The sequence below is a fragment of the Saccoglossus kowalevskii genome, chromosome 17 (genome assembly GCF_978046115.1).
Source record: "Saccoglossus kowalevskii chromosome 17, keSacKowa6.1, whole genome shotgun sequence".
NCBI lineage: Eukaryota > Metazoa > Hemichordata > Enteropneusta > Harrimaniidae > Saccoglossus > Saccoglossus kowalevskii.
In genome coordinates, this window is record NC_140657.1 from 32,568,506 (window position 1) to 32,712,684 (window position 144,179).

The 144,179-nt window shown below is 36.8% G+C and overlaps 2 protein-coding genes and 1 long non-coding RNA gene across 4 annotated transcripts; 1 reads left to right on the top strand and 2 right to left on the bottom strand.

The window, feature by feature from the left end:
- Positions 1-8,130: 8,130 nt before the first annotated feature.
- Positions 8,131-26,045, bottom strand: LOC100368814 (uncharacterized). The gene is made up of 12 exons (XM_006826002.3): positions 25,883-26,045; positions 23,993-24,175; positions 23,557-23,724; positions 22,739-22,906; positions 18,532-18,705; positions 15,864-16,106; positions 15,010-15,125; positions 14,244-14,568; positions 13,353-13,585; positions 12,635-12,821; positions 9,721-9,925; positions 8,131-9,268 (listed from the first exon to the last, which is right to left on the bottom strand). The coding sequence occupies exons 1-12, from the start codon at positions 25,935-25,937 to the stop codon at positions 9,028-9,030; spliced, it is 2,298 nt and encodes a 765-aa protein (XP_006826065.1). The 5' UTR covers positions 25,938-26,045; the 3' UTR covers positions 8,131-9,027.
- Positions 26,046-27,118: 1,073 nt separating this feature from the next.
- LOC102801287 (complement receptor type 2-like) lies at positions 27,119-118,816 on the top strand. Of its 2 annotated transcripts, XM_085492405.1 has the most exons (25): positions 27,119-27,237; positions 27,442-27,643; positions 33,385-33,531; positions 36,101-36,289; positions 36,718-36,894; positions 42,302-42,475; positions 44,891-45,064; positions 50,346-50,519; positions 54,352-54,543; positions 58,556-58,741; positions 58,991-59,212; positions 71,202-71,402; positions 71,630-71,815; positions 73,982-74,167; positions 80,123-80,314; positions 80,614-80,793; positions 82,857-83,084; positions 86,930-87,139; positions 90,814-91,125; positions 102,927-103,127; positions 106,021-106,215; positions 112,856-113,071; positions 114,685-114,909; positions 117,110-117,196; positions 117,592-118,816. In XM_085492405.1, the coding sequence occupies exons 2-25, from the start codon at positions 27,577-27,579 to the stop codon at positions 117,900-117,902; spliced, it is 4,632 nt and encodes a 1,543-aa protein (XP_085348531.1). In that variant the 5' UTR covers positions 27,119-27,237; positions 27,442-27,576; the 3' UTR covers positions 117,903-118,816. The 2 variants fall into 2 exon arrangements, with proteins under 2 accessions (XP_085348531.1, XP_085348532.1); XM_085492406.1 differs by lacking the exon at positions 27,119-27,237 and having other exon boundaries at positions 27,341-27,643.
- LOC144350723 (uncharacterized) lies at positions 115,209-115,815 on the bottom strand. Its single transcript, XR_013420327.2, has 2 exons — positions 115,491-115,815; positions 115,209-115,294 (listed from the first exon to the last, which is right to left on the bottom strand). It is a non-coding gene; the product is annotated as an uncharacterized LOC144350723 (long non-coding RNA).
- Positions 118,817-144,179: the final 25,363 nt, after the last annotated feature.

The window sequence follows — 144,179 nt, forward strand, 5'->3', positions numbered from 1 at the left end:
GTTGTTCTTCTGTATAAAATGCATTCATCTCATCGTTATAAGTGTTGAATGCATGTAAGTTGTTCTTCTGTATAAAATGCATTCATCTCATCATTATAAGTGTTGAATGCATGTAAGTTGTTCTTCTGTATAAAATGCATTCATTTCATCGTTATAGTGTTGAATGCATGTAAGTTGTTCTTCTGTATAAAATGCATTCATCTCATTGTTATAAGTGTTGAATGCATGTAAGTTGTTCTTCTGTATAAAATGCATTCATCTCATTGTTATAAGTGTTGAATGCATGTAAGTTGTTCTTCTGTATAAAATGCATTCATCTCATCGTTATAAGTGTTGAATGCATGTAAGTTGTTCTTCTGTATGAAATGCATTCATCTCATCGTTATAGTGTTGAATGCATGTAAGTTGTTCTTCTGTATAAAATGCATTCATCTCATCGTTATAGTGTTGAATGCATGTAAGTTGTTCTTCTGTATGAAATGCATTCATCTCATCGTTATAGTGTTGAATGCATGTAAGTTGTTCTGTATAAAATGCATTCATCTCATCGTTATAGTGTTGAATGCATGTAAGTTGTTCTTCTGTATAAAATGCATTCATCTCATCGTTATAAGTGTTGAATGCATGTAAGTTGTTCTTCTGTATGAAATGCATTCATCTCATCATTATAAGTGTTGAATGCATGTAAGTTGTTCTGTATAAAATGCATTCATCTCATCGTTATAAGTGTTGAATGCATGTAAGTTGTTCTTCTGTATAAAATGCATTCATCTCATCGTTATAAGTGTTGAATGCATGTAAGTTGTTCTGTATAAAATGCATTCATCTCATTGTTATAAGTGTTGAATGCATGTAAGTTGTTCTTCTGTATAAAATGCATTCATCTCATTGTTATAAGTGTTGAATGCATGTAAGTTGTTCTGTATAAAATGCATTCATCTCATCGTTATAGTGTTGAATGCATGTAAGTTGTTCTTCTGTATAAAATGCATTCATCTCATCGTTATAAGTGTTGAATGCATGTAAGTTGTTCTTCTGTATAAAATGCATTCATCTCATCGTTATAGTGTTGAATGCATGTAAGTTGTTCTTCTGTATAAAATGCATTCATCTCATCGTTATAGTGTTGAATGCATGTAAGTTGTTCTTCTGTATAAAATGCATTCATCTCATCGTTATAAGTGTTGAATGCATGTAAGTTGTTCTTCTGTATAAAATGCATTCATCTCATCGTTATAGTGTTGAATGCATGTAAGTTGTTCTTCTGTATAAAATGCATTCATCTCATCATTATAAGTGTTGAATGCATGTAAGTTGTTCTTCTGTATAAAATGCATTCATCTCATCATTATAAGTGTTGAATGCATGTAAGTTGTTCTTCTGTATAAAATGCATTCATCTCATCGTTATAGTGTTGAATGCATGTAAGTTGTTCTTCTGTATAAAATGCATTCATTTCATCGTTATAGTGTTGAATGCATGTAAGTTGTTCTTCTGTATAAAATGCATTCATCTCATCGTTATAAGTGTTGAATGCATGTAAGTTGTTCTTCTGTATAAAATGCATTCATCTCATCGTTATAGTGTTGAATGCATGTAAGTTGTTCTTCTGTATAAAATGCATTCATTTCATCGTTATAGTGTTGAATGCATGTAAGTTGTTCTTCTGTATAAAATGCATTCATCTCATCATTATAAGTGTTGAATGCATGTAAGTTGTTCTTCTGTATAAAATGCATTCATCTCATCATTATAAGTGTTGAATGCATGTAAGTTGTTCTGTATAAAATGCATTCATCTCATTGTTATAAGTGTTGAATGCATGTAAGTTGTTCTTCTGTATAAAATGCATTCATCTCATTGTTATAAGTGTTGAATGCATGTAAGTTGTTCTGTATAAAATGCATTCATCTCATCGTTATAGTGTTGAATGCATGTAAGTTGTTCTTCTGTATAAAATGCATTCATCTCATCGTTATAAGTGTTGAATGCATGTAAGTTGTTCTTCTGTATAAAATGCATTCATCTCATCGTTATAGTGTTGAATGCATGTAAGTTGTTCTTCTGTATATAATGCATTCATCTCATCGTTATAGTGTTGAATGCATGTAAGTTGTTCTTCTGTATAAAATGCATTCATCTCATCGTTATAAGTGTTGAATGCATGTAAGTTGTTCTTCTGTATAAAATGCATTCATCTCATCGTTATAGTGTTGAATGCATGTAAGTTGTTCTTCTGTATAAAATGCATTCATCTCATCATTATAAGTGTTGAATGCATGTAAGTTGTTCTTCTGTATAAAATGCATTCATCTCATCATTATAAGTGTTGAATGCATGTAAGTTGTTCTTCTGTATAAAATGCATTCATCTCATCGTTATAGTGTTGAATGCATGTAAGTTGTTCTTCTGTATAAAATGCATTCATTTCATCGTTATAGTGTTGAATGCATGTAAGTTGTTCTTCTGTATAAAATGCATTCATCTCATCGTTATAAGTGTTGAATGCATGTAAGTTGTTCTTCTGTATAAAATGCATTCATCTCATCGTTATAGTGTTGAATGCATGTAAGTTGTTCTTCTGTATAAAATGCATTCATTTCATCGTTATAGTGTTGAATGCATGTAAGTTGTTCTTCTGTATAAAATGCATTCATCTCATCATTATAAGTGTTGAATGCATGTAAGTTGTTCTTCTGTATAAAATGCATTCATCTCATCATTATAAGTGTTGAATGCATGTAAGTTGTTCTTCTGTATAAAATGCATTCATCTCATCATTATAAGTGTTGAATGCATGTAAGTTGTTCTTCTGTATAAAATGCATTCATCTCATCGTTATAGTGTTGAATGCATGTAAGTTGTTCTTCTGTATAAAATGCATTCATCTCATCGTTATAGTGTTGAATGCATGTAAGTTGTTCTTCTGTATAAAATGCATTCATCTCATCGTTATAGTGTTGAATGCATGTAAGTTGTTCTTCTGTATAAAATGCATTCATTTCATCGTTATAGTGTTGAATGCATGTAAGTTGTTCTTCTGTATAAAATGCATTCATCTCATCGTTATAGTGTTGAATGCATGTAAGTTGTTCTTCTGTATAAAATGCATTCATCTCATCGTTATAGTGTTGAATGCATGTAAGTTGTTCTTCTGTATAAAATGCATTCATCTCATCATTATAAGTGTTGAATGCATGTAAGTTGTTCTTCTGTATAAAATGCATTCATCTCATCGTTATAGTGTTGAATACATGTAAGTTGTTCTTCTGTATAAAATGCATTCATCTCATCGTTATAGTGTTGAATGCATGTAAGTTGTTCTTCTGTATAAAATGCATTCATCTCATCGTTATAGTGTTGAATGCATGTAAGTTGTTCTTCTGTATAAAATGCATTCATCTCATCATTATAAGTGTTGAATGCATGTAAGTTGTTCTTCTGTATAAAATGCATTCATTTCATCGTTATAGTGTTGAATGCATGTAAGTTGTTCTTCTGTATAAAATGCATTCATTTCATCGTTATAGTGTTGAATGCATGTAAGTTGTTCTTCTGTATAAAATGCATTCATCTCATCATTATAAGTGTTGAATGCATGTAAGTTGTTCTTCTGTATAAAATGCATTCATCTCATCGTTATAAGTGTTGAATGCATGTAAGTTGTTCTTCTGTATAAAATGCATTCATCTCATCATTATAAGTGTTGAATGCATGTAAGTTGTTCTTCTGTATAAAATGCATTCATTTCATCGTTATAGTGTTGAATGCATGTAAGTTGTTCTTCTGTATAAAATGCATTCATCTCATTGTTATAAGTGTTGAATGCATGTAAGTTGTTCTTCTGTATAAAATGCATTCATCTCATTGTTATAAGTGTTGAATGCATGTAAGTTGTTCTTCTGTATAAAATGCATTCATCTCATCGTTATAAGTGTTGAATGCATGTAAGTTGTTCTTCTGTATGAAATGCATTCATCTCATCGTTATAGTGTTGAATGCATGTAAGTTGTTCTTCTGTATAAAATGCATTCATCTCATCGTTATAGTGTTGAATGCATGTAAGTTGTTCTTCTGTATGAAATGCATTCATCTCATCGTTATAGTGTTGAATGCATGTAAGTTGTTCTGTATAAAATGCATTCATCTCATCGTTATAGTGTTGAATGCATGTAAGTTGTTCTTCTGTATAAAATGCATTCATCTCATCGTTATAAGTGTTGAATGCATGTAAGTTGTTCTTCTGTATAAAATGCATTCATCTCATCGTTATAAGTGTTGAATGCATGTAAGTTGTTCTTCTGTATAAAATGCATTCATCTCATCATTATAAGTGTTGAATGCATGTAAGTTGTTCTTCTGTATAAAATGCATTCATCTCATCGTTATAGTGTTGAATGCATGTAACTTGTTCTTCTGTATAAAATGCATTCATCTCATCATTATAAGTGTTGAATGCATGTAAGTTGTTCTTCTGTATAAAATGCATTCATCTCATCGTTATAGTGTTGAATGCATGTAAGTTGTTCTTCTGTATAAAATGCATTCATCTCATCGTTATAGTGTTGAATGCATGTAAGTTGTTCTTCTGTATAAAATGCATTCATTTCATCGTTATAAGTGTTGAATGCATGTAAGTTGTTCTTCTGTATAAAATGCATTCATCTCATCGTTATAAGTGTTGAATGCATGTAAGTTGTTCTTCTGTATAAAATGCATTCATCTCATCGTTATAAGTGTTGAATGCATGTAAGTTGTTCTTCTGTATAAAATGCATTCATCTCATCGTTATAGTGTTGAATGCATGTAAGTTGTTCTTCTGTATAAAATGCATTCATCTCATCGTTATAGTGTTGAATGCATGTAAGTTGTTCTTCTGTATGAAATGCATTCATTTCATCGTTATAGTGTTGAATGCATGTAAGTTGTTCTTCTGTATAAAATGCATTCATCTCATCATTATAAGTGTTGAATGCACGTAAGTTGTTCTTCTGTATAAAATGCATTCATCTCATCGTTATAGTGTTGAATGCATGTAAGTTGTTCTTCTGTATAAAATGCATTCATCTCATCGTTATAGTGTTGAATGCATGTAAGTTGTTCTTCTGTATAAAATGCATTCATCTCATCGTTATAAGTGTTGAATGCATGTAAGTTGTTCTTCTGTATAAAATGCATTCATCTCATCGTTATAGTGTTGAATGCATGTAAGTTGTTCTTCTGTATAAAATGCATTCATCTCATCATTATAAGTGTTGAATGCATGTAAGTTGTTCTTCTGTATGAAATGCATTCATTTCATCGTTTAAGTGTTGAATGCATGTAAGTTGTTCTTCTGTATAAAACTCCAGGTTTCAAAACGACATATATCATGATTTTACGAAAACATGCATCCAAATTATATGCTACCAATGCCTTAATATTAGAAGAAACCTTATGAATATAAAACATGTTGGAAGAATATATGTATAATAATATTAGGTAGTTCGTGATCAAACCCCATATTCAAATCACATTATTTTATAGTAGTGGCTTGTCAATAAACCAAATGTTCGTACTGTTGAGTGACTTGCCAATAAAATAAATAAATAAACAATTGTGCATCCATTGTATAATGTCAACTGGTGACCAAAAAAGACAGGCCTGCAGACAAGACAAAACAGGAAATTTTAGTTTGACTTCGAAACCTTGCAATTTGTGTATTATGGCGCTTCAGTCCGTGTATACAAACAACACGTCATGTGGGCACTAGTTTGACTGCAGTATTAGTAGTTTATATGTGCAATAACTGCATTTTATACTAAAATTCATTGCACTTGTTATCGTTATTTCATTTTCTTAATCACACAGATAGTTGCAAGCCTTGTGATATCCACATGGATCTTATTTCTGCATGTCGAATGGCACAGTATGGTAAGTTTTATTTCGTATTTATAACGAATCATAACCTAACTGTGCTATATAAACATATTTACCTTCCTGTACTTTATATTTATGTTGCCTCCACAGCTATTAAAGTAAAAGTAACAGACATATTTGGATACCATTACCCACTTACAACTCAGTTCGTAGTAGACATTGAAGCGATATTGAAAGGAGATGGCTGTGACGGTCCATGCATGTTACCAAGTGATCTACATTACGATATAGATAAATGTGAGTGTCCACATATTCGTAAGCTGGATGCTTCTTATTTGATTATCATCTCAAGTTTCAACGAACAGCATCAACCCAAGATCGATCATTCAACCTATGTACAAGTCTGGGACGAGGAGAAAATCCGAAGCATTCCTGATTGTGTTAATAATTTTAATCTTGATTATGATAGCTTGGATCAAGCCGAGTGCGACAACCCCAATACGCCATGGTGTTACCTTCACGGCACAGCATCTGACTGTCCATAAAACACACGCACAAATGAATGTATCCCCTCGTTTTTGTGTGGAAAAATCCCTTGCAATACGAACATCTAATTGCACGAAGGACACAGAACACTTTCCCAGGTATTTGAAACCCAAATCTTCATCTAATTGTAAGGTTGCGCTGATCGGTTCTTGCGTAGAATGACGATTTCGGTTTCGCAGAATCTTGAAACAGTTTGGCGCGGTTTGTTGTGTGCTCGTGCGACATTGTTACATCTATAGCGTACGCTTCAAATACATTGCTGCGTTTATTCCTGTATAATCGAAATACATATTACTATGTTATTCCTGTATAATTTAATACATATTACTATGTTATTCCTGTATAATCGAATACATATTACTATGTTATTCCTGTATAATCGAATACATGTTACTACGTTATTCCTGTATAATCGAATACATGTTATTACGTTATTCCTGTATAATTGAATACATTACCACGTTTATTCCTGTATAAACGTGTGCATTTTACTGTGTTTATTCAATAAATGTTACTACCTTTATTCCTATATAATCAAATACATGTTACGTTATTCCTGTATAATCGAATACATGTTATTTCGTTTATTCCTGTACAATCGAATACATTTTACTACCTTTATTCCTGTATATTCAACTACATGTTACTATGTTATTCCTGTATAATCGAATATATGTTACTATGTTATTCCTGTATAATCAAATACATGTTACCAGGTTTATTCCTGTATACTCGAATGCATTTTACCAGGTTTATTCCTGTGTAATCGAATACATGTTACTACGTTATTCCTGTGTAATCGAATACATGTTACTACGTTATTCCTGTATAATCGAATACATGTTACTACGTTATTCCTGTGTAATCGAATACATGTTACTATGTTATTCCTGTGTAATCGAATACATGTTACTGCGTTTATTCCTGTATAATCGAATACATGTTACTATGTTATTCCTGTGTAATCGAATACATGCTACTGCGTTTATTCCTGTATAATCGAATACATGTTACTACGTTATTCCTGTGTAATCGAATACATGTTACCGGGTTTATTCCTGTATAATCGAATACATGTTACCGGGTTTATTCCTGTATAATCGAATACATGTTACCGGGTTTATTCCTGTATAATCGAATACATGCTACTGCGTTTATTCCTGTATAATCGAATACATGTTACTACGTTATTCCTGTGTAATCGAATACATGTTACCGGGTTTATTCCTGTGTAATCGAATACATGCTACTGCGTTTATTCCTGTATAATCGAATACATGCTACTACGTTATTCATGTATAATCGAATACATGTTACCGGGTTTATTCCTGTGTAATCGAATACATGCTACTGCGTTTATTCCTGTATAATCGAATACATGTTACTAAGTTATTCCTGTGTAATCGAATACATGTTACCGGGTTTATTCCTGTATACTCGAATGCATGTTACCGGGTTTATTCCTGTATAATCGAATACATGCTACTGCGTTTATTCCTGTATAATCAAATACATGTTACTACGTTATTCCTGTATAATCAAATACATGTTACCGGGTTTATTCCTGTATACACGTATGTATTTTACTGTACTTGTATAACTGTATGCACGTTGCATGATGGGATCACTAAACATGATTATTGTATTCGGCGATCCTTACACATGAATTTGGAGCACAGATGGGCAAACATAAATATCGACAGAGAGACAATTAACTGACAGATGTTTTCATTCCTATCTTGTTATCAATTTATTGATGCCATAATATATTTTCAAAAACAATATATAATCAATAAGATTATATTTCTAAGCATATAAACTGATTATCTTGAGTAAAGTACAACGATATGCATAAACATATTTGATTGTGGAATAACACACTTATGAGTGAATATCTTGAAATAAACCAACATGTCCTATCTTATGCTGCTTATATGAAATAAAATACTACAACGAATATTGAATAAGTTGTACAGTGTCTAATATTGCTATTATTAAAACAACTGATAGAGTCGTTGGTTGCTATGTTGATGCAAAAGAAATGTGGCTTCATTGAATGACTTTTACGATTGCTTAATACACTGGATGTTGACAATGTACATACACATTGATTCCACTGTGACATATTTGTGTTATTTGTCTTCCAAGTCAGAATTAATGCAAAATACGTTTGGCATATTCTGCAAACATTTCGTAAACTTTGACATTGAACATGGATACCTAAAATGCAGCACACATTCAACGTGATGCAAAACCGATCTCTGCAGAAAACTGCATTTTCTTGATGACCGAAAATATTGTAACCTCTTTTCACAAACGAAATAAATGTATAGTAAGACGGTAATGGCCGCTGAGATCTCGCTTAGTGCGCGAGAACCACAAGACCCACCTCCCCACAGCAAACAGTGTTCAATTCTAACGTCAGCTGGTATTATACTTGCGTCTCTCTCGCTCTCAGCGATATCTCGGTTAGCATTTGCAAATAAGGTCAATTAAAACTGCACCGTATGGCCAATACAGATAACCTTAATAACAATATATGTTCTGGTTAATATTTAATGGATGATCAGGGAATTCTGAATCCTGAAGAAGGCTGTAGTTATAACATTATTATAGGATCGGTCACTTCTCTTCTTCCTGAGCAATATTTTCATTTGGTCGTTGATGAATTGTGTTACAGCTTTCAGTATTTTCATTGATCCAGTCAACAAACTTCAAAACATTGGTATAGATACCATAATTATTTAGTTCACCGCATCCCTCACCCCATGAAACCACACCAATAGCCGTGAATGTGTCATCATTCCGTCTACACATCAATGCACCACCGGAATCTTCTCGGCAAGCATCCCGTGGTTTGAATCTGTGGAAAATAAAATTGATATAAATAACTGTGTCAATATCAATATAACGTATAGTCTCTTTCCTGTTGCATTAAAGTCACTATCACAATGATTCTACAAGTTAGCGCTTTTATAAGCGGAATGCATTGGAATCACTCTTCTCCAAGTACTTCTACTTTAATTGAATTGCAACTAATCAGAACCGATAGTAGTTTAATTGAAATATCAACAGGTATTAGATTTATATATAACCTTTTTAAATCTAAAAGATTTATAATACAGACCAATCGAATGGGTCTGAATTAGGCACGATTTGAACCAAAGGAACGTCATCAAAGGAGCTGTGTATTTTGTAGATTTTCATTTGTTGTTTATTGGGCTTGACCCTTGAACCCACAGAAATGGAAAGTTTGCTCAAAGTATATGTATATAAGTAAAAACATTGAACAAACATATATATATATCACCATACCTGTATCCCGCACATAACATTCTATCTGTTATTACACGATGCGTAGTTTCCCGACACGTTTGGGTTGCTATAATCGGTAACTGTATTTGACCTAGTACCAATGACGGGTTACCAGCATCAACATTACTCTCAGCCTGGTTTGAAGCTCCCCATCCAGCTACATAACAATTATACGTATTCGGACGTGCTATGAATAAGTCGTCCTCTGAAATAACACAATTTTTTACAAGTAATAAATACGGTGTTATGTGTTCATCTATTTTGGTGAGTGAGTCCCGTGTTGAACGTTGTGATATATTTGTTTGTATACTTGTAATTACATTAATTCTAACCAGGTGGCTGTCTCTTCTGGTAAACAGAGTTGTCCCCGTGAGCACGGTTACTTTTTTAGTAAGCACACTTTTGTTTTATTAGTAACCTACTGTGAGCAATCGTAACTCGCTGGGACCCTTTTGAACCATCACTAAATTCTGTATATAAATTTGTAGATATATTTCCATTATATTTTAAAATTGTCTGAGATTCGGCTTGCACATTTCCAACTGATCATTGCGAGATCACAGCACGATATTTCGAGCAGGCTTTTTAAACCTGGGGAGTCGTCGTATTTTAAAGTGTGTTAACGTCGCGTATAACTCAATTTTATATGTGATATATGTGAGTAGGTATCATTAATTTGAATCAAATCATAGCTCTAACTTCTACTCTGATGGATTTGGTTGGGATAAATTTATGAAAGTTACACTTTTCAACGTACTTTCGTCGTCACGTTTCTACTCTGATGGATTTAGTTGGGAAAGATTTATAAAAGTTACACTTTTCAAGGTACTTTCGTCGTCACGTTTCTACTCAGATGGATTTGGTTGGGATAGATTAATGAATGCACACGTTTCAAGGTACTTTGGTCATCACGTTTCTACTCTGATGGATTTGGTTGGGATAGATTTATAAAAGCACACTTTTCAAGGTACTTTCGTCGTCACGTTTCTACTTTGATGGATTTGGTTGGGATAGATTTATGAAAGCACACTTTTCAAGGTACTTTCGTTGTCACGTTTCTACTTTGATGGATTTGGTTGGAATAGATTTATTAAAGCAAACGTTTCAAGCTACTTTCGTCGTCACGTTTCTACTTTGATGGATTTGGTTGGGATAGATTTATGAAAGTTACACTTTTCAAGCTACTTTCGTCGTCACGTTTCTACTCTGATGGATTTGGTTGGGATAGATTTATGAAAGTCACACTTTTCAAGGTACTTTCGTCGTCACGTTTCTACTTTGATGGATTTGGTTGGGATAGATTTATGAAAGTCACACTTTTCAAGGTACTTTCGTCGTCACGTTTCTACTTTGATGGATTTGGTTGGGATAGATTTATGAAAGTTACACTTTTCAAGCTACTTTCGTCGTCACGTTTCTACTCTGATGGATTTGGTTAGGATAGATTTATGAAATTTACACTTTTCAAGGTACTTTCGTCGTCACGTTTCTACTCTGATGGATTTGGTTGGGATAGATTTATGAAATTTACACTTTTCAAGGTACTTTCGTCGTCACGTTTCTACTCTGATGGATTTGGTTGGGATAGATTAATGAAAGCACACTTTTCAAGGTACTTTCATCGTCACTTTTCTACTCTGATGGATTTGGTTGGAATAGATTTATTAACGCAAACGTTTCAAGGTACTTCCATCGTCACTTTTCTACTCTGATGGATTTGGTTGGGATAGATTCACGAAAGCACACTTTTCAAGGTACTTTCGTCGTCACGTTTCTACTCTGATGGATTTGGTTGGGATAGATTAATGAATGCATACGTTTCAAGGTACTTTCGTCGTCACGTTTCTACTTTGATGGATTTGATTGGAATAGATTTATTAAAGCAAACGTTTCAAGCTACTTTCGTCGTCACGTTTCTACTTTGATGGATTTGGTTGGGATAGATTTATGAAAGCACACTTTTCAAGGTACTTTCGTCGTCACGTTTCTACTTTGATGGATTTGGTTGGGATAGATTTATGAAAGTTACACTTTTCAAGCTACTTTCGTCATCACGTTTCTACTCTGATGGATTTGGTTGGGATAGATTTATGAAAGCACACTTTTCAAGGTACGTTCGTCGTCACGTTTCTACTCAGATGGATTTGGTTGGGATAGATTAATGAATGCACACGTTTCAAGGTACTTTGGTCATCACGTTTCTACTCTGATGGATTTGGTTGGGATAGATTTATGGAAGCACACTTTTCAAGGTACGTTCGTCGTCACGTTTCTACTCAGATGGATTTGGTTGGGATAGATTTATGAAAGCACACTTTTCAAGGTACTTTCGTCGTCACGTTTCTACTCTGATGGATTTGGTTGGGATAGATTTATGAAAGCACACTTTTCAAGGTACTTTCGTCGTCACGTTTCTACTTTGATGTATTTGGTTGGGATAGATTTATGAAAGCACGCTTTTCAAGGTATTTCGTCATCACATTTCTACTCTGATGGATTTGGTTGAAATAGATTTATGAAAGCACACTTTTCAAGGTACTTTCGTCGTCACGTTTCTACTCTGATGGATTTGGTTGCGATAGATTCATGAAAGCACACTTTTCAAGGTACTTTCGTCGTCACGTTTCTATATAATATATTTTCTGTATATTTGAAACAAAAATATTAAAAAAGTATGCAACTAACCAATTTCCTCTATTTCATTTCCAAGATTTCAAATGGGTCACCTCTAATCAGAAATACATGGAATGTATTGAATGTAATGTTTACTAACTTTTTGAAGAGTGTGATTGGTTTCTGGTGTTCATTCCGTGAGTGATAAGGTGTAACAGGCAAAACACCATAAATAGTGCACTGCTAACACTCTCCCACTCCACCGGATAATTTCAAATGGTTATATATGAAAAATACTCACCATTTGGGAGACATAGTGTCTGCACATAGCTGACAAGTTGAGCTGGTTCTTCTAATTTCAATAATGCAATATTATAGTCATATGTTTCGCCATTATAGTTAGGGTGCACTATATAATCTGCAATAGGGATGGTCTGTTCAAAACCTTCATCTTTGGCACGTTCATGCTCTCCTAGTCGAACAAAAAGCTGAAAAATAGAACACATTAATTGAATTGTATGTAAATTGTTCTTCATTACAGCAATTTAAAACTTTAAGAACTACACTAAAGAAATGTTTTTGTCACACAATATAAAGATAACAACAAGAAATTGAATCAATTGAATCACACTAGCAATGGCCTGTATGCAAACACGCTTTTACAGTCTCTGTCATAACAGAAGACAACATGGCCAACTATGTTGCTAAATTGTTTGTAATGCGCGTCTCAAGATCGTTGGACTGGTTAGAGCAAATTATTTTACGAGGGTTCAACTAAACGCATGTATTTACTAGTCTTATGTAACCACGGTTACTCAAAGATTGGATAAAATAAATTGAAAAGTAATTGCACCTTCTATTTATGTCTTCTATGTCATGTCCGTGTCACTCACTCTTATTTTTATATCTCCTGTTGTGGTTAGTCAACAGTTCAGCTGACAGCGTTTTAGACAACTTTCAAGCAAACATTCATGAAAACTATACAGATTAATTAATGTGTGTTGCTATTGACTATATACCTTTGCTGGTGGCAATAGTCTACCTCTCCGTTCCAAGCAATGTGCTGCTGTCATAACCCAGTTTTTGCAAATCAAAGTTCCACCACAAACAAAAATAGTATTCCGAGTTTTATGATTCTGGTACAATGCTACTGTCCATGGCCATGCACCGGGATTGGCTTCATCGCCACCAACGATGCGAGCATTACCTGGCTGTACCTCAATATTTCCAGCAATACCACACCGTGTGTAATCTGAAAACAAAGCAAAACTACCACAGTAACCATAGCGATAGTCATCAATTGTAAATAAATAAGGCACCCATTTTCCCAATGTGCTTATAGTAATGTGAAGAGCTTAACGCTGGGATGTTATATACGTTTTATAAATATAAATTTGTATAAATCAAAATATGACTGATAGAATTAAAATTGATCAATCCAGAAACGATATCGTTACATCGTGATAAGTTCTAATTAGTTCAACATCCTCCTTTCAAATAAGTGGGAGGTCCCGATTGCTATGGCACTTGAAGGCTTGCGCGCGCATTATGGGCGTAGACAATGTAGAGGTCTCGGGTTAATCAATATTAAATATGTGAATTTCAATAAAAGCTGGTTCTCATTATTTCACTACTACTATCTAATTATATATGTTATAGAAATGTGTAAGGACATGAGATGAAGGGTTGGTCATTGGCTGTTGGCAACACGATGCAGAGGGTTAGTTAGTAATAAATGCTGGACTACCTGCAGGAACTTCTGGTATGCTTTCTTTGGGTATAGTCTAGTTCCTCCCCAATGTAAGTTTTATCTGCCAAACGTTCCTACGTCTACGCATTCATACGTTGCAATACCATTTTAAACAGACAATAATAGTTTAGAAAAAAGTTACTGCACAGAAATGACTTACTTGTCCTTTTCTCTGAAATAATATCCGTCAGTGTTGTCAAATCTTCATATTGTCTTATTAAAAATACGTGACTTGTAAATGGCTCAGATGCAATTTTCTTCAGTTCATTGCGATCAACTCCATTACCAATGCCAATAGCGAAAATTTCAAAAGCATGCTCATTCCGATCCCGAAGACGTTGGGCATAAGAAATTGGACTGCCTGAATTGGATTTCCCATCGGTTATTATGAACATAGCCTTTTTAGATTCTGGGCGTAGTCTAGGCACTACTTCACTGAACATTATTTCAAACGCTTCTTTCATAGCAGTGCCACCACCAGATGCCTGTCAGAATTAGATAAATATACGAAGACAATCTTTAACACATCATCACACTATGAGTTCAATTGATAATGAGTTTAAATTTGTCTATGAATGTGTGGGGTGAAATTAAGAGAGTGTTAAACTGATTGATTCTAAATGCAAAACGACCCATACATAAGTGTTGATATTATCCATAACTATGTTATTATGAAACGAAATATATAAACGTTTCTGGGTCAACAATAGTTGCAATGCAAAGCAATATTATTAAGAACAATTAGTATTGTATGTCACGTGGTATTGAAGATTTGGTAAAATAAATTCATATGTATTACCGGGGGTATACAGTGTATTATACAACTGACATTACTTAAATTTAAATGGATACATTTGATATGACAATTTTAATGCAAACACTGCATAACCCTGCATTGTTATCATAATTATGATATGATATAATACCTGTATTACTTGTAGTTGTTCTATCGCTTTTTCAGTCGTATTAACAATATCATCTCCCAAGTTGAATTCTAATGTAGCGACAGAAGCAAATGATATTGCAGCAACACGTGTACCACCTGCAACAATACGATATGGTGACGTAATTGGTTGGTGCCATATTATAAACAAAACAAAAAGTGGGATACGACCATAATGCGATATACGTCTAAATTCACTATATTCACTGAATGACTTATTCTTGTTTTGTTTTGTTTTGTTCTCGTGGATTTTGTTGTTGACTGCAGTTGTTTCATTTGTGTAATATAAATTCTAAATTTGCCTCTACGACTTGTGTTTAACGATCCATGATTGGATTGTTATTTCAACTTCATACCATAGTTTCAGTACCACAGTATAAACATGTAAAGTTTATACGTAATGCAATCTTCAGAATCTCTAATAATATATATGTTATGTGTCAGAATTCATGTCAAATCTACCTACATATTAATGCACATTACAGTACACATTTTAAATATTCAATATCAAGTTGTAATTTTCAAATGCACAATTTTGATTAATTCAATCAAGTTACAAGTTTGAAGGTCGTGCATATAAACAAAAAAATGTTTAAATTAGTCACTCTTATCGAACCACTCTAGACATCAACCCAATTCCTGGAGGTTGAATGAAACCACACTCGACAAAAAAATGTTTTATTTAATAAATCAGCCACATTGAATTTGTAACTACAAGAATCTGCTCATGTAGCCAGTGCGTAATGTATTTTTACAAACCTGGGTTAAAGAACACGTGACCATAGGACGTATATTTCCCCCATATTGTAATTTGTAAAAATTAAAAAAATACTGTACCTGGTTCATAAGAAACACCAAATTCCCGCACAATGTGTCTAGAAAATATCATACCACGATTGAAATCAACGGGATCAATACTAGAGGAGCAATCAAATGCAAACACTAGATCTAATCCAAGGCTACCGCCAACCGATAATCTTCCCAGCGACCGGTGACCTTGACTGGATACAGTATAGAATTCAAATTTATCAATAAACTCCTGTCGGATTGTAGAGGCTATATCATTTAAGTCGCTTGGTACTGCAGAAATAAAGACAAACATATTCGTGATAACAATATATTACTCTATGCCATACACATGCTTATCTATACATTAAGGTACGGAATTATATTTTAGCTACTTTATAAACTATTAGCTGGCCTTCTAGCCAGCTAGGTTAGAAGTGTATAGATCCATTTCCGACATTTTTAATTTATAAAACATTTCTAGCCAACTAGATGCATCTGTTGTATAGCCATTTATAATTACCAGCTAGATCTAACATCATTGATATATTTAGCCATTTATAACTATCAGCTAGACCTAACATCATTGATATATTTAGCCATTTATAACTGTCAACTAGATCTAACACCAGTTTGATATATATCAATTTATAACTACCAGCTAGATCTAAGTCAACTGTATAGTTAGAAAACCAATCATCCCTGGGCAAACCAAAATTATTTTTTCAGGATATATCCAGATATATATCCATTTATAACTATCAGCTAGATCTAACACCATTGATGTACCTAGCCATTTATAACTACCAGCTAGATCTAATATCATTGATGTACCTAGCCATTTATAACTGCCAGCTAGATCTAACATCATTGATATACCTAGCCATTTATAACTGTCAGCTAGATCTAACATCATTGATATACCTAGCCATTTATAACTGTCAGCTAGATCTAACATCATTGATATACCTAGCCATTTATAACTGTCAGCTAGATCTAACATCATTGATATATTTAGCCATTTATAACTGTCAGCTAGATCTAACATCATTGATATACCTAGCCATTTATAACTGTCAGCTAGATCTAACATCATTGATATACCTAGCCATTTATAACTGTCAGCTAGATCTAACATCATTGATATACCTAGCCATTTATAACTACCAGCTAGATCTAACATCATTGATATACCTAGCCATTTATAACTACCAGCTAGATCTAACACCATTGATATACCTAGCCATTTATAACTGTCAGCTAGATCTAACATCATTGATATACCTAGCCATTTATAACTGTCAGCTAGATCTAACATCATTGATATACCTAGCCATTTATAACTGCCAGCTAGATCTAACATCATTGATATATTTAGCCATTTATAACTGTCAGCTAGATCTAACATCATTGATATACCTAGCCATTTATAACTGTCAGCTAGATCTAACATCATTGATATACCTAGTCATTTATAACTGTCAGCTAGATCTAACATCATTGACATACCTAGCCATTTTTAACTGTCAGCTAGATCTAACATCATTGATATACCTAGCCATTTATAACTATCAGCTAGATCTAACACCATTGATGTACCTAGCCATTTATAACTACCAGCTAGATTTAACATCATTGATATACCTAGCCATTTATAACTACCAGCTAGATCTAACATCATTGATATACCTAGCCATTTATAACTACCAGCTAGATCTAACATCATTGATATACCTAGCCATTTATAACTACCAGCTAGATCTAACATCATTGATATACCTAGCCATTTATAACTACCAGCTAGATCTAACATCATTGATATACCTAGCCATTTATAACTACCAGCTAGATCTAACACCAGTTATATATATATATCCATTTATAACGAGCAGCTAGATCTAAGTCCAGTGTATAGTTCGAAAACCAGTCATTCCCGGTGAGAACGAGCTTTTTCACATAATTTTTTAATCAGGATATCTGTATATGGTCATAATTTATCCAACAAGTAGCTCATTAATTCATCTATTTTATTGGGATAGAGGGACTGTGGTTATGTCTATTCGGTTAGTTGGTCTCTGCAAGGGCTAGTTTCATCTAATCAATAATGTAACTTTTCTTTATGACATTAGTATGTCCCACTGTCGAGTACAATACATTCAGTGTAACGCATTAAAATCGTAAAACAAATCAACACAGAAAGCTATGAAATTCTGGTAATGCATGGTTTCCATATTAAGGTGCGATTGGTGATATTTGTAAATGTTACGGTATACAGGCCTTGCGTGCACACAGATACTTGGTACTTTTGAGAAAATAGATTTATCTCTTTTGAACTGCCATGTATGTGCACCGCCCAAGTAAAACAGGTTCAATGCGAGGGGAAAGATTTGTTCTATGTACCTCTAAGTAGAGTGATCGTTACGAAGAATGGTTTAAATTTATTAATCGTTTAACATATATGTTTAATCATTTTTTTGTTGGTAAAGTATATATTTTTTTGATTCACTTTCCTTATTAAACAAGACTCTAATCACTCTTACATACTTGGTGATTTTGTAATAATTTATATGTTTGTTTATTTACATTTACTGTTGTTTGTTTTGACCAGTGCGCTGTTGTGGGAACACATGGGTATAACTATTTCATGAATGAACATATTCGAGACTCATTTATCGAACGGGATGCGGTGCAACGATTGTAGCGCTTTAACAAGACTTACATTTACAGTGAGGCTGATATCCGGACCAATAACCATTCGGCAAACAATCCCGTCTTGACGGACCAACACGTTCATAGCCTTCATTGCATACATATCTGACGAAATTATCAATGTCGTAAAGTGTCCCATGCTTTTGACCGTTCTCAATTTCGCCAGGATCACCACAACCAACAACTATAGACAGTAAAATAAAAGTAAATTAAACAGAACAATATTTCTATCATGTGTCATATAACTGCTATATATAACTGTAACTGCTCATTCACACTACAAAAGCCCCAGGACAGATGATCGATTATTTCACTACATAAGTCCAAAGGCAGTATAGGAGCGTTATTCAACTACAGAGGTCCCAGAACAGTATACAATTGAAGGCCTATTTCATTTCGAAGGCCCAATAATCAGTATGCAGACAAAGTCTTTTTCTATAAAATCTGAGATGCTACTCAAATGAGTGTTTGGCAAATTAAAACAAGCTAACACTGCTTTTTGATTTTTGTCTTTGAGAAGACTTAGATGAAGTTTATAATAGCTAATTTGAAAATAATCGGTGTTTTAATCATTGCAGAATGTGTGACTAGTGTGTAACACTTCCTCAAATTGTACTCAGTATGAAGGCTGGAAAGGTCAGTTAGAGCAGTGTAAACATTGTTATGCATTCTATAATGTACGATCCCATGTCTGTAAAACAGAATTGTACGATCCCATGTCTGTAAAACAGAATTGTACGATCCCATGTCTGTAAAACAGAATTGTACGATCCCATGTCTGTAAAACAGAATTGTACGATCTCATGTCTGTAAAACAGAATTGTCCGATCCCCTGTCTATAAAACAAAATTGTACGATCCCCTGTCTGTAAAACAGAATTGTACGATTCCATGTCTGTAAAACAGAATTGTACGATCCCATGTCTGTAAAACAGAATTGTACGATCCCCTGTCTGTAAAACAGAATTGTACGATCCCCTGTCTGTAAAACAGAATTGTACGATCCCCTGTCTGTAAAACAGAATTGTACGATCCCATGTCTGTAAAACAGAATTGTACGATCCCCTGTCTGTAAAACAGAATTGTACGATTCCATGTCTGTAAAACAGAATTGTACGATCCCATGTCTGTAAAACAGAATTGTACGATCCCCTGTCTGTAAAACAGAATTGTACGATTCCCTGTCTGTAAAACAGAATTGTACAATCCGCTGTCTGTAAAACAGAATTGTCCGATCCCCTGTCCATAAAACAAAATTGTACGATTCCCTGTCTGTGAAACAGAATTGTACGATCCCCTGTCTGTAAAACAGAATTGTACGATCCCCTGTCTGTAAAACAGAATTTTCCGATCCCCTGTCTATAAAACAAAATTGTACGATCCCCTGTCTGTGAAACAGAATTGTACGATCCCCTGTATGTGAAATAGAATTGTACGATCCCCTATCTGTAAAACAGAATTGTACGATCCCATGTCTATAAAACAGAATTGTACGATCCCCTGTCTGTAAAACAGAATTGTACGATCCCCTGTCTGTAAAACAGAATTGTACGATCCCCTGTCTGTACAACAGAATTGTACGATCCCCTGTCTGTAAAACGGAATTGTACGATCCCCTGTCTGTAAAACAGAATTGTACGATCCCTTGTCTGTAAAACAGAATTGTACGATCCCCTGTCTGTAAAACGAAATTGTACGATCCCCTGTCTATGGTATTATTATCACAGTAAATTAAAATTATATTTGCAGGCACGAATGGAGACGCTCGGCAACTGCATTTTGCAGTTCGCTAAAACCATAAACCTTACAAAACAGGGACATCATCTTATTTTTGATAACAAAAATTGTTTATATGTCTGATTAGTTATACTGCGCCAATATTCATATTTATCACAGTATGACGATTGGACTAGTCTATATCGGTTCTAAATATAACAAGTCATTGTCAATGACACGTCCCCATTCCGTTCATATTTGAGTGACATATACATTCAAAGCAGATCATGACCGAAATGCACCTGCATATGTACAACACATTGTACTAAATCTGAACAAAATCCATCCATGCATGACTGAGATCTGGTTCCGGAATTGTGAAAATACGTGATTTTAATGCATTTTCGGTCTTAAAATGGCCATTATTCAGCTATTGTTAAGCGGATCATGAAACAAATGCACATATATATTTGTGACATGATGCACCATGTGTGTGTGAAGTTTGAACTTGATCAATCCAGACATGTCTTGGATACGGATCCAGAACTGAATTCTTTAAGAAAATGGCCGCCAGTCGGCCATTTCGAACTTGATCCGGAAAAAAAAATGACGTGCATCAAGGTCCTATTATGTTTAATGTAAGTACCAAATTTGAATGAAATCCGTCCATGCATAACTGAGATCCGGGTTCGGAATGGTGAAAATGTGCGATTTCAATGCATTTTCGGCCTTAAAGCGGCCGCCATTTGGCTATCGTTAATGGGATCATGAAACAAATGCACATACATATTTGTGACATGATGTACCTTGTGTGTGTGAAGTTTGAACTTGATCAATCCAGACATGTCTCGGATACGGATCCAGAACTGAATTCTTTAAAACAAAATGGCCGCCAGTCGGCCATTTCGAACTTGATCTGAAAAAAAATGACGTGCATCAAGGTCCTATTATGTTTTATGTATGTACCAAATTTGAATGAAATCCGTCCATGCATAACTGAGATCTGGGTCCGGAATGGTGAAAATGTGCGATTTCAATGCATTTTCGGCCTTAAAGCGGCCGCCATTTGGCTATCGTTAATGGGATCATGAAACAAATGCACATACATATTTGTGACATGATGTACCTTGTGTGTGTGAAGTTTGAACTTGATCAATCCAGACATGTCTTGGATACGGATCCAGAACTGAATTCTTTAAAACAAAATGGCCGCCAGTCGGCCATTTCGAACTTGATCCGAAAAAAATGACGTGCATCAAGGTCCTATTATGTTTAATGTATGTACGAAATTTGAACGAAATCCGTCCGTGCATAACTGAGATCCGGGTCCGGAATGGAGAAAATGTGCGATTTTGATGCATTTTCGGCCTTAAAATGGCCGCTATTCGGCTATCGTTAATCGGATCATGAAAAAAATGCATGTGCATATGTCCCATATAATGTGTGATGTATGAGTGAAGTTTGAACATAATCGGTCCATGCATGTTCGAGATACAGGTGATCACGGACGGACGCACGGACGGACGGACGCACGGACGCACACAGGGCAAAACATAAGTCCCCGTTTTCGGACTCCGTCCGAACGGGGACTAATAATAAAATCTACTTGTTATAACGATACAAAGTTTGACATGCCATTATTTACTTTAAGGCAGTTTTGTTTCCTTGCAGATTATGATAAAACAGTCCCTTTTTGTTTCCCTTTCCTGTTTGCATAGTAAAAAAACACTGTTAGTATCGCAATTTTCAGTTTCCCTCGTATTAATAGAATGAACTGAGCCATTCAGTTTCGATAAAATATAATTATTCTGATTATATTTTAACCAAAAATGTGGCTCATTTTATATAGCTACAACCTAGCAAGAATATTTGGCTGAAGGAACGAAGATGAGAAAATTCCTACAAATCAGGAAAAAATAACAAATTTTTACAGCCAAACGATCCATCAGGGGTAAGACAGCCTCTAACAAAATTCGTCCGAATTTGTCGTTTTTGTGAGTAAAATCGGCGTAACAGTATGTGTTTTGCTCTGGGCCTCGATCGCTTTATGACAACGTGTGTGGGTTTGTTAGTGCGACTGTACCCCAGACCATTCGTCCCGGTGTTATCGCTATCGCCACACGAGTAGCGATAGCGATAACACCGGGACGAATGGTCTGGGGTAGTGCGACTGTAAATTATTTTGTTTTCCTTCGTTTGGGCGCATCTAAGAATAACTCGCTTGAAGGAGTGTATCCGTCTTCTCAAATCCGGATTTTAGACATCTGCAGAACGCCTCATATAGATTTATCACGACCGAACATCGTGCCAAATTTGGGCACCGAATAATCTATACCCTCCCGAACTCCCCTATCACCCGTCCTTGTTCGCGGCTATGCAACGTCTAAATAAAAGCAGATTCAGAATACGGATCTTGGACATATACAGTCAATGTATAGTACACATATATATTCATGGTACGAACCTACACAGTTAACATTAAATTGATAACCACATACTCACTCATAATTTGGCAAAACGGTTGTCGTCCTGTCCAGTTGCCATGCCTACACACTCTCAGGTTGGATCCATAAAGGGTATACTCTTCTTCACAGGTGAAATATGCCCTTAAATTGTTCACTATCCTCACAGTGCCATGGGGAGGTGCTTCCAAATCAGGACAAGAATGTCCTGAAAATAAAATCTAATTGATGATTTCTTAACCTGCTAGGAAATTATGATTCTACCCAAGAGTTTTGATGGTGAGGGGGGGGGGGGTGACGTTTAATTGATTAATTGTGTAACTAGCACGTAATTTATATGTAAAGTAATGGTCAAGACTGGTAAAAGGTGACCATACATCCAAACGATCCACAAGATTTGACATATAAAAGGTTGACTGGGTAGGTTGTCAGTGGCTTTTATTGATATTAGTATACTATGTATATCACGTGACAGCCTTGTCCGAGTTCGTCATCCTAGCTGGTTGCTAGTCATTTGTTATGATCACTAACAACAGTTTTTCAAAGTATATCAATCACGCCAACATATTCAACGATGACAGATAAATTGATTTGAAATGTTGCATAAACTTGACTTTTTGAAAAATGCACAATCGAATAGGGTAGTCGAACACGATATGAACAACTTCATTATTATTAGACGTGTCAGAATATATAATGATCGACTGGATAAAATACGTCTTGCTTCTATGACATCTTTCCTTAGTGAAACCCTCAAAATAAATCACTTAGTACGAGCCAGTGTTACTCTTTCGAAGTAACTGAATTCACATATAGCCTTATTTAACAAGATGTCAATTGAAACGAAGAAACACTTACTTTCACATGATGTTATTCCATCTCCTTGATAACCAGGTGGACAAAAACATATAAAAGAACCTTGCGTATTCCTACAAAAAGCTAATTCGTGGCAGGGATACTCAAAATATGCCTGATCACTTTCACTGTTGTAATAGTAGGAGTTGTCATCACCACATTCGTCAACATCTAAAAGTAGCAAAAAATGAATCAATCAAATATTATTTCACAGAGAAAAAACTTTTTAATTATTTGCTTATCTTATTTATTATTACGTACTTATAAGTGTATTATGGCTTTTCCGATCAAATAAATAATAATTTAAAATAAAATAAGATATATGATTAATAAAAATTAAATAAATATTTAAAGGAAAGTACCAAACTATGGCTTATTTCAATGAGATTTCTCCCTCATATCACTCTACAACTATAAATCAGGGTTACAAACAACTTACCAACACATATTGGTTCCGAATCAATCCATTCATCTGTAATGTCACACAATCTATTCTGTGATTGGCCATTCAAATCATATCCAGCGTTGCACAATACCTCAACAGTTCGTTGACCTGTGTTGAGATCTGGGCCTTCTATAGTGCGGTAGCTTCCATGCTGTATAACCCCTTCGTGGAGACATTCTAAAATTAATTGGAACAACATGTGATAAATAAACATGTCAACAATATGACGTGTTTCTATGATTTATTGGTACAAATCAAAGGTTTAGGTCACCGTGTCAGACTACGACCAGCAATGAAAACATATATTATAAAAAATGTGTATCTTTATTCTTCAGTCGTTGCATCGCGTCCTGTTCGATCGGGCCCCATACGACGAAAGCGTACCACCAAAATAAACTGTTTGCTTAAACAAAATTTGTATTCCTTTGTCTATATCATTGAATATATTTGCCTGGCGTTTTCTGCAGTGGTTCTCATGTAACCTATTTTTTTTTTTTATAATTCCTACATATCTATAAACGTAAAATAGTATGTATATTGTTGCAAGTTCGCCGTAACGATGTCAACCATTCACAATGGCTGATGAAGAAGGCGATATAAAGTTTTTGTTCTTTAAATTATTTTTAATGGTAAATTACATAGTGACACTTACACTAACACTAACAAAAACACAATTTACAGCTTCTATACCCACAGTGAATTTCTGTAAATAATTTGTCGTTGGTGTAAAATGCTCGTGCAGAAATTAAAGTTAAAAGAAATATTTATAGTGAGCTGGTTTTCCGCTATATAATACACATCATATACAAATCTGAATGTACAAATACCAGTTGCCCAATTTATAAAAAATAACACGAACCTTAGACAGCAACATCTTCTGGCAAATTAACATAAATACTTTTCTCCTTTAATACGTTTTTTCTTCTCATTTCCATCTTTCATTGATTTAATGTTTATTGCTTTTTTTTATTATTATTACCAACATATATCAGTAGTTTTTTTGTAATTGTAGTCTGTTGATTTATTTTTTAAACCATTGTTGTGCTTTAGACAGTAATTCTTGTAAAATTTGTATGTTTTATATATGTGTTTTAGCAGTGAGTGTAACCATTTTAATTCCTTCTGAGGAATTTTAAGTGTTTGAATAAACCATATATACCAGTAATACTAGTATTTGAGTTTTAGTTGTGTTATCGCCCTCAGTGTCCCAATGGTCACCCTTTTACAGAAAACCCATTGGTCCCATATGCAAGCGAATCCATATTACCATTTCCTTATATGGTAGGATGAAAATACCCCGTAAAATACCGCAAAATTACGGCATGCTGTAACTTATGGCGTTACGGTGACAGATGTAATGCGAATTCCAAATAAGGAATGATTACGCGCGTAAGCGTCCTCTAATAATAAAAAAACAAACATGGCTGCTACCAGAGTTTGACCGGACTCAACACAAAGAAGTTCGCTGATTCTGTTCTAAATATTTTGGATTCCCAATGATGTATCCTTGGAGGGAAAAGACGTATAATAATAAGTTTACGAGGAAACCTCAAAGTATACACTCAGACAGTACGGCGCGCATCGACCTCCACTGTGCGTCGGTCGATACGCCTGCTGCACTGTCTTCGTGCTTACTTTGAGGGACTGTGCTTTGAGGAGGTATCCCCGTAATTAACCTCATAATACTGTATACCTATGCTCATAAATATGGATTTGTTGACTCCAATGTAGTATATACATTACAATAAAATAAGAATTCGTCGTCATGATGCCACTGTTATTGTGCGACGATCCATACTTGTTAACTGTCAACTAATCCAGCTGCATGCTAACAGTCAACTATTGTGATTTTAGCCTCTAATAACACTTAAACGAACATCTTACCTGAATTAATTGTTGCTATGAAAATCAACGGGAGCAGAAGGACGAAAGCCGCCATTGTGTTTAGTCTGGCCTCTTTTTGTGGCCCTGTTTTTAATAGATTGACGCGAGGGCGACGTCAACAAGTTACATGACGGAAATCGGACACTGCCAATTCCGGGAGATTAGAACACTATGCAGCAAAACATGATCTCGTGAGTACCTTTTCCAGATTAAACCGGATGATGTTTATTCTGCGAAGTTAATTCTACTTAAACAGGATGTCTAGAGTCGGATGATGTTACCAACAGTGATTTACGCTTTGTTTTTGACATGTTAAACTAGATGTGCTTTGCGGTGAATGGCCGCAGCTAATGTAATTGGTCTGGAAAATAATTCAATTAGCCCCAGTCTCTCACACGAAGGGAAGGGAAATGATTGCAAAGCGACAAACAAAAAACAAGTTAACAAATGGATCTTGTACGTACAATAAACTCGGTATTTTTCTTTGCATCGCATACCATGTACCTCCATGCGTATATTTTGTTTCGGCTTCTGCAAAAGTATTATACTATTTCTGACCTGTATATTCATTTTTATATATTACTTCAAAAATAGATTTCAAATGAATTCGTGCACAAGTGAGCATGTTACTGCACACATGTGCAATGCATTATGGGAGATAACCTCCCATTACTTATAATGAAAATCTAGTATCACCCTGGAAACCCGTTTTAAATGATTTCACAATGTTAGATGTAATATCAATAATAATATGTGACTTTGTCATCCCATGTCATAGAGCAAAATTTCGAGATATGAATAAATAATCTCACCAGCGGAATACAGCTGTCTATTGTGCTATATTTTCAATGTGATTTAGTTGTAATTTATTTAAAATCTGTTATTGCATTGCATTGTATGTGTAGTTTAGTTGCAGTTTATTTCAACAAGCAGCCTTTTGGCTGAGATAGCTCCGCTGTTAGCAAAGCACATTTCAATTAAAGAACTGAAGATATCATTAGAAAAGGAAAAACCTCATCGCAGCAGTCCAGGGCGCCACTCACGCCACTCGTCAGGCTACGTAGGGGTGTGTGTGCAAATTATTGTTTCTATTTCGTTTAGTTTAAAGCTAGGTTTGTTTTTGTCACATCCAGTTCAGCTGATCCAGTTTGACGCATAACTTTTCGGCTATTAAACCATAATTTAATGTTCCTCAGTGGGCTAAGGCTGCAATTGCCAAAACGAGGCTTTCAACAATGCGCGTTAACTACTTTACCGCACACTTGTCACTAAACTTGTCAAAAGTGGAAAGTTTAACGACATTCATGATGACCAGTCTGTCGAAAAGACGAGTCTAAAAGAAGGATTATAGTATGGTAGGAATTTGGTTTAATCCTTTTGAGTCATTGTTTATTTTCTTATTTTGTTTTTGCACTGTCGCCGAATACTAGTAGTTGTCGTCTGCCCATATACAGGACTCATACTTCGTTTACACAACGCAAAACAACGGAGATCCGTGATACAATGCTGTCTTAGCACCCAACCCATTGTTTACTGTGAATTATTACACATTTCCTTAGAAAGCGTGGCGATCTCATTCAAATCTAAGCCTGTAAACTGACACTTCCGGTGGTTCCTCCATCCTGTCAGTGGCGTGGCAGAGCGAAATAGTCGCATCAACATATACATCGTTGCTGACAGATACGGCGACAAGAATGACACAGAAAACCTTAATCTGTATTAGATGGTATACTTTCCTGGTTATATTTGGATATGTATCAGGTAAGTTATACGGTAAGGGTATTAAAATGGTTGTGGGCCTTTATAAGTTTTTCAAAGAGAGTAGAGCATGTGATGTTATTTGTAAACTGACCTTTGTCAGACATGACGCTGAACAGCAAATGTTTATTTTGAATATTTTCTGAAAGAGGTCGCGTTACAGACAAAATAACCATTGTGTGTATACCTTTAGTCACAGGTTTTGAGGAGTTGTAGTGTTGGTCAGAACTCTGTAAAACTGATTGTGAATCATATCGAATACACTCATGTAGGTTCGCCCTAAGTAAAATTATTGTTTTGCATTTTTACCTTGTCGTATCATCGTAGATGAAAGGCAAGTCTGTCATTGTTGTTATCGTTTACTCTGCCGTAAATCTTTTCTTGTGGTTACAATAATTAGTTTTTATCAAATTTCGAAAATATTTTCTCATTATTTATTAAATTTCAATTAAAGTTGTCTTATCTGATCATCTTAAAATTTAGAATCTTATTAACCGCTAGTAAATGTCAACTAATTTGACAGAAATTTTAAGACAAGGAAATAATATTGTGTTCACACTTGTGCCGATGCCATGCTGATTTAATTTAAGACGTCCTGAAATGGCAAGTCTCAACCAGCACCTTGTACTTACAGAAACGGTTTTAGCACAAGTGAACAATAATGCCACCTCAAAAGCTCGCCCTCAATTTCAGCCTTGCTCTGGAGTTCCACTCATTGCAAGTATTTTAAAGAAACTTTGCGATCAATAACAAAGCCTGCTCAGTTTGGTCTTTATACATGTATGAACACAGGACTAATTAACACCACTGATACATGTAACTATTGTTTACAGAGTTAGACAAGCTGCTTTATACACATGACTTATTAAAACCACTGATAACTATTGTTTACAGAGTTAGACAAGCTGCTTTATACACATGACTTATTAAAACCACTGATAACTATTGTTTATCAAGTTAGACAAGCTGCTTTATACACATGACTTATTAAAACCACTGATAACTATTGTTTACAGAGTTAGACAAGCTGCTTTATACACATGACTTATTAAAACCACTGATAACTATTGTTTATCAAGTTAGACAAGCTGCTTTATACACATGACTTATTAAAACCACTGATAACTATTGTTTATCAAGTTAGACAAGCTGCTTTATACACATGACTTATTAAAACCACTGATAACTATTGTTTACAGAGTTAGACAAGCTACTTTATACACATGACTTATTAAAACCACTGATAACTATTGTTTATCAAGTTAGACAAGCTGCTTTATACACATGACTTATTAAAACCACTGATAACTATTATTTATTATTTACCAAATTAGTCAAGCAGCTTTATACAGTATGAACACAGGACCATGGGACTATAAACCACAGGAAGAACAACCACTTCTTTTCCTTTGAACTATGATAGTTGCTGCGATGTCGATTGTTTATTTCGTTGCATTAAAAAAATCAGTCAATTTACTCAAATGAACGGGCGACTTTGGGAGATCACGTGATCGAGTTGTTTCGGTTATAGCATAAAAAAACAATGGCGCCAAGACAAAAACACTGATAAATGAGCGACATTCAACGGGGAAAAAAAACACATTGCCACTTCTGGCGATTGAAGGGAAACACGGAATAAGTCGGGATATCTCGACAACAAACAGCATACCAAACCCCATGTTTCGCAAACTTTCGCAACCTTATTTTTTCGAGGGTTGAAAAAAACAAGAAGTAATCTAAAAACGACATTGAAAATTATGAAAACTCGCTAAAACTCCGACCCGTTGCATGATTTCTGGTACACTGAAGGTCACCCTGCAGACTGACTTGTTTGCGCATGCGTAGTGAACGAAATATTTTACTGCGCAGATATATAATTTTTTTTTCAAGTTTTCCGTTTCCAGCAAAGCGGTTGATACGAGCGTATTGGCGGCAACTAACATGGAGTATGACTAATGTTATGGAAACAAAAGCGAAAGCACTGTAAGATAAACTAAGACAAAGGTTTTTTTAATCCTCTTAGTTTCGTTGTTCTTCCTGGGGTTTATAGTTCCATGAGCTAAATCATCAATATTGATTGGAACTCATGATGATGTTACCATCCGTGTTCACGTTACACGAAGTACGGGCTAAGATTTAAGCTGATTTAGGCTTATCTAGCATATTTGCATTTCGGCTAGACCCAATTGCGTCCACGCACAGGGAGGGCCAGTCGTTAGCACGGGCTAAGGGGTGCCATTAGTCGGTGACCTTTGGTAAGCCGCTATTTACGAACGAAAAATGGATGACATGCACGAGGTTCTATTTCTGCTGCTGGCATGTTTCGTTCCCGGGTTTCGTTCTAATTTTGAAGCGACGTGCACAGGAACACGAGAGGAGACGGACCCAACTTATTTGGATGCACATAAACAGTATACAACGGGCGTAACAGAATACAGAGTTTTATTAATGCATGTCGCATTAATGCACAGCGAACCAAATTTATTTTGTCTACGATTGGAGCTGCTGCATGCTGTACGCTCTACTACAGTAACCCGATTAGTGTGGAAGCGAGCGCGGAGTAATGACTGGTGGAATAGTATCGTTATACGAACATGGGACAATTTTTACACCCAAAGGTCGCCGCAGAGGGCGCTTAGCCCTGGGCTAAGCATTCGCGCATACTTCGTTAGCTCGTGCTAAGGTCTAGACCGCGTCTTAAATTCGGGTCAGATTTAACCCGTACTTAGCATTCCTTAGCCCGTGCTAAGCGTTCACGCACGTTTTCTTAGCACGGGCTAAGGAATTTGACCTCTTAGCCCGTGCTAAGGAGCTGTGCGTGAACGCAACTATTGTTTCTGGATTGGTCAATTTGAATTATACCAGTCATTTTAATTTTTAAAAATTTATAATTTGTCTTTAACATATCCAGCTTTATGTTTTTAAATTTTATAGTTAGAAGGGGGATTGTGACCTATTAAGCTCTGAGTGTTTCTCTCCATTTGTTCATAAACAGTATCCTACTCAACTTTTTAGTCCCCATTTCAGTTTCGCTTATTTCCGGTTGATGAACAAGTCTCATAATTTTTTTCCAGATCTGAAAATCCTAAGTGGGTCTTTTTCATGATTTTCATCATAAATTATCTCTTCCAACAACACTGAAAGAACAACTGAGCATGCTCAAAATATATAATTAGGTTAAATGGTAATGCTAAGGTTTTCATTGATGTCATGACCTTGATCTGAATCAGTGACAGAAACCACAGTCTGGTTTTTGTTTGGTTTTATATGAAAACAAAATCTTGAAAAAAAGTGGTCAGAAATGTTGTTGTATATTATATCTTTAAACTATAAAAATTGCATTCCATTATTAAGAGCCATCACTGAAATGCCTAGTCACAAAGTTGAAGATCAGTGAAAACACTTTGCAGTTTCTGTTTATAAATCTTGGCCATGCACATTGACACATGTGATTTAAATATAGCTTCAGTTGCCAGGGCTGTGGATAAATGGGTCATACCATTACAAATCTCAGTGGAAACTGTAGAGGGGAGGGGGGCAGGGCTACATTTTGATGGGAATTATAGTGCTGATACTGAAACAAACCCAGGTCCTGTAATATACAAAGACCTGAATTAATAAAGTCAAGTCAAGTTTTACTCAAGGTTTACTCAGATTTATGAATGCAGTTTCTCGAGCATGTATGAGACATAGTTTGGTTGAACTTGTGTACTCTGAGATTTTGGACCTGGGTCAATGAAATCACTTTATGATGAGTTGTACCCACATAGAGTACATATTAATTCACCTTTTCGCAGATGTTCCATGTATTATTTTAACATGGGTATTTTATAATTAAGTGACAGAGACTGTGACATTCATGTCTTGTTGATTATAATAATAACAATTTATTGTATCTTTAGAAATAGTTCCCATTGGTTGGCAGCAATAAAATGATAATTATAATAGAATAAAATACATATAATACTAAAATAAAATATTTTTTTATGAATTTGCACCAGCTTGGCTTATTATTATGTCTTCTTTTGAATATTAAATATCTGGAAATCACTTTTTAGCTCCGCTGTCGACTTTGTTAGAATTTTGTTTGACTTTAGATTTATTATAGGAGCTGCTCCTACAACAACATTGCTAGACAATTAGTGGCTTATGGCACTGATGTTGGGCCTTTAAATACATCACTAAAATGTGGAAAGTGTTAAATCCAATGTTGATGATTTATATCCATATATTTAAAAAAAAAAGTACAACCCAAAATTTAAATCGTCAATATTGACATTTTGAATCCATGTTAGGCTGTTCATGAAAAGTTTTAAAAATCCATTTCGTTTCCTGGTTTTAGTAAAATCCAATCTTGTTTTTATCTTTATGCCAAAAGTGCTTCTTCAGACTTCTATTCTTTTGATGGCGATTCAATCAATTGCGATTTTCTGTAATGTAATTTTCCTGATTTATGCGACTTTGTCAATAATAACACTGAAATAAAAAAAATATATTGAGATTAAAACTGCACCATGAAACCATTCAACTTTCTGTGTCACTTACACTGCCACTGGCAGCAGTCAGGAAAAAAACAAGAAGGCTGACATTGTTATCTGGGAGTAAAATGTGACTTTGTCGGTCAGAGCTTACATGTATATGAGTGATTGTCAGTGGGTGTCCGTCGTCTGTGTCAACTTTTTACTTTTTCGACTTTCTAAAAACTACAATTGCTTTGGTAAAAACACAGACCCTTCTTATACAATTATAATGCTGCACGAAAATGCTGGTAGAACTCAAAGTTTTCCGAATGGTAGTGCTCGTAAAAATTGCATTGCAGAAGTAAAACCATGTCATAGCATGATGTGTTGGCATGGATTTCATATGAAAACTGCACATTGGTTTTTATCATTTTTTAAAAGGTAAAAGAAGTGTTAAAAGAGTTTTGACATCATTTGTGATGATAACATTTGAAGAGTATAACATTTTAAGCGTCAGGTCACTTGTTCAAATTTGGGGTGGGAAGACTGAAAGGGAAGCTCTACTGTCTATCATGAGCAGCTAGATTACTGTAAAATGACTAATTTTCACTGGGTTTAAATTTCGCTGATTTACTATTTCAGGCCTATTTAGTGGGTTTTAAATTCACGATTTTGTCATTTAGATAATGTGTTCTATGCTAAATTTTACATATTCACTGGGTTTTAATTTAGCGTATTTTCCATTCAGCGAAATAAGCAAAATTAAAACCCAGTAAATAATTAACCCTTTTACAGTATACTGGTGGCAATGAACAAAATTTATATTGCTAGACCAAACATGCATCTTTTCAGCTTGAAACCCCCCTCCTTCAACTGGTGACTGTCGTTAGATTGAAAGTGTATAAATTAATTTTCCAAAACTTTTGCTTGACACACATGTACATGTATGAACAGTTTATTCTCACTAAATCTAGTTGCTGATCAATTTGTAAATATGAAAGTTGAAAAGTTTAATAGAATATTTTTTAAATTTAAGGTGCAGATATTGTTTTAGACTTGTTTTCTTAGGTCTATGATTTAAATAGAAATTCCCTGAAATGACACATTGCTTTTCGAAATGTTTGATTTGATCTAATGCCATAAAAACAAAGTAATCTAATATGCCCTTGAGAGGGAGCTATATTCATTGAATCAGTTCAAAACAAATCATCTGAAAAAGACAAAATCCTAAAAACACTGCACTCCTATTTCTTACTGTTAAAGTCTTTGACTGTTTTATTTCAGCTCAAGATAGTGATAATTGCCCCAGAAAACCAGATATGATTGGTGAAGGACGAACATGTAAGAAAGCATGTACTACAAATGCAAGTTGCTCTGAAAATAGGGAATGTCTGTGTGATGATGTCTGTGGATTCAGCTGTGTTAATCCAAGTAAGTTTATCGTTTACTGCTTTTAAAAAGAATTAAACAAAAATAGCTTTAACGTTTATTACATACTGCCTTTGAATCATGCATAAATGATTTATTTGGGTTGACAAAACTAACATTTCCCCATGTAGCATACTTCATCGCGAAATTACCAAAAAATAGATAGAGACAGATTTTTCAAACTGATGTGCGAGATAAGAAGCAAAACATATTTCTTTTTTCGCAATTACCATAATTGCATTTCCAATAAAAGCACTTGCTTAGGTCTTAAATAATAATAAAAGGTCTTGCAGACATATGTACATTAATTTGTTTTTTCGTTTTGTTAACTGCATTGATCCTCTGTTTATCTGGCACTATCAGACATGCTGTAGCTGATTTAAATCAAATTTGGCACAGACATCCCGCATGATGGATTACTGATGCACCTCAATTTGTTTTGTGATTTGCTACAAAATGGCCAAATGGCAGGCATGTTTTTTTTTTTTTTATGTGTTGTTCTCTACCAATATCTTGCCTGTGATTTGGCCAACCAACATGATACTGGTTGATTTGTCTTTCATTTTGATGACCTTTGACTGACTGGTAGCCATTTTTGTTCCCAGAAGCAGTGAAAACGTAACTAAATTTAAACATTTCTTCAAACCATTCTCAGGCTTTATTCAAACTTGGTAGGAACATTACTCACGATAGTTTTGATTCACCTTAGTTTGCATTGTGATTTGGTTTAAAATGGCAAACCCATGGGTACTTAGTATGTCGGTATATTTGATATGTCCTTACTGATTAATTATACTCATCATTCGATACAAGTTATCCACTGAATAGTCAGTGGGCTTTACCTTCCAAAGCTATGTTTAGAATTTTGTGATTCAGTATACAACAATTAAAATTTTTGGTTTATACATGTACCTGTATCCACTTCTAATAGAGTAAATACAGTCTCCTGATTTGCGCTCAGATTATTCATTGAATGTCACTGTTGTCTCTCCTGACTTTTTTTAGCTCCCCTGTCGACTTTGTCGAGCGGAGCTTATCATATGAGTGATTGTCCGTCGTCGTCGTCCGTGTCAATGTTTTACTTTTTCGACTTCTTCTTGAAAACTACAAGCCTGAATGCTTTGATACTTGGTGTATATGTACCTTGGGTAGACCTCTCTCAATTCTCTAATTTTGGTGAATATTTTTGTCATTTTTGGTTAAAAGTGATATTTTCAACTTCTTGTTAAAAACTTCTTGTTAAAAGTCCAATTGCTTTGATATTACATACATAAGTACTACAAGTGGACCTCTCTCAGATTTGTTCATTTTGTAATGATATCTTTAATTTTCTAATTTTGGTGAATATTTTTGTCATTTTTGATAAAAAGTGATATTTTCAACTTCTTGTTGAAAACCGCAAGTCCAATTGCTTTGATATTACATATACAGGTACTACATGTGGACCTCTCTCAGATTTGTTCATTTTGTAATGATATCTTTAATTCTCTAATTTTGGATGAATATTTATGTCATTTTTGGTAAAAAGTGATATTTTCAACTTCTTGTTAAAAACCGCAAGTCCAATTGCTTTGATATTACATATATAGGTACTACATGTGGACCTCTCTCAGATTTGTTCATTTTGTGATGATATCTTTAATTCTCTAATTTTGGTGAATATTTTTGTAATTTTTGATAAAAAGTGATATTTTCGACTTCTTGTTGAAAACCGCAAGTCTGATCGCTTTTATATTATATATATAGATACTATATTCACTATATGTGGATCTCTTTCAGATTAGTTTATTTCATGATGATATCTTCAAATACTTAATTTTGATAATTATTTTTGTCATTTTTGGTAAAAAGTGATATTTTTGAATTCTTGTTGAAAACAGCAAGTCATGGGACTTTGATACTTTGATGCTTTGATACTATACATATTGTTAATTTTCTAATGATATCTTCTATTCTTTAATTGAAATGTGCATTGCTAACAGCGGAGATATCTCAGCCGACAGACTGCTTGTTTTGTATGTGCAAATTGCAAGTGCTAGTGCTGACACATGGTGCATTTTTGCCACAGAAGTCATATTCAAATTTGGACTACATGACAGGGCTGTGCGGCCATCTTCCTATCAAATTTAATGTGCTATCCTGGCATCAACCAGGCTCAGTCAAACACAAGCACCTGCAGACCTTAACCAAGATTCCCCCAAAGTCACATTCGTTAGTGAGTCCCATTGAGTCTGTGGCACACCCAACCAGGGTATGGGTCAACCCTTTCGATGTGCAGCCTAAGGTAGGATTTGAACTTGAGTCTACAGATCACGAGTCTGATGCGACAACCACTATGTTACCAGTGACCGATAAGCCAAAACAATTGCTAACATTCAAACGTACTGCAAGTCAGTCAAATGAATGATCCCAGGGTGCACCTTTTAATATGCAACATGTATGAGAAACTGTTTTAAAAGGCTACAGGGTATATCAAGTTGAGTTGATCAGAATATTTTAATGTTATTAGTTTTTCAAATATTATTACTGTGATAACTAATTTTGTACTCCTGAATATATTGTTTTCTCATAGCTGCAATTTGTTTCCAATTGGAATCTCTTGAAAATGGACAAATTACTGTTCCAGAAAACCCTGTATTTGGTAATGAAGCAATATACACATGTAATGCTGGATATAGGTTTTCCCAACCAGGAGAGTCTATCAGACTTTGTCAAGGAGATAGGGAATGGAGTGGAACAGCACCTATGTGTGTTATTGATGGTAAGTTGTATACAATATTTCCCTCATCAGGTGATATCTTGTTTTTATGCTGTTCACTTGGAAAAAATGTTTACCTCTCATCCAGTAAGTACCAGGATGTGAGGCCTTAAGCTTTTCCAGCTCCCACTTTTCATCAAAAATTCACCAAATAGTTCCGTTTATAGTCTGCACTTTTCTTCAAAAGATTGAGACAAAAATAGCAAAATCTTTTGAGTAAAAACTGAGAATTGACTTTAATTTTGTCTGTTTTGTCAATATAAGAAAAATATGTAGAGAAAGTCACAAATAAGGGCTTAACTACCAGGTACTCCCATGTGGTTCATTATTAATATTATTTTCAAGAATTAAGCTTTTACAAACATTTTCAACTTATCATTGATGTTAAAACACTGTTCTCATCCTAATATGTTACCAATTGTTTGACCCAGTGTCATGTGGACCCCCACCTGATGTAGTAAACTCTCTTCATGATGGTGAAAAGGATTCTTACAATGTTGGTGATAGAGTTATTTATAACTGCAATAGTGGCTATTATAGACGTGGTTTAGCAATCATTCAATGTAGAAGTAATGGAATTTGGTCGAATACAGCATTTGAATGTGTTGGTAAGTATACTTAATTAAAATCCATTGATTTCTGAAGTCTACTTTTACTTGTCAGGTTGTAATGTTGCTTTTTAGATCAATTCAAAATGGCCGACTTGTGGTCGTTTTGTTTTAACGAATACTGTTCCTGACATACCCTAACCGGTGATGATCAAACTTCATATATTTCGTAAACTTGTTAACATGCAGAAACTAAGTAATGCAATTAAGGTAGAGATGCAGTTTATTTAGCTTGCTTTTTAATTGAGTAATTAGACAATGAAGATGGTATTATATATCCAACATGTTATATATTTTCTGAAAGCTTATTATACAAACTTTGTAAAACTTGTCTTTATTTTAAATATCCAGAATGCGTTTTTGATTTTGGGTCAAAAATATGCTTTTTTGGACAAAAGTGGTTTAAAAAAAATTAGCTTAAAAACTTCAAGTCCATTTGTGGGTAAAATTACATCACTGGATACCTTGGTATACTACTAATTCAAATGCGTCCACTCATCTCTCTAACGACTTTCAAAGTCGCACAGCATGACCTCAAAGTTCACTCTTTTCTATTTTTGCATAATTTATATATCCATGTTAATTGCGGACTTGTTATTTTTGTTCCACTCGCCGTAATAAACTGTCCGAACGCATTTTGAAGGGGGAACACCTTGTCAATAATGTGTGAAAATTTCGAGGCAAATGGCCAAAGCGTCTATCAGCTATTTTAATTTAAAACCCAAGAATTCACCAAAAATAGAAGACGAGAAAAAGGCTAATTTGCATATTTGCGCGTTAAACCGGGATTTACTGCTTTGTCATACTTTGTCATACTTTCTAGACTATTGAAATTGAAAGTTGACGTATAGACATAGACATTTTATGTAAAATCGTTGGACCAGAACAACTGCTCTTGAATATATAAATCAGAAACACGTCATTCATACCAGTGTTTTGATGGGGTCGGTAAAAACACGTGGCAATTCCCAGTAAATATGACGTCATCTCATGAATTATTAAACAGGGGGCGGTCCTAGGAAGGTGACCTTTTATCACGATCAAAACATCATGGCTTCTCTTCGATGTATTTTCAATAAAAAATCTACGAGTATTGCAGAGCCTATGGTTTACCGTGAAGAGTACAAAGTGGGATATTAAATTATTTATCCTTGATGATTTTTATGTAGTATTGAGAACCAACTCCAGGAAGCGAACGCACAATAATGAATAATCGCGTAATCCTAGAATCGAAACGCGAGGCACAGAAGTTTTGTTCATAGTTTTCAATCCCATTTTTCCCACTGCAACATATTTGTTAAAAGAAATATTTGAATTATGTTCGTTTTTTAAGGAGGCATTTTTTTATTTTTCCGATTTTGGCAACGCCTTATTCAGGGATTTTTTAAGACAGTCGCAGACAATCAGCGCACTGATGTACGTACAAAACATGCTGTTGTACTACCGGCGACGGTCGCCTGCAAGAAGAGAGCTCCAGCTCCTAACGTAACAGTTTTAAAATTTCGACCGGTTTTAAATAATTAGTGTTGGAAATCTGACATGTTTTAAGAGTGCAAAATTAAGGTGCATTTTCGAGCGGTCGAATTTTTCTGAATAGAAATCGGCAAATGAAAAAAATAGGAGTGCTAAACAGTGTGCTTCGGTAGTTTAAAAAAATGAAATGTCCGTCAAATTTACGGAAACTTCCCCATTTTTCACGGAAAAAGCAAAGGTCGTGGCCGTGTTGCAGGCTAAAAAACTCAAAAATCAAAACAAAATCATCAATCAGTAAGTATTATGACAAGGAAAGCAAAACATCAGACGCGGAGAAGCGGTCAGCGCGTCAAAAGAGTTGTTACCGTAATGTATCAAGTTACCTCTCTCTGTGATTAAATTTTCATTGAAATTATTTGGTTGTTTTCAATTAATTTTAGCGTACCTCTGCAATTTATTTTAGCATTGTCAGTTGTTTGCTTCATTGAATTAAACGGAGTTCGTCCGGTTGCAAACAAAGCTGTCTCGCATCACCGAAAATACGGGATGGGATTTAGAAAAAAAATAAAATGGGACTTTTAAGGTGTATTTTGGCGTCATTTCAATCATACCTAATGCCTAAAATAGAGTCTAAGTTTTACCGTAGTCATTGACGCCTATTCAAGAGTATGATGTTTATTGTGACTAGCGTGAATGGGTAAGCTTCGTTTCGACTATGAGCAGTTATCACTGTAAACAATGTTAAATTATTCTTCACATGCTCAGTTTATTTTTTGAGAACAATTATTTAAAAATAAAATCTCTCAGTCAATCAGAAACTCGGATTCATGCCTTCAGGGAAAGTCATGTTTGGACGCTCACATCGATTTGTTTTTCGTTCGGTGGGCTGATGCCTTCAGTGTAGCTTTTGCATCTTCCGACATAGAAATCATCTGAATCTTCTTTCTACCTCTCTTTCTTTACACACCACGCATAATGTAATGATAAAAATTAAGAAAAAACGCTGAGGAAATATAATGTTTGGTTTGCTAGCGAGCGAGAACTGATTTGAGAATAATTGCACATGCGCGTGAATTGAATGAACTATGACCCGTACAATCTCGATTTGCATATTGTCAATCAAAGGTCTTGTTATTTGGTTACTCATGCAAATTAGGCAATTGGACATAAACATTGCCACGTGTGAGTGTTTTTTATTTTTAACCAGAAAATAAACAGCAATTTTAACGGTGTTCCAATAAGAATTCATTGGTCAAATTTTCACAGAATGTTCTTTAGATAAAAATCTATATAAAAAACGAAAAAAACTATTTTTGATTGAAATTCACAAATAAAGTGCATCTCTACCTTAATTGTTCTACAATGTCATGTATATTGCATATTGCCTTCTTGTAATGTATAAAATTTTAGTATCAAAACTTTCCACATTCGCATGAAAAAACTCTGCCTTTGAAAAAAACTGGGCCAAAACATCTGGGGTGGAAATTTCTTTGTCAAAAATATCCTACATTCATTATGACATTCAGAAATATAGGGAATTGAGCACTTCCGGATTCAGGTACATATTTTTGTGGCCAAACCACCTGACTAATCACAACTATTTTACTTTTAACACAAGAACGCATATATTTTGAATCAGTTATGCAGAAAATTGAATTATTTAATTTATATAATAAGAAGCTATGGCCCTACGTGATACATGTTAAATATCAAGTTTATCAGTTGGAGCAATCAGAAGAAACAAATGCCTAAAATTGAAGCCATTTATGACAGAAATCCAAAATGGATTATTATTCTATTTAAAACTTCAAACGTACGTCATGCATCCATCATATTATATATCTTGTGTCTATGAAACAAACAGGGACTATGTCATTGACATTGACCAGTTTTATTTTTCTCATTAGAATCTTTGGTCACACATTCTATATCAGGTTAAAAGACAAATGTGCAGCATACGAGAAAAACTGTATTTTAGGAGACGGTTTGGCAACAGACGACTATGCAAAAACACAACCAATTACGTAGAACAGAGCAGCAACGTTTATTGATGACGGGAACAAAGACTACTGAAAAACATACATTTTCTTTGTCTTTAAATAGACTTATATTTGACCTTCGGTAAAAGGCGCGGAAATTAATCCCATGTGGGATTGGTCAGTAACTATCAGTAGCCTTGGACATGATTGGTCTGAATTAACTAATTGTTGTCCGAGTGACTTGAGTCCACGGATGTGACTTTCTAATTTGTCGTAGAAGTTGCGTAGACTGTGGTAATCTTCTGAGGGTTCGGGCAAGTCCCAAAGCGATCTCATGAAGGCGCTTCTGATTTTGTGAGGCTGTCCATATCGGTGCTCTAGTAAGTCCATAGCTTGGGTGTAGTTTGTATTGGTCAGTGTTAACCCTTCAATTGTGCGGGCTGCCTCATCTGTTAATTGTGCACGGAGATACTGGAATTTCTGTACATTTTGTAGATTCGAGTTTTCATGTACAGCCGAGTAGAAAGAATCTTTAAAACTCACCCACGTTAATAAGTTGCCTCCAAAGTACGGCAACGACAGTTTCGGCAAGTTGATAGACTGGTTATTTTGCATTGGAGCCGGGGTTGAGATGGAACTGGCTTCTGCAGTTGTTTCTGGTTCTCGTGGGGCCCTCTGTTGATTTTCTCGTTGCGAATTCCTTTCGATGAATCAACCAAACTTCATTGAGGTAGTCATCAGAGTTGATAATGACTGCTTCTAAGTCTTCTTCTTCAGTTTTGTCGATGATATTGATGTCGACAAGTGTAGCGTATTTCGTGGAGAGTAACTCTTGTAGGACACTGAGCGAGTCTAGGTTGTCGACGCTGGGGTCTGAGGGAAACGCTGTGACGGTTTCATCGACACGTTTGAGTAGTTTGGTCATCTGGCCACAATGTGCTGAACAAGTCGCTCGTAGCTTGGATAGCGATGGCGAAGGAGTTGGCTGTGGAGATGTCATCTTGGAATCCTGGTCTCGGCACCAAAAAATAAAAAATGCTCCAAATTCTTGCCACTTGTGCCAGAAATTCAAGATAGTGATTGATCAATTTTTTTTTCTGGTAAGAAGCTACATGCCAAATATTAAGTCGATTAAATAAAAAAATTCACGTGACTGTTCTGAATTATTTGTTTGCTTTCTGAAAGTATTTAATATGGAAATGCAACCTAGAAAAGTAAACGTAAAAACACTGACAATACAACTCATTAGTTTTTTTTTTTTTTTTACTAATTATTAACTATCACATTATAATGAAACTTGGTACATATGTGCCCTGGAACAATACACATACCTAATTAGTTTTGGGTTGCAATTTGCGCTTAATAATTGCATAATCATTACATTTCATTGAAATTTGGTTTATAAATGCTCTAGGGTATTCCACAGATGTGATTAGTTTAATAATGAAAAACATGCATATTGATTATCTAATTATTATTAGCTAATTTCTGGTGTCTCAAAAATTCAGATTTTAATGGTTAGAGGTGCTCTGGAATAAATTAGACTGAAAACCACAGATGTAAAATCAAATTTATTTTGTGTTATAAACTTCAATAATGTGGTTCACATTGTGTTCACGTTGTACATCTAAAATAGCAGACAAATATTAGTTGCCAAGCTTCTTGTTTGGAAGGCTAATTAATTTTAATATGTCTCCAATATCTCAGCACACCAGAGTTCTTTCTAAGGTTTCATTGATTATTCTTGAAATAGAAGCCCATTGGCTGATAAAGCTATTACAAAAATTTTCACATTTCAGGTATTCATTGATGGATCTGGTTCAAATCTGTTGTCTAACAATAAAGATTTGCCTGAGTTGTTAAAAAAGAGATTGCATGCAAATTGCATGACTTGTTACTTTTCAAAAATATATAGTGAATACGTCAATTACCATACACTTATTTTTTTAATTAAGCTCGAAGCTGTGGTAGTCCTGGGAGTATCAGAAATGGAAGGACTATTGGTAATTTATTTACATTTCCAAATCGTGTTTATTATGAATGTAATGAGGGCTATAACTTGATTGGTCGATCCTACCAGGCTTGTCAGACTAATATGGAATGGAGTGGATATCAACCAGAGTGTAGACGTAAGTAAATATATTGTATTACATGACTTAAATTCATACATGGTTTCGTCAAATCAAGCTTTTATTGACAATTGGGACTTTGACATTAGTCTGTTGAGCAACGTGACAACTACCGTAAAAACCCTCAAATAAGAGCCACTTTGTAACACTTTCATTTCTGGGTGGTGCTTATTTGAGGTAACATGTTGACAACTTTGTAGCCAGTGGCTCTTAAACCAGGGTCATCAATTTTTTTCATTGTGAAATAGGGAAGGGGATAGGCAAACACACACACAACCAAAACAGACAAGTAATTATTAATGATGTATCATTGCAATTAATTTATTCTGTAAAAATACTGTTATGGGAATAACAAAAGTCAAATAAATACGACGATTCGACGTTTCATCGACAATGTGTAGCAATGCCTGAAGTCACGTTTCACTGACAATGCGTAGCGATGCCTGAAGTCTGATTTGGTAGCACTCTCAGTGTCTGACCCAACACTCGAATCACTTGTACTTCCGTTGTACAATTGTTTACCAAGTTTGGTACGGCAAACTTTTTTCTTGAAAACTGGGAATAACTTGCGTGGCTGTGGCGGGCGTGGTGGTTGATTTGGTGACGATATAAAATAGTTTCGGATAGAATTGATCTGACACGCAGCGACAGGAGAAGACATACTTGCAAAGCAAGCATGGAACGAATGAAAAAAATGATGCCCAATCACTTGTATTTATGGCAAAAACAATAAATAAAAACACGTTTTTCTATAGATTTTTACAGCTTGGGTACTTGGGCATTGTTTTAATTGCGCTAAAAGTCTGACAGTACAGCTTTGGTTTATATTTCCTGTTTCATAATCAAGCCAGCTTATAATGATATGTTAATGATATTCACGTACTTCACAGTCCACGCAAACAGGGTCAAACTATAGCCCCACCCCTATATAACCAAATATGAGACGATACCGAGAAAGTAACAATTACATGTATTAAAAATAATTTCCTGTGACCAATCGGAGAGACGAAATCATTCACGAAAGCCCAGGCCTGTTACAAGGCATTTTCTGATTGGTACAAGTTCAGATTATTTTCAATTCTCACAAATAGCTAATTTAAATATTTGGGTCAGGCGGGTCACGTAGACTTCACTTTGCTGTAAGACAAGTTGATCGCGCAAGTTTATGGAACTAATCCATTCGACTTCGATTTTGATTATTTTCGGCACGAGAGCCCTCTCCAAACTAATGCCAGTTATTTTGTTACTTCCCTGAACATTTGGTCTCGAATCACCCCAAAACGAACGTCTCAAATGAAATGCAAAAAATAACCCAAAATCACGATCAGCAAGAGTGGGCTGCGTAATCATTACATTCTCACAGTCGGAGCTACGTCACGATCCCTCAAACGTTCCGGATTAACACCTCTGTTTTCCCCCACGCTAACCAAATTTCCCCCACGCTAAGGAAAAAATCTTTTGTTTTCTGCTGACTTCCTGTTCCGGTCCGTCTGTGAGAATGCATTTTCGATACCTCCGATTTTCCGATAAAGGCGTTCTAAAATCGTGACGTTCTTTACTTGGTTATAAAGACAACATTGACAATGAATATCTCAACGTGTCCTTCGGTGTTTCGGCAAAAAACATACTAGTAGTTATTACTGAATAGTTTGTGAATTGGTCGATTGTGTGTCAGAAATATAAAATGGACAAGTTGACAGTCACATTCACGCTCTCAGTGCATTTCTTTCGTCTATCATTCTTCCGTTCTCAATTACATAGGACATCAGGCAAGTTATGGGGATAATCTTTATTTGTCTCACACCTTCTGTGGGGCAATAAACAATGCAGGTGGAAGTGAGGCACGACAAGCTTGGTGTCTGCCTGATTGTAAACAACCGGGCGGCTGGCGCTTATTTCAGGGTTCTTATTGACAAAACCACTCAACTCTTGGTGGCTCTTAATGGAGGGTCAAATGTACCAAATTTTCACTGAGTGGCTCTTAATTGAGGGTGGCGCTTATTTGCGGGTTTTTACGGTATAGCTTTAATTTAGATGTTTTTTGCTAACCGTTGATGATTTGGAGTATACTAACTTAAAAGCATGTAATAAAAAGTAATATCAACTGAGAAGCATTTAGTAAGAATAGGCCTTAGCCAATGATCTCCTTTGCTTGGGCATTTAGGAACTTTTTGTATATTACAAAATATAGCAATTATGACCTCATTGTAATAGGTTCACATACTCATCACAACATAATTTGAACATTTTTTGGCAGTAACAGTTAGTGTTATTTTTATCAGGTTTCCATGTTCAGTTATGTACATAACCCAGTTCATTCAGATTTGGGGTACCTAGTGAAGGTTTGAAACCTCACTTCAGCCAATCAATAGATTCTGACTAATACTGCATACCTCTCTATACTTAAATCTACAGCTGTAAGCTGCCCTCGTTTGTTACCACCTGATGATGGCACAATGATTGGATCCACATTTACTTATGATGAAGTGGTAATCTTCCGCTGCAACATAGGTTATAAGTTACATGGTTCAAGCCAGCAGCGGTGTCAAGCAAATGGTGAATGGACAGGAGAACATGTATCTTGCAGAGGTAATTTTTTGTTTCTAGAAATGATAGATTTTTCTATTTACAATACTATATGCTAATCATTTTACAAATTAGATCACAATATTAATTGAATAAGCCACCATATTTAAAACAATGGTATATGCTCCATAAACAGGGCTTCAACCAGTGTTCTCCCCAGGCCAAAACAGCGTCGCGGGCCGCGACACGATCGGATTTGCCTGCGACGTGATCGGATTTGCCCGCGACGCTATGTGTTTCCTCCACGATGCTTCTATTTATCCCGTGATCTGATTTCTTCAGTCTCTCACAGACTGTAAAGTTTCCTGGCTAACTAGTTAAATCTACAAATGCATTGTATTAACGCCAATTTACCGGGATAATCCCCTGTTGTTTCTCATTGGTTGGATATCGTTTAAAAAAACAAAACAGTTCTATAAAGACAAAGCCGTAAGCCCCGGTGTCAAATGCTTTTTGCCAAACGTATATGCATATGCAAATGATATAGTCACACTTGGGGTCAAAAAACACATGTTTCCGGTGTGTACGAAACGTATTTTCATTATTATTTTTAGAAATGTAGTCGTACTATTATTCTAGGTTTTGATTTTTATCAGTATTTTTGATATTGTATTTGTTTTTTGAGATCAAAATGTGAAAAAAATATATATTTATGATGTAAACAATTTTGACCTCGTGATCGTGAATCCAAGATGGCATCATCCACGTAAGATCCAGCGAGCGTGAACTTCCCACTCGGATCGCAGATCGTGCTCAGATCCGGATGAATTATGCACAGTCACTTGGGGGCTGAAAATCAAAAAATACTAATTTTCAAAACAAATCATTCGCTATACGTATATAAATAAACAAGTTGTGAAACACGGCACCGAGTAAATCGACACCCTGTCGGTTTCAAATGGTAAATCAAGTGCGCATACTCATTTTCAGCCAATCAGGCGTGCCGTAACAGCGAGTATTTCCTTCATTTACCCAGAACTCTCTGCGAATCCCCCTTGATTCTGCCTGCTGGCCATTTTCGTTCATGAAATCGTCGGATATCATCAGAAAACGCGGGATTTGTGCAGTTTTGAATAAAACCAAGTTAGCGATTATGAACAATGGTTATTAACGTAACACCTGACCCCCTCTAAAATTTTTGTTTTGCATTTTAAGGTAAGAAATCGACATTTGAAACCGACAGGGTGTCGATTTACTAGGTGCCGTGTTTCACAACTTGTTTATTTATATACGTATAGCGGATCATTTTTTTTGAAAATTAGTATTTATTGATTTTCAGCCCCCAAGTGACTGTGGAATTAAGTGAAGCATTATGGAAAATAATATATTTAACTAGAAATCAGGAATTCTAATCAAGAAACGTGTGGAAATTGGAGTGACACTTGTGTTATTTCTTGAAGGAAAAGCCTCAATTTTACGTGGTATAACAATGGCGACAATTCGTAATTCAGAACTCCGTTGTCTCTACTTGTTCACAATTGTGTTGAACAGACAACATCGACGATTAAAAAAAATACATAAAGATGGATAATTTCAGCCAGAAAAACTATTATTGCTCGAACATAGTAGCGTATGTATCGTGACTCGTAACAGTTGTTGTACTTAACAGGAAAACAGCAGAAACGGAAGATAAGCACTGAGAATCATCAACCCAATGTTTAATTTACCGGGACCGAACAGGGTTTTATAAAGTTGCTGATTGCTGGGCCAAGCAAAAAAAACAGAAAACTCAGAATTTCTGTGGGACATTTGCAATAATACTAAACATAACAGATTGTACATAAAATAAATAGAAAAAAAAACTGGTCTTGTTTTATTTCCCCCATATGACAAACAATATGTTAATTTATGTTAATTATATGCTAATTATTATGCAAATTAGCCACGACTCTATGGAAAATTTCTGGGGAGAACACTGCTTCAACTTTTGGAGAATGAAAAAATTGGTAAAATTACTTCGGCATTATAGAATTATATAAACAATATTGAAGGGTATCAAGACAAATTGACGACGATGCTCATACCGCAAGGCAACACCTTGGTTCAATAGGATCAGCGATGAGTTAATTAAAGGTTGCAAAACAATGACGTAGATGTGTATATAGACAATGGCTACACACTGGGCTTGTAGCCCACAAACAAATTTATAACCATACAAAGAACATGGTTACAAAACTCATTCATAGTGCTAAAACCAGCTATTGCAGTGAAAAGATTGCTACTGCCACCAATAGACAATTATTCAGTACCATAGATCAGTTATTTGGCAACAAAAGTTTCTCATCTCGTCCAACTGTATTTCCACTTGTTGAACTTCCTCAACGCTTTCTCAACCACTTCCATTTCAAAGTTAAATCCATTTGTGATAACTTGGAGTCTAGCCAGATTTTGATTCTGTCTGTGTGGACAAACGCTTCACTGGACGGTGTTTATTAGTCCCCGTTCGGACGCAGTCCGAAAACGGGGACTTATGTTTTGCCCTGTGTGCGTCCGTGCGTCCGTGCGTCTGTGCGTCCGTGCGTCCGTGATCACCTGTATCTCGAACATGCATGGACCGATTAAGTTCAAACTTCACTCATACATCACACATTATATGGGACATATGCACATGCATTTTTTTCATGATCCGATTAACGATAGCCGAATAGCGGCCATTTTAAGGCCGAAAATGCATCAAAATCGCACATTTTCACCATTCCGGACCCGGATCTCAGTTATGCATGGACGGATTTTGTTCAAATTTGGTACATACATTAAACATAATAGGACCTTGATGCACGTCATTTTTTTTTTTGGATCGGGTTCGAAATGGCCGACTGGCGGCCATTTTGTTTTAAAGAATTCAGTTCTGGATCCGTATCTGAGACATGCTTGGATTGATCAAGTTCAAACTTCACACACACAAGGTACATCATGTCACAAATATGTATGTGCATTTGTTTCATGATCTCATTAACGATAGCCAAATGGCGGCCACTTTAAGGCCGAAAATGCATTGAAATCGCACATTTTCACCATTCCGGACCCGGATCTCAGTTATGCATGGACGGATTTCATTCAAATTTGGTACATACATTAAACATAATAGGACCTTGATGCACGTCATTTTTTTTTCCGGATCAAGTTCGAAATAGCCGACTGGCGGCCATTTTGTTTTAAAGAATTCAGTTCTGGATCCGTATCCGAGACATGTCTGGATTGATCAAGTTCAAACTTCACACACACAAGGTACATCATGTCACAAATATGTATGTGCATTTGTTTCATGATCTCATTAACGATAGCCAAATGGGGGCCGCTTTAAGGCCGAAAATGCATTGAAATCGCACATTTTCACCATTCCGGACCCAGATCTCAGTTATGCATGGACGGATTTCATTCAAATTTGGTACATACATTAAACATAATAGGACCTTGATGCACGTCATTTTTTTTTTCGGATCAAGTTCGAAATAGCCGACTGGCGGCCATTTTGTTTTAAAGAATTCAGTTCTGGATCCGTATCCGAGACATGTCTGGATTGATCAAGTTCAAACTTCACACACACAAGGTACATCATGTCACAAATATGTATGTGCATTTGTTTCATGATCTCATTAACGATAGCCAAATGGGGGCCGCTTTAAGGCCGAAAATGCATTGAAATCGCACATTTTCACCATTCCGGACCCGTATCTCAGTTATGCATGGATGGATTTTGTTCAAATTTGGTACATACATTAAACATAATAGGACCTTGATGCACGACTTTTTTTTTTCGGATCAAGTTCGAAATGGCCGACTGGCGGCCATTTTGTTAAAGAATTCAGTTCTGGATCCGTATCCAAGACATGTCTGGATTGATCAAGTTCAAACTTCACACACACATGGTACATCATGTCACAAATAGATATGTGCATTTGTTTCATGATCTGCTTAACAATAGCCGAATGATGGCCATTTTAAGGCCGAAAATGCATCAAAATCACGTATTTTCACAATTCCAGAACCGGATCTCAGTCATGCATGGATGGATTTTGTTCAGATTTAGCACAATGTGTTGTACATATGCAGGTGCATTTCGGTCATGATCTGCTTTGAATGTATATGTCACTCAAATATGAACGGAACGGGGACGTGTCATTGACAATGACTTGTTTAATTTCAACCTAGTTTCAGAAGATGTTGTCAAACTTGTCATTTTAAAACTTGTCATCGCCAAAAACCAGTGACCTGGATTCACTACCAACATATTTGTTAGTGAAGTGTCTAGATACCTTATTACCATATACCGGTATTACTTATATTATCAATGCATTCCTGTCTTCTGGTATTTTCCATCTATTTAATTCTATTCCATCCACTAATTAAAAAGCCATCGCTCGACCCTGATGAATTATAGAACCATCGCCCCGTTTCCAATTGTCGTCCCTCTCAAAGATTACAGAAAAAATCGTCCCACTTCAGTTAAATGACCATCTAGTTTCCAACAACCTATTGAACCCACTACAGTCTGCATACAGATCACACCACAGTACAGAGACTGACTTACTAAAAATCGTTAATGACCTTCTGGACGTGGTAGACATGAGGAAAGTCAGTATTTTGACTATATTGGACCTTTCTGCTGCCTTTGACACCATCGAAAGTGATTGAAACACACCTTTGGCATTACATCATTCGCCCATTCCTGATTCGAGTTATATCTAACTGGAAGATCACAGACCATTTGTATTGATGGCGTGAAGTTGGATGCATCACCATTGCACTTCGGTGTACCACAGGGCTCAGTTCTGCAACCCATTTTGTTTGTCTTATACACATTGTAATTTTTGGTAAAAAGTAATGACTCATTTCTTTGATATTGAACATAGAGGTTACTTGAATGTCTTTAATTCTTTAATTTTGATAAATATGTTTGTCATTTAAAAAAAGTGGTAAAAGGTGATATTTTGGTCTTGTTGAAAACTGCAAGTCTGACTGCTTCATAGATGGACCTCTCAGATTTGGTAAAAAGTGATTTTTTCGACTGATTGCTTTGAAAATAAAAATTCATTATAGAAAAAACGGAAGGAATAGCACAAATGAACTGGCTCCACTTTGTATCATGTCACATCAGTGTAAATAACTGTTTGGCACTAACTGGACTAAACTGTAAGAGTTCTTGTCATTGTTTTAAATACTGCACAGACAGTACAGATTGCTTGATTTCACATAGTGCATCTCAAAGTGCATATAGCTGTGCTGGTCAATAGACCTCTTGTGTAACAAGCTAATCTTAAATTTAAATTTTTTTTTTTTGTAGTTATCAACTGTGGACCACCTGAACCAATATATAATGGTAACCGGGACAGAAATTTCTTTGGTTTAGATTCAGTTATTTTTTTCGAATGCAATGATAATTATCTACTTGAAGGTAGCAGGTCAACCAGATGCCTTGAAAATGAGACATGGTCAACTCCAACACCAAAATGCTGGGGTAAGTTTTTAGTCCCACGTTCGGATGAAATCGGTCTCTGTTCGTGCGTCCGTGCGCCCGTCCGGAGTCATATCTCAGAATCCCTTTGACCGATTCCTTTCATTCTTTGTATGTGCCTAGTACTTTTATGTGGGACATATGCACATGCAGTGGTTTAGCGATTCGATTCAAAATGGCCGACTGGCAGCCATCTTGTTTTTTGAAAATGTTGTATTTTGGACATGCTTTGTCAGTTTTCATTCAAACTTGGTACATAGATTATACATGTTAGGATACATGTCCATGACAATTTATTTCACAATTGGATCAAAGATGGCCGACTGGCAGCCATCTTGTTTTTTTGAAAATGTTGTATTTTGGACATGCTTTGTCAGTTTTCATTCAAATTTAGTACATAGATCATACATATTAGGATACCGTAAAAACTCAATCAATTCGGCCATGTAAAAATAAATATATTTGGGGGTGGGCCAATTGACTGAATAAATATAGAAAATATGTTTCCAAAGTGGTCGATTTGTTTGAATAATTTTTCAACGTTTTAAAACTGGGTTCGAAGTGTGTATCACCTGGTAACTGAATAAATATATTGTTTTCCCGGGATTAGAGTAAAGGTGTAGTACTAGTCTGAGACTTGACCCAATTTTAAAACAAACTACAAGCGCGTTCAAGAAATCTGACGCAACCAGGCCACCTGCTGTTTTGTTGCCATGGAGACGACAGTTTTATGTCACGCTCCCCGTAAATGTAAACAAACATGGTAACGTGAAAAACTCACTGGAATAGAGTAGAGTAGAATAGAATTATGCTTTATTGCTAATTGCTGTACTATTTTTTTGAAATTATCTACAATTAAACTATACATACAATACAATAATATATTTTAAATAAACTACAATAAATAACACTGAAAAACATAATACAAGACGACACACTGATATTTTGTTACGGTATCTCTTTTTGGAGAATGTGGTGGTGGGTCGGAGCGGGTGGTGTCCGGTACATAGAAGCAGGTACAGCTGGGACCTCGGCAGTTGCCTAATAGTAAAAAATTAATCGATTCGAGACATGGCTAGCGAGCGACAAAATAAGTACTAATAGCTTGTAGGAAAACTAAAAGTGAGTGTCTTTCCCCAGAGAAATCGCCACTTTTATAGCATGATACTCTGACCAGCCACAACATTATCACATATTCTTTTGAAATTAAAGGATGTACCGGGGTACATCAGTCAGTACTCAGTCTGACGTACAATGTCGAAATGATAGGCCCAGGATTCACACCTCACATCGTCTCGTCTGCCACTTTACCGTAACCACGCACCGCTACTGAAACCGCTTCTATGAGAGCACAGTCTTCACTTCACGGTCATGTTTTTTTACCCACAGTTGAAACAAAACAAAAAATCCACCCGACTTTTAAACGAACAACGTTGTAAGAGGAAGTTTAGAACATAACTGGGACGACTGTGTCGAAACAATCCAGCCGGTGATTTTATTTTGGTCAACCCAAAAAAAAGAAGATATTTTGACGTGCTGCGTGACTGTGTAAACAAAACCATGTTCAATAAAAATGACGCTTTCACGCTACACATTGGCGACTTTGTATCGACTTACTGGAAATGCCGAAGACGATACAATTTGCAAGTCGGCATTAATTAATTTTTTACCCCATTAACATTAATAATCTACTTGACTTTTAAACAAACAACTCTGCAAGACAATGTTTCGAACATTACTGAAACGACTGTGCTGAAACAATCCAGCAGATAACTTTATTTGGGTCAACCGAAAAAAAGAAGATATTTTGACGTGCTGCGTGACTGTGTAAACAAAACTACGTCCAATAATAATGAGGCTTTAACATAACACATTAGCGACTTTGTATGACTTGCTTGAAATTCCAAAGACGAGAGTCAAGTGTCGGCCTAAACCATGGAGCTTTGTTTCGTCAGTGACTGCTAGCAATGACTTAAAGTATTTGTTCGTTATCGATATTTTTGGCGTCGTGATGAGAATTTTCTTAGCGATTATTTACAACTGATGTACTGGGTAATTTGTAATGACAATCAACAGAGTATATTTCACCATGGACGTACTAGAGATTTCACACATCTTTTGTACAACCACGGTTGACACCATGACTGCACATCTGGCGGATATTCCGATTGCTTATACCATGGATGTAAATGCTTATACATGTACATTGTATTTACGTGATAGATGTGTGAAAATATACCTTTGTTGAGAGAGTGACGTAAAAATCGGGCGGTGTCATCACCGGGCGAACTAATTGAATACAAACAATAGACTGACTGGACAGATGGCCGAACTAACGGATACATTTTAAAATTAACCATGACGCAAAAAATAGGTGGCCGAACTATTTGAGTGGCCGAATTGATTGAGCTTTTACGGTACATGTCCCAGACCGTCCATGAGTTCCTGAGTCTGTGTGTCCGTCCGTGTGTCAGTCTGTCCAGAGTCATATTTCAAAATCCTGTGGACCGATTCCGTTCATTCTTTGCATGTGCCTAGTACCTTATGTGGGACATATGCACATGCATTGGTCGAGTGATTCGATTTAAAATGGCCGACTGGCAGCCATCTTGTTTTTTGAAAATGTTGTATTTTGGACATGCTTTGTCAGTTGTCATTCAAACTTGGTACATAGATTATACATGTTAGGATACATGTCTATGACGATTTATTTCGCAATTGGATCAAAGATGGTCGACTGGCAGGCATCTTGTTTTTTTTTATGCAGTATCTTGGACGTGCTCTGTCAGTTTTCATTCAAATTTGGCACATACATGTACTTTATACATGTTAGGATGCATGTCCATGACAATTTGTTTCAATATCTGGTCAAGGATGGCCGATTGACAGCCATCTGACTTTTTGGCCTTACTACTTTATTTCCACAATTTATGTACCATTTTCATCCGTATTTGGCACATACATCATACATATCAGTGTGTTTCATAATCAGATCAAAGATGGCTGAATAACGACTGTTTTTATTTTTGGCCATATTACTACTACACGGAACACGTGTTTTGATGTAAATAAACAATCTGTTGTATATGCCACTGGAACTCAAGTTTCAAGGACACGCTCGCGACAACCCCTCCGCTTTATTATGACGAGCACAAAGGGAACTTTCAAAAATTTAATGGGGACTGTGTCATTTTCAATGACTTGTTTATTTTGAAATTTGAAAGCAGGGACTATTAATTTGGGTACTGCACATTCATCTGTCTGTGTGTCCATCATACAGAAATATTTCCAAGACATTCAAGAACCAATTAATGCTTATTTCAACTGCTTATGTTTTTTAAGCTTGTTCACAGTTCAGCTCAAACCAATGCTGTTTCATTTCAAATCATTGTTGTTATATTTCACAAAATAAAATGGAGGTGATAATTCTGTTTCTGGTTGAAATCCTCACATATTAATCACATAATTTTATAACAATAATACATTCACTACTGTTTCTGAAAAAAAATAGTGGGGATGATTATGTATTTCATGAATTTTATGAAATTCATGCTTATTAATTACTGGATTTGCTTTTCATTCAGACAGACTACATTTGATTTCACAAAATAAATATGGAATGTGTCAAATATTGTGTCAATGTGATGTGTAACTGACATACAGAGATTTTTCCTGATGCATTTAAATTGTGCCTTCAGAAGTCACATACAAACTCTCAAGCAGTCACCAAGGTGACCCAACATAATTTTTAGAATTCCATTGTGACTCCAGATTCCTACAAAATCAGTCAGCACAAAACCATTCAGTAACACTAATTTCATGTTTATTTTTCTAGCTCAATGTGTAGTTAATAATCCACCAAGGAATACATACATTACCAACCGTAATGTTCGTATCGGTTACCGTGTAAACCATGGAACACATCTCAACTATGAATGTACTGATGAAAATAGATATGTACTAAACCATACACAAGATGCGGAATGTTTCAATGGCTCATGGAACATGATTCCAACATGTGTTGCAAGTAAGTATTGTTTCAAAGTCATGTCCAGTGTTTTGGGGGCAGGCAACTAATTTAACAAGGCTGTTCATGTTATAGGTTTTGTCACCTACTTTTTTAGCTCCGCTGTCGACTTTGTCGAGCGGAGCTTATCATATGAGTGATTGTCCGTCGTTGTCCGTGTCAATGTTTTCGACTTCTTCTTTTAATTTTTGGTAAAAAGTGATATTTTGATTGCTCTTATATTACATATATTGGTACTACATGTGGACTTCTTTCAGATTTGTTAATTTTGTGGTGATATCTTCAATTATCTAATTTTGATGATTATTTTTGGTGAAAAGTGATATTTTTGAATTCTTGTTGAAAACAGCAAGTCCTGTTGCTTTGATGCTATACATATTGTTCATTTTCTAATGATATCTTCTGTTCTTTAATTACAATGTGCATTGCTAACAGCGGAGCTATCTCAGCCGACAGGCTGCTTGTTCAAATCTCTGTTATTTTGAGGTTTCAGACAGTAAGTCTGGAGCTATTTAAGTGTAAATACTTTCTTGGTGTGACAAACTGATTGTGTTTTGAAAAATTGTGTTTCAAGTGAATGTAGGAGATACCTGATCTTTTTAGTCACAACTGAATGTTGCCCAAATCTGGTATTTTTACATGTCTGGAACCAGATCTTGGGCATGTTTCGGCCAATTTACTTCAAACTTGGTGGAATTATTAACCATTATGTGTAGTTCATACACACCATTTTGATTTATAAATTCGACCACCAGTCGGCCATTTTGTTTTTACAATAAATGTCATACTTTGAGCAGTTCACTTAAAAGTTTATACATAGACAGTACATCATGGCATACAAACCCACATACAATAATTTTGTTATCTGATCAAAGATGGCCGACTGCTGATAATTAGTCCCCGTCTGGACGAAGTCCGAAAACGGGGACTTATAATTCTGTCTCCGTCCGTGCGTCTGTCCGGAGTCATATCTCAGAATCCCTTGGACCGATTCCGTTCATTCTTTGCATGTGCCTAGTACCTTATGTGGGACATATGCACATGCAGTGGTTTAGCGATTTGATTCAAAATGGCCGACTGGCAGCCAGCTTGTTTTTTGAAAATAGTGTATTTTGGACATGCTCTGGCAGTTTTCTTTCAAACTTGGTACATAGATTATACATGTTAGGATACATGTCCATGATGATTTATTTCACAATTGGATCAAAGATGGCCGACTGGCAGCCATCTTGTTTTTTGAAAATGTTGTATTTTGGACATGCTTTATCAGTTTTCATTCAAATTTAGTACATAGATCATGCATGTTAGGATACATGTTCCCAGCAATCCGTGAGTTCCTGAGTCTGTCCGTCCGTCCATGTGGCAGTCCGTCCGTCCGTCAGTCTGTCCAGAGTCATATTTCAGAATCCTGTGGACCGATTCCGTTCATTCTTTGCATGTGCCTAGTACCTTATGTGGGACATATGCACATGCAGTGGTTTAGCGATTCGATTCAAAATGGCCAACTGGCAGCCATCTTGTTTTTTGAAAATAGTGTATTTTGGACATGCTCTGGCAGTTTTCTTTCAAACTTGGTACATAGATTATACATGTTAGGATACATGTCCATGATAATTTATTTCACAAGTGGATCAAAGATGGCCGACTGGCAGCCATCTTGTTTTTTGAAAATGTCGTATTTTGGACATGCTTTGTCAGTTTTCATTCAAATTTAGTACATAAATCATGCATGTTAGGATACATGTCCCCAGCCGTCCGTGAGTTCCTGAGTCTGTCTGTCCGTGTGTCCGTCCGTCCGTGCGTCCATTTGTCAGTCTGTCCAGAGTCATCTTTCAGAATCCTGTGGACCGATTCCGTTCATTCTTTGCATGTGCCTAGTACCTTATGTAGGACATATGCACATGCAGTGGTTTAGCGATTCGATTCAAAATGGCCGACTGGCAGCCATCTTGTTTTTTGAAAATGTTGTATTTTGGATGTGCTTTGTCAGTTGTGATTCAAACTTGGTACATAGATTGTACATGTTAGGATACATGTTCATGACGATTTATTTCGCAATTGGATCAAAGATGGTCAACTGGCAGGCATCTTGTTTTTTGTTTTTTTATGCGGTATCTCTTTATGTGTGCTCTGTCAGTTTTCATTCAAATTTGGCACATACATGTACTTTATACATGTTAGGATGCATGTTCATGACAATTTGTTTCAAAATCTTGTCAAGGATGGCCGATTGACAGCCATCTGACTTTTTGGCCTTACTACTATATTTCCACAATTTATGTACCATTTTCATTCGTATTGGCACATAAATCATACATATCAGTGTGTTTCATTATCAGATCAAAGATGGACGAATAACGGCTGTTTTTATTTTTGGCCATATTACTACTACACGGAACACGTGTTTTGATGTAAATAAACAATCTGTTGTATACGCCACTTGGAACTCAAGTTTCAAGGACACGCTCGCGACAACCCCTTTGCTTTAATATGACGAGAACAAAGAGAACTTTCCAAAATTTAACGGGGACTGTGTCATTTTCAATGACTTGTTTTAGTTGTTATGAACAATAAAATCAGGTTTTTTGAAATTTTGCCCCAACCTTGGGTTATATAAATTTCTTCAAACTTGGGGGAAGGAGTAACCATTACTGGAAGTTAATATATGTAACCATGATTTGTAAAGTCTGCTCATGATGGCTCCTGTTGAGAGGGCACACAGTGTTTTATCTTGTTTATCTTTTTAGCTCCGCTGTCGACTTTGTCGAGCGGAGCTTATCATATGAGTGATTGTCCGTCGTCGTCCGTGTCAATGTTTTACTTTTTCGACTTCTTCTTGAAAACTACAAACCTGAATGCTTTGATACTTGGTGTATATGTACCTTGGGTAGACCTCTCTTAGGTTTGTTCATTTCATGTTGATATCTTCAATTCTCTAATTTTGGTGAATATTTTTGTCATTTTTGGTAAAAAGTGATATTTTCATCAACTTCTTGTTAAAAACTTCAAGTCCAATTGCTTTGATATTACATATATTGGTACTACATGTGGACCTCTCTCAGATTTGTTCATTTTGTAATGATATCTTCAATTCTCTAATTTTGGTGAATATTTTTGTAATTTTGGGTAAAAAGTTATATTTTTGACTTCTTGTTGAAAAACGCAAGTCCAATTGCTTTGATATTACATATATAGGTACTACATGTGGACCTCTCTCAGATTTGTTCATTTCATAATGATATCTTCAATTCTCTAATTTTGGTGAATATTTTTGTAATTTTTGGTAAAAAGTGATATTTTCGACTTCTTATTGAAAACCGCAAGTTCAATTGCTTTGATATTACATATATAGGTACTACATGTGGACCTCTCTCAGATTTGTTCATTTTGTAATGATATCTTTAATTTTCTAATTTTGGTGAATATTATTGTCATTTTTGGTAAAAAGTGATATTTTCGACTTCTTGTTAAAAACCTCAAGTCCAATTGCTTTGATATATTATACATATAGGTACTACATGTGGACCTCTCTCAGATTTGTTCATTTCATGATGATATCTTCAATTCTCTAATTTTGGTGAATATTTTTGTCATTTTTGGTAAAAAGTGATATTTTCGACTTCTTGTTGAAAACCGCAAGTCCAATTGCTTTGATATATTATACATATAGGTACTACATGTGGACCTCTCTCAGATTTGTTCATTTTCTAATGATATCTTCTGTTCTTTAATTGCCATGTGCATTGCTAACAGCGGAGCTATCTCAGCTGACAGGCTGCTTGTTCATATGTTCAACTCGTCAAAAATCAGTGAAAATAAATTCCATTAGAAAAACACCCAAAAAGTCATTACAGTATGTGTTTAGCAATTTACATGTCTATATATATGTTGTGATCTTGAAAGCAAAAAGTCACCCTGCTTTTTTGGCTATATTACTTATCTCAGGCATAAATATCATTTACCCTCATTGGAATGGGGACTGTGTAATTAACAATGACTAGTTTTTTTACAGAACCATGCCAACCATTGTCAGATAGTGATCCACATGTTTCTATACAACAAGAAATAATAGATGGCAAGGTACCTCATAACAAATATGCAGTTTATTCATGCTCACGTGGTTATAGACTGGAGAATGAATATCAAAGAAGATGTCAGTTTGGCACTTGGAGTAGAAACACACCTTCCTGTATTGCAAGTATGTAGTCTTATACTATCTTCTGTAGCACAGTTCACTAAAGACCATTTTCAATTTACTGCAAAATCCTGTTATGCGTGAAATCAAATGTAAAAACGAGACAAACAAATGTCATAGTGTCATCAAAACATGACATGGGATTTGACAAACATAAAAGTAGTTTTTGTGTATTTTTACGCTTAATAATGTGCTTATAATATTTTTTTTTATATTATGTCTTCCATAATTGTGTTGTATTTTTGTTTTCAGAGCTATGTCCAAGGGATGGTGTTATAGTCAATGGTAATATCAAGTATCTTATTAATAACCATGAATATAGTAATCCTATTCATAGTCGTCTAGTTCAAGACACACAACGATTATATGAATGCGATAACGGGTATACATTGAGCAATTATGATGTACGTGTACCTGATTTATGTGATAATGAGGAGTGGAGATTATCTGACAATATGCCATATTGTAGTCCAGGTAAGGCTTTTTCTACTTTTCATATATTACTCTCCTTGATGATATTAGTTTGTTGCCAGTAAATAAGTCTGTATAGCTCAAAACTCACCTTATTTCATTGCCCAAATCAGGTTTATATAAACTGTTATATCTATGGTTTATTATAAGCGAAAATGTCAATGTGAAATTATGTGTTTTTGTGTGCTATATACTGGATTCTGCCATAAATTCCATTTAACAGGAGTTTGGGTGTTTTAAAGTTTTTAAGGTTGATTTTTTAAATATTTTGGTGTCATTTTTTCGGACATTTCAATCATTCTTGACCCCTAAAATAGAGTCTAATTTAAGTTTTACCGTAGTCATTGTACTTAGGGAACTGATCATTACCACCCAGCCGGTTTCCTGTGAGTTTGACTCGGTTTACCGTACCGGTCGTTGCTTTACCGTACCGACCGTTGCGTTACCGTACCGACCGTTGCGTTACCGTACCGACCGTTGCGTTACCGTACCGGCCGGTGCTTTACTGTACCGGCTGGACAATTACCGTACTGATAGGACCAATACCGACTATTTATCACCTTCGATTAATGAATGCATGGTAAACAAAGCCCCGGTAACTGATCGGCGCCCTGCCGGTAACCGTGAGTCATGCTTGAATTAATTGGGCATTTTGCAAACAATAAGAATTTTTTTTTAGGACTTGTACAACAGAGTGTTACGTCCCAGTCGACTAGAGGACTCGATGGTTTAATTATTTGTTTATATTTGTCAGTAGCTCACACAGTGGAAAGAAAGTCGGACAACCGTCGAAATACAAATAAATAAATAAATTAAATAAAAAAGTCTTTCTGAAATTCTTCGCATGTGTTTTTTTCAATATATGTGTGTTATTCACATATTCATGATCGCCTGTAACGCTATAAAACGACAGTCCTAAATCGTAGCTTACCCACAACGTTGAATAAAACGTCTCAACCTGTCGCATGATATCGATGATACTTGCATAATCTGTCAGCGTGACTCGCTTGGCCGAGCTCACATGTATTTAAATTCGGGCTTGGGCGTTCGAAAATCTGTTTTGATACTTTGTTGACAATAACACGCGCAACGCGTGCACGTAGTCCAGATAAAATTCAAGTGCGTAAAACGGAATTTGACCTTGCTCTAGGTCAACATTTTTCCATTGCTTTTCGACCTCATTTTGTGATTTTGCTTATGGAATTGACCAAACATATTTACACATCCCTTCCAACAATCCCCAATGTAACTTTATTATAACAAAACAGAGTGTGCAAGTGTGCCGGTACATCTCTTTTTGGAACATGTGATTGGCCCTGAAAAGGGCTGTTTGGTTTGGGGCAGAATACGTTTTAGACTGGAAAGGTCGGGACTTTTTTTTGTTTTACAAAAAAAAAATATAATTACAGCCAATACAAAGTCAGCTTGGACATTCAGTTGTGAGACATAACAAAATAAACGGTGCCAGCGATAGATTTTGCGAATGAAAGAACAAACTAAACGCAATCAAAGGCGCCGACCACTCGCGTTGGAAATAAACTAATAAAACGCGTTGCGACGAGAAATCTCGTCTGCATCTATCATTCGCGCACACGCCCACACATGCTATTTTCGTATGTTGAATACGTTGGCAACGTCGTCAAATATTTAGCCCAATCACTGAATAAAAAAACATCCAAGCACACGTGCACTGGCGCCAGATAAAGTGAAAAAATGAAAACAAAATTACGTCTGCACTGTGCATTTGTAACAATAACCAAAACCATTAGGTTACATGCCAAAACTACCGACTCAGGATTCATCATACACAAATATAGCCACTTTCATGGAACTGTTATTTTTGTAATCCACTTTGTCGGCTCAGTTGATTTGGGAGCACTGATCCCGATTTAAAAAAAAAAATATATCGTATAAAATAAAGACGCAGTTCCGTCTGTAGTCATATCCAACAGTTCACTTGGACGTACTGGGAGCTCCATGGTCTCACAAAAATCATGTGTAGCATTATCACGCGCAACTTGAATGTAAATATTATGCAATAATAATGGTAAAGTTTAATCTCTGACAAATAAAAAGACGCAACAAATTGCCCTGGTGGTGTATTTGACCTCGAAAGCTACCGCATAGCAAACATGAACACAATGATTTATAAACAGACTATAACTACAAACTAAACAAATTCTACTCAAATTAATTCTACAGTTCTGCTTTCTCTGGCGATCCTGTGCATAAAACTGAAATTTAAACTGGTCGGCATTTTACCGGTAAACCGGAAAATCAATGCATAAATTAACTTGTCAGAAGTGTGAATTGCCTCCTGCCAGTACGGTAACGGCCTTGCCGGTACGGCTAATGACCTTCGGGTACGGTAAAGAACCGACCGGTACGGTAAAGCAGCGGCCGGTACGGTAAAGCAGCGGCCGGTACGGTAAAGCAGCGGCCGGTACGGTAAAGAAACGCATGCCGCAGGAGACTCACAGGAAACCGGCTTGGTGGTAATGATCAGTTCCCTTAGCGTACCAGGTTTGTTAATGTGATTTTTTTGGAAAAAGATGATACTGTGTGACATTGTAATGAAATGTTAGACGGTCTACTTTTTAATTCAGCAAGAAAAAAAATGTATAAAATTTCAGATTAGCTTTTGCAATAGTTTCTTTCGTCTTGGGTGGTCCAACTGCCGGCGTTGAAAGTCCGCGTATAAAAATAGAGGTCCCCAAAAAAATATTTGGTGATCATTTTTTTAAATTTTCATCCCCAAAAAAGGGCCCACCAGTCATGAAATTGCCCAGTGATTTTTTTGGATGGGCCAATTTACTGCAGAATCCGGTATTAAACAATTTATCAAACAATATGTTGTAGCAAGGTCATTAAGTATTATTAAAAATGTTATGGCCAAACCAGCATATGAATCTCAAACTTTGATTTAGAAACATTTGAGCAATTTGTAATGATTGTTTAATTGTTTCATACTTTTCAACATTCTTTTTGCAGCAAAAAATTTGCTAATTTCAAAAATGAAACAATTTTTAAAAACATCATTGCAATTATCACTTACATGTATAATACATATTGTTAGAACCCTGTTATTAACTGCATTCTAATTACTAATTGCACCGAAGTTTCAACTAACAGATTATGTGACAAATCATAAAAACTTAATGTCCATAAACTAATTCCTAAATAAGTTGACAATGTTTTTCCTGAAACTAAATGTATAGATGTAATCATAAAAGAATAATCTGTCTCTTCAGGCTTTATTTTTCTTGTATGCAAATTTGAGTTTGAACTCAAGTATTTACTTGATGCAAACAGTTGTATTACATATCATGGTTAATAATAGGATTTTAATAGTACTGTGTATTTATACTATAACATGAAGATGAGATTTTTTTGTGTATTTTCCTTCCTACTGTTGTACCACCATAATCTGTTAACCTGTGGATATGCAGCAAATGAGAGCATACAGATGAATTCTACTGTTATATCGGCCGAAGAATTCAGAGTAAATATTGAGTCAGTTTTCATCCGTGAGCCACAAGAAAACATCTTCGTCACTGGTGGAGGGCACTCTCTACTTGTTTTTGTTTCTTTATCAACGAAGGATTCCTTTAACACAATACTTGATAGTCTGCAACCTTGGTCCTTATTTACCTCCATTCTGAATCGTCATGGTAATATCAGTAAAGATGTTGGTGAAGTAACCTTGTTCCCTGTTGCTAGTGACTTTGCTAATGTTCAAATTATTGATTCAACCTATACTACAGTGGATGTTCCTATGATAATAGATCTTTCTAATGTTTCATGCCAAGATTTTAATAGTCTTTGTGTAAGAGTTGAACCAAGTTTCATGATTAACAAAAAGGAAATAACACATTTAGAAGACGTTAACAGTGAAAAATGTATTAAAATATTATGTTCAGGGACAGAACATCACTTTTCTATCTCATATTTAATTTTTGTTATCACCTCAGTTATTGCGATTCATTCATGTATATTTTAGAATAAATTGTTGGGTTAAGCATTCAAGTCCTCCCAAATATTTATCTTTTCGGGTTACTGCATGGAAAATCACCAATTTAATGATAATTTCAGAATAAAAATAAAAAACCACCCATGCGTGCCGATTTTATGAATTAAATTGACCAGAAACATTTACTGAACATCTACTGAGCATTTTACTGCACATATGTGGCAATGCATTATGGGGATAGTATGGTAATGCATGTAATAGAAGAAAATAATCACACTGAAAATTAAAAGTCATTTAAAAAAAAAATGTTATGACGATATTAAAATGATATCTAGATCATGCAAAATTATAAATATGAGAAAATAATTTCACCATTAAATGCAAACTTGGGCTTTAAAAAATTGTTCAATGACCCAATTATTTTTTTCAATTTTTAAATGGCAATAATAATGAAAGCATAAAAAAAAGGACATATAATCTTCAATTCAGTCTGAACCTCTATAATTTGACAGAAAGTTTACTACATTGTAGTTGATTGTTCTTAAAGATGAGTATTTACATAATATTTATATAGTAACTTGATAATGTTGTGAGATATTTGAAACTATTTTATAATTTATTTTCATTTTATAGTTATCTTATGGGAATATGATGTTTTCCACTTTTTTTACTCAAAATATGTACTATATTGTACTTATATATTGTATATATTGAATCCTCGTACTTATAAAACATGCATGGCAATTTTTCTAAAATGGATGATGTTTTATTTGAATGGATGAGGCATGATCAATTTCCCTAACCATATGTTAATAATACTTACAATATTATTTTTTGTGTATCTGTAAACATGCACATGATGTGACAAGTGGTCAATCAATCAAAAGTGGTGTTACCATGGCAGCAGTTAGGCCAAGATACCTAATATTTGAGTTTGTCAACTGGTTTGGCTTTATCTAAATATACAGACATGACCCAATGATCACAAAATATTAAAAATTGGTTCATTTTTCTTTGTAACTTGATGAAGTAAATGAAAGTGGGCCTTATCTCGTACCTATTTTACACTCAAAATAATCTGTAAGATTGCGTAATATAAGGTTATTACGGGAATACCTCAAAGTATGCACAAAGACAGTACAGATGGAGTATCAACCGACGCGCAGCGAAGGTCGATGCGCGGCATACTGTCTGAGTGCATACTTTGAGGTATTCTCGTAATAACCTTATTATTAGACATCTTTTCCTTCCAAGGATACAATCATAAGAATGCCGAAATCCAAAAAGTTTAGAACAGAATTAGCGAACTTTTTTGTGTGGAGTACGGTCAAACCTCGATGTTCACCATGTTTGTTTTTATTATTAGAGGATGCTTACATGAGTAATCATTCCATATTTGGAATTTGTATTTCCTTATATGGTAGAATGAAAATACCCTGTAGAATACTGCAAAATTATGGCACGCTGTAACTTATAGCGTTACGGTGACAGATGTATAATAATACACATGATTTAATTTCATTATATTTTGTTACAAGTATTTTAAAACTCAACCATACAAACCATGAGAAAGAGGGTATGTTTCACCTGATCAAAAGCTTTTGAGAAACCAATGAAAACACAATTAAATGACCACCATTTCTGGATAGATATTTCTAGGCAAGGCACTGTCATGAAAGCATTTTCTAGTGTAATATTCCTTGTACATGTATTAGGACATCAGGTTCGCACAGTTCGCTGGTATGTTCAACTCACGTGCTTGTGAAACATAACTTATCGTATACTGGTCAGAGAAAAGCACACTCATAACGTCATACATGTATGTTGTAAATATGTTGAAAAGTTGAAAGCAAAATGTACAAATTCTTTTGCTGAAGAAAAGTTTATACAACTACTCCATGTTTTCTGCATAACAGCTTTAAGCAGCCCTTTTGAATGGAAGATTGATCAAAATAATTACAACTGATATTTCAAAAACGTAACTACTTACTTCAGTCTTTTAAATGGAAAAAACAAGTTAAAAATTTACAAATATTACTAAGTATGCTACTATGACAACCTACATATAAATGTATAATGCATCATTTGAATGTTTGCCTGTGGGCCAATTTCATTATTGTGCTTTTTAGCTCCACCGACATTAAGTGGGGCTAGCTGTCACCTCATCTTCTGGTCGTTATAAAACTCTGGCAAGCAAATGATAATTCTCTATCCACCAGTCTGAATAACCTCAGCAGCCAACCAGTATTTATCTTCTCCACCACTAGAGGAGGCTGGCTCATACACAAGCTAAAGACTTTAGGGTCCAGAGTAGTGGGGCGCAGGTATATTTAGGGGATGGATTAGTTAATACTGGTACAAGAAATTGAACACAACACATAAGCAGTAGTCGTAAACATGAAAACACAGGCTGTCGATTTATTATAATAACAACACCAACTAAACACAATAATTCACTACAACAGTATTGTCATAAAATACAATTAAACCAATAATTACCAATTACCAATAATTTCTGTACACTATTAACCAAACAGGTCCTACAATTTAAAATAAACTCTGCCAATACCACAGTATGTGTCAAGAATAAACACACTAGATAGATCTTCAGTAACCCATGCATTCAGTCTCATGAGTGCCAAAGATGTTCTCAAAATGTTTAATTATGTTAATTCTGAAGGGTCTATAGTGTTCCACAACTACCGGTAAACTTGAACAGTGCTCAAACGATACACAAGATACGTGCCTAAAGTAAGCAAGTATCCAGCAACAACTAAACATTAATTGTTAATCAAATAAGGTCGCTAATGATTGCCAAGCCAAATTAATCTGAAGGGGTCTATGTCATTTACTGCACTCAGATTGAGATCCCAACAATATTCTCACTATAACAGTGTCAGTGTTATATGCACAAAGCAATGAATACTGCCCACACTGATATAAATCTACACAATATTGAATAAATTGAGGCATGTGAACTATTGAAGGCTTGACAATGACTAACTCAATATATCTACCCCAGGTAAAAGTGACCATGGTTAGCTAAAAACTACCATGGCAATTTATGGTCATATATTCATCTTTGGTCAACCATGGTCGTTAAATGGCACAAACTACAATGTTTAATCACCATAGTAAATAATGCCTTTTAACAATGATGTAGACCATAGTAGTTCATGGTCATCTGGTCACTTCCACATAATAATTATAAAAAGTGTAAAGTGTTATTTTAAGGTTGCATGTTGAATTGCAACTATTCTTATGACATTTCAGTGTACTGTATGACATCACATTTTAGTAACCAATCACACTATAGGATCAAGGTCAAGGTCACAGTGAATTATGTGTAACATATCAAAACTGTCGGTTGTAGCATAGTGGTTGTTGCATCAGATCCATAATAGATAGACCTAAGTTCAAATCCTACCTTAGGCTGAACACCAACAAGCATTGACTCCTTCCCTGGGTGAGTGTGTCATGGACTCAATGGGAAGGCCAATTCCACAATTCACTATTGAATGCAACTTTTGGGGAACCTTTGTTTATAAGGTCCATGGGTGCTTGTGTTCAACCTAGCCTGGTTGACACCACAATAGCTGATATGTTGAAAGTGTAACATATCAAAAAAATATTACCGGTAGTTCTGAAATTCGCTTTAACTTCTTTGCAACTGAAAAAGTTTTGATGTTGATAATATTTAGAACATGTGAGAGAGAGAATTCTCTTTCTCTCCCAGTTCAGGAGGTCACAAACAATTTTGCTTAGTAATTCACAATTAGTGGTGGCACAAACAGTGCCCTCCTAACATCACAAAATAACTTGACAGACAATATAATAGTTACATGGATGTGCTAAATACAACAGCAAAGGCTGCCATAGTCACACCACATCACAATCACAATCACAACAAAGACAGAGGAATCAGAGGCTCCCATAAGGCTGACAACAATAAATTACACCACCAGCAACTGAGGGCGCTATTTGAGGGGTATCAAAAAAGGGCTAATCCGATTGGTTTGATAGTATATGTTTTCCTTTGGTAACATATCCAGATTTGTTAGTTTCATGGAATATTTTCAATTTTCAATATTTTTGTCATTTTTAGCTCTACTGTTATCAAAGTATAAAGTGTTTTTATAGGTTATTGTTGACTGGTGTCCTGTATTTTGGCCTCCCACATTCCACATTTTCTTTAAATTGAAATACAAACCGATGTTACTCTATTGCTTGTATAATTTATACATACCATACTTGTCTGACGTAGCGCCCATGCTGTTTATCATCCATAATTCGATATCCCACAATGTCTCAATTGAATGTCTGGTAATTCTAACTAACTACTATTTCACAAAATTTGCCCAACCTTGCTTCTACCAGCCATTTAAGTCAACTCCTATATTGTCCTTCACAGTGAAGGTTAATTCAGATATATCGTAAATTACACAGGGGTAACACTACAATACATTTACTTTTAAATTCCCTTCCATTACACAACATTCTTTGTGCTGAGGCAGTTATGGTCTTGTGTACTATTGGAATTAGTGGATGACCATGGTAGTTCATGGTTGACTGTCAAATACCATGCTCATCATAGTAGATCATTGTTTCTATTCACTGGTACAGTCAAACCTTTGTTTCAAGATCATCCAAGTTCCTCAAAGAAATTGATTTTTATTGGCAGGTGGTTTTTATTTGGAGATTGATTAATTCAATTGTAACTAAAAATATGACAATAATAACTTAGTAGTAGTAGTAGTAGTCCAGAGTTTTAAATCCGGTTTGGTCCCCGAAGACGAGGGTGGCCGGATTCACCTTAAACTAGTGGCAATCGCTCTTACCCCCTCCCTCCACTTTGCACGATTTAAAGCATCCCTCATCCTCATCCCAACATTCCCACTCTCCTCCTCCACTTGCATCTTCCACGTCTTCTTTGGCCTTCCCCTTTTCCTTGGACCGCTCACCTCTAAATCAAGGGCCCTTCTTAATACATGCCCATCCTCCCTCCTCAGCACATGCCCATACCAACGTACCCCATTTGCCTTCACCAACCGATCTATTGCTTCATTCAAACCCAACATCTGCATCAAGTCCTTAGTTTTCTTTCTGTCCATCAACTTCACCCCACACATCACTCTCACCATCGCTCTCTCTGTCCTCCTTAAAATACCCAACTCATTTTCACTCAAACACCATGTCTCGCTCCCATATAGCAATGCTGATCTCACACAACTCTTATAAACTATTCCTTTCATCTCCAAGGGAAATCTCTTCCCATATAGTAGCTCTCCACATTCCCTAAACTTCACCCAAGTAAACCTTGCTCTAGCTGTCACAGCCGCCTCACACCCCCCACCCACACTTACCTTGTCCCCCAGGTATGTAAACTCCTTCACTGTCTCAACCTCATCACACAACTTTTCTTCCTGTTCCACCACCCTTCCAACTCCATTCTTACATCTTCCACACGCAAAATCCCTTGCCAATCTTTGGGTCACCCTCTTTATCTTTGCACATCTCCCATGTATCCACTTCCCACATTTCACACACCGCACTGAATTTACCTTTACCCTCTTTCCACACATGCCACATGGGTCAACCTTACTCACCAAAGCTTTCTCCTCCGTCCCACTCACCATCACTTTTGTCTTTCCCAGATTTACCTTCAAACCCTTACTCTCAAATGCTTTTTTCCATTTTACAAACTTCTCCCTCAATCCCTCCATTGTGTCATCCATCAAGACCAAGTCATCAGCATACAACATCTCTCTCATCAACCCTTCTCTTGCACTCTCTGTAACTACATCAATGACAACTGCAAATATCAATGGTGATAGTACAGAGCCTTGATGCACACCCACCTTCACCTCAAACTCCTCTGACAACTCCGATCCTACTCTAACTCTTGTCTTTGCTCCTTCATACAAACTCATCACTGCTCTTACCATTGCCTCTGGTATACCTCTCTTCCGCATTGCCCACTCCATCACCTTCCTCGGGACTCTATCAAAAGCCTTCTCCAAATCCACAAAACACATATACAGTTTCTTCCCTTTTGCACGATATTCCTCTTGCATCCTCCTCAGAATAAACACTGCATCAATTGTTCCTTTCCCTGGCATAAAACCAAACTGCATCTCATCCACTTCCACTAATTTCCGGATTCTATTCACTATCACCCTCTCCACAATTTTCGTTGCATGTTCAACAAATATTTGAAAAGTAGAAATAAATAAATATAATTTTGTCTGTCTTGATTAAATTGACAATTTGTAATATTTCTAACATTAAAACAGCCAATTCGCATTTATTTACAGGTTTATTTGATAAAACCATTGCTAACAATGTGGTTATTGATCACACGTATTATACACAAGTCACTTTACATTTAACTTGCATGAAGACTGCCAAATATGGTCACTATGGGGAGGAGGTCTTTATACACAAGTCACTTTACATGTAACTTGCATGAAGACTGCCAAATATGGTCACTATGGGGAGGAGGTCTTTATACACAGGTCACTTTACATGTAACTTGCATGAAGACTGCCAAATATGGTCACTATGGGGAGGTCTTTATACACAGGTCACTTTACATGTAACTTGCATGAAGACTGCCAAATATGGTCACTATGGGGAGGAGGTCTTTATACACAAGTCACTTTACATGTAACTTGCATGAAGACTGCCAAATATGGTCACTATGGGGAGGAGGTCTTTATACACAGGTCACTTTACATGTAACTTGCATGAAGACTGCCAAATATGGTCACTATGGGGAGGAGGTCTTTATACACAGGTCACTTTACATGTAACTTGCATGAAGACTGCCAAATATGGTCACTATGGGGAGGAGGTCTTTATACACAAGTCACTTTACATGTAACTTGCATGAAGACTGCCAAATATGGTCACTATGGGGAGGAGGTCTTTATACACAGGTCACTTTACATGTAACTTGCATGAAGACTGCCAAATATGGTCACTATGGGGAGGAGGTCTTTATACACAGGTCACTTTACATGTAACTTGCATGAAGACTGCCAAATATGGTCACTATGGGGAGGAGGTCTTTATACACAGGTCACTTTACATGTAACTTGCATGAAGACTGCCAAATATGGTCACTATGGGGAGGAGGTCTTTATACACAGGTCACTTTACATGTAACTTGCATGAAGACTGCCAAATATGGTCACTATGGGGAGGAGGTCTTTATAAACAGGTCACTTTACATGTAACTTGCATGAAGACTGCCAAATATGGTCACTATGGGGAGGAGGTCTTTATAAACAGGTCACTTTACATGTAACTTGCATGAAGACTGCCAAATATGGTCACTATGGGGAGGAGGTCTTTATAAACAGGTCACTTTACATGTAACTTGCATGAAGACTGCCAAATATGGTCACTATGGGGAGGAGATCGTTATACACAGGTCACTTTACATGTAACTTGCATGAAGACTGCCAAATATGGTCACTATGGGGAGGAGGTCTTTATACACAGGTCACTTTACATGTAACTTGCATGGGGACTGCCAAATATGGTCACTATGGACAGGTGGTCATTATATTAATGTGGTTGCTTAAATACAAGTTTTACTGTATTTCCTTAGCCATTTAACCAATATATCTCTTACTTGCAACATATTCTTGAGGGCGTATGTCTATTTTCACTGCCTGGCAACCATCATCACTGGTGATAACAAAAGCCAAAACTATCAGGAAATTGTACTTTGGGTTAGTTGTTGAGTCTTTCCTGAATACCCCAACGTTTGGTTGCTCAGGATTGCCTCAAAGTTGAGTTTGTGCTTTTTTTTCTACTTTAGTCATTTTCACTGGCTCTTCAACTAGCGTTCCACAGCAGCTTGCACCAAAGCCCATATTAATACATGGTACACTGGTGCATTGTAGAATGTTCTGTGACATAACTGTGTCCCAATACCACACTGCATACATATTTTGCAGATCATGAACATTTGACATCATAAACAGCTTATAATAAATATGTTCTTTTATTTAGATCCATGTAGTAGGGTTCCCAATTTTGAATATCTGTACCGAAACAATATTGATTATTCTGATGAAACAAGTCGTTGGAGTTATCGCCATGGTAGCACTGCAACAGTTACTTGTAGTGATAACAATAGAATGTTACTTCATGGGGGAATATTCACTTGTACTGCTGGAACTTGGCTCCCAGATGAAGACTTGTGTGTTGAGGGTGAGTAATACAATTACAATTGTTGAGTATGCTTTATTATAATCTAGCAATCTGATTGGCTAGATGAAGGTCTTATACATGTATCTGGCACTAGAAGACCTGTGATCCTGCCCTGAAACTGAATAAAACTGCTTCAAATATCTAACTGAATTGAGATCGACAACTGTGAGGACTGTTCATAGTTATTGTGAGAGTAATAATTGTTTGTGATGTCTTTGTATTTTCAGCTTCGTGCACACTTCCATTGTCACTTCCAGCACATGTAGTGTATCTACAGGGACATGCAGGTCAAGAAATTCAGTCAGGACACTCTTTTAGATTGACATGTGAATCAGAAAACTACAACCTTGAGGGAAGTGGTACTGTATACTGCCAAAATGGTGAATTGGATGAAATACCTGTGTGCAGTGCAGGTAAACACTTTTGCATATTTATTGACTAGGGGCTCTCTAGAAAGCTTTTCTGTGAAAACATATTTCAATCCCATTTCCAATATGTTTATTCTATTAATCTGGTACATGTTTTAAATACATTATTTACAGTGCATTATAAACATGATTTATATAAATAACCTTCTTTCCGATTTGTTTGATGTGATTGGATCAACTGAGATTGTGATTACCAGTTATGTTTCAATGCAGAAACTTATTGGTCTACCATAGGGTGTTGTCTTTTGGATCCTTTTTATGAGTAGGGGTCACTATGACTTTCCACAGTGATGGAAAATGCCTATTAATAATACATTGATTGAAAATGTAGGTTAATGATGGGGAAATTTAGTAGGAACACCATAGGGCAAATATGTTTGATTTGTGACTTTTTCTGTTTACAACAAACTTTTCAAGTTTATCAGAGACAACACTTGTGTTATCAGTCCGCAAAGTGATAAATTTCTTTAAAACAAACGTGAAATAATTGTTAAAAATGTTTGATATTTTATTAGGGTCAGTTATAATACAATTGTTTAAACGTAAGTGTATTTATAGTAGATTTAGAATTTGTAGGCGCAAAATCTCCAGAATTTATTAATGTCAGTTTTATTTCATTATCTTCCTATAATGCGACTTTTTGGCTTGATACATCAGACTTTTAACATTGTTCCTTCACAATTTATAATCATGCCAGTTATTTGTTACATTTAAATTATGCATATTGCTTTAGCAATTTTTTCATTTCACTATTATAGACATTGGGATAACATACCAGTACTCGTTGCATGTAGGTTTAGTATAATAGAATACACAGATTTGACTATTAGGCCATAAAAAAAAGATAGGTTTATGTTACAGTAATTTTTTTTTTTCATATGAAACATCTAAGAAATTTGATTGGTTCATGAGTGAGCAAGATATTGTGCCACCACTGCACCCCCCCTTTTGATTTGAATGGAATGTTTGTCTGTATGTCTATTCCACCAGTATCTCAAGAACTGAATACTCTTAGATATGCACAGATCTGATTAGTTTTGGTTAAAAACCATGCATAGTGTTCTCCTCAGACTCCATGTCAAGCATCATGGATAATTTGCATATCAATGTACGTCTAATTTTATTTGCAACTGCAAAAAAAAAAAAAAGGAAATTTGTAATATGTTATGATTAGTCAGTAAATATATTGTTATCCATGGAGGAAACTGGTTAATCATTATTTTGTGTACAACACGTACAGTCCGTTTTAGTTTCCATGTCACTGTCAGTTCATATGACGTTGGGGAAAAATTGTCAGCTGACAGCATTGCGTTGAACAGGTATTCACTGCTGCTGTTGCGATCATCCGTATCTGTCTTTTTGGTGTAAAAATACACAAATTTAGTCTAAGAATGTTTTGTTAATTACAACAATTTATTCATCATCAAAATGGCAAACAAGATGTTGGTTTTAAACATCTATGTTACCTTAATCGGAATCGCTCTTGTACTCCAGCATGCATCAGTTGTGATGTCACAACATGCATTATGTTAGTAAGGCACTCTATGAATGAGGTATTTCCAGAGGTCAGGGTTCGTCTGCAGTGGAATAATTTTTGCTTAGATTTATTTACAGTTTTCTTTCCAAATGCGACTCAATTTCACTTGAGTAGCAAAAATTGCAAATAACCACATGGAAAGCAAATAAGTAACATTGTTTTCTGTTATGTGCAATGAGCAAATTATTACTACCCTTGTATTTGTTTGGGGATTTAGAGGCGTCCCACCTTTGAAAGACTTGCAGACTTTCAATTTTATCAGCTCTAAGCTTTCTTTGATTTTGTTTCAAACTCTCCACAGAAACAGATCTGATTTTTTTTGCGACCTTAAAGTGCACGTATTTTAATTATTGATAACAAATAGTTGCCAAAGTAGAAGTCAATATTTAGTTTTAATATTGTGAGGGTCAATAAGCAGGTTTAAGCAATCGAACATTGGAGTAATCACAACTTTGCATGCACAAAATGAAATTGAGGTCATTGGATTTTCATTATTATAACTGAGTCAGTAATGAGTTTTAATGATCGCCATGTGACCATGTTCAGACCAATCAATATGATAATCATGCCCATGAAGTTTAATAAATCTCAATGTTGTATTTGTTGTATTTCAGCGCCATGTTACGCAATTCCTTATTCACCTTATCTCCAAGTGGAGTATAGCCAGCAGTTTGATCCTTTTCCACACGAGTCATGGGCTGAATTAAGCTGTTCTAGTGATAGTTATGAAGTACAAGGTGAAAAGCGAACACAGTGTCTGTTTGGGGACTGGACATATCCTCAACCAACTTGTATTGCAGGTAAGCAACAATTATAGCCTGTTTTTTCTTCAAGTGAAATGTGTTTTAATAATAAAAAAATGTATTCAGTAGATTTACATTATTAAAGCTGTAAAATGCATTACATGGGGTCCAACTCTCCCAATGTTATAGCCAAAATTGATTTGTTTGTATATGTTTGTTTACATGTCATAAATTAAATAATACAGCATTGAACAAACATACCAACATCTGAGATGTTTAAAGCCTTAGTTGTCTACATTATAAGTATTCATTTAATTCAACTCATGTTAATACATGGCCTGATGAAAGTTTCCACAGATAACCAAAGTGGATTAAAAAGAGCGAACCTGAATGCGGCCTTAATTTATAGTTGTGTATATTCTAAACTGTATTCAAAATAATATTGCAGTGGTTTAATTTTGTTTTAATTATAACTGTAGCTTGGATAGGCATTTGAAGTGCTTGTAATTAAACACCATGGAGGCCATTCATGGAGGGGAATAAATAACGAACGAACATATTTAACATCCGGGTACTTTTCAAAGCTATGACGTTTTAGTATCCGATCGCATTCGTATACGCCATTGTACATAGCCGTTCATGCTGCCAAGCATTATGTACTACCAGAGGTACATTACTGGTACTACTAGTATAAACTCAACTTATATATGCACATTGTGCTTTTTAGAACTTGGGTTAGAGCATTATGCGTTTGAACCACAGTATTCTGAGATTGGAAGCCCAATTGCGTTTAAGTAATAATAATAATAAATACAAGTTTATATAGCGCCTAGTATCCATCACAGTGATGCTCAATGACGCTTAGTTTCACAGATAGGCTTTCTGAAACAGGTAAGATTTGAGTTTGGTTTTGAAGATGTTAACATTTGGTGCAGAACAGATGTCATTTGGTAATTGATTCCATAAAGATGGCGAGGAATGGGCAAATGGCCGGTCACCATAATTCTTGAGATGAGTTCTAAGCATGGCAAGTGTATGTTTCTCACTTGAGCGAAGGGTTCTCTGGTTTTGATTTTTGCGAATTAGGTCAGATATGTAGGATGGTGTCAATCCATGTAGTGACTTGTACATGAGTAGTAAAATTTTGAAGTGTATCCTATAGTGAACTGGGAGCCAATGTAATTTACGAAGAACAGGATTGATATGATCAAATTTTTTGGTACGTGTAATTAGACGGGCAGCACAGTTTTGAGCCCTCTGAAGCAGGTGTATCTATGATTTTGGTAAGCCATAGAGTAAGGCATTGCTGTAATCCAGTTTAGCGGTTATAATAGCTCCCTTACTAAATAAAAAAACTGTTCTGGTATACCTTTTGCGTACCAAAGGCACACTATAAGTATACCAAATTGATTTTTAAGCACAGCTATCATGCAAAGTTTAAAATTGGTATATTTCAGGTATACCATATATGTACCTACATGTATTTCCAACTTTGCATGTGGACAGTCGATTTGAGTATACCTGTTGAGTTCTTTTGTTTGTTTGTTTTGTGAGGTTTATCAAAGGTATACTCTTCGAAATAAATGTACCTAGGATATACTTTCCAGAAATAAATAGGTGTACCTAAGGTATACTTCTTCCAAAGAGGTATACCCAAAGTATACCCATCAATGTGCCCAATTCTGGACTACTTAAGGTATACCAGTTGTTTCATTTCTGGTACACATTCGGTATACCTAACTTACGCATACAAAGCGTACCTTACCAGAGCATACTTTCAGTATACTTGATTTTGGTAAGGGAGAGTGAATAAGTTTGAGACAGGTATGCTCAGATAGATGTTGGCGAATGAGTCCTATGCGTCTGATATGCATGTACCTCGGTATATGCTCTGGCATGTACTGATGATGCGTTTACTGAACTGAAGTGAATCATCGAAGATGACACCAATGTTGCAAGCTGCTTTAACCGGTTTAACGAGTGTTGATCCAATGTTGATACCATGCAAGGGGTTTGGAGATAGGTCAAATTTTGAACGGATTAGCAATATCTCTGTTTTACCATCATTTACCAAGTACCGTACTTCCCTGATCGTAAGCCCCTCCCGAGTATGAAGCCCATCCCTCTATTTTTACTAGGTATTTATCGAGTTGAGGGCATTCACGATTATAAGCCCAGAGTGTTTTTACTGGGCTTCGACGATATTCTAAAATATGCGTGTAAAAAATGTGTTTCATATCATAATAATCGTGATTGGCATGGTAGTTTGGTTCGTGCTTTTATGGTAAAACTCGCATTAATTTCAGAGTGCATGGTGAACGTACACAACGTGGTTCGCATCCTTTCAATTCTGTCATTTACTCAGGATGAACCACGATGTTGCAATACCGGAGTAATCCATATTTCTTTGAGTAGTAGCTTTCGAAAATCCAAAAATGTGATCGTTTACTCGGCCCCCGTTTACTTTGAGACCATCATGAAAGGCCTAGGATTTGAACGATGTGACATGTTGGCGACCATGAAAAGTGTTTGAATTCTTCCTCCACACTCAGTTTACCCACGGTTACTATTAACCGTCGTTTTCGGAAATTCGAAAATTACGAATCGCCAGTTTTTAGGGGAAAAATCATCGTTTTATCGTTGCAATCAGTGCTACAGATCGCATTTTAACATTGCGGTAAAAAATCATCGTCAATAATCGGAAAATTTCATCATTACGTCACATCATTTTGATTGGTTTATGAAAGACATGACCTGTTAGGTCAAAGGAAGTTGTTTCAGGTCAAATTGTGCTGAAAAACCTCATGGTGAAAAATTGCTTTGCGTCAAAAGTTTGCGTACGATAGAAAATATAGCAAAACAAAGATAATGATAAATGCCTTTGACTGTTTCCCTACAGACCCATTATTTCACCGTAAATTCAGATGGTATGTAAATCGTATTGTAATAAAATGTGTGTGTTTTTTATGAACATGCTTGTTTCTTTATTGTAAGTGTCGTGGAAATCAATGACGCATTTTTTTTTCAAAAAATAAGTATTATTTTTCCGAGCCCGGCGTGGTGAATGAATAATTTGTTTTGAATAATTTTTTACCTTGCCCGTACCATCAAAGATGGAAGGGAAAGGTATATTAAGGGAAAAATTTTGTCCGTCGTCGTCGTCGTCGTTAATAATTGTTATTGTGTGCATAATAACTTTACTAATTCTATTCCAAACTTTATCAAACTTGGTCACCTTATTCATCAGTATAAAGTCTTCCCTGAGTTTGAACAACAGATGTCCTGTATGAAAATATCATGCAAAAATTGAGAAAATCTGATAAAATATTTTGACTGTTTCTACTTGACTGATCACTGGTGATACACATCAAAGGTCACTGATCTCAGTGGAAATATGCATTGTTGTATGTGTTCAATGAAGCAAATGATTTATCTTGTAATAATATCCTTGGTAATGTATCTCAGAATCCCATACTGGGTTCCAAAACCAACTCATGGAGAGATTGCACAGTCTGATACACATTTGCAAACCTACCAATAAAATCTTTACAGAAAACAAGATGTCAGAAAATCAATATAAGCACTCCTATGAACTGGGTGCCTAACTTTGATCAAGATCTGAAGCTAATAGAAAATCTGTTTAGTTCAAAGTTATCAAATCAAAAACAATACATAAAAAATACATTAAAAGCAAAACATTTCATCCACATTTTAAAAAGAAAATTATTCTAAAATATATGTATTCTGTATTTGACAGACAGTTCATTTGACAAATGAAAACTCACAGGAATATGTTTCAGCTATTAGAACAGAATGATAGTCTAAGAGTTTTTATAATACTAGTTTAAAAACGCACTTCAAAGATTGCAGTGTTTGAAGATGTAGATTCTCAGGAGGCAACAGTACTGTTGACTTCTCCCTCCACTGGACACCAACTAACTATTTAAGTTGATTTGCATACAAAGCAGAGCTTACAACATGATAGCTATTCATAAAGGGTGTTTTTTTTTTACTTTTCATATAATACAGTAGTCACACAATGAGGCAGTTCATATTTGTCTCAGTGAATCATTAATTTTTGACAGACACCTGTACAAAATACTTGGACTAAAGCCAGCTAAAATTTTCTGTTATCTTGCATGTTTTATGAATCTATTCACATCTAAATTTTTTCAATGAGACATTTGTTTTTATACTAAAATATCTGAATTACTTTGAAGAAAGCTGGAAATTACGTCCCTTAAAATAATTAAACAAATAAGGCACCAATGTTTTTGTAAGATATTTACATCTTTAAAGGACATTCGGTAAACTGATTCCCCACTGTTGGTTCAACCCCAAAACTTGTTTGTATTCAAAATTAATTATGACAATGCATATTTATATTGAAACAAACTATGATAAAGGGAATTATATTATATAACAAAGGGCAAGGTCACCAGAGTTCAACTATGTTCTTTGTTGGCAAGATGGTTACAGTGTTTAACCCCAAAACAAAATAATCTTTTCTGAGTTGGTCCTCGAGTATAAGCTCATTCCTTACTTTTCCCTTACGTGTTCATGCCTCCGGGCTTATGATCAGGGAAGTACGGTATACTGTGAAGATGCAGATCAGTCCAGTGTGAGTGATAAGAGTATATCGTCGACGATGCCCCTTGTTTGGATGATATTTTTATTTCAAATTACACGGAAGTCTGTGAACAATCTGCTTGGTGTTCCTGTGACAATTGTCCCATGATTTGCCAGTGCAGCCCCGTGAATACATGGACGAAAATGTTTCCACCACTACCCTACAAACTCAAGATTGCATACTCCAGCATCCAGACTTTGAAATAATTTGCACGCACAGTGCAGTACTGGAAAGAGCATTTATTGGACAGTTAGAAAAAAAAAAAAATGCCTGTCTCGATCAATCGCACATTCATAATGTTTGTATGTTGATACACTTGTAAATAATATTAACGTAAAAGTCGAAACAACCTAGACTATAAGTCAGTTCACCAATCCAGCCAACAATGGCTCCCTGAGTTGTTTATATTTAATCAGATACTATTTCGTCATCATTCTTTGTTACCTTTCCTGTTTATACCTCATTAGGGCATTTTTATGGCGAGATGGCGCAATCGGAAGTCCTTCGCAGGTTTATGGTTTCTCATATTTAAATCATCATAACTCTGAAGATAATCATTTTTTAAAATTTTTTGTTTCAAATTTATAATCAATATACATAACTTGATAAATACAAACACCAAATTAGGCTCTATTTAGTTTCCCTTTAAGCCAACTTATCTGTTATCTCACTGCTGTTACGCACGCTGTGATTGGTTGAGATTCTGTCACATGACATTGAATAAAAACGGATATTACATGGTATCTTGCCCGCCAAGTGGATATTACATGGGTATATCACATGGATGACGTCACTGAAACTACTGCACATACCATTGTCGTTCGCTGCACTGGTGCTGTCCCGGCCGCTGTTGCATATGCGCGAGCGTGCATGGGTATGTCCAGACATTTGCGAGGATGAATGACAGAAATATATGACGCGTAGGTCAGCAGCAGCAATCCTTGTAGTGTATGAACATTATACAGTGCGAGAATTTCTGTCGCTGACCCGTGTGTCGTCCCTGTGCGTGTCCGGACACTCCAATGCATACCAGCGCGTTAATTAGTAGGACTGCATTGTTGGTACAAATGCACGTCTTGTTAACAAATCTTAACGTTGGAACATATTCATAACATTTTCAAACACATATGTACAGGTTTTTGGCTCAATGAACCATAGGTCCACTGAAGTGTTTAGCCATTGTGAGTGGAGCAAGATAAAGGGAATGTACATAAATACATTTATTCCCTAGAATAACTAATGTATACAATGTAGATATCATGTATAGTGTATGGTTATTATATTATAACAATTATCTTAATTTAGTGATTAGTTATCTCAAACATCAAGTTGAATTCTTCTTCCAATGCTCATTGTTTTTGTTACATCTTATTTCTTGTCAGCCTCTTGTTCGATAGCAGACAGTGAACTACCTGCGCATAGTACAGTGAATACTAATGAAATAGCCCATGGCAGCAGTATAAATTATGGTTGTGAAGAGGGATATCAAATACAGGATTCTGCAAATGAGGATTTTATCAATATTTTATGTCACTATGGCCTATGGAGCAGAACACTTCCTGTATGCGTTGAAGGTAATTATGTATTTAATGCATGTACATGCAGCTTAATTCCTTTCACAATTATAATGTGAAATACAGTAGTCTGTGTTTTAGGGTTATTATATCTGACAAAAAATGTGTTTAAATACTCACAGTTTACTATCAGTTTGATGCATCTTCAGTATCTCATTGATACATGTAATTTGACTATTTTGTTATCTTTTGACTGAGAGGCATACAAATACAGCCTGAATGTAGATAAACTTATGCAAGTTTGCCTTCTTGGTATATATCAGATTTCTTTTCAGAATTGCGTAACATTTTTTTCACAGCTAAGTGTACGCTACTCATTGGAGTGACTTATGATTATAGCGTGATACGAGGTTGGGAGGTCGCACCTGGAATTGATGTTACATTTACCTGTGATCAAGGTTTTCAGCAATCTCCTTCAAATGGGACTGTTAGATGTCAGAAAGGTGAATGGCGGCCACATATACCACAGTGTGTTCAAGGTACATGTAATATAATTACTGTGGAGAGTATGCTAGGGCTCAAAATTCATAGTGACCATGGAAGCATTGCCTAGAAGCTCCATCTGTATGTTCAGATGCCCTGGTCCCTTCACAATGTCAAAGCTTAGGTGTTTTTAGAAATTTTATTTGGCTATGAATTTGACAAAGTTTAGTTTCAAATGTTTCACGAAAAATGTGGCATGGTTTTAAACTCATCAAGTGGTTCACCCTCAGATCAGTTAGTCTGAATGTCACCTGCAGCTCAGACATACCTAGATATATTGGTTTGACCATTTGATTCAAAATGGCCAAATGGCAGTCATTTTTGTGCTAGACTTCATCAAAAATCAAGCATTTCTGTCATTCCAGAACTGGATCTTGGTGTTTATGGATGGATTTTGTTCAAACTTGGTACATACGTTAGAGACTATGGGTTCCTGATGCACGTCATTTTATGACGCTGACTGGCGGCCATTTTGTTTTAATGAATGCGCTTCTAGAACCATCTCTCTGATATGCTTTGACTGATTATGTTCAAATTTTTAGCTCCGCTGTCGACAATGTCGACACAGCGGAGCTGTTCATATTACTATTTGTCCATCGTCGTCAACTTTACAATTTCAACTTCTTCTTTGAAACCACAAATCAGAATGTTTTCAAATTTGATATGCAAGTACCTTGGATGGTTCTTTCTCAGATTTGTTCATTTCCTGTCAAAATCTCAAATTCTCTATTTTTGGTGAATATTTTTGTCATTTTTGGTAAAAAGTGATAATTTCGACTTCTTGTTAAAAACCGTAAGTTCAATTGCTTTGATATTACATGTGGACCTTTCTCAGATTTGTTCATTTCGTGATGATATCTTCAATTCTCTAATTTTGTTGGTGTCACAATGTAAATTATACGGTGAATATTATGGTGTGGTAGAATCGCCAAACGTCATACAGAAATGCAATGGCCTAAATAAAGTACAGTCACCTACCTTGTGGTTGGGTTCTTTACCCCAAAATACACAATGTAAATAATGTAAAGATATATTGATATTGGTATATGATCATACACAGTATGATTTGTTCATTTCATGATGATATCTTCAATTCTCTAATTTTGATGAATATTTTTGTAATTTTTGGTAAAAAGTGATATTTTCGACGACTTGTTGAAAACTGCAAGTCCAATTGCTTTGCTATTACATATATAGGTACTACATGTGGACCTCTCTCAGATTTGTTCATTTTGTGATGATATTTTTAATTCTCTAATTTTGGTGAATATTTTTGTCATTTTTGGTAAAAAGTGATATTTTCGTCTTCTTGTTGAAAACCAAAAGTCAGATTGCTTTGCTATTACATATATAAGTACTACATGTGGACCTCTCTCAGATTTGTTCATTTCATGATGATATCTTTAATTCTCTAATTTTAGTGAATATTTTTGTAATTTTTGGTGAAAAGTGATATTTTCTAATTCTTGTTGAAAACAGCATGTCCGATTGCTTTGATAGTATACATATTGTTCATTTTTTAATGATATCTTCAGTTCTTTAATTGAAATGTGCATTGCTAACAGCAGAGCTATCTCAGCCGATAGGCTGCTTTTATATATTCGTTATACATCAGCTTATATGTATTCAAAATGCCCGACTGATGGCCATTTTGTTTTAATTAATGCTGTTCCAGAGCAATATTTCACAATATGGACAAGTACTCGTTTGACGATCAGATACAAGATGTTAATCATTTTAATGTTAAAAAATCATCATAATCAAACATCATCTTCTGGATCCATACTTCTGACACGTTTATGTTCCAACCATATAACAAGAATATATATCTTAAACTTGATAACTAACGGGGAATGTACCATGCATGGTTTGTTATAGTAAATCTTACAAATGGACATTGATTCATAATAATCAAGGATATCATATACTGTATACTGAATAAAGAGTGTAGAAAGTAGCATGTGCATACAAGTTGTTGATTTTGGCTTTCTTTACTGTTTTACACACTGGTCAGCTCCATAAATTAACATGTTAAAAATTCAGTATAAATTTTTTGCAGAAGGTTGTGAACTACCAACAGATATTGTCCCACCTTTAAAACTTGAAAATCCACCGATTGAGTCTATTGTTCAGCATGGTACAAGTATTACGTATGGTTGTTATGATGGATTTTGGTTATCAGATGATAACAATGAACATGAATGTTATCAAGGTGTTTGGAGTATACACACATCTGGAGGACTTTTTATTCCTGCAGAGAGACCAACTTGTATTCAATCAAATACAGGTAACTACTGATCATTAAAATTATAATTATTTTTTTCAATTTTCAATGGTTACATGTATAGTTTTGTTTTGAAATCAAATCAAAGGTAGGTGACTCATAGCCATCTTGTTTTTTTCAAAAATAGTAGTTGTAGTATTTGGGACATGTTCATTTTCATTAAAATTTGGCACATACATTATAATGCACAGAATACATGTCCATGACAATTTGTTTTACTATCAGCTCAAAGATGGACGATTGGTGGCCATCTTGCTTTTTGGCCATACATATACTGCTATTATATCTCCAAGACATACTGTAGTTGTCCGACTTAGTGCCCAGGGTACTCAGCTCTAAAAATCATGTATTTTATAGGGTTGGTGCTTACTAGAGCACCACCTTCGAAAAAGTGTGAAAATGAAAATTTTAGTTCAATGTGTGACAGATTGAGGGGTATTACTTTTTACGAAGTACAAGTAAAACAACAGATTGCCTGGATGGAGTGTAACAATTCAACTGTTTCTCCAATATTTATTTTTAATAAAACATTTTCTGTGTCATTAGTGTCAATTAGTAATGGAATCGTCAAAATGTGGACACTGGAAGCATAGCAAGTGAACCTCAGGGATTACGGTACAAGATGAAAACTGTAAATGTGAGGCTAAGCACCTATGATGGCTTCTCATCTTTAATGTGTCATTTCCATGATAGTGTGCATTGTCAACATTTTTTACGGCCTCTCACTACCAGACTGGTTTCAACGAAATGGCGACTACATGACCCTTAGTTTTTACATCACATTTTACCCTTGTACAGGGTATTACCCTTGTATATGGTCACTTTGCCCATCCAGTTATGTCTAAAACAATATTTTGGTAAGATTTGATCATCTTTATGTGGGTATTTTTAAGCAAAACATTTTAAAAATCACAGGTTTTGCAGCTTTAAGACAAATAAAGGACACTGCTTACTGCTGCAAGCAGAGACAATGACTGAAACCATACCAAACAGTATTAGAACTGCGAGTTTAAATACTGGATTACTGGTCCATAAGATACATGTATCTGGGGGGAATTCTAGCAACAAGACGATCACTGGGAGTGGATCATCACTCCGCTTACTCATGGCAATCCTTCCTCGGCATTGTATTGATGCTTGTAAAACCAGAACAATTGTCTTCACTTCGCTTACTCGTGGCAATCCTTTCTTGGCATTGTATTGATGCTTGTAAAACCAGAACAATTCTCTCGTCAAGGGAGGATACACAAAAGCCAAAAACAGTCACATCATGGCCACAACAAAGACAAGTAAAATGTGTAAAGTAAAAGTCCTACATGGAGAAAGACAAGTGTCTTTGGTTTTCAAATCACTTCCTGAACATGTTGCCTAGCTGTGACATCCCTTACCAAATTGTCCACCCCAATAGTACATTAATTGTATACATATTCTGTACATAAAGTATACTTTTTTTGAAATTGCATACAATATTTGTATACACACTTTATACAAATTCATTAATGTATATTTGTTGTATACTAGAAATGTACAGACTTTTTGCATAGGATTCAATGCCTAAATATTGTATAATTTACATATACAAAAAATGTACAATATCATGACTAAGAAATAAAGAGTAACCAAAAAAATTTATGTTAGAATGATGTCAGAATGAAGTATAATTTATGTATACATTAATTGTACAAATTATTGACTTGGCATCTTGACAAATATTAGTGTTATTTATGTATACATAGAATGTACAAAAATTGGACTTAGAATCTGAATAAACTTAACTACGCCCAATAATATGATATATGTATACATAAACTGTACAAAAATATGAAATTTAATATTCAATTAAATTCATAAGAGAGTATAAAAACATTTTTAATAGATTAATTACAGGAATACTAAACTATATTTTTGGATATCAGTAAAATTATATTTTTACTACAGTTTACTGAAAGAATTCAGTCATTATAAGAAGAGTGTATAACACATTTCCCACGAGAGTTGTTTTAGAGTTTGCCTAATTTGCATATATTAAGAATTATCCTGTTTTGGATCCTAACATGATTCATTGTCAATTTTTATGAACTTCTTTTTGATCAATTTAACTAAATTAAAATTTAATTTTCCATTATATATCTAGTTTTGGCATTTCCAGTTGAGGAAAATACAATGAAATAAATCAGTATTACTCTCACTACAATCAGTTTGTTGTACATCCTTGGCTCACATATATGTCAAACAGATACAACATAGGTTGTAAATGAATGTACTATATACCGGGTAGTCAGTCAGGTAAGCATAAACAATTGATAAATTAAATTCACCATGTACCATAAGTATGGGTAAATACAAATACATGTTATTGTGTAATAAGCCATACACTTGCGCAAATGAAACGCACAATGAAGTTGAATTTCATTTTGTTAAATAAATGCCCTATTTTTTGTATACAAAAGTGTTCGAAATATGGGATACTCCTTGTATACAAAAGTACATTTCTTGTACACTATTTGCATAGTATTTGCATACTTTTTGTATACAAATCTGTTCCAAAAAATGATGTACTTCTTGTATACAAAAATTATACATAAAATGTACAAATTTATTCAGAATTTGTATACTTTTTGCACACAAAAAGTATACATTTTGTCTAATGAATTTTGGTAAAGGATGGGTGGCTAGATCCTGCCATGTTAAAATGAACAATGCAAGTAAATTATTTTGGTAAATATTTTATATGAATTATTCACACCACACTGGAGAAATTCTGCTACAATTTGGTAAAGCAAACGCTTCTGGTGACACTTATCATTGCAATATAAAAACTAGTCCTTCTGCAGCTCTAAATTCACATCTTGCTTGGTTGAAAATGGTATGCACTACAAAATAACACTTGATACCCCTGATCAAATTCACAGTGACCAGCATATTATATAACCCAATATTAGATTATTAATCAATAAATTAATTACTAATAAATAGTGGTTGTTTGATTCCTCACACACTCCGATAGTAACCAAACGTTGCTGGACAAACTGATATTTGTTGTCACTTGCCACACAAGATTTTATAACTTAACTTTTAATATCTGCATGTTCTCTCACTAAATCATCAATAAAGTTTGTATGAAGCTGCATTACTGTGTGAGACTGTTCCGGGAACGCATTGCCACCTGGAATTGATTCGTACTTAGTACATTACCATTACTGTGAAGTCTGAATTGTACAATAGGTTTTGAAACATGCATGTACACAAAACAAAGCTGATGAAAAACACTTTGTTATGAATTGCCCAGCATACACGACACATAGACTGCATTTATTTAATAAAGCAGAAATTCATATTAATAATTTTGGAACCAGTAGTGAGAGTGATGAATTTATTTTCATTATGAGCAACCAACTTCTTTGTTTTGCTTGTATGATCATTATGAGATATTATGAGATAATAAATATTATTATTATACATCTGTGACCGTAACGCCATAAGTGTCGTAATTTTGCGTTATTTTACGGGGTATTTTCATCCTACCATATAAGGAAATGCAAATTCCAAATATGGTATGATTACGTGCGTAAGCGTAAGCTAAATCTGTTCTAAAGGTTTTGGACTTTGGCATTCCCATGATGTATTCCTGGGCGGAAAAGATGTATAATAATAAGGTTATCACGAGAATACTGCAAAGTCTGCACTCAGGCAGTATGCCATCGCATCGACCTACGCTGCTTGGTGGTCGATACTCCTGTGTATTGTCTTCATGCATACTTTTCAATATCATTAAAATAACCTCATATTATTATATGCCTGGCTAGAGTTAAATAAATTATGGTATATTTTCTTTTCTTTTGGTCCAGATATTTCAAATGGTTGTTCATGTCCAGCTGACAGAGTGAATATAGTGATATTCTATGAACACAAAGTAGTTGATAACTGCAATGGTAGAACTTTTCCTCATAGAGCTGAGATTACACAGCGTTGCTCTGATATTGAAAGTTTTGACTTTTATGGTGATACAAAGAGAACTTGCAATAGTGGTCAGTGGTCAGGTGAAGCTGCACGATGTGGTGAGTATCAAACTCAAAGTATATGTTAGAGAATCCAATTCAATGTATATTTTCGTCTCTCTTTAACTTAGTCCAAAACAGGTACTTACATGTATGTTTGTCATGTGTCAGTCCATTAATCCCTAATTTCTCAAGACAAAACATAATATTTATTTATTTATTTATTTATTTGTTGCTACCCTTTTACATACTATATAAATAAAAAAAGAAACAGACAATTTAAAACTTAAAGGAAGTACAAAAAATTGAACTTTTGAACTTAAAGTAAATGCAGGAAATAAATCTAATCTACATAATCTTTTCTATAATCCATGGCATCAATAAGAAATCTTTTCATAACTCTATCAATTTCTTCACATCTCATAATTGTAATGCTGGGTGCTATCGCCTAGAAGGAAACATAATAATGCTTTACCCTTTGTAATATCTTTGTAATATGCATGTCAATTCTGAATCTGTTGAAATAATGGACAGCAGAGTTTGCCTTCCCATAATCCTTCACCCACCCCCAAAAAACACATGCAAATATAAATGCATTATTTATTAGTCCCCGTTCGGAGGACTTATGTTTTGACCCTTGTGCGTTCGTGCGTCCGGACCTGTATCATAGACATGCCTGGACCAATCACAATCAAACTTCATACATACATCATACATGTACATAATATTATACATATGCTCATCAATTTGTTTCATGATCTGATTCAACATGGCTGAATGGCGACCATTTTTGTACTGAAACATCATCAAAATCAATCATTTTTCGGCTGTTTACAGATGGATTTTGTTCCTTGATGCAAATCATTTTGTTTTTCAGATAAGATTCAAAATGGATGACTGGCGGCCATTTTGTTATAATGAATGTGGTTCTAGTGCCATATCTCTGACTTGCTATGACTGATATTCAAATTTTAAATATTCATTATACATCATGACATAGATATATACATGTATTCAAAATAGCAAGTACTCGTTTGACAATTAGATACAAATGTCAATCATTTTAATGTTAAACAATCATCATGATCATAATCCTGACATGGTTATATTCCAGCTATATTACTATAAACAAATCTATATATCTTAAATTTGATAACTAACTGGGACTATACCGTGCATGGCTTGTTATTTTTAAGAGACATTGCTACTGACATATGTGTCTTTTTAGTCCCTGTTCGAACGAAGTCCAAAAACGGGGACTTATAATTTGGTCTCTGTCCGTGCGTTCGTGCGTCCGTCCGTCCAGAGTCATATTTCAGAATTCTTTGGACCAATTCCGTTCATTCTTTGCATGTGCCTAGTACTTTATGTGGGACATATGCACATGCAGTGGTTTAGCAATTCGATTCAAAATGGCCGACTGGCAGCCATCTCATTTTTTGAAAATGTTGTATTTTGGACATGCTTTGTCAGTTTTCATTCAAATTTGGTACATAGATTACTGTAAAATGACTAATTTTCATTGGGTTTAAATTTCACTGATTTATCATTTCAGACATATTCAGTGGGTTTTAAATTCACGGTTTTATCATTTAGACAATGTGTTCTATGCTAAATTTTACATATTCACTGGGTTTTAATTTAGCGCCTTTTCCCAGTCAGCGAAATAAGCCAAATTAAAACCCAGTGAATAATTAACCCCTTTACAGTATACATGTTCTTTGACCGTCCGTGCATCCTTCCGTCCGTCTGTGTCCGTCTGTCCATCCGGAGTCATATTTCAGAATCCTTTGAACCGATTCTGTTCATTCTTTGCATGTGTCTAGTACTTTATGTGGGACATATGCACATGCAATGGTTTAGCGATACGATTCAAAATGGCCGACTGGCAGCCATCTTGTTTTTTGAAAATGTTGTATTTTGGACATGCTTTGTCAGTTTTCATTCAAACTTGGTACATAGATTATACATGTTAGGATACATGTCCATGACAATTTCTTTCACAATTGGATCAAAGATGGCCGACTGGCAGCCATCTGACTTTTTGGCCTTACTACTATATTTCCAACATTTTTGTATCATTTTCATTCGTATTTGGCACACACATCATACATGTCACTTTGTTTCATAATCAGATTAAAGATGGCCGAATAACGGCTGTTTTTATTTTTGGCCATATTACTATATTTCTGTCACCCATGTATCATTTTCATTGATATTTAGCATGTCATAAATGGATACATGTACACATGTCAATTCAATTTGCAATTTGATCAAATATGGCCAACTGGCGGCCATCTTGTTTGTTTAAAATGTCATAACTTGGACATGCTTTCACTTATGATGTATGTTTTTCTTTGCTATGTCTTTAACCGGAGGGGTCGTCATGCAACACATGTTCGAATTTGATGTAAATAAACAATGTGTTTTATACGCCACTTGAGACTCAATTAAGTTTCAAGGACAAGCTCGCGTCAACCCATCTACTTTAATATGACGAGCACAAAGAGAACTTATTGTGTTTTCAAGACACATTGCTACTGACATGTGTGTCTTATTGTGTTTTCAAGACACATTGCTACTGACATGTGTGTCTTATTGTGTTTTTAAGACACATTGCTACTGACATATGTGTCTTATTGTGTTTTTAAGACACATTGCTACTGACATATGTGTCTTATTGTATTTTTAAGACACATTGCTACTGACAAATGTGTATACCGGTAATTGTGTTTTTGAGACACATTTCTACTGACATATGTGTCTTATTGTATTTTCAAGACACATTGCTACTGACATATGTGTCTTATTGTATTTTCAAGACACATTGCTACTGAAATATGTGTCTTATTGTATTTTTAAGACACATTGCTACTGACAAATGTGTCTAATTGTGTTTTTGAGACACATTGCTACTGACATGTGTGTCTTCTTGTATTTTCAAGACACATTGCTACTGACATATGTGTCTTATTGTATTATCAAGACACATTGCTACTGACATATGTGTCTTATTGTATTTTCAAGACACATTGCTACTGACATGTGTGTCTTAATGTATTTTCAAGACACATTACTAGTGACATGTGTCTTATTCTATTTTCAAGACACATTGCTACTGACATGTGTTTTTAAGACACATTGCTACTGACATATGTGTCTTATTGTATTATCAAGACACATTGCTACTGACATATGTGTCTTATTGTATTTTCTAGACAGATTACTAGTGACATGTGTCTTATTCTATTTTCAAGACACATTGCTACTGACATATGTGTCTTATTGTGTTTTCAAGACACATTGCTACTGACATAAGTGTCTTATTCTATTTTCAAGACACATTGCTACTGACATATGTGTCTTATTGTGTTTTCAAGACACATTGCTACTGACATAAATGTCTTATTGTATTTTCAAGACACATTACTAGTGACATGTGTCTTATTCTATTTTCAAGACACATTGCTACTGACATAAGTGTCTTATTGTATTTTCAGGGCTCATTTCTACTGACACGTGTTTTTAAGACACATTGCTACTGACATAAGTGTCTTATTGTATTTTCAAGACACATTTCTACTGACATGTGTTTTTAAGACACATTGCTACTGACATATTTTCATATACTGACATACATGTTTTTGTGTTTTCCAGAGACATTTCTACTGACATACATGTTTTTGGATTTACAAGAGACATTCCTACTTACATTATGTCTTTTTATTTTCCAGAGGTAGCACCATTTTTGTTCCGTATATCAGGACATGCTACAAGGGTTATAGCAGAAGATGGTAGATTATTTGTACATGCAAGTGGTGAAGAATTTTACATTGATTGTCAGAAACCATCATCAGTAGCACGGAACGCAGATTGGTATAGGTTTGATGAGCTTCGAGGTTCATACTTTGTTGGGAAGAGACAATGGAGGCGTATCAGATTTTATAGTGATAGAACATATCAATCAGGAACTTACAAATGTAGAAGACTATTGCAGGGTAGCCAAGAAAGTTATGATGAACGTTTTATCAAAGTCTACATCCATGGTAAGTACATGTGCACTGGAAATAACATACCCAATCGTGGATTTGTGAATACAAGTCATATAGGGAAATTTACAAATTCAAGAACATGATTGTAAGGTGTTTCAAATTTAGTGGGCACATCCTGTTCCACATGCAGCACCTGCCATATAACATTCTGAGACATAATCAAGTGGTTTCTGTATAAACAAGCTATATTGATGCTCTTTGAGATCATTATTGTAACAGTGTATTTAACCATAAGCTCATTATCATTATGTCTACAAAAAATATTGAATGCTGAGGCTAGTTGTTCTCTAAAAAACTCCTTTATGTAATAGGACAAAAGATAACAATTAAAGTTTTTTTTTTCAATCTACATACAATTATGTATGTACTACTGGCATGATGAATGAGTAGTTGGTAAGAGAAAGTGGGTAGTGCTGTAAAGATGTTGAAAATTGATGACAGTTAAATTAAAATCATCTTTTTTGGTATAGTCTGCTAAAACCTGGCCATTTCTGAGCAGTTCATGTAGCCTTCTTATAATATGAATCGTAACATTTCTCAATAAAGATTTCCTATCTGTTATCAAAACTTTTATTATTCCTATTTGAACAAAGTTTGAAAACAAGGGCTTTATAATTTGTTCTCTGTACGTCCGTCCAGAGTCGTATTTCAAAACTTGACTAAATCTTATAATTTTTTTCATTTGCTTAGTACTTTATGTAGGACATATGTACATGTAGTAATTTAGTGATTCAATACAAGATAGTCGACCGGCTGCCATATTGTCTTTGGAAATGTGGTATCTTGGACATAATTGTCTGTTTTTGTTCTCATATTTGGTACATGTATATACTATATTAGGACACATGTTCATGACGATTTGTGTCACAATCGAATCAAAGATGACTGACTGGTGGTCATCTTGTGTTTTGTCAATACTACTATTATATGTACTTATGTTTGATTAAAATTTGGCATAATTGTCACTTTGTTTTATAATCAGAACAAAAATAGCTAATTGGCAGCTGTCTAGCTGGTTGCCATAAGGCCAATTTTTGAGGGCACCACCAGCCAATGGTAGCCGTGGATTCACGCACCTCACTGTATGACAATGAAACTCAGGTATTTCTCGCACCAAGTCCACCACGAGATATTTCGTTTTACGCACAATGGAGGACGTGGATAACCGGACTTCAGCTCCGGTGCGAGTTTCCCAATTTCATAAAAATAATCGTATTCGAATCTCAGGCTAGCTAATTTGGCGTGGTGAGGAGCATACAGGCATTTATACCGCCTGGGGGAACGAACAACAGACTCGTCAAATAAAAATAAATACAAATGTAAAGTAAACAGATTTAATGTTTGAACTAGTAATTCACTCAATATAGAAACGCCATGGCGACAACATGTCTAAGTACAACGGCAATTTCCGAAATTACAAAATGCGTGCTTTACAGAAATTTTACAGTGAAAACACAATAGCTTTACCGCTATCGTCAGTTCTCATAAAATGATACATAACACAATAATAATCTCATGTCAACAAAATCGCCAACCAGTTCACAACGTTCTATACAGTCCTGTACAGTAAATTCGCTGACCACGAGGCAAGTATAATCAGCGATGACGCAATGGCGTCGCCAGAGAACACGGCCACTCTCAGGAAATCACAACTACTCCTGATGATTCTAGGCTCTACGATCCGATGTACGTCAAGTTCCCTGAGCCGTACGTTGCAAAAGATCACTCACCGCTCATCGATCAGTTCCCGAGTCGCATCAATTCGGTCATCGACGACACAGTCCAACGCTGTACGTCCACAAATTTGGTGCAACGCAAGCTCGACAGTCACTTTGGTTTCTTCACAGTACGGGAATAACATAAACTCGTCCGTGGGCTGCAACACCCTGAACTCAGTTCTTTCCCAGCTTTTCGTACGCCGACTTGGTGCTTTCCAGAACACGTTCGTGTTCACGGTTCCAACACAATCCCGTTTTCGGCTGCTGCCATCTTTGTCTGTGTCCTGCACCTTCTTCTCTCGCACGCCGAGTGGCGTGACATCATGGGACGCACCAATCAGTGAAGCGCGTCTCAACAGGCGCACGGGCCCTTAGTAACAAGAAATATAAAGAAAACTACATAGATTTAAAGAAACAGTAAAATTACCCTGGTTTCACACTCCGCCGGTCTGTCCAAGGATGCCACAGTGCACAGAAGCACTAGGGCATACCCAGGCAGACCCAAACGAAGCAGGGTAATGCGGAAACAAGGTCAACAAACTCGAAAAGCACAGCATTAGCGAAAACGTGGGCGTCATTCGATCGTCAATAGAACCTTTACATATAATGTTCTTAGAAATGTTTCTTTAGAAATGTTTCAGAAGATAGAGACGTGTACACCTAATTGATTCACACTAGACAATACACACACTCATTCAAACTCCTCACGAGTACCTATCGGCCTTAGCCAGAACTAGAGGATATAGGGAATACAGTGCTGATGTCTCCCCTAGGGCAGTGTCTGTCGCAATCGTGCGAGTCCCACCCCCTGATATGCCCACGGACAACCCACCTGTGGGTGGCTCCGCAAACAACATCGTGATGCACCACATAGTCTTCCAGATTGCTAAGAAAGCCATGCCTGCGCAGGGTATATAACCTATTCGTAGGTTACAGATTTGTCGCTACAAATCATGCGAGTAAATCAAAAACGATGACACGAACCACGACTGACTAAGAACACACACTCCGCCAACCTGTCAAAACCAGGCTCTTCACAAAAAGAAGTCTCATAACACTATATACATATATACAAATAGCTCACCCACTGCTGCCCTGGAACGTAAGCCTACAACATAATGTCCCATGGAGATCCCGCTGTGTCGGGTCATGCAATTTCATATCGCATCTGGCGTTTGACTATATAGGCATGCCTATATAGACAAGGTGAAAACTAATTTATGACAGTTCAGTAAAGCAGATCAACCATTTCATGTTGCAAGTATACGCTACCAAAGCGATGGTAATACTGCAAACCGCAGATGCCAACTATGACGACAATGCACACTGCGTTGCAATCTCAAACAAGGGGACGGCTGATCAAACCGACCCTCTCTAACTGATACACTAATACACAGTGGGTGATGGTATCTAAACGCGGAGAAAACGTCAACAAGACCGCATGACGTGGGCCATGACAAGTCAACGCAGGTACCACAACGCAATGCCGCCTTAGTAAGCTTAAGTAAATGTGCCGCAATGCACACCCACTAACCGTACTGAACTCCCTTTGCTCCAGTTATCTTAACGCTAGAGGAAAATCCCCATCTATTCGGTGGATGGCGTACGCTCCTAGATCTACGTATCGGGTCGACACCAGATGTTGCAACATCAATAGTCGTCGCCGTACTCTTCCCATGTGCGTCAGAAACTTTAGCCGACTCACATGGAGAAAACTTCCAGGTCTTAGGTGCGTGACGTACGCGTTTTGATCGCCGTGGTAACTGAACATCAGATGACGTGCAAGTCACCTCCGTTGGATCATTATCCGACTGTGCCGGGATACTAACTGCTGATTCATCTTCGTCAGATGCATCGTACATGGCACCTTCATTTTCCATTTGCGTAAACGGTATCAGACAAACAATCAACATCATGCTGATGTCTATCGATACCTCCAGCACTGGCTGGTAAAGGCGTGTCTAAAATACCTTGCGAGAAAGTCTCACGACTAAACGGATCTGGGGCTTTAACGTACCTTACCCCCGACTCAGTAGAGGACGGTGCAAGCTCAGTGTCATAAGCACTTACTGCTGCGCTCCTATGCGATCCCTCGATGGCTTCGTTCATTGCCATCTGTGGGTTTACAGTCCTCAACCCGTCAGCCACATTCTCGCGTACGTAATAGTCAATATCGTCACTATCGTATCCACTGCTGGTGGACATATCTTCGCAGGGCTTGAGCAAATTCGGATGAACAGTGCGAGTTCTCCCACCCATACATGTATTAGGTCTAATGACATAAACAGGGAGACCTTCAAGTTTGTTTACCACACGATGGGGTGCATCTTCCCACCGGTCGGCTATCTTATTCTTGCCCCGAAGATTAACATTTTTTATCAACACTAGATCGTCTGCGTGCAGGGTTTCATTCGGTATAATATTAGCACGGTCATAACGATGCTTATTACTGGCTTGTGACTTTCTATTAGCCAGAATAGCAATCTGCCTTGCCTTTTCTATTCGTTGTTCCAAATCATGTATGTATTTGGAGGTAGATACAATGGGTCTCTGATCATTGGGATAAACGTTTAATCGCACATCCAATGCAGTACGAGCTTCCCTTCCAAACATAAGCCTGTATGGTGAAAAACCTGTGGTATCGTGACGCGTACAATTGTATGCATGGACCAATGCGGGAACGTACGCTTTCCAATTGGCTTTCTTGTCATTTTCTAGCGTACCCAACTTGTTCAACAATGTATGATTCATCCTCTCGCACTGCCCGTTCCCAATAGGATGGTAGGGCGTAGTACGGGACTTCTCGATGCCCAACAATTGGCAGAGTTCGCGCACCACTTTTGATTCAAAGTTACGACCCTGGTCTGAATGTAGGCGCTCAGGGACCCCATAGTGAACTATGAACCCCTCGTACAAATGTTTTGGGGTAGTTTTAGCGGTCTGATTTCGAGTCGGAATCGCCATAGCAAATTTAGTGAAGTGATCAGTGAGCACTAATATGTTAGCAATGCCCCCTTTCGCCTCCTCCAACGACAGAAAGTCCATAGCAACCAGTTCTAATGGTTGTGTGGTCGTAATAGGTACCATATCAGCTCGGGTCTTAAAGCCTGCCGGGTCTTTTCTCCGAGTGCAACGTTTACAAGTTCGCACGTAATTCCGCACATCGCTTTCCATACACGGCCAGTAGAACCGAGATCGCAACGTTTCAAGAGTACGATCACATCCAAAGTGTCCCATTTGATCATGCGCTCCAGCCGTAGCGATCTTACGATGACTGGAGAGCAATACCAACTGAAAACATTTCTTATCCAAACTATCATATCTAGTTCGGTATAAAACGTTGTCCCTAAAACATAGTTTATCCATCTCGCGTAAAGCTGACAATACCAGCGGTGTCTCTTTCCCTTTCTGGCGGCGATCAGGACGTGTTCCGATTCGCCTCCAATGGATTAGTCGTGATATAACAGGATCGTGTTTCTGCAATTCAGCCCAATCTCGAGGAGACACTGAGATGAAAGATGACTCATCAGGGTACTCTGGCGGAGATAGGAACTCGTTAGGAATAGCTGTAGTCACGTGTGCAATGGCCTCCACCCAAGGTGTCTCGTCAGATATAAGATGACTCTGGCCAATCGCATGGATCTCGGCGGAACCAAGTTCTACGGTAGCGTCAAAACGGTTATCTTGTTCATTTAGTGCAGCTGGCCTCGGACGAGGGCCGTCTGGACAGCGCATCAGCGTCTGCGTTATTGCGTCCAGGGCGGTAACAAATGGTTATGTTGTAGTTTGACAATGCTGCCCACCACCGATGACCAGTAGAATCAAGTTTAGCGGTAGTTGCTACGTAAGTCAATGGGTTGTTGTCTGTTAACACAACGGTCATATTCCCATAACAGTAATCATGAAATTTCTCAGTCATCGCCCACTTAAGCGCCAAAAACTCCAGTTTATGGGCAGGGTAGTTGCGCTCACTGGGAGACAAACTGCGACTAGCATACGCAACAGGTCTAAGTCTACGACCCTCATCATCGTATTGTAGTTGGTATAACGCAGCACCAAGGCTTTGAGTACTAGCGTCTGTGTGCAATTCAAAGGGCTTCGAATAATCAGCATATGCCAACACAGGCGGGTTACACAAGTGACGTACGAGTGTGTCAAAAGCTTCTTGAGCTTCGTCGGTCCAATGAAACGGTGGCGGTAACTGCCTCTTTAATTTAGAATTTTTACAAGGTTGACCAGCCGTTAGTTTGTACAAAGGCCGGGCAATAGCAGAATAGTTTGGTACAAAACGTCTATAGTAGCCCGCGAACCCTAAGAAGGTGCGGACCTCACGGACATTAGTAGGAGAGGGCCAATCACGCAATGCCTGGGTCTTATCAGGATCCGTTTCTACCCCATGCTCCGATACCACGTGGCCAAGATACTTAACGCGATTTCGGAAGAACTTGCATTTTGAATGCTTTATCTTCAGGTCGTTCTCCCTCAATTGCTTCAAAACCTTATCCAGCCTCTCGACATGTTCCTCAATAGTTTCCGAAAACACAACAACGTCATCAACATATGCTTGACATATGCGATTGTTATAATCACCCAGGGCTCTCTCTACTGCTCTTTGACAGGTCGTGCCCGCGTTCATTAAGCCAAAGGGGGTGGATAAAAACTCATAAAAACCAAACAGAGTGGCAAAAGCAGTTTTGGGGATGTCTTCTTCTGCCATGGCTAACTGCCAATAACCAGATTTCAAATCGATGGTAGAAAACCATTTAGAACCGCGTAAGATGTCTAGGCCTTCCTCGATACGAGGTAGAGCATAAGCGTCTGGTATGGTTTGACTATTGAGCTTTCTATAGTCAACACAAATTCGGGTAGTCCCGTCTTTCTTTTTGACTAAGACTAATGGTGACGACCATGGGCTGCTAGACTCCCTGATGACGCCACTGTTCAACATATCACGTAATTGTTGGCGCACCTCGTCATACAATGCAGGAGGTATTCTCCGTGCACGCTGTTTGACGGGTCGTTCGTCACGTAAATATATCTTATGTGCGACATTTGTGCATCGTCCCAAATCGCTATCTGATTTTGAAAAGCTAACATGGTTACGTTGCAAAACCTCTTGCACAATCTGCATTTGTTCTTGCGACAACTGTGCATCGGTCATATAAAATTCCAGTCCGCCTGCAGTCAACACAGTCTTAACAGGCGTGTCTTCTGCCGCGGTAGCCTCTTCCCGATACGGTCACGTCTCGATGGACTGCGCTGCCCTGGCGACCCCTACAACCTCACCAGGTCTAACGCGCACCGGTGACTCTGTTTCGTTAGTAAGGACAACCTGTGATCTGGAAGCACCGCGTGCACAACTGACCACAGTGACCATAGGCTGAAGTGACCAATCACGAACATTAACTCGTGATGAATCCGGTTCGATAACAGTCTCTACACTCACAGATTTAAGTGAAACAGGGATGCATGCAACAGTACCTGGCGGTATAGTCAAAGGCCTAGCAACATTGGCCCTGACCCTACCCAGGTTACCCTGAGGACCCACAAAAGCGTCTTTCGCCCTCATAGAACACAAAGTACGTCGAGCCACAGGATGTATACGTGCTCCATTGGCACGACTACGACCAAGATACGGACGGTCGTATAGTCCTAGCCAGTTAGTCCCGGCCGTGACAGGTAAGTCCGCGTTAATATCTGTGTCTTTTGCAACAACTGCCAAGAGGGTCTTAGTCGACGCGCCTCCAAACATTTTACGTTCAAATGATACGTCTACCTCTATGATCCCCTCGTATTGGAGGTAATCATCGGTGACACCTAGTATATCAAGTGATTGGTCGAGAGATGAGGAAGGTACGTCGGAAAGGTGTTTATGATAGAATGATGATGCAATTATTGTAACTTGGGATCCAGAATCAATCATCGCATTGCAGCGCACACCATTGACTGTGGCCGCAGCATGATATAGCTTCCCAAGGATCCGTTCGTTTATAGGATGACCGTTACGTCGGTCAATAAGTGCTTTGTTTGCCTTTCCCTTCCCTTTGTAGTTCTTTGTTTTGGGTCGGTTAGGGCATTTGTACGATGAATGTGTCACGTCTCCACAATGGGAACATGGTGAACAACAGTCCTTAGACAGGTGGCCAACGCCACGGCAATTATAGCACATAGGTGGCGGTCTAGTGTCCTCAGACTTCGGCTTCGCGATTGCGTTCGTATTTGCTATGGGTAGTTTATGCCCGTTGGTGGCACTCCCCCGTCCACTGTGGATCTGGGCAATCTGTTTCGTCAGTGCAAGGAGCGCGCCCTTCATAGTATCCATGAGCGCAGCCGAGTCGTCCTCTTTATCGCCGCAATGTGTAGCCTGTGCACGTGCTTTCTTAGTCACGCCATGCCTACTATCGCGTTCTGCGACTTCTCGTTCAGCCCGATGACATACCTGGCTGAGCTCGGCGAAAGTCGTGCAATTTTTAACCTCATGTTGTGCTCAGGCTTGCACACGTTCATCTCTGAGAGAACCCCAGAACACTGATCGAAGCGTCTTGTCTACCAGGGAGTCTTCAATGCCCCCTGTTCGCGAACGCGACATAAATCTCCAACCGGATCCAACCGGATCTCGTCTTCGCGCTGTGTACTCGCATAGAACGACTTCAGCAGAGCCGAGCCATTCTCAATCTCACCAAACGTTGCCATGAACTTATCAATAAGCTCATCCAGCGTCACAGTATCACGCATCGTATTGATTAACTTAGCTGCGGTTCCACGCAGCGAGCGTATCGCTGTTCGCAGTGTGTAATCGTCGCTAACGGTAGGATCACCACGAAGCAGTTTCACTTCGTAAATCCAGGATGAAAAGTCAATGTCACCTTTTTGATCGGCATCTCCCGAAAAGGTAGGCAAACGAGGTGCCTGTAAAACAGTGTGAGGATTATGATCTCTGTCGTATCTTATCGCGGGTGGTAGGAATTTCATAATCGACTGGCGTATCAGATGGCGTATGGGTGCGTGACAGTTCATGAGTGTCAGCATCCTTTCGTATAGCGCGCTCTAACTTTAGACACATATCCCAAACCTCCTCGCGTTCACGTAATTGCTGTTGAAGATGCCGTACCTGGGTATACAGGTCGTCGGTATCAACCGCATCAACTTTACCTGGCAGATCATCACGTTTTCTGCCACCAGGGAGCTTAGGCGTGGCACCCCCTTGTTCAACCGGAGTACCTCTGCCCCTCCCCCTAAGAGTGTAAACAGGCGTGGCGATAGGGGGTATCGCACCCTCTCCCCCGACTACACCCACATCGACAAACTCTTTCTTAATATCATCCATCTCACTGTCACTCATTCTATGGCATTCACGTCTCTTAAGCAACACCAAAATGGAAATACGGTAAATACCGAAAAAAAACGTGAATACAACCAGTAAATATCAATCGCGATACGAATGACGAATACCCACAGTAATGGTGTACTCACCGATATGCTTGTCTTCAAAAAAAAATCCAGTCTTCAAACCCACACGTATATTTTCGTGGGTAAAAAAACACAAATATTTCAATAAAATAAAATTACAAGTCTCAAAGTCTCGAAAAAAAAACTCTAATCCCCAACTCTCTCCAAATCAATAGCCACACGTGTTGGGCGCCAATGAAACTCAGGTATTTCTCGCACCAAGTCCACCACGAGATATTTCGTTTTACGCACAATGGAGGACGTGGATAACCGGACTTCAGCTCCGGTGCGAGTTTCCCAATTTCATAGAAATAATCGTATTCGAATCTCAGGCTAGCTAATTTGGCGTGGTGAGGAGCATACAGGCATTTATACCGCCTGGGGGAACGAACAACAGACTCGTCAAATAAAAATAAAATAAAATACAAACTGTAAAGTAGACAGATTTAATATTTAAACTAGTAATTCACTCAATATAGAAACGCCATGGCGACAACATGTCTAAGTACAACGGCAATTTCCGAAATTACAAAATGCGTGCTTTACAGAAATTTTACAGTGAAAACACAATAGCTTTACCGCTATTGTCAGTTCTCAAAAAATGATACATAACACAATAATAAACTCATGTCAACAAAATCGCCAACCAGTTCACAACGTTCTATACAGTCCTGTACAGTAAATTCGCTGACCACGAGGCAAGTATAATCAGCGATGACGCAATGGCGTCGCCAGAGAACATGGCCACTCTCAGGAAATCACAACTACTCCTGATGATTCTAGGCTCTACGATCCGATGTACATCAAGTTCCCTGAGCCGTACGTTGCAAAAGATCACTCACCGCTCATTGATCAGTTCCCGAGTCGCATCAATTCGGTCATCGACGACACAGTCCAACACTGTACGTCCACAAATTTGGTGCAACGCAAGCTCGACAGTCACTTTGGTTTCTTCGCAGTACGGGAATAACATAAACTCGTCTGTGGGCTGCAACACCCTGAACTCAGTTCTTTCCCAGCTTTTCGTACGCCGACTTGGTGCTTTCCAGAACACGTTCGTGTTCACGGTTCCAACACAATCCCGTTTTCGGCTGCTGCCATCTTTGTCTGTGTCCTGCACCTTCTTCTCTTGCGCGCCGAGTGGCGTGACATCATGGGACGCACCAATCAGTGAAGCGCGTCTCAACAGGCGTCAATCATGAGACCAAAACTTTTCCATGACGTCACAAATACGGGTTACCATAATAAATAACGCACAGGCCCTTAGTAACAAGAAATATAAAGAAAACTACATAGATTTAAAGAAACCGTAAAATTACCCTGGTTTCAACAACTTAATGGAAGACTTCATGTAGCAGCTTGATTTTACTTGGTAAAGCTGACACTTTCAAGCCTCAAACGTAATGCCTAGCTGTGCAGTGTTACACATTGCTTCTTTTGACATCAGAAGATGTTTTGAGATGACTGCAAAGTAAAATTCAAATTCGTTACTGCTCAGTACGCAAAATGCAGAGCTTGCATGGCATATCCTCACTAACAAAACTGTTAAAACTGATAACATATCGACTTGCTTGATCCGGTTTCGTTGCAAGAAACACATCATTTCCCTCAGATACAGCACTAAGCACTTTCTTTTGATGACCAATAAGCAACATTAACAAATAACAACACTTGCAACACAAAAAAAAAAAAAAACTATCGTTGTGAATGACAACAGACTTATTGCCAATAAACCTGCATTCAGGTATTTTATTGTTCCCAAAATTGACAAATACCAGGGAGACCTAAAATCCTTTTTATCTCTCTTTATCTACATCCCAAAGCTTTTACAATTGCTTCCCCCGGATGACATCGTTCTCGGCTAATTCACCCCTCAAAATAGATAGATTTCAACACTTGCGACAGCTACCTTTTAGTGCTCGCTATTGATGCATTTTGCAATAATATGTGTATATTTTCTCCAACTGTATATTCTGCACTAAATTGAGTAGCATTCTATTTCCCAATCACGTTTTGAAAAATAACGTCCTAATTTTATTATAATCTCCTGTATTTACAAATTTGACAAGTAACATGGAGGTAAATATCAATAAAAATAACGTACACTGTCATACATAAATATTTATTGTAATTCAACAGTTATCAGGCAATAATATGACATTACGTTGCTGACGTTGACAATACCTCTTGCATTGGGTACATATTCCCTATAGATCTAGACCATTTTACCATTTTACCATACACTGTTGCACAATTTCACGCTAGTGCTACTATCACTGATCACTCCCTCTGTGAACATTTCAACACCTATACATACACCTCCATTATTTCATTAAATATTAGCTACTTACAACCACCCTGATCACTACTTACTGTTATATTTTTAAATGACATTTGCTCTATTAGAAGCACATACCATATACCATAAATATAATTGACCAAGACAAATCTATGGTCAGAATCAGACAGATTCAAAATGGCTGACTGGTGACCCTTTTCATTTCAAGATCTTAAAGTTGTTCAATGACATCACCTATTATAGTTCTTAAACAGTCGTGAGCAAATTGTTCTATAGTTCAACTATGTTTTAAGTTGTATTAATTGTAGGTATTTTTGGTTTCATTCTAGATACCACTTGTCCTAACCCTGGAGTTCCTGAAAATGGACAGCAGATTGTAGACCCTGGAATGGATGTAGGAATTTCACGAACATTTATTCTCAATGATCAAGTGTTATTCAGATGTAATGACGGATATAAACTGATTGGAAGTGGATCTATAACTTGTACATACAGACGTGCATGGACAGGGCCTACACCGACATGTGTTCGTAAGTGACAAATTTATACAACATTCCATATAGTCAATCAGCAGTAAAGATCATGGATTGGTATACATGTATGTTGAACTTCTTATTTACATATTATGTGTGCAAAGCAGACAATGGGAGTCTTTGGAGTTAATGTGTCTGTCTGTGTGTGCATGCATGTGTGTCCACCTACTGATATCTCAAGAATGACTAATCATTATGCATTTTGATCACATTGTTTTCATATTGTACATCTCAAATAGCAGACAAATATTGTTTGGAAGGCTAATTAACATGTCTCTAATACTCTCAGTACACTGGAGTTTATTCTAAGCTTTCTTTGATTTGTATCTAATACCACTGCCACTAAAGTGTGTGTAGCATGGAAAGCAGCAGCCCTGGAACAGTATACATGTCTTGATCTATGTTGTGCCATCTTTGAGCGGCCATCTTTTTAAAAAAAATGTGGTATCTTTTACATGATTTGTCGGTTTCAAATTTGATACAAAGATTATGCATGTGAAAATATATGCCCATGATGATTCGTTTCATGTTTCATATCTCTGTACATGAGCCTGGACAAATGAAATTCAATTTGGATACAAAAAATACATGAATAGCATATCCTGTGTAATTTCTGACCATCTATATTCATTCACAGTCACTCTACTAGGACGGTTAGGAAGCGCTATTGTTAAACGGTGTGAATGAGCAGCTTCTGAGAACCTACGCTGGTCTCAAAACGTAATTGTCATCGGAGGGCGCTATTTTTCTCCCATTATTCATTGCGTTCGATGTTGCTCGAGACGACCGTGAATTTTTGAAATTGTGCTTTATTTTTACATCAAACTACAATCTCATCTGAACTATGACTAGGAGTGATATTGTATTTTACAGATGAGCGTACTTTTGCAATCTTGAAGATGCTTTACTCGAGAAAAATGGTGTTTTATTGACAGTCCCTTTGTCTCGATCTCTAACAGTCTTTCGGTCCGTAAAATAAACCCCTCGCTAAGTTTAAAAACAATTTTATCGCTAAAAACATTGATGTCTGCAAACCTTTACAATATTCCTTTGTCCATTCTCGCTATTTTTGTGTGTTTTTATAGTCACTTTATGGCGAAATTTTGCATGTTTGCGTCGTCTGTGGAGGTGGTCGCCATGTTGCTTTATTGCATGGTTTTCAATGGAAGTAATCGGACGAAAGAGATTTTTGATTGTTGTGTTTTCATATCCCTCCATTCGTTTTATTGGATGACTAATACAAATCCCGTTCAGCTGTATCGGTGCTACGAGTCATATTTAATTTCGTTTGAATATTTTTTTGTTATGACTTTGCTTTGTGACAATTTTATGAATGGTTTATTTCAGCATGTTCGCACTGCTTTTTGATTCAGTCGAGACAGATGCGAGACAGGGTAAAATACCCGGATGTTAATTTTTGTGTGGGAATTTTTTGGGTGATATACTAATGTAGTATTCTATTAACTATTTATAATTTCAGAATGCCATACAAGACAGCAAGATTTTCTCGGGGAAAAACGTGTATATACAAAGCATGTTTATTTCCGCGTTTGAGACTGCTCTTTAGTGAAAGGGTAAAGTGCCATGTATTGCAATGCTTTGTGGGGAAAAATGACGCAACTCTCGCACTGTCTCATGATTTATCGCGTGTTTTCCGTCGCTAATGCTATGCTAATGACTTCTTAGCTCGTTAACACCTCTTTTGTTTCAATGTTTATGGAGACAAGGGTAGTTACAATAGAACGACGCGGCGCTTCCTAATCGTCCTAGTAGAGTGACTGTGATTCATTGTATGAATCACAAACCCTTGCATGATCGTGTTAGGAAAAGCTGTATTTCACTGCAGTTGAATTGAGTCATTTGATTGGGCACGCCAAGGAGCTGGCGCCACCAATCAGCGTTGCTGTATCAGAAATGTGAACGTCTTGGGTCATCACAGATTAAAACAATGGCGACATGTAGCCTTTGCGCTGATTCACTGGGAGTCAAGAACAGAAGGTCTATATTTGTTGACATGTTTCCAAAATTTTTTATTCCAACATTGAAAATTGTCTGTGGGCAAGTGGATGAAGCCTATGGAATGTTCAAATGTTTGTGCAAACCATGTTTTAGTAAACTGACAAAACTGTTAAAACTGATAACATATCGACTTGCTTGATCCGGTTTCGTTGCAAGAAACACATCATTTCCCTCAGATACAGCACTAAGCACTTTCTTTTGATGACCAATAAGCTCATTCACAGAACAACAAGCTAACACGTTCATTTCTATATTCCAAAATTGTAATTTTCAATGTAAAGTATTGTGTCATTTCTATCATGAGTTCTGATTGGGTAATGCAAATGAGCCCAAGTGAATCTTATAATTATTTGAGGGCATGCGACATACAGTAAATTGTGGTGAAATCTGCCAAGGGTCAATGTTGAGGCTTATTACATCTTATTTCTGTTGATACTAGACCAGCCAATTATTCACTATGCTGTTGGTGCATATTACTTAAATATTTTTGGCATGAATAACATTTCCCCTAATTCCAACGGGGACTATAGCTTTAACAATGACTTGTTTCACTTCATTTCCTGATTTGTTAAAAATTAATGTTCAAGGCCAATGGTAAAGTACTCCATGATGTAGTGCAAGGTCTGATTATGGGCAATGTCATATTAAGATGTTGATACTTAGCTTTCTGCTCTATACGGATATAACACCAAATATTACTGAACATACATGTATCATGGAACAATGACACATTGCTATGCTTTAATGCCAGTTTTTTGTCTTTTTATGGTATTTCTATTTGAAAATTTGGAACATGTTCTTTCTCCTAAATTTTCATTATGAATATTTACTCATGCCCACACATTGAAATGCAATTTTTTTTATTCTGTAGCAAATGTTTGTAGCAGTATAGAAGTACCACACAATGGTAACAAGGTCCACACTACTTCAGTAAATGGTGAAGTTGGCTATATAATTGGTGACAAAGTACAGTTTTCATGTAATCCAGGGTTTGATCTAGTTGGTGAAAATGAAATAACCTGTGAAGAAGATTTACAATGGTCACATGATGTACCAACATGTAGAGGTAAATTTAGTGCAAATTTTGCAATATTCTTTTGAATTTCAACAAGCAAGTAACAAAATAACAATAAATACTCACCAAAAGTACAATGTATGTGGCTACTGACTGTTTTTACTCCGATAAGGGTTTTAGACAGGCACTTTTCATTTGTCAGCTACTAGTATAGCTAAGGGGTAGAACTCATTACTTGGGGGTATCATAGATTTTATATTAAAGTGCCTGTGAAATGGCTGCTATTTTCACGCCTAAAATTATCCATTGATACATAAATATTATTTTTTTATGTTTCTAAGCATGAATTATTTTTTTAAGCGAAAAAATGTGTTTTAAACTCAATCTACGGCAACTTTATTTTTGTGTATTTTAAAACGAGGCTCCTCATTAGCTTCTTATTTGCATACAGAAATTCCCCTTGTGACGTCAGAAGGGGAAGTCGAATGGCATCTTGCATTGCCGATACGTGTAAATAAGGCAAATGCAGTTTTCTCGTCTTTGACTAAATTTTCACTTATGAACTTGTTCGCCAAGGAGAAATGGACCATAATGAACACATAGTATCAATTTTTGTTGCATGGGGTTGAGTTAGATGCGAAATATGTTCGTTCTGGTGTAGCTGGTCACCGTGATCGTCAGCGGCGCACGTTTGTACACTGTCGCTGGACAAAATAGAATTTGACGTCGGAATTATCTCGTTAATTTAGCAGGTTACTAGGTACTTCACTAGACTTTTTTATTTCATCGATTGTCTGAGTAAAACTTTCAAAATTAAAATAAAAGAGAACATATTTTGACATTCTAAACATTAGACCATAGTGATCACTATAAAATAATTTAAATAACGACAAATCACAGTTACTAAATAAATGACAGCTGCGTGGAAATAAATTGAAATTTTGTTGAAATAGGTGAACGCGTCGGGTCTCGACGAGGGCAAGTGCGTTAAAAGCGGCATTTAATTGGATAACAAAAATAATCGAGATCGACACACATACAGATAAATTCAGAGTGGATTCGAGTTAGCGTGATCCATGGTGTGATTGTCATAATTATAACATCATATTAAAACTTTATTTGGTGGAAACACATTGACCAAGCCCGGATTCTTATTTCAGAAATTATTATGCAGATGAAGCTGCAAGCATGGAGGTAAAAAAAGAACAGAGGTGTGAATTCGACATTCAACACAAACCACCAAACAATTCAGAAACTTTTAGCCTTCGAAAATGAAAACAATTAGCAGTGTGTAAGGGCTGTGTAATTTCCTGTTTGTCCGACGCTCCGTTTTCATGTCACTGTCAAAATTATTGCTACCTTTTACTTAACAGGGACTAAATGGTCTCTATAAAACGATAATCAGGATTGCAAAAAAGTCAACTCATTTGAAACACTTGCCAGACGTCTCTCTCTCTTCTGAAATCCGCCTCGGTGATCATGGTCCGGAATCTATTTCTTTCAAAAGTGTTGTGCCAGGTTTATGTTGTCGGCGTTTCTCTTTAAACCTACCCGGTAGTATTTTTTTTTCATGGACGAGGACAGTTTTTCCAAAATGTGAGGTTAAGTGGCTTTCGTCCATTGATGTCGCACCTTCGGATCGATTAGAAACGTGTGAATACATACACTATGACTATACGTTTCACTGCTTCTGCCCACAACACAACATCTAAAAACTCTTTCTCTCAAAAAAAAAAAAATAGAAAAACAAAGAAAGAAAAAAAACGCCGACTGAAAAATGTATATCGTTTAAAAGTATACTGAATGACCAGTGTTATTACGGCTCAGGGGTATGACTTCCTCTCACATTTTGGCATTTGGTGGCGCACTTTCGGCGAGAGTCGAAAATCCGGAAACAGTCAACCGTTTCAGGATAGGTGGGCGTGGCTACAACACGAGAAATATCCCAAATTTACTTAGATACAAGTGATCATTTTCAGCAAAAAAATCAATAACTGCCCATTTCAGTGGGATACAGATCTATAAATGGGAAACGTGAGGGTGGGCATTGCACAGGCACTTTAAGCTATAGCGAAGGAGTAGAACTCATTACTAGGGTATCATAGGTTATACATTAAGCTATAGCTAAGGGGTAGAACTCATTACTAGGGTATCATATGTTTTATATTAAGCTATAGCTAAGGGGTAGAACTCATTACTATGGGTATCATAGGTTTTATATTAAGCTATAGCTAAGGAGTAGAACTCATTACTAGGGGTATCATAGGTTTTATATTAAGCTATAGCTAAGGGGTAGAACTCATTACTATGGGTATCATAGGCTTATATTAAGCTATAGCTAAGGGGTAGAACTCATTACTAGGGGTATCATAGGTTATACATTAAGCTATAGCTAAGGGGTAGAACTCATTACTAGGGGTATCATAGGTTTTATATTAAGCTATAGCTAAGGGATAGAACTCATTACTATGGGTATCATAGGTTTTATATTAAGCTATAGCTAAGGGGTCGAACTCATTACTAGGGGTATCATAGGTTTTATATTAAGCTATAGCTAAGGGGTAGAACTCATTACTATGGGTATCATAGGTTTTATATTAAGCTATAGCTAAGGGGTAGAACTTATTACTTGGGGTATCATAGGTTTTATATTAAGCTATAGCTAAGGAGTAGAACTCATTACTAGGGGGTATCATAGGTTATACATTAAGCTATAGCTAAGGGGTAGAACTTATTACTTGGGGTATCATAGGTTTTATATTAAGCTATAGCTAAGGAGTAGAACTCATTACTAGGGGGTATCATAGGTTTTATATTAAGCTATAGCTAAGGGGTAGAACTCATTACTAGGGGTATCATAGGTTTTATATTAAGCTATAGCTAAGGGATAGAACTCATTACTATGGGTATCATAGGTTTTATATTAAGCTATAGCTAAGGGGTAGAACTCATTACTAGGGGTATCATAGGTTATACATTTAGCTATAGCTAAGTGGTAGAACTCATTACTAGGGGTATCATAGGTTTTATATTAAGCTATAGCTAAGGGGTAGAACTCATTACTAGGATATCATAGGTTTAATATTTGGCTATAGCTAAGGAGTAGAACTCATTACTAGGATATCATAGGTTTTATATTAAGCTATAGCTAAGGGGTAGAACTCATTACTATGGGTATCATCTGTTTTATATTAAGCTATAGCTAAGGGATAGAACTCATTACTATGGGTATCATAGATTTTATATTAAGCTATAGCTAAGGAGTAGAACTCATTACTATGGGTATCATAGGTTATACATTAAGCTATAGCTAAGGGGTAGAACTCATTACTATGGGTATCATAGGTTTTATATTAAGCTATAGCTAAGGGGTAGAACTCATTACTAGGGTATCATAGGTTGTATATTAGGCTATAGCTAAGGGGTAGAACTCATTACTAGGATATCATAGGTTTTATATTAAGCTATAGCTAAGGGGTAGAACTCATTACTATGGGTATCATATGTTTTATATTAAGCTATAGCTAAGGGGTAGAACTCATTACTAGGGTATCATAGGTTTTATATTAAGCTATAGCTAAGGGATAGAACTCATTACTGTGGGTATCATAGGTTTTATATTAAGCTATAGCTAAAGAGTAGAACTCATTACTAGGGTATTATAAATTTTATATTAAGCTATAGCTAAGGGGTAGAAGTCATTACTTGGGTATCATAGATTTTATATTATGCTATAGCTAAGGGGTAGAACTCATTACTAGGGGTATCATAGGTTATACATTTAGCTATAGCTAAGGGGTAGAACTCATTACTAGGGGTATCATAGATTTTATATTAAGCTATAGCTAAGGGATAGAACTCATTACTTGGGGTATCATAGGTTTTATATTAAGCTATAGCTAAGGGGTAGAACTCATTACTAGGGTATCATAGATTTTATATTAAGCTATAGCTAAGGGATAGAACTCATTACTTGGGGTATCATAGGTTTTATATTAAGCTATAGCTAAGAAGTAGAACTCGTTACTATGGGTATCATATGTTTTATATTAAGCTATAGCTAAGGGGTAGAACTCATTACTATGGGTATCATAGATTTTATATTAAGCTATAGCTAAGGGGTAGAACTCATTACTAGGGGTATCATAGGTTATACATTTAGCTATAGCTAAGGGGTAGAACTCATTACTAGGGGTATCAGGTTTTATATTAAGCTATAGCTAAGGGGTAGAACTCATTACTAGGATATCATAGGTTTAATATTAGGCTATAGCTAAGGAGTAGAACTCATTACTAGGATATCATAGGTTTTATATTAAGCTATAGCTAAGGGGTAGAACTCATTACTATGGGTATCATAGATTTTATATTAAGCTATAGCTAAGGAGTAGAACTCATTACTATGGGTATCATAGGTTATACATTAAGCTATAGCTAAGGGGTAGAACTCATTACTATGGGTATCATAGGTTTTATATTAAGCTATAGCTAAGGGGTAGAACTCATTACTAGGGTATCATAGGTTTTATATTAGGCTATAGCTAAGGAGTAGAACTCGGTACTAGGATATCATAGGTTTTATATTAAGCTATAGCTAAGGGGTAGAACTCATTACTAGGGGTATCATAGGTTTTATATTAAGCTATAGCTAAGGGGTAGAACTCATTACTAGGATATCATAGGTTTTATATTAAGCTATAGCTAAGAAGTAGAACTCATTACTATGGGTATCATAGGTTATACATTTAGCTATAGCTAAGGAGTAGAACTCATTACTAGGGGTATCATAGGTTTTATATTAAGCTATAGCTAAGGGGTAGAACTCATTACTATGGGTATCATAGGTTTTATATTAAGCTATAGCTAAGGAGTAGAACTCATTACTTGGGTATCATAGGTTATACATTTAGCTATAGCTAAGGAGTAGAACTCATTACTATGGGTATCATATGTTCTATATTAAGCTATAGCTAAGGGGTAGAACTCATTACTAGGGTATCATAGGTTTTATATTAAGCTATAGCTAAGGGATAGAACTCATTACTGTGGGTATCATAGGTTTTATATTAAGCTATAGCTAAGGAGTAGAACTCATTACTAGGGTATTATAAATTTTATATTAAGCTATAGCTAAGGAGTAGAACTCATTACTATGGGTATCATAGGTTTTATATTAAGCTATAGCTAAGGGGTAGAACTCATTACTAGGATATCATAGATTTTATATTAAGCTATAGCTAAGGGGTAGAACTCATTACTAGGGGTATCATAGATTTTATATTAAGCTATAGCTAAGGGGTAGAACTCATTACTAGGGGTATCATAGGTTATACATTTAGCTATAGCTAAGGAGTAGAACTCATTACTAGGGGTATCATAGGTTTTATATTAAGCTATAGCTAAGGAGTAGAACTCATTACTTGGGTATCATAGGTTTTATATTTAGCTATAGCTAAGGAGTAGAACTCATTACTATGGGTATCATAGGTTTTATATTAAGCTATAGCTAAGGAGTAGAACTCATTACTATGGGTATCATATGTTTTATATTAAGCTATAGCTAAGGAGTAGAACTCATTACTTGGGTATCATAGGTTTTATATTAGGCTATAGCTAAGAGGTAGAACTCATTACTATGGGTATCATAGGTTTTATATTAAGCTATAGCTAAGGGGTAGAAGTCATTACTATGGGTATCATATGTTTTATATTAAGCTATAGCTAAGGAGTAGAACTCATTACTTGGGTATCATAGGTTTTATATTAAGCTATAGCTAAGGGGTAGAACTCATTACTATGGGTATCATAGGTTTTATATTATGCTATAGCTAAGAGGTAGAACTCATTACTATGGGTATCATAGGTTTTATATTAAGCTATAGCTAAGGGGTAGAAGTCATTACTATGGGTATCATATGTTTTATATTAAGCTATAGCTAAGGGGTAGAACTCATTACTATGGGTATCATAGGTTTTATATTATGCTATAGCTAAGAGGTAGAACTCATTACTATGGGTATCATAGGTTTTATATTAAGCTATAGCTAAGGAGTAGAACTCATTACCAGGGTATCATAGGTTTTATATTAAGCTATAGCTAAGAGGTAGAACTCGTTACTATGGGTATCATATGTTTTATATTAAGCTATAGCTAAGGGGTAGAACTCATTACTATGGGTATCATAGGTTTTATATTATGCTATAGCTAAGAGGTAGAACTCATTACTATGGGTATCATAGGTTTTATATTAAGCTATAGCTAAGGAGTAGAACTCATTACCAGGGTATCATAGGTTTTATATTAAGCTATAGCTAAGGAGTAGAACTCGGTACTAGGATATCATAGGTTTTATATTAAGCTATAGCTAAGGAGTAGAACTCATTACTGTGGGTATCATGGGTTTTATATTAAGCTATAGCTAAGGGGTAGAACTCATTACTATGGGTATCATAGGTTTTATATTATGCTATAGCTAAGAGGTAGAACTCATTACTATGGGTATCATAGGTTTTATATTAAGCTATAGCTAAGGAGTAGAACTCAGTACTACGATATCATAGGTTTTATATTAAGCTATAGCTTAGGGGTAGAACTCATTACTTGGGGTATCATAGGTTTTATATTAAAAGTTATAAGGTAGTAAGGGTTAGATATAGGTTTAGTATCATTTCTATGGATTTTCATTTGTAGCATCAAGACTGTTATGTGGTGATGAAGTCTGCTCTGAAGATGAAGTATGCATTGATAATCAGTGTCGGTGTTTACCTCCTGCTTACTGTTCCAATGAAAGACAACTTGTATGTGGTTCAGATGGAAATACCTATGGGAACATGTGCCGCTTAAATGCTACTAGGTGTTTCTATGGAACAGATATTGAAAAAGTATCTGATGGAATGTGTCCAGATTGTATGTATGTCTTTATATTCTCAGTATATGCTTGTATATGTGTCAAGAATGGATTATGTTAACATATTGCCATTGGAAAGCCTCCATTCCTTACTGCCATCATTTATTTTTTAGGTCTCTCCACAGTGAATGTTGTAGATTTTTGTGAATGGATTATGCACTTGGAATACAAATGACGAATAAATAGGAAGAGTTTAATTTATAAGTAATCTAGGTTTCATTACCTTTATCAATATTCATGAGTTTGTACAATATACAATAATGTCACTTCATTGTATATTTTCAGTAGAGCCCACAACTTCACTGAAACCCCTTGTTACATGCGCTCAGCGATGAATTCATTGTAACACTGTTACATTGTGGTCAAACAAAATTGTGTTTTGACAAATTTTGGCAACTTAATAAGCTGTATGCAACTCTTTTACACCTATATAATAATTTTAGGCACTTGATAAATATCTAGTTTGTTAATGGGAATCTTTGCAGTTACCCTGTCTGCGTCTGTGTTTGTGTGTCTATCCGTTTCACTGATATCTCAAGAATCGTATGTTGGTTTTTAATGAAACTTGGTGTATAGATGCTCTGAGCTAATGCGCATGTTGAAATTCATATGTATACATTAGCTGTTCCTTGACTGTTCCACTGATATCTAAAGAACCATTCATAAAATTGTGATGAAACTTAGTACATATATGCTCTGGACTAATGCACAGATGCGATCAGTTTTGGGTAAAAATCCATGCATGTAATTAACCTAATTTGCATAATGATTAGTAAATTTTTTGGCTTTTCCACTGATATCTCATGTACTAATCACCACATTTCAATGAAACATAGATACATAGGACGATGCACAGACAGATACGTGAAATACTAATTACCTAATTTGCATAATTAATCAATTTTCAGCTTTTGATATTTCAAGTACTCTTTCAGTGTAAGTCAATTTCAAGAACATGAGAGAAGTGTGATTAAATTTGTTTGCTATATAACTTAGGGGATGGGGAGATATTAGGTGTAAGGTCGTGTGTCACTTTCTCTGATTGTTGTTAATTTCATATATATGTTCATGCATATTAAGTAGCTAATTCACATATTCATTTTCTCATTTCATTCAGTGTAAGTAAAATTGCAAGAACATGAGAGAAGTGTGATTAAATTTGTTTGCTATATAACTTAGCGGGATGGGGAGACATCAGGTTTAGGGTCATGTGTCACTTTCTCTAATTGTTGTCAATATCTCAAGTACAAGTAATTTTTAATTATTTTCAATGTATCTCCATTACTCAGCACAGGGAGTTCTTTCTAAGCTTTCTTTGATTTTCTCACTTCATTCAGTGCAAGTAATATTGCAAGAACCTGAGAGCAGTGTTTGATTAAATTTGGGTCCTATATAACTTAGGGGGATGGGCAGACATTAGGTTTAAGGTCATGTGTCACTTTCTCCGATTGTTGTTAATTATTTAGATAGTTTTTGTATATAATAGCAATGATTGTTTATATTATGTATTCACACATTTTTTCTGCAGAGTTTAACTTTGATTGAACATGTTTCTAAAGTCCTCCATGCAAGGATAAATTTCAATACGTATAACCATTTTGTATTTTGTTAGATTCATGTGAGACACATGACTGCAACAATGATGAAGAGTGTTTTATAAATGAAAATGATGAACCAGATTGTCGATGCAAAGATTACTGTGATGATGACTTTGATCCTGTCTGTGCTACTGATGGGATTCTTTACGATAACAGATGTAAATTTCGTGTACATAGATGTAGGACTGATGAAGATATTGCAATTGATGACACAGGATCAAGTTGTGAACCAGAACAAGGTATTCAGTGAATATTGTATGTGAATTGATTTCAAGTAAAGGATTTGTACATGAACACAATTTGAAAAATAACTTAATTCTAAAATTATAGTTAAAAGACCAGAAGCAATACTAGACAATAGTGGCTCATGGCAACAATCTTGGCTTTACGGTTAATACATGTTATACTGTCACATCGCCTATACTTTTAATAACAGCTAGCAAATAGCTAATAGATGATTTTTTATCAGAAGAAGGTACCGTTTATATGATTGTGTATGTGACCAAGGGATAAATAAGTATGGACGACAGAGGTATAATTATCTGGTACAACGAATTCCCGTACTGAGTTTATTTACCAAGATTACACAGGAGAGTGACACTGTAAATTACAGGAACTAAAAACCTAAAAGATATGAAAATACAATAATTTACATTGAGTAAATTAACGATAATTCAAATAAAAAAAATACATTTCACACTAATACTGGAGTTGCCATTCAATGAAAGCGAACAAAAGATTAGTTAAAGCACATGTCAGGAACAAAGGTTTGCATGGTCATTGAAGCACATGGCAAGAACAATAGAAACAATCTACATACCCCGTCAGTTGGTCAAATCTAACAAATTCCACTCAGTTTGGCTTGTAGGAGTTAAAACTTTCTACACCGTTGAAATGAGCTGGACTCTGAACATTGGCAAACCAACTCCGGGCTGAATGGTTCAGTGGCCAGAGAGGTGAAAAGACGAGATGCTCCTCAGACGAGTCCAATTATGTTACTGACCCAAACTGACTTCTCAGTGCTGAGTTTCATGGGAAATATGCAAATTACTTCTAATCACTCATGTGTGCCTTTTTTTGGCAAATTCCATGATAACTAATAAATTAAATTACTGAAAATACACAAATCATATATCTTAAATAAATGGTTTAAATACATGTCTACATTATCAAAAAAGTCAGTAGAAATAATCAAAAAAATATTACAGATTAAAGAGCGCCCTCAATGGCCAACTTTACTTAGCTCACATGTACAATCTAACAATTTTCTAGATGTGTATTCATTTGTAAAGCTCAAATTGGCTATTAAATTTTCCACTTACAATGATTTTAAATTTATTTTAATATTTGATAAAATAAAACTAGTTCTCATTCATTTTGCCATATAAAAACAATTTTCTTGATTAACGTTTTAAATTATACAGATTCAGGGGCCATTGACCAAAACTGTTCTGTTCACTGTAGACTGTTCTCTAAGTTTTCTGCTTTATAATGGCAGCAAATTAACTGTTATTGACAACATTACATAATAATAACAATAATGGTTGAAAACACACTTTGTGCAGCATATATGTTTGAGGCGTTAGCAGAGTTCAAATATAGAGCATTACATTGGTGGGTCATCATTATTGTTAAAACACAGAACGGGTGCTGCGAACAGTACATTATACAGTTTGTTTTGTGAACTCCACTGTCAGTAAGTCAAAAGGAGCTTATCATACTACTGATTGATTGTTGACGACATCAAACTTTACATTTTTTACTTTTTCATGAAAACTGATTGATTTGACTGGTTGGCCCCATTGGTTTAGTTGTCTTACATGTAGGTGCCTTGAAAAATCTGATCATTTTGATTTTTAGTACACAGTACCTGAGATAGGCTTCTCTCAAATTTGCTCATTTCATGGAGATTGGGTATCTTTTATTTCTCTAATTTTAATGAATATTCTTGTAATTTTTAGTAAAAATTATACTACGACTTTTGTATTAAATATATAGGTACATTGTATCCCAGATGGATCTCTCAGATTTGTTCAGATTTCCTGAAAATATTTTCAGTTCTCTAATTTTGATAGAATATTTTGTAATTTTTGATAAAATGTGGCATTTTGACCATCCCAATTGCTTTGATATATTTTACATGTAGACCTTTTGGGTAGACCTCAGTCAGATTTGTTCATTTTGTTACGTCACATTCAGTTCTCTAATTTTAGTCGATACTTCTATCAATTTTGATTAACAATTTTGACTACTTAACTAATATGTAGGACCGCTCAGATTTGTTGATTCTTGATATCTTTAAAGAATTAAAATTCAAGCAGTATTACAGAGTACTATAAACCTTTTCCATACAATGTTTTATGGGCGATTAAATTATGTTGTTTTTGTGTCAGATGTATAATAAATAATAATATTTGGTATATATTTATTTTTTTACAGAAGATGTTGATGATTCATGTACAAGATCATGTAGTCCAGATACTGTATCCGTTGCATGTCAGCGTGTTGTGGATCAGGAATGTTTTGGTATGTTACACTATTAGCATTTTGGGTAGGGTTGTAAACAAAACATTTAGTAGAAGTGAAAGTTTCACTGAAATGTTTTGGATGTATATAACTAAAATAACTTTCATACGTTATATACCCCCTTCTGCAAAAATGTAATACAATGAATGAGTAAAGACTAAAGAACAAAAAAAGTACTCACTACAATATTTTATAGGATCTGTTTTCACCCTTAATTGTGTTATAATTATTACTATGGTACTCACTACAATATTTTATAGGATCTTTTTTCACCCTTAATTGTGTTATAATTATTACTATGGTATTAGGCTGACACATGTTTGCAATATTTATATGTTTGAATCTTAGATGTCAATGTTGATAATAAATTATTTGTTTCAAATTTCTTTTTATAGTTTTAATTGGAATACTTGATACTAAGTATGAAGATAATAGCCAAACCTTTTACGAAATTAATGTGACGCAAGCAGTTGGACACCAAAAACCTCCTGTTAATGGATCTCCTGTGTATCTTTATGGACCATCTAGAAAAGATGATGGGTGTCTTTGTCCGCCAATAGAAGAGATAAATAACATGTATGTTATATTTGGGTCAAAAGATAACTTCAGATTTATTGTTGAAAACTACAATTTTGCAGCTATATTAGATGAAGATATGTCAGAGCAATTGAAGAGAGAATGTGCTATATACTTTAGCAGTAATTAAAATAGTGATGAACAGACAGAGAAGTTGTGCATTGTGGTTTTCAATGACATATAATATATATAATATATATTTTGTTTAAAAAGTAAACAACAATAATGGTGCTACATGTATATCGGATTCTTAAAGCACTATTGAACAATTTATGTATGTTATATTTAAATAAGTCAATCATGAATTTTGTTATATTTATTGCAGCTGTTATTGCAATGCAAGGAAAAAAAGACATTTTTTATTCTTTTAGTCATTCACAAAATTGAAACACATAATTTTTCCGTTTGTTTAAAAAAAAATGATCAAGATCAGTAGCCATAACAAAATTGTTTGTTTGATCCAAAATGTGGAAAAAAGTTGTGGTGTTTGAAGACGTAATAGTGTCTCTCACATAAAAGAATTATGCAATCAATAAGATTTATAATGTTTTAAGCTTCACTGTGATTTCATAAAGGGCATTTTAAAACTATTAGTTTCAGATTCATTATCAAATCATTTTGATCTCTTAAGCAATTAGAGAATACCTAATTTGCACCTTACTATAACTGAGGGCAGCTATTGTGAATATGGCTTGAATAAAGAGACCAGATAAGAAACATTTTTTTTTTCAATTTTCTCCAAATCAAGAGAAAAAAAAACAAACTTTCACAGCCAAATGACCCATTGAGGTAGAATTAAGCCAACCAATGAAAAAACAATGATTGTGATCAAAATTTATTAGTGATTGTTTTTTTTTATATTTCATACCAAAACGTAATCATGAGTGAATAATAAGAAATGCTGGTGGAATTCTGATTCATAACATTTTTGTAGCCAACAAATTATGGTCAAGGGAGGGGGAAGGGGAAGTTGGATTGGAGTTTTTACTGTTACAGTAATATTAATTGAAGAACATGATTATTAAATAATGTTATAATGATAAATTCATTGTTTTTGTTATTTTGTGTTCAGCAAGTATTCAATCCTGAATTTTGAATGTTATTCCTCGTTCAGAAGCACTTTGAAAACGCAGAGTAGACCTGTGTGCGCGTCTGTCTCGCCTTGTATCCATTTGTTCGTACTTCTGTGCATGCTTGTGTCCAAATCTATATCTTAGACATGCCTGGACTGATTACATGGCATACATAATATGTAGATCAATTTGTTTCACGATCTGATTCAAAATGGCCAAATGACAGTCTTTTTTTATACTAATATCAAAAAGAGTGAACACAGCCTTCTCAACATGTGTCGCCCACTATACCTTAAACTGCTTAATTTCCTACTGCTAGGAATTGTTATGACTTGATGGCATTGGTGACAAAATTGTACAGGAGTTGCTAATGCTGTGGTAACATCCCGTTATGACTTGATGGCATTGGTGACACAATTGTACAGGAGTTGCTAATGCTGTGGTAACATCCTGTTATGACTTCATGGCTTTAGTGACAAAATTGTACAGGAGTTGCTAATGCTGTGGTAACATCCTGTTATGACTTGATGGCATTGCTGACAAAATTGTACAGGTGTTGCTAATGCTGTGGTGACATCCTGTTATGACATGATGGCATTGGTGACACAATTGTACAGGAGTTGCTAATGCTGTGGTAACATCCTGTTATGACTTGATGGCATTAGTGACAAAATTGTACAGGAGTTGCTAATGCTGTGGTAACATCCTGTTATGACTTGATGGCATTGCTGACAAAATTGTACAGGTGTTGCTAATGCTGTGGTAACATCCTGTTATGACTAGATGGCATTGGTGACAAAATTGTACAGGAGTTGCTAATGCTGTGGTAACATCCTGTTATGACTTGATGGCATTGGTGACAAAATTGTACAGGAGTTGCTAATGCTGTGGTAACATCCCGTTATGACTTGATGGCATTGGTGACAAAATTGTACAGGAGTTGCTAATGCTGTGGAAACATCCTGTTATGACTTGATGACATTGATGACAAAATTGTACAGGAGTTGCTAATGCTGTGGTAACATCCTGTTATGACTTGATGGCATTGGTGACAAAATTGTACAGGAGTTGCTAATGCTGTGGTAACATCCCGTTATGACTTGATGGCATTGGTGACAAAATTGTACAGGAGTTGCTAATGCTGTGGTAACATCCCGTTATGACTTGATGGCATTGGTGACAAAATTGTACAGGAGTTGCTAATGCTGTGGTAACATCCCGTTATGACTTGATGGCATTGGTGACAAAATTGTACAGGAGTTGCTACTGCTGTGGTGACATCCTGTTATGACTTGATGGCATTGGTGACAAAATTGTACAGGAGTTGCTAATGCTGTGGTGACGTCCTGTTATGACATGATGGCATTGGTGACAAAATTGTACAGGAGTTGCTAATGCTGTGGTAACATCCCGTTATGACTTGATGGCATTGGTGACAAAATTGTACAGGAGTTGCTAATGCTGTGGTAACATCCCGTTATGACTTGATGGCATTGGTGACAAAATTGTACAGGAGTTGCTAATGCTGTGGTAACATCCCGTTATGACTTGATGGCATTGGTGACAAAATTGTACAGGAGTTGCTACTGCTGTGGTGACATCCTGTTATGACATGATGGCATTGGTGACAAAATTGTACAGGAGTTGCTAATGCTGTGGTAACATCCCGTTATGACTTGATGGCATTGGTGACAAAATTGTACAGGAGTTGCTAATGCTGTGGTAACATCCCGTTATGACTTGATGGCATTGGTGACAAAATTGTACAGGAGTTGCTAATGCTGTGGTAACATCCCGTTATGACTTGATGGCATTGGTGACAAAATTGTACAGGAGTTGCTACTGCTGTGGTGACAACCTGTTATGACATGATGGCATTGGTGACAAAATTGTACAGGAGTTGCTAATGCTGTGGTGACGTCCTGTTATGACATGATGGCATTGGTGACAAAATTGTACAGGAGTTGCTACTGCTGTGGTAACATCCTGTTATGACTTGATGGCATTGGTGACAAAATTGTACAGGAGTTGCTAATGCTGTGGTAACATCCTGTTATGACTTGACCGCATTGGTGACAAAATTGTACAGGAGTTGCTAATGCTGTGGTAACATCCCGTTATGACTTGATGGCATTGGTGACAAAATTGTACAGGAGTTGCTAATGCTGTGGTAACATCCCGTTATGACTTGATGGCATTGGTGGCAAAATTGTACAGGAGTTGCTAATGCTGTGGTAACATCCTGTTAAGACTTTATGGCATTGGTGACAAAATTGTACAGGTGTTGCTAATGCTGTGGTGACATCCTTTTATGACATGATGGCTTTGGTGACAAAATTGTACAGGAGTTGCTACTGCTGTGGTAAAATCCTGTTATGACTTGATGGCATTAGTGACAAAATTGTACAGGAGTTGCTAATGCTGTGGTAACATCCCGTTATGACTTGATGGCATTGGTGACAAAATTGTACAGGAGTTGCTAATGCTGTGGTAACATCCTGTTATGACTTGATGGCATTTGTGACAAAATTGTACAGGAGTTGCTAATGCTGTGGTAACATCCCGTTATGACTTGATGGAATTGGTGACAAAATTGTACAGGAGTTGCTAATGCTGTGGTAACATCCTGTTATGACTTGATGGCATTGGTGACAAAATTGTACAGGAGTTACTAATGCTGTGGTAAAATCCTGTTATGACTTGATGGCATTGGTGACAAAATTGTACAGGAGTTGCTAATGCTGTGGTAACATCCCGTTATGACTTGATGGCATTGGTGACAAAATTGTACAGGAGTTGCTAATGCTGTGGTAACATCCCGTTATGACTTGATGGCATTGGTGACAAAATTGTACAGGAGTTGCTACTGCTGTGGTGACATCCTGTTATGACATGATGGCATTGGTGACAAAATTGTACAGGAGTTGCTAATGCTGTGGTAACATCCCGTTATGACTTGATGGCATTGGTGACAAAATTGTACAGGAGTTGCTAATGCTGTGGTAACATCCCGTTATGACTTGATGGCATTGGTGACAAAATTGTACAGGAGTTGCTAATGCTGTGGTAACATCCCGTTATGACTTGATGGCATTGGTGACAAAATTGTACAGGAGTTGCTACTGCTGTGGTGACAACCTGTTATGACATGATGGCATTGGTGACAAAATTGTACAGGAGTTGCTAATGCTGTGGTGACGTCCTGTTATGACATGATGGCATTGGTGACAAAATTGTACAGGAGTTGCTACTGCTGTGGTAACATCCTGTTATGACTTGATGGCATTGGTGACAAAATTGTACAGGAGTTGCTAATGCTGTGGTAACATCCTGTTATGACTTGACCGCATTGGTGACAAAATTGTACAGGAGTTGCTAATGCTGTGGTAACATCCCGTTATGACTTGATGGCATTGGTGACAAAATTGTACAGGAGTTGCTAATGCTGTGGTAACATCCCGTTATGACTTGATGGCATTGGTGGCAAAATTGTACAGGAGTTGCTAATGCTGTGGTAACATCCTGTTAAGACTTTATGGCATTGGTGACAAAATTGTACAGGTGTTGCTAATGCTGTGGTGACATCCTTTTATGACATGATGGCTTTGGTGACAAAATTGTACAGGAGTTGCTACTGCTGTGGTAAAATCCTGTTATGACTTGATGGCATTAGTGACAAAATTGTACAGGAGTTGCTAATGCTGTGGTAACATCCCGTTATGACTTGATGGCATTGGTGACAAAATTGTACAGGAGTTGCTAATGCTGTGGTAACATCCTGTTATGACTTGATGGCATTTGTGACAAAATTGTACAGGAGTTGCTAATGCTGTGGTAACATCCCGTTATGACTTGATGGAATTGGTGACAAAATTGTACAGGAGTTGCTAATGCTGTGGTAACATCCTGTTATGACTTGATGGCATTGGTGACAAAATTGTACAGGAGTTACTAATGCTGTGGTAAAATCCTGTTATGACTTGATGGCATTAGTGACAAAATTGTACAGGAGTTGCTAATGTTGTGGTAACATCCTGTTACGACTTGATGGCATTGGTGACAAAATTGTACAGGAGTTGCTAATGCTGTGGTAACATCCTGTTATGACTTGATGGCATTGGTGACGAAACTGTACAGGAATTGCTAATGCTGTGGTAACATCCTGTTATGACTTGATGGCATTGGTGACAACATTGTACAGGAGTTGCTAATGCTGTGGTAACATCCTGTTATGACTTGATGGCATTGGTGACAAAATTGTACAGGAGTTGCTAATGCTGTGGTAACATCCTGCTATGACTTGATGGCATTGGTGACAAAATTGTACAGGAGTTACTAATGCTGTGGTAACATCCTGTTATGACTTGATAGCATTGGTGACAAATGGTACAGGAGTTGCTAATGGTGTGGTAACATCCTGTTATGACTTGATAGCATTGGTGACAAATGGTACAGGAGTTGCTAATGGTGTGGTAACATCCTGTTATGACTTGATGGCATTGGTGACAAAATTGTACAGGAGTTGCTAATACTGTGGTAACATCCTGTTATTTCTTGATGGCAATGATGACAACATTGTACAGGAGTTGCTAATGCTGTGGTACATCCTGTTATGACTTGATGGCATTGGTGACAAAATTGTACAGGAGTTGCTAATGCTGTGGTACATCCTGTTATGACTTGATGGCATTGGTGACAAAATTGTACAGGAGTTGCTAATGCTGTGATAACATCCTGTTATGACTTGATGGCATTGGTGACAAAATTGTACAGTAGTTGCTAATACTGTGGTAACATCCTGTTATTTCTTGATGGCATTGGTGACAAAATTGTACAGGAGTTGCTAATGCTGTGGTAACATCCTGCTATGACTTGATGGCATTGGTGACAACATTGTACAGGAGTTGTTAATGCTGTGGTAACATCCTGTTATTTCTTGATGGCATTGGTGACAAAATTGTACAGGAGTTGCTAATGCTGTGGTACATCCTGTTATGACTTGATGGCATTGGTGACAAAATTGTACAGGAGTTGCTAATGCTGTGGGAACATCCTGTTATGACTTGATGGCATTGGTGACAACATTGTGCAGGAGTTGCTAATGCTGTGGTAACATCCTGTTATGACTTGATGGCATTGGTGACAAAATTGTACAGGAGTTGCTAATGCTGTGGTAACATCCTGTTATGACTTGATGGTATTGGTGACGAAATTGTACAGGAGTTGCTAATGCTGTGGTAACATCCTGTTATGACATGATAGCATTGGTGACAACATTGTACGGGAGTTGCTAATGCTGTGGTAACATCCTGCTATGACTTGATGGCATTGGTGACAAAATTGTACAGGAGTTGCTAATGCTGTGGTAACATCCTGTTATGACTTGATGGCATTGGTGACAACATTGTGCAGGAGTTGCTAATGCTGTTGTAACATCCTGCTATGACTTGATGGCATTGCTGACAAAATTGTACAGGAGTTTATAATGCTGTGGTAACATCCTGTTATGACTTGATGGCATTGTGACAAAATTGTACAGGAGTTGCCAATGCTGTGGTAACATCCTGTTATGACTTGATGGCATTGGTGACAAAATTGTACAGGAGTTGCCAATGCTGTGGTAACATCCTGTTATGACTTGATGGCATTGGTGAAAAAATTGTACAGGAGATGCTAATGTTGTGTTAACAACCTGTTTTGACTTGATGGCATTGGTGACAAAATTTTACAGGAGTTGCTAATGCTGTGGTAACATCCTGTTATGACTTGATAGCATTGGTGACAAATGGTACAGGAGTTGCTAATGTTGTGGTAACATCCTGTTATGACTTGATGGCATTGGTGACACAATTGTACAGGAGATGCTAATACTGTGGTAACATCCTGTTATGAATTGATGGCATTAGTGACTAAATTGTACATGAGTTGCTAATGCTGTGGTAACGTCCTGTTATGACTTGATGGCATTGCTGACAAAATTGTACAGGAGTTGCTAATGCTGTGGTAACATCCTGCTATGACTTGATGTCATTGCTGACAAAATTGTACAGGAGTTGCTAATGCTGTGGTAACACCCTGTTATGACATGATGGCATTGGTGACAAAATTGTACATGAGTTGCTAATGCTGTGGTAACATCCTGTTATGACTTGATGGCATTGGTGACAAAATTATACAGGAGTTGCTAATGCTGTGGTAACATCCTGTTATGACTTGATGGCATTGGTGACAGAATTGTACAGGAGTTGCTAATGCTGTGGTGACATCCCGTTATGAGTTTGTCGCATTGGTGACAAAATTGTACAGGAGTTGCTAATGCTGTGGTAACATCCTGTTATGACATGATGGCATTGGTGACAAAATTGTACAGGAGTTGCTAATGCTGTGATAACATCTTGTTATGACTTGATGGCATTGGTGACAAAATTGTACAGGAGATGTTAATACTGTGTTAACATCCTGTTATTTCTTGATGGCATTGGTGACAAAATTGTACAGGAGTTGCTAATGCTGTGGTAACATCCTGTTATGACTTGATAGCATTGGTGACAAATGGTACAGGAGTTGCTAATGTTGTGGTAACATCCTGTTATGACTTGATGGCATTGGTGACAAAATTGTACAGGAGTTGCTAATGCTGTGATAACATCCTGTTATGACTTGATGGCATTGGTGACAAAATTGTACAGTAGTTGCTAATACTGTGGTAACATCCTGTTATTTCTTGATGGCATTGGTGACAAAATTGTACAGGAGTTGCTAATGCTGTGGTAACATCCTGCTATGACTTGATGGCATTGGTGACAACATTGTACAGGAGTTGCTAATGCTGTGGTAACATCCTGTTATGACTTGATGGCATTGGTGACAAAATTGTACAGGAGTTGCTAATGCTGTGGTAACATCCTGCTATGACTTGATGGCATTGGTGACAAAATTGTACAGGAGTTACTAATGCTGTGGTAAAATCCTGTTATGACTTGATGGCATTGGTGACAAAATTGTACAGGAGTTACTAATGCTGTGGTAACATCCTGTTATGACTTGATAGCATTGGTGACAAATGGTACAGGAGTTGCTAATGGTGTGGTAACATCCTGTTATGACTTGATAGCATTGGTGACAAATGGTACAGGAGTTGCTAATGGTGTGGTAACATCCTGTTATGACTTGATGGCATTGGTGACAAAATTGTACAGGAGTTGCTAATACTGTGGTAACATCCTGTTATTTCTTGATGGCAATGATGACAACATTGTACAGGAGTTGCTAATGCTGTGGTACATCCTGTTATGACTTGATGGCATTGGTGACAAAATTGTACAGGAGTTGCTAATGCTGTGGTACATCCTGTTATGACTTGATGGCATTGGTGACAAAATTGTACAGGAGTTGCTAATGCTGTGATAACATCCTGTTGTGACTTGATGGCATTGGTGACAAAATTGTACAGTAGTTGCTAATACTGTGGTAACATCCTGTAATTTCTTGATGGCATTGGTGACAAAATTGTACAGGAGTTGCTAATGCTGTGGTAACATCCTGCTATGACTTGATGGCATTGGTGACAACATTGTACAGGAGTTGTTAATGCTGTGGTAACATCCTGTTATTTCTTGATGGCATTTGTGACAAAATTGTACAGGAGTTGCTAATGCTGTGGTACATCCTGTTATGACTTGATGGTATTGGTGACGAAATTGTACAGGAGTTGCTAATGCTGTGGTAACATCCTGTTATGACATGATAGCATTGGTGACAACATTGTACGGGAGTTGCTAATGCTGTGGTAACATCCTGCTATGACTTGATGGCATTGGTGACAACATTGTGCAGGAGTTGCTAATGCTGTTGTAACATCCTGCTATGACTTGATGGCATTGCTGACAAAATTGTACAGGAGTTTATAATGCTGTGGTAACATCCTGTTATGACTTGATGGCATTGTGACAAAATTGTACAGGAGTTGCCAATGCTGTGGTAACATCCTGTTATGACTTGATGGCATTGGTGACAAAATTGTACAGGAGTTGCCAATGCTGTGGTAACATCCTGTTATGACTTGATGGCATTGGTGAAAAAATTGTACAGGAGATGCTAATGTTGTGTTAACAACCTGTTTTGACTTGATGGCATTGGTGACAAAATTGTACAGGAGTTGCTAATGCTGTGGTAACATCCTGCTATGACTTGATGGCATTGGTGACAAAATTGTACAGGAGTTACTAATGCTGTGGTAACATCCTGTTATGACTTGATAGCATTGGTGACACATGGTACAGGAGTTGCTAATGGTGTGGTAACATCCTGTTATGACTTGATAGCATTGGTGACAAATGGTACAGGAGTTGCTAATGGTGTGGTAACATCCTGTTATGACTTGATGGCATTGGTGACAAAATTGTACAGGAGTTGCTAATACTGTGGTAACATCCTGTTATTTCTTGATGGCAATGATGACAACATTGTACAGGAGTTGCTAATGCTGTGGTACATCCTGTTATGACTTGATGGCATTGGTGACAAAATTGTACAGGAGTTGCTAATGCTGTGGTACATCCTGTTATGACTTGATGGCATTGGTGACAAAATTGTACAGGAGTTGCTAATGCTGTGATAACATCCTGTTATGACTTGATGGCATTGGTGACAAAATTGTACAGTAGTTGCTAATACTGTGGTAACATCCTGTTATTTCTTGATGGCATTGGTGACAAAATTGTACAGGAGTTGCTAATGCTGTGGTAACATCCTGCTATGACTTGATGGCATTGGTGACAACATTGTACAGGAGTTGTTAATGCTGTGGTAACATCCTGTTATTTCTTGATGGCATTGGTGACAAAATTGTACAGGAGTTGCTAATGCTGTGGTACATCCTGTTATGACTTGATGGCATTGGTGACAAAATTGTACAGGAGTTGCTAATGCTGTGGGAACATCCTGTTATGACTTGATGGCATTGGTGACAACATTGTGCAGGAGTTGCTAATGCTGTGGTAACATCCTGTTATGACTTGATGGCATTGGTGACAAAATTGTACAGGAGTTGCTAATGCTGTGGTAACATCCTGTTATGACTTGATGGTATTGGTGACGAAATTGTACAGGAGTTGCTAATGCTGTGGTAACATCCTGTTATGACATGATAGCATTGGTGACAACATTGTACGGGAGTTGCTAATGCTGTGGTAACATCCTGCTATGACTTGATGGCATTGGTGACAAAATTGTACAGGAGTTGCTAATGCTGTGGTAACATCCTGTTATGACTTGATGGCATTGGTGACAACATTGTGCAGGAGTTGCTAATGCTGTTGTAACATCCTGCTATGACTTGATGGCATTGCTGACAAAATTGTACAGGAGTTTATAATGCTGTGGTAACATCCTGTTATGACTTGATGGCATTGTGACAAAATTGTACAGGAGTTGCCAATGCTGTGGTAACATCCTGTTATGACTTGATGGCATTGGTGACAAAATTGTACAGGAGTTGCCAATGCTGTGGTAACATCCTGTTATGACTTGATGGCATTGGTGAAAAAATTGTACAGGAGATGCAAATGTTGTGTTAACAACCTGTTTTGACTTGATGGCATTGGTGACAAAATTTTACAGGAGTTGCTAATGCTGTGGTAACATCCTGTTATGACTTGATAGCATTGGTGACAAATGGTACAGGAGTTGCTAATGTTGTGGTAACATCCTGTTATGACTTGATGGCATTGGTGACACAATTGTACAGGAGATGCTAATACTGTGGTAACATCCTGTTATGAATTGATGGCATTAGTGACTAAATTGTACATGAGTTGCTAATGCTGTGGTAACGTCCTGTTATGACTTGATGGCATTGCTGACAAAATTGTACAGGAGTTGCTAATGCTGTGGTAACATCCTGCTATGACTTGATGTCATTGCTGACAAAATTGTACAGGAGTTGCTAATGCTGTGGTAACACCCTGTTATGACATGATGGCATTGGTGACAAAATTGTACATGAGTTGCTAATGCTGTGGTAACATCCTGTTATGACTTGATGGCATTGGTGACAAAATTATACAGGAGTTGCTAATGCTGTGGTAACATCCTGTTATGACTTGATGGCATTGGTGACAGAATTGTACAGGAGTTGCTAATGCTGTGGTGACATCCCGTTATGAGTTTGTCGCATTGGTGACAAAATTGTACAGGAGTTGCTAATGCTGTGGTAACATCCTGTTATGACATGATGGCATTGGTGACAAAATTGTACAGGAGTTGCTAATGCTGTGATAACATCTTGTTATGACTTGATGGCATTGGTGACAAAATTGTACAGGAGATGTTAATACTGTGTTAACATCCTGTTATTTCTTGATGGCATTGGTGACAAAATTGTACAGGAGTTGCTAATGCTGTGGTAACATCCTGTTATGACTTGATAGCATTGGTGACAAATGGTACAGGAGTTGCTAATGTTGTGGTAACATCCTGTTATGACTTGATGGCATTGGTGACAAAATTGTACAGGAGTTGCTAATGCTGTGATAACATCCTGTTATGACTTGATGGCATTGGTGACAAAATTGTACAGTAGTTGCTAATACTGTGGTAACATCCTGTTATTTCTTGATGGCATTGGTGACAAAATTGTACAGGAGTTGCTAATGCTGTGGTAACATCCTGCTATGACTTGATGGCATTGGTGACAACATTGTACAGGAGTTGTTAATGCTGTGGTAACATCCTGTTATTTCTTGATGGCATTGGTGACAAAATTGTACAGCAGTTGCTAATGCTGTGGTACATCCTGTTATGACTTGATGGCATTGGTGACAAAATTGTACAGGAGTTGCTAATGCTGTGGGAACATCCTGTTATGACTTGATGGCATTGGTGACAACATTGTACAGGAGTTGCTAATGCTGTGGTAACATCCTGTTATGACTTGATGGCATTGGTGACAAAATTGTACAGGAGTTGCTAATGCTGTGGTAACATCCTGCTATGACTTGATGGCATTGGTGACAAAATTGTACAGGAGTTACTAATGCTGTGGTAAAATCCTGTTATGACTTGATGGCATTGGTGACAAAATTGTACAGGAGTTACTAATGCTGTGGTAACATCCTGTTATGACTTGATAGCATTGGTGACAAATGGTACAGGAGTTGCTAATGGTGTGGTAACATCCTGTTATGACTTGATAGCATTGGTGACAAATGGTACAGGAGTTGCTAATGGTGTGGTAACATCCTGTTATGACTTGATGGCATTGGTGACAAAATTGTACAGGAGTTGCTAATACTGTGGTAACATCCTGTTATTTCTTGATGGCAATGATGACAACATTGTACAGGAGTTGCTAATGCTGTGGTACATCCTGTTATGACTTGATGGCATTGGTGACAAAATTGTACAGGAGTTGCTAATGCTGTGGTACATCCTGTTATGACTTGATGGCATTGGTGACAAAATTGTACAGGAGTTGCTAATGCTGTGATAACATCCTGTTGTGACTTGATGGCATTGGTGACAAAATTGTACAGTAGTTGCTAATACTGTGGTAACATCCTGTAATTTCTTGATGGCATTGGTGACAAAATTGTACAGGAGTTGCTAATGCTGTGGTAACATCCTGCTATGACTTGATGGCATTGGTGACAACATTGTACAGGAGTTGTTAATGCTGTGGTAACATCCTGTTATTTCTTGATGGCATTTGTGACAAAATTGTACAGGAGTTGCTAATGCTGTGGTACATCCTGTTATGACTTGATGGTATTGGTGACGAAATTGTACAGGAGTTGCTAATGCTGTGGTAACATCCTGTTATGACATGATAGCATTGGTGACAACATTGTACGGGAGTTGCTAATGCTGTGGTAACATCCTGCTATGACTTGATGGCATTGGTGACAACATTGTGCAGGAGTTGCTAATGCTGTTGTAACATCCTGCTATGACTTGATGGCATTGCTGACAAAATTGTACAGGAGTTTATAATGCTGTGGTAACATCCTGTTATGACTTGATGGCATTGTGACAAAATTGTACAGGAGTTGCCAATGCTGTGGTAACATCCTGTTATGACTTGATGGCATTGGTGACAAAATTGTACAGGAGTTGCCAATGCTGTGGTAACATCCTGTTATGACTTGATGGCATTGGTGAAAAAATTGTACAGGAGATGCTAATGTTGTGTTAACAACCTGTTTTGACTTGATGGCATTGGTGACAAAATTGTACAGGAGTTGCTAATGCTGTGGTAACATCCTGTTATGACTTGATAGCATTGGTGACAAATGGTACAGGAGTTGCTAATGTTGTGGTAACATCCTGTTATGACTTGATGGCATGGTGACACAATTGTACAGGAGATGCTAATACTGTGGTAACATCCTGTTATGAATTGATGGCATTAGTGACTAAATTGTACATGAGTTGCTAATGCTGTGGTAACATCCTGTTATGACTTGATGGCATTGCTGACAAAATTGTACAGGAGTTGCTAATGCTGTGGTAACATCCTGCTATGACTTGATGTCATTGCTGACAAAATTGTACAGGAGTTGCTAATGCTGTGGTAACACCCTGTTATGACATGATGGCATTGGTGACAAAATTGTACATGAGTTGCTAATGCTGTGGTAACATCCTGTTATGACTTGATGGCATTGGTGACAAAATTATACAGGAGTTGCTAATGCTGTGGTAACATCCCGTTATGAGTTTGTGGCATTGGTGACAAAATTGTACAGGAGTTGCTAATGCTGTGGTGACATCCCGTTATGAGTTTGTGGCATTGGTGACAAAATTGTACAGGAGTTGCTAATGCTGTGGTAACATCCTGTTATGACATGATGGCATTGGTGACAAAATTGTACAGGAGTTGCTAATGCTGTGATAACATCTTGTTATGACTTGATGGCATTGGTGACAAAATTGTACAGGAGATGTTAATACTGTGGTAACATCCTGTTATTTCTTGATGGCATTGGTGACAAAATTGTACAGGAGTTGCTAATGCTGTGGTAACATCCTGTTATGACTTGATAGCATTGGTGACAAATGGTACAGGAGTTGCTAATGTTGTGGTAACATCCTGTTATGACTTGATGGCATTGGTGACAAAATTGTACAGGAGTTGCTAATGCTGTGATAACATCCTGTTATGACTTGATGGCATTGGTGACAAAATTGTACAGTAGTTGCTAATACTGTGGTAACATCCTGTTATTTCTTGATGGCATTGGTGACAAAATTGTACAGGAGTTGCTAATGCTGTGGTAACATCCTGCTATGACTTGATGGCATTGGTGACAACATTGTACAGGAGTTGTTAATGCTGTGGTAACATCCTGTTATTTCTTGATGGCATTGGTGACAAAATTGTACAGCAGTTGCTAATGCTGTGGTACATCCTGTTATGACTTGATGGCATTGGTGACAAAATTGTACAGGAGTTGCTAATGCTGTGGGAACATCCTGTTATGACTTGATGGCATTGGTGACAACATTGTGCAGGAGTTGCTAATGCTGTGGTAACATCCTGTTATGACTTGATGGCATTGGTGACAAAATTGTACAGGAGTTGCTAATGCTGTGGTAACATCCTGATATGACTTGATAGCATTGGTGACAACATTGTACGGGAGTTGCTAATGCTGTGGTAATATCATGCTATGACTTGATGGCATTGGTGACAAAATTGTACAGGAGTTTATAATGCTGTGGTAACATCCTGTTATGACTTGATGGCATTGGTGACAAAATTGTACATGAATTGCTAATGCTGTGGTAACATCCTGTTATGACTTGATGGCATTGGTGACAAAATTATACAGGAGTTTATAATGCTGTGGTAACATCCTGTTATGACTTGATGGCATTGTGACAAAATTGTACAGGAGTTGCCAATGCTGTGGTAACATCCTGTTATGACTTGATGGCATTGGTGACAAAATTGTACAGGAGTTGCCAATGCTGTGGTAACATCCTGTTATGACTTGATGGCATTGGTGACAAAATTGTACAGGAGATGCTAATGTTGTGTTAACAACCTGTTTTGACTTGATGGCATTGGTGACAATATTGTACAGGAGTTGCTAATGCTGTGGTAACATCCTGTTATGACTTGATAGCATTGGTGACAAATGGTACAGGAGTTGCTAATGTTGTGGTAACATCCTGTTATGACTTGATGGCATTGGTGACAAAATTGTACAGGAGTTGCTAATGCTGTGGTAACATCCTGCTATGACTTGATGGCATTGGTGAGAAAATTGTACATGAGTTGCTAATGCTGTGGTAACATCCTGTTATGACTTGATGGCATTGGTGACAAAATTATACAGGAGTTGCTAATGCTGTGGTAACATCCTGTTATGACTTGATAGCATTGGTGACAAATGGTACAGGAGTTGCTAATGTTGTGGTAACATCCTGTTATGACTTGATGGCATTGGTGACAAAATTGTACAGGAGTTGCTAATGCTGTGATAACATCCTGTTATGACTTGATGGCATTGGTGACAAAATTGTACAGTAGTTGCTAATACTGTGGTAACATCCTGTTATTTCTTGATGGCATTGGTGACAAAATTGTACAGGAGTTGCTAATGCTGTGGTAACATCCTGCTATGACTTGATGGCATTGGTGACAACATTGTACAGGAGTTGTTAATGCTGTGGTAACATCCTGTTATTTCTTGATGGCATTGGTGACAAAATTGTACAGCAGTTGCTAATGCTGTGGTACATCCTGTTATGACTTGATGGCATTGGTGACAAAATTGTACAGGAGTTGCTAATGCTGTGGGAACATCCTGTTATGACTTGATGGCATTGGTGACAACATTGTGCAGGAGTTGCTAATGCTGTGGTAACATCCTGTTATGACTTGATGGCATTGGTGACAAAATTGTACAGGAGTTGCTAATGCTGTGGTAACATCCTGTTATGACTTGATAGCATTGGTGACAACATTGTACGGGAGTTGCTAATGCTGTGGTAATATCATGCTATGACTTGATGGCATTGGTGACAAAATTGTACAGGAGTTTATAATGCTGTGGTAACATCCTGTTATGACTTGATGGCATTGGTGACAAAATTGTACATGAATTGCTAATGCTGTGGTAACATCCTGTTATGACTTGATGGCATTGGTGACAAAATTATACAGGAGTTTATAATGCTGTGGTAACATCCTGTTATGACTTGATGGCATTGTGACAAAATTGTACAGGAGTTGCCAATGCTGTGGTAACATCCTGTTATGACTTGATGGCATTGGTGACAAAATTGTACAGGAGTTGCCAATGCTGTGGTAACATCCTGTTATGACTTGATGGCATTGGTGACAAAATTGTACAGGAGATGCTAATGTTGTGTTAACAACCTGTTTTGACTTGATGGCATTGGTGACAATATTGTACAGGAGTTGCTAATGCTGTGGTAACATCCTGTTATGACTTGATAGCATTGGTGACAAATGGTACAGGAGTTGCTAATGTTGTGGTAACATCCTGTTATGACTTGATGGCATTGGTGACAAAATTGTACAGGAGTTGCTAATGCTGTGGTAACATCCTGCTATGACTTGATGGCATTGGTGAGAAAATTGTACATGAGTTGCTAATGCTGTGGTAACATCCTGTTATGACTTGATGGCATTGGTGACAAAATTATACAGGAGTTGCTAATGCTGTGGTAACATCCTGTTATGACTTGATGGCATTGGTGACAGAATTGTACAGGAGTTGCTAATGCTGTGGTGACATCCCGTTATGACTTGATGGCATTGGTGACAAAATTATACAGGAGTTGCTAATGCTGTGGTAACATCCTGTTATGACTTGATGGCATTGCTGACAAAATTGTACAGGAGTTGCTAATGCTGTGGTAACACCCTGTTATGACATGATGGCATTGGTGACAAAATTGTACATGAGTTGCTAATACTGTGGTAACATCCTGTTATGACTTGATGGCATTGGTGACAAAATTATACAGGAGTTGCTAATGCTGTGGTAACATCCTGTTATGACTTGATGGCATTGGTGACAGAATTGTACAGGAGTTGCTAATGCTGTGGTGACATCCCGTTATGAGTTTGTGGCATTGGTGACAAAATTGTACAGGAGTTGCTAATGCTGTGGTAACATCCTGTTATGACATGATGGCATTGGTGACAAAATTGTACAGGAGTTGCTAATGCTGTGATAACATCCTGTTATGACTTGATGGCATTGGTGACAAAATTGTACAGGAGATGTTAATACTGTGGTAACATCCTGTTATTTCTTGATGGCATTGGTGACAAAATTGTACAGGAGTTGCTAATGCTGTGGTAACATCATGTTATGACTTGATAGCATTGGTGACAAATGGTACAGGAGTTGCTAATGTTGTGGTAACATCCTGTTATGACTTGATGGCATTGGTGACACAATTGTACAGGAGATGCTAATACTGTGGTAACATCCTGTTATGACTTGATGGCATTAGTGACTAAATTGTACATGAGTTGCTAATGCTGTGGTAACATCCTGTTATGACTTGATGGCATTGCTGACAAAATTGTACAGGAGTTGCTAATGCTGTGGTAACATCCTGCTATGACTTGATGTCATTGCTGACAAAATTGTACAGGAGTTGCTAATGCTGTGGTAACATCCTGTTATGACTTGATGGCATTGGTGACAACATTGTGCAGGAGTTGCTAATGCTGTTGTAACATCCTGCTATGACTTGATGGCATTGCTGACAAAATTGTACAGGAGTTGCTAATGTTGTGGTAACATCCTGTTATGACTTGATGGCATTGGTGACACAATTGTACAGGAGATGCTAATACTGTGGTAACATCCTGTTATGACTTGATGGCATTAGTGACAAAATTGTACATGATTTGCTAATGCTGTGGTAACATCCTGTTATGACATGATGGCATTGCTGACAAAATTGTACAGGAGTTGCTAATGCTGTGGTAACATCCTGCTATGACTTGATGGCATTGCTGAAAAAATTGTACAGGAGTTGCTAATACTGTGGTAACATCCTGTTATTTCTTGATGGCATTGGTGACAACATTGTACAGGAGTTGCTAATGCTGTGGTAACATCCTGTTATGACTTGATGGCATTGGTGACAAAATTATACAGGAGTTGCTAATGCTGTGGTAACATCCTGTTATGACTTGATGGCATTGCTGACAAAATTGTACAGGAGTTGCTAATGCTGTGGTAACACCCTGTTATGACATGATGGCATTGGTGACAAAATTGTACATGAGTTGCTAATACTGTGGTAACATCCTGTTATGACTTGATGGCATTGGTGACAAAATTATACAGGAGTTGCTAATGCTGTGGTAACATCCTGTTATGACTTGATGGCATTGGTGACAGAATTGTACAGGAGTTGCTAATGCTGTGGTGACATCCCGTTATGAGTTTGTGGCATTGGTGACAAAATTGTACAGGAGTTGCTAATGCTGTGGTAACATCCTGTTATGACATGATGGCATTGGTGACAAAATTGTACAGGAGTTGCTAATGCTGTGATAACATCCTGTTATGACTTGATGGCATTGGTGACAAAATTGTACAGGAGATGTTAATACTGTGGTAACATCCTGTTATTTCTTGATGGCATTGGTGACAAAATTGTACAGGAGTTGCTAATGCTGTGGTAACATCATGTTATGACTTGATAGCATTGGTGACAAATGGTACAGGAGTTGCTAATGTTGTGGTAACATCCTGTTATGACTTGATGGCATTGGTGACAAAATTGTACAGGAGTTGCTAATGCTGTGGTAACATCCTGCTATGACTTGATGGCATTGGTGAGAAAATTGTACATGAGTTGCTAATGCTGTGGTAACATCCTGTTATGACTTGATGGCATTGGTGACAAAATTATACAGGAGTTGCTAATGCTGTGGTAACATCCTGTTATGACTTGATGGCATTGGTGACAGAATTGTACAGGAGTTGCTAATGCTGTGGTGACATCCCGTTATGACTTGATGGCATTGGTGACAAAATTATACAGGAGTTGCTAATGCTGTGGTAACATCCTGTTATGACTTGATGGCATTGCTGACAAAATTGTACAGGAGTTGCTAATGCTGTGGTAACACCCTGTTATGACATGATGGCATTGGTGACAAAATTGTACATGAGTTGCTAATACTGTGGTAACATCCTGTTATGACTTGATGGCATTGGTGACAAAATTATACAGGAGTTGCTAATGCTGTGGTAACATCCTGTTATGACTTGATGGCATTGGTGACAGAATTGTACAGGAGTTGCTAATGCTGTGGTGACATCCCGTTATGAGTTTGTGGCATTGGTGACAAAATTGTACAGGAGTTGCTAATGCTGTGGTAACATCCTGTTATGACATGATGGCATTGGTGACAAAATTGTACAGGAGTTGCTAATGCTGTGATAACATCCTGTTATGACTTGATGGCATTGGTGACAAAATTGTACAGGAGATGTTAATACTGTGGTAACATCCTGTTATTTCTTGATGGCATTGGTGACAAAATTGTACAGGAGTTGCTAATGCTGTGGTAACATCATGTTATGACTTGATAGCATTGGTGACAAATGGTACAGGAGTTGCTAATGTTGTGGTAACATCCTGTTATGACTTGATGGCATTGGTGACACAATTGTACAGGAGATGCTAATACTGTGGTAACATCCTGTTATGACTTGATGGCATTAGTGACTAAATTGTACATGAGTTGCTAATGCTGTGGTAACATCCTGTTATGACTTGATGGCATTGCTGACAAAATTGTACAGGAGTTGCTAATGCTGTGGTAACATCCTGCTATGACTTGATGTCATTGCTGACAAAATTGTACAGGAGTTGCTAATGCTGTGGTAACATCCTGTTATGACTTGATGGCATTGGTGACAACATTGTGCAGGAGTTGCTAATGCTGTTGTAACATCCTGCTATGACTTGATGGCATTGCTGACAAAATTGTACAGGAGTTGCTAATGTTGTGGTAACATCCTGTTATGACTTGATGGCATTGGTGACACAATTGTACAGGAGATGCTAATACTGTGGTAACATCCTGTTATGACTTGATGGCATTAGTGACAAAATTGTACATGATTTGCTAATGCTGTGGTAACATCCTGTTATGACATGATGGCATTGCTGACAAAATTGTACAGGAGTTGCTAATGCTGTGGTAACATCCTGCTATGACTTGATGGCATTGCTGAAAAAATTGTACAGGAGTTGCTAATACTGTGGTAACATCCTGTTATTTCTTGATGGCATTGGTGACAACATTGTACAGGAGTTGCTAATGCTGTGGTAACATCCTGTTATGACTTGATGGCATTGGTGACAAAATTATACAGGAGTTGCTAATGCTGTGGTAACATCCTGTTATGACTTGATGGCATTGCTGACAAAATTGTACAGGAGTTGCTAATGCTGTGGTAACACCCTGTTATGACATGATGGCATTGGTGACAAAATTGTACATGAGTTGCTAATACTGTGGTAACATCCTGTTATGACTTGATGGCATTGGTGACAAAATTATACAGGAGTTGCTAATGCTGTGGTAACATCCTGTTATGACTTGATGGCATTGGTGACAGAATTGTACAGGAGTTGCTAATGCTGTGGTGACATCCCGTTATGAGTTTGTGGCATTGGTGACAAAATTGTACAGGAGTTGCTAATGCTGTGGTAACATCCTGTTATGACATGATGGCATTGGTGACAAAATTGTACAGGAGTTGCTAATGCTGTGATAACATCCTGTTATGACTTGATGGCATTGGTGACAAAATTGTACAGGAGATGTTAATACTGTGGTAACATCCTGTTATTTCTTGATGGCATTGGTGACAAAATTGTACAGGAGTTGCTAATGCTGTGGTAACATCATGTTATGACTTGATAGCATTGGTGACAAATGGTACAGGAGTTGCTAATGTTGTGGTAACATCCTGTTATGACTTGATGGCATTGGTGACACAATTGTACAGGAGATGCTAATACTGTGGTAACATCCTGTTATGACTTGATGGCATTAGTGACTAAATTGTACATGAGTTGCTAATGCTGTGGTAACATCCTGTTATGACTTGATGGCATTGCTGACAAAATTGTACAGGAGTTGCTAATGCTGTGGTAACATCCTGCTATGACTTGATGTCATTGCTGACAAAATTGTACAGGAGTTGCTAATGCTGTGGTAACATCCTGTTATGACTTGATGGCATTGGTGACAACATTGTGCAGGAGTTGCTAATGCTGTTGTAACATCCTGCTATGACTTGATGGCATTGCTGACAAAATTGTACAGGAGTTGCTAATGTTGTGGTAACATCCTGTTATGACTTGATGGCATTGGTGACACAATTGTACAGGAGATGCTAATACTGTGGTAACATCCTGTTATGACTTGATGGCATTAGTGACAAAATTGTACATGATTTGCTAACGCTGTGGTAACATCCTGTTATGACATGATGGCATTGCTGACAAAATTGTACAGGAGTTGCTAATGCTGTGGTAACATCCTGCTATGACTTGATGGCATTGCTGAAAAAATTGTACAGGAGTTGCTAATACTGTGGTAACATCCTGTTATTTCTTGATGGCATTGGTGACAACATTGTACAGGAGTTGCTAATGCTGTGGTAACATCCTGTTATGAGTTGATGGCATTTGTGACAAAATTGTACAGGAGTTGCTAATGCTGTGGTAACATCCTGTTATGACTTGATGGCATTGGTGACAACATTGTGCAGGAGTTGCTAATGCTGTTGTAACATCCTGCTATGACTTGATGGCATTGCTGACAAAATTGTACAGGAGTTGCTAATGTTGTGGTAACATCCTGTTATGACTTGATGGCATTGGTGACACAATTGTACAGGAGATGCTAATACTGTGGTAACATCCTGTTATGACTTGATGGCATTAGTGACAAAATTGTACATGAGTTGCTAATGCTGTGGTAACATCCTGTTATGACATGATGGCATTGCTGACAAAATTGTACAGGAGTTGCTAATGCTGTGGTAACATCCTGCTATGACTTGATGTCATTGCTGACAAAATTGTACAGGAGTTGCTAATGCTGTGGTAACATCCTGTTATGACTTGATGGCATTGGTGACAACATTGTGCAGGAGTTGCTAATGCTGTTGTAACATCCTGCTATGACTTGATGGCATTGCTGACAAAATTGTACAGGAGTTGCTAATGTTGTGGTAACATCCTGTTATGACTTGATGGCATTGGTGACACAATTGTACAGGAGATGCTAATACTGTGGTAACATCCTGTTATGACTTGATGGCATTAGTGACAAAATTGTACATGAGTTGCTAATGCTGTGGTAACATCCTGTTATGACATGATGGCATTGCTGACAAAATTGTACAGGAGTTGCTAATGCTGTGGTAACATCCTGCTATGACTTGATGGCATTGCTGACGAAATTGTACAGGAGTTGCTAATACTGTGGTAACATCCTGTTATTTCTTGATGGCATTGGTGACAACATTGTACATGAGTTGCTAATGCTGTGGTAACATCCTGTTATGACTAGATGGCATTGGTGACACAATTGTACAGGAGTTGCTAATGCTGTGGTAACATCCTGTTATGAGTTGATGGCATTGGTGACAAAATTGTACAGTAGTTGCTAATACTGTGGTAACATCCTGTTATTTCTTGATGGCATTGGTGACAAAATTGTACAGGAGTTGCTAATGCTGTGGTAACATCCTGCTATGACTTGATGGCATTGGTGACAACATTGTACAGGAGTTGTTAATGCTGTGGTAACATCCTGTTATTTCTTGATGGCATTGGTGACAAAATTGTACAGGAGTTGCTAATGCTGTGGTACATCCTGTTATGACTTGATGGTATTGGTGACGAAATTGTACAGGAGTTGCTAATGCTGTGGTAACATCCTGTTATGACATGATAGCATTGGTGACAACATTGTACGGGAGTTGCTAATGCTGTGGTAACATCCTGCTATGACTTGATGGCATTGGTGACAACATTGTGCAGGAGTTGCTAATGCTGTTGTAACATCCTGCTATGACTTGGTGGCATTGCTGACAAAATTGTACAGGAGTTTATAATGCTGTGGTAACATCCTGTTATGACTTGATGGCATTGTGACAAAATTGTACAGGAGTTGCCAATGCTGTGGTAACATCCTGTTTTGACTTGATGGCATTGGTGACAAAATTGTACAGGAGTTGCCAATGCTGTGGTAACATCCTGTTATGACTTGATGGCATTGGTGAAAAAATTGTACAGGAGATGCTAATGTTGTGTTAACAACCTGTTTTGACTTGATGGCATTAGTGACAAAATTGTACAGGAGTTGCTAATGCTGTGGTAACATCCTGTTATGACTTGATAGCATTGGTGACAAATGGTACAGGAGTTGCTAATGTTGTGGTAACATCCTGTTATGACTTGATGGCATGGTGACACAATTGTACAGGAGATGCTAATACTGTGGTAACATCCTGTTATGAATTGATGGCATTAGTGACTAAATTGTACATGAGTTGCTAATGCTGTGGTAACATCCTGTTATGACTTGATGGCATTGCTGACAAAATTGTACAGGAGTTGCTTATGCTGTGGTAACATCCTGCTATGACTTGATGTCATTGCTGACAAAATTGTACAGGAGTTGCTAATGCTGTGGTAACACCCTGTTATGACATGATGGCATTGGTGACAAAATTGTACATGAGTTGCTAATGCTGTGGTAACATCCTGTTATGACTTGATGGCATTGGTGACAAAATTATACAGGAGTTGCTAATGCTGTGGTAACATCCCGTTATGACTTGATGGCATTGGTGACAGAATTGTACAGGAGTTGCTAATGCTGTGGTGACATCCCGTTATGAGTTTGTGGCATTGGTGACAAAATTGTACAGGAGTTGCTAATGCTGTGGTAACATCCTGTTATGACATGATGGCATTGGTGACAAAATTGTACAGGAGTTGCTAATGCTGTGATAACATCTTGTTATGACTTGATGGCATTGGTGACAAAATTGTACAGGAGATGTTAATACTGTGGTAACATCCTGTTATTTCTTGATGGCATTGGTGACAAAATTGTACAGGAGTTGCTAATGCTGTGGTAACATCCTGTTATGACTTGATAGCATTGGTGACAAATGGTACAGGAGTTGCTAATGTTGTGGTAACATCCTGTTATGACTTGATGGCATTGGTGACAAAATTGTACAGGAGTTGCTAATGCTGTGATAACATCCTGTTATGACTTGATGGCATTGGTGACAAAATTGTACAGTAGTTGCTAATACTGTGGTAACATCCTGTTATTTCTTGATGGCATTGGTGACAAAATTGTACAGGAGTTGCTAATGCTGTGGTAACATCCTGCTATGACTTGATGGCATTGGTGACAACATTGTACAGGAGTTGTTAATGCTGTGGTAACATCCTGTTATTTCTTGATGGCATTGGTGACAAAATTGTACAGCAGTTGCTAATGCTGTGGTACATCCTGTTATGACTTGATGGCATTGGTGACAAAATTGTACAGGAGTTGCTAATGCTGTGGGAACATCCTGTTATGACTTGATGGCATTGGTGACAGCATTGTGCAGGAGTTGCTAATGCTGTGGTAACATCCTGTTATGACTTGATGGCATTGGTGACAAAATTGTACAGGAGTTGCTAATGCTGTGGTAACATCCTGTTATGACTTGATGGTATTGGTGCCGAAATTGTACAGGAGTTGCTAATGCTGTGGTAACATCCTGTTATGACTTGATAGCATTGGTGACAACATTGTACGGGAGTTGCTAATGCTGTGGTAACATCCTGCTATGACTTGATGGCATTGGTGACAAAATTGTACAGGAGTTTATAATGCTGTGGTAACATCCTGTTATGACTTGATGGCATTGGTGACAAAATTGTACATGAGTTGCTAATGCTGTGGTAACATCCTGTTATGACTTGATGGCATTGGTGACAACATTGTACAGGAGTTGCTAATGCTGTGGTAACATCCTGTTATGAGTTGATGGCATTTGTGACAAAATTGTACAGGAGTTGCTAATGCTGTGGTAACATCCTGTTATGACTTGATGGCATTGGTGACAACATTGTGCAGGAGTTGCTAATGCTGTTGTAACATCCTGCTATGACTTGATGGCATTGCTGACAAAATTGTACAGGAGTTGCTAATGTTGTGGTAACATCCTGTTATGACTTGATGGCATTGGTGACACAATTGTACAGGAGATGCTAATACTGTGGTAACATCCTGTTATGACTTGATGGCATTAGTGACACAATTGTACATGAGTTGCTAATGCTGTGGTAACATCCTGTTATGACATGATGGCATTGCTGACAAAATTGTACAGGAGTTGCTAATGCTGTGGTAACATCCTGCTATGACTTGATGTCATTGCTGACAAAATTGTACAGGAGTTGCTAATGCTGTGGTAACATCCTGTTATGACTTGATGGCATTGGTGACAACATTGTGCAGGAGTTGCTAATGCTGTTGTAACATCCTGCTATGACTTGATGGCATTGCTGACAAAATTGTACAGGAGTTGCTAATGTTGTGGTAACATCCTGTTATGACTTGATGGCATTGGTGACACAATTGTACAGGAGATGCTAATACTGTGGTAACATCCTGTTATGACTTGATGGCATTAGTGACAAAATTGTACATGAGTTGCTAATGCTGTGGTAACATCCTGTTATGACATGATGGCATTGCTGACAAAATTGTACAGGAGTTGCTAATGCTGTGGTAACATCCTGCTATGACTTGATGGCATTGCTGACGAAATTGTACAGGAGTTGCTAATACTGTGGTAACATCCTGTTATTTCTTGATGGCATTGGTGACAACATTGTACATGAGTTGCTAATGCTGTGGTAACATCCTGTTATGACTAGATGGCATTGGTGACACAATTGTACAGGAGTTGCTAATGCTGTGGTAACATCCTGTTATGAGTTGATGGCATTGGTGACAAAATTGTACAGTAGTTGCTAATACTGTGGTAACATCCTGTTATTTCTTGATGGCATTGGTGACAAAATTGTACAGGAGTTGCTAATGCTGTGGTAACATCCTGCTATGACTTGATGGCATTGGTGACAACATTGTACAGGAGTTGTTAATGCTGTGGTAACATCCTGTTATTTCTTGATGGCATTTGTGACAAAATTGTACAGGAGTTGCTAATGCTGTGGTACATCCTGTTATGACTTGATGGTATTGGTGACGAAATTGTACA

Coding starts and splice junctions, on each gene's coding strand:
- LOC100368814 (XM_006826002.3), bottom strand. CDS start 25,937: ATGGCGGCTTTCGTCCTTCTGCTCCCGTTGATTTTCATAGCAACAATT. Junction 24,176..25,882: donor CATAGCAACAATTAATTCAG/GTAAGATGTTCG, acceptor AATTAATTTTAG/AATGTCTCCACGAAGGGGTT. Junction 18,706..22,738: donor ACCGTTTTGCCAAATTATGA/GTGAGTATGTGG, acceptor TACTGTCTATAG/TTGTTGGTTGTGGTGATCCT.
- LOC102801287 (XM_085492405.1), top strand. CDS start 27,577: ATGACACAGAAAACCTTAATCTGTATTAGATGGTATACTTTCCTGGTT. Junction 27,644..33,384: donor TATATTTGGATATGTATCAG/GTAAGTTATACG, acceptor GTTTTATTTCAG/CTCAAGATAGTGATAATTGC. Junction 91,126..102,926: donor TATCAAAGTCTACATCCATG/GTAAGTACATGT, acceptor GTTTCATTCTAG/ATACCACTTGTCCTAACCCT.